Genomic DNA, 144,179 nt, shown 5'->3' on the forward strand with positions numbered 1-144,179 from the left:
AAAAACTTACAATAAATGGTGCATTTTTTTCTCTGCTGGGTATAGCATTCAAGATCAGTCCAGTATTCAAGAAGCAGTCCATTTTTTGCTCAGCAAGAGAGTTTAGAAAAGAAGCGTGGGGTCTATTCAAGGATCTTTTCCCCCTTCACAATTGCTGGGCTTTATGAAACCTATCTTCCATGCCTTGTCAGAGTATTTCTGGGGACCAATTAGTGCTTTGTTGCAAGGCTTCTTTGCTGAATCTTTGAGCAGCAAGAAAAAGCTCTCTTGAGTCTCCTCTTATTTTGACTATTTCAGTCATTACTCAGTGTAATAATTAATATGACAACTGGACGCTGAAGTTTGTATAGAAACACCTCGGTTGTGGGAGAGAGCGTGCAGTGGGTGGTAACAAGCTACAGATCAGACTGAGAAGCCACACACACAAGGAAGGGAAAAAAAAAAGAGAGAGAGAGAATAATGAATGAAAAGAAAGAGAAAAAGAATAAAGATAAATAAATAGTTGGCACAGCCCAAAGAAACATAATACAGGCTTGGAAAGAAGAAAAAAAAAAAAAAAAAAGAAAACCAAGCCCCAAAACCCCCAGCAATTAGGGGGTGGGAGGAGGGGATGTGACCCCAGAGAGGTAAACTAATTTTGAAACAGTTTCTATGTGAATATAATTTTTCAAACTTTGCTACTTTAAGAAGGCAAGAAAGTGATTTTCCCCCTGACGACTAGTTCCTTCTGGCAAGTAATTTACAGGGAGCATCTGCCTACACTTTTGTACACTTGATAAACTTTTAACGTCTCTTCCTAAGCATCCCTGTACAGAAGGAAGGACTTTGAACATTAAATTGTGTTCGTGAGTAATTGTTGCCCACCCTGCTGAGAATGGAGGGAGGCTAATGCTTGGAATAGCAAGTTGTACAACTTTTCTTAGTGTTGTATCGTCTACAAGAGAAATAAAGCCTTTGCCCCAGTGAAGGATTAAAAATTACGTTTAACCAGGGACACTGATGAATTTTTCTGGAACGGCGTCTTGGGCTCAACACTCATCACTTTGCAGACATTTCTTGGGCTGCCAATTAGGGCATAATAAATAATTAGAGGTTTTAAGCATATTAGATACAGCTCATGCTAATGAGCTACATCAGGTCTTGTGCTAACCTAAAGTGACAGTTTGCATATAGGGCTGCAAGAAAAAAAAAAAGAAAAAAAAGAGGAAAAAAAAAAAAAGAAGAAGGAAAAAAAAAGCATCAGCAACCGGGGCAGTCGCTGCCCCCGGCCCCGGCATTGGCGCGTTCTCCCCTCCGCCGCTCCCGCCGCTCCCGCCGGGCGCTGCCGCCCGCCAGCGCCGGGTGCGCGGAGCCCTCGGCTCTCCGCGCCCGCGGAGCGGGGCCCTTTGCCCCCCGGCCCCGCCGGGTGGCCCCATTGTGCAGCCACGCGTCCCGCGTCCATCATAGCCCCGGGAGATCAATGACACGACACCGGGCTGCCCCTCTTCCCCTGCCACTTTTTCGAGAGCTACAGTTTGCTCCCCGGGGCAGCAAAGGGTGTGAGGGGAAGTTTGGGTGAGGCAGGGTGATGCCTGCTTCAACCTGGGAGGCTGACCCTCCCCGGGGGTAGGCGGTGGGGACAGGCGGGTGTCCCCCAGCCGCTGCCGGACTTAGCGAGCGCTGCTGTGAGGACACAGTGCCACCTCCCGGCCACACCACGCTGAGGGGAGAAGGAAGCCGGAAATCCTCTGGGCAGGGAATGGGGTGCAGGCAAAACGCATTTAGCAGGGGGATGCCCCTGGTTTTAGCAACCACGGCTCTGCAAGGCGGCGGGATGTGGCTGGGCGGTTTCGCAATCGCAAAGAGCGGCAAAGCTGGTGAAGGGTGTGGAGAACAGAATCACAGAATTAACCAGGTTGGTAAAGACCTTCAAGATCATGAAGCCATGTAGATGTGGTGCCTAGGGATATGGCTTAGTTGTGGACTTGATAGAGTGGGGTTAATGGTTGAATTTTATGATCTTGAAGGTCTTTTCTAACCTAAGTGATTCTATGATTCTATGTAGAGCGGAGTGCGAGGAAGTGCAGCTTGGCTGGCACCCAGGGGGGAGCTGCAGCATCAGGCAACTCCGGTAAATGCATACACAGTACCATAGAATCATAGAATTGTTTCGGCTCAAAACGATCTCTAAGATTGAGTCCAAACATCGACTTAACACCACCATGACCATTAAAGCAAGTCCTGAAGTGCCATGTCTACACGTTTTATTGCCATACACACCCCCTGAGATACTCACTGAATCCTCATTTGGGAATTTCTAGGGAGCTTCTGAGTTTCCTAGAAAATCCCTTCCCCCCATTTATCACTGCTCCCTCATATTGACTTGGACATCTTGAAGCAGCAGGGTGGGCAGGGATATCCTTGCAAGTCAAGGACAGTTCCATGCATAGGAAGAGACATTTCTGTCCAAAACAGAAAACACACAGCTCCAGGGAAGCTGCTGTTCTGCAAACACTGGCTAAACACAGAGGCAGGAAAGAGCAGTCTGAAGAGCAGCCAAAGTCCATGGCCCTTTGAACTTACATCGTGCTGGCCAGGGGAACCTGCCAACTTTCAGTGCAAAGAGCCCTCTTAGTCATGGCTAAGCAGCACAGCCAGGGATGGATGCCTGTGGTGCGTATGTGTGTGCACCCCAAGAAAGCGTGTGTTTCTGAAGGCAAATAGGTATTTTAAGTGGAGGTGATGTGGGACATCAATAAGTATCTAGCAGAAAAATATACCAAGTAGTGAGGCATGGTGTGTAGAGGGAAGTAAATCAGACAAGTTGCTGGAGATGCCATCTGTTTTTTTTTTTTTTTTTTTTTTTGTTTGTTTGTTTGTTTGTTTTTTTTTCAAAGTGACCTTCTGTGTCTCTAGCATGGATAGTTGCCGCACAAACACAGGGCATAAAATATTGTCTCCCATAGTGAACTTACTGGCTGAGCAATTAAAAAATAATAGTTTTTATACTGCTGGCTATTAGCAAGGTTAACTTCCCTTTCTCCTACTTTGCTATCTCTCTGTGCCCCAACCTGCTGCCATGGTGTCAACAGGGTCTGGTATGTAATAAGTGCATTGCATCTAGCTGCCAACTTTGACCTGCTAGCCCGTATCACAGGCTTGTTTTTCACTTCAGAAAGTAACTTTTGACTCATGTCTGCAGCCACAGGATGCAGAGACAAGCAGTTCTGCTGAAAAAGGTATATATTCACATCCAAAGTACTGAGTTACTTGAGATGAACATTATATTGTCAATAATTTCTGTGGACTGGATTCTGACTCCACAGTCATGGGATTCAACATAGACTCAGACTGAGCTCCCCGAAAGTGGCTTTGCTCAGTTCTCCTGTTACAAGGCGGACTGGATTTAGCAGCTATTGGATATTGTAAGCACCACTAATTCACAGTAAGTTTTGGTTGGTATTTTCCATTCTGAGTTTGCACTGGTGCATGCAGTAGAGCTGCTTTCAAGGCTAAAATAACTGTAAATATATAGTTTCTCTGTTCCACAGAATTTACCTTCATCACAAAACTGCAGCAAGATTACCCAAGTTGTAGTTTGTCTCAATACAGACTTTATCTTTCCAAAGACCTAGATAGGTACTTGACCAGTTGTTTGGCTTTTATTTTTCACCTGCCCTCTGGTATTGGGCTGCAGCTTCCCATTATTCCTTTAACTCTTTGGTGACTCTATCTAAACTGTATCTGGGCTCTTTTATACCAATCCCTTACCAACCTTTGCTGAAATCATTTATACCCCCATGCCATTCCTCTTGCAGGTCTCCATGGCTTACAGTACTATACATGCACCTTCTGCAGTTCTTCTGCATCCTCCTGCCCTCTGCATAAGGTCTGCTCTTCCCTGCTCCTTTTTTTCCCTTTACCTTCTTCCCTTTCTCCATGTCCAAACTCCCATCTCAGTGAGGTTAATGCAGCTAACTCCTGTCTCATGATTTCTTTGCATCAGATGTCTCTCTCCAATGTCTGGTGTGTGCAGTGGTGTCTCCTGCTCTCTGACCTCTTGGATGAAGCCCAAAAGGCCCTACTAAAGGGCAAATGCCCTAGCTGCTGTGCTGTTCTACAGTCCTCACTGGCCCCATGCCTGGCACCCAAAGAGCCGATCCTGGATTACATCTGATCTCTGGTCATGTGGAGTGAGCCCTGATGGGAAACCCACCTGAGGCTGAACATGGCACACAGTGATGGGATGGACAGGGGATGGGAGGGGCTGAACTGCAAAAATGAAAACAGTGTCTGATGTTGCTCAGGAGGAGGAATGCTGTTAATTCAAAGCATACTGCTTGTCCATGTTGGGCACCAATAGAAACAATATGCTGGGGAGCTGCTAGGCACCGGGGTGGGACTCACAGGGACCAGCCTGCATGGAGTGGCTTGTCCATGTGCCAGGGGTGGGTGGGTAGGGGTGTGTAAGGAGAACGCCTCTTTGGCACAGTATCCAGGAGAGGGAGCTGGGGAAGGGAGGTGGAGAAAGGGGATGGCTTTGCCTTGCTTGCTCCACTTTAAATACCTTTACGCAGAGCTCTGGCTACTGTAGTAAGGTCAGAAGGCTTCACTCACAGTGGCAAAGGGACCTTCCCGTGTGGGCATTGCTGCCTCTGCAACATTGACTCAGAGCACAGCAAAATGAATGGCGACCCTTTCCAGGTAAGCGATGGGGTCTGTGTGGGTGGTTTATGCAAGATAGATTGTGACTGTCTCCCTGCTGCCCCCCTATGCTTGCAAGCATTGTCCCCTTCTCTCTGAGAGTAATGTGACCCAAGATGGGAGAAGACAGCATGCCTGTCTTGAAGCCTTGCAGTGCCTGGTTGCCACCTTTCTCCCTTTTGGCAGCTGGCATACTTGTCTGTTGTTAATTATGCTCACAAAAGTGCAGCGAGAATGAAAATTAGCACTGCAACAGTATACTTGCATTTGTGGGAAAGAGAAGAAGCCGATAAGACCAGCAGGTGATTAGAGGTCTTAGACCTACGTGATGAAAGAAAACTGTCCTCTTCTTTAAAGGAGAGCAGCTGAAGTTATATGCTTTTGCAGTGGAGCTACATGTTCAAATTTGGGACTCTGACGTCCCCTTCTTTAATTTTTACTGATTTATTTTGAACCCTTTATTTTGGGAAATACAGGACAGTCCTGAAGCCCATGCCCTTTGATGGTGCCCTTTTAGGTACTACAGTCGCTGCAGGGTCAAGTGACAATGTGAGGCTAGCCTGGTTAATTATTAGGAGCAACTTCTGCATGTATGTGTCCAATGGAATTCTGCTGAAGCCAGAGACAAGCTGATGAAAGTGTGCAAAAAAAGGGCTTCAGGGGCTTCAGTTTCTACAAGTCTTTTAAGGAGCAAAGCAGCCAAGGAACCCTGGTTTCCTACTGCTTTGTGTACTGAGGCTGAACTCCCACAATTATTTTCTAGGGTCTCACTATGCTGCTTTTCAAAGTTGTATAATTGCTTGGTCCCAATGACATCTAGGGGAGCTGAGCATCTAAATACCTTAATAAATTTGACTTGGAAACTAGTTCCATTTTCATAAGTAACTTAGGTATCTTATCTCCTTTGAAATATTTTTCTCTCTTTTTGTTGTTGTTTTCCCTACTAATTTGAATATCTGTTAACTCTGGAATTTACAACAAAGAGGTGAAAGTTTTCTCTCACAGAAACTGCAAGCAAAACTTTCTCTGCCTTTAACATTATTGGAATTCACTCTGAATTTGTCTAACCAGATTAGAAATGGATTAGAAGGCTGACAGGTCTATGTTTTTTACTTCCAATACTGCCATGTGTGTCAGAAAGGCAGTATCAATCCATGTGTGGTTAACTGTAAAGGTAGGTTTGCATGGCTCTCAGGTAAGCCCATTCTTGCATCTACATGTCACCTGTCTTTGAGATTGTACTAGGTCCAGAGTTGAATGTTCATATTCCTCAACTGATTCTTTACTTCCTGGAAAAAAAATAAAAAAGAAAATGAGAGCTTAATTTATTCCTCACTACATTTATAAATCACATGTACATGTCATATATGCAATATTTCAAAGACAATGAAATACTTTGTTCGACTCTTAATCATTATTTCTGTAGCTACGGAATGATAGCACTACCCCAAAGCTGCAATTCCTCTCTGTATGTTGAAAAACAAAGAAACAAAAAAAGAATTAGAATTGAGAATGGATAAACTGTGATCAACAGTTAAAACTATGCATAAGTACCACACAAAGCTCAGCAATAAATCTGAGTGCCTCTGTGTGTGTTGATGCACATTGTCCCAAGGGTGTGTTGATGTGTATTGCCTCCATATATATTGACAACAACTCAATACCACAGAAGCAATCATTTTACTCTTCCCTTGCAATGAAGGCTATCATCACCACAGCCAGACTCAGGCATGAACTAGCATCTGCACATGCAGATGTGCAAGAAGCTAAGCCACTATCACTCTATTTGCAGGACAAGTCCCTACTCCCTACTGCGATGTACCTTGTTTTTAAGCACCAACATAAATTAGTCTACAAGGGTAGGAAAATGATTAGGGACAGGTTGAAAGTGGCTGATCTTAATGCAAGTCTAGTGACCAATAAAAATCTATCTGGGTTGGAAAGAAGGTTTTTAAGACATTAACTGCTGAATGGTGAGGTTGATAAGACTGAAGGACAGGATGCCATCCAGAGGGACCTGGACAGGGTGGAGCAGTGGGCTGAGAAGAATCTCATGAGGGTCAAAAAGGCAAAGTGCAAGGTCTCACACCCAGCTCAGGGCAATCCTTGATGGCAACACAGGCTGGGGGATGATGAAATTGAGAACAGCCCCACAGGAAAGGACATGGGGGTATTGGTGGATGAGAAGCTGGACATGAGCCAGCAATGTGCCCTTGCAGCCCAGATGGCCAGTTACGTCCTGGGCTGCGTAAAGTGTGGCCAGCAGATTGAGAGAGGTGATTCTGCCACTTTACTCTGTGCTGCTGAGACCTCACCTGGAGTACTATGTCTAGATATGGGACCCTCAACACAAGAGAGACACAGACTTTTTGGAGCAGGTCCAGAGAAGGGCCATAAAGGAGAGCTGGAGCACCTCACCTGTGAAGACAGGCTGAGAGAATTTGGGCTGTTCAGCCTGGAGAAGAGAAGGTTCTGGGGAGACCTTATAACTACATTACAATATCTGAAGACCTACAGAAAGGCTGGGGAAGGACTGTTTAGAAGGGCTTGCATTGATAGTTCAAGGGGCAATGGTTTTAAACTGAAGCAGGGTAGATTTAGATTAGACATAAGGAGGAAGCTCTTTACAATGAGAGTGGTAAAATACTGGAGCAGGTTGCCCAGGGATGTGGCTGAGGCCCCATCTCTCGAGACATTCAAGATCAGACTTGATGTGACTCTAGGCAGCCTTATCTGGTTGGAGATGTCCCTACTCAATGCAGGGGGGTTGGATGAGATGGCCTTTTAGGGACCCTTCCCACCTGAGGCAATCTGTGAATCTGTGAATTTTGGGTAATATGGTAGAAAGAGATTTACCCTGCAGAATTTGAACCTTGCATCGTATCTCCTGCAGAGTCAACCTGCCATATAAGTTGGTCCTCATGGCATGACTTGGCATGACCTGTTCAAAACATGGTTTTTTTCTGTGGTGAAAGGCAAAGCAGTGCATAGACAATATTTTAGATGATAGTTTTGGTTATACTATCATAAAATTTCTGAACTACCAATGTTTGGGTTGCCTTTTGACAGACTTCTGTCACCGTTTTCCCTTGTGGTTGCTTGAGATATAAATGGGTTTCATTAGCCATCTGCCACATCACTCCTGATTGCTTTTGCTCTTGCTCCCCACTTGTAAGAGCTGGGTCACCTTCCTGACTATGCAAAGAACCAGGAGACACAGAGGTGCTGCAGGAAGTGTTAACAGAACAGGTGGAAGTCTTCCCTCTAGTGCATAAACCCAGCATTTCTACAACACTAGAGGCAGAGTACTTCCTCTTCCCCATAAAGATGAAAAATATCTGGGTAATTTTTGCAATATTTTGGAATAACTTTTGGAAATAAAGCCAGATAGAAGTATCTGTTGCCAGTCTCTGGCAGTGAATTCTCATCTTAGCATCACTTTCAGAGACAGTCTGAAGAATCAGCAAGTATTTACTTTACAAAAGAAGGCAATTCCTTAGAATCTTGCTTCAGAAAATGTAGTCCCACAAAGAACTATATGGCTTCAGGGCAGCTTGATGTTTCTAAGACTGTTATCTCTAAGGACAATATTTGAGACCTGAGACTCTTCATACCTTGATTTATATGTTAAATTAAGCAATAGATATAGTGAGGACAGACTCTAACTGAAAATACAGATCTTCATAAATAAAAATTGAATGGATACCTTGAGTCAAGTTTTAGCCTAGGATTTGTTGCATCAGTACCCATCTGTGTTGCAGATATCTGGTGTGATCTTTGAAATACCAGCCAGGTGTAATTTCCCAAGATGTTTAAAAACTCCCAGTAAGTAAGGTGTTAATGTGACTTCCAAAGGTTTGTGATGATTGTACACCAAAGTTACTCTGACATCAGAAAACGAAGTGATTCTGGAAGTCTCAGCAGTTACTTATCTGCCATGTCAGGTACCCAAATAATTTTGAAAATCTGACCACACTTCAGGACTCAGTTTCCTGTTTCCGAAGTGGTGAAATAATTCTTCCATACTTAGGAGTTTTGTGAAAAGAAACACATGCACTTAGACATGCTAAGACATTCTGGTAAGAAGAACTATGAAAATAATTAAAAACATTTTCCTTGCTTGGGAATACCAGAAATTGCATTTTGGAATTTGCAGAGCAGAAAATCAGTAAAAGAAAGGGAACAAATATAAATGAAAACACTTCTTGTACTAGCTAAGTCTTGACTCACTGGGATTTAAGGAAGACCTGAACATTTGCGCCAACATTCCACACCGCTCCCTGCCCCCCCCTTTTTTTTCTTTCTTTTTTTCCCCCCCTTCTTGTTATTTTATTTCTAAACCACTTTCCACATCCCTCTTGTGCATACCACTTCTACTGGGTGCTGGAGAAGCTACCTGGAAGCTGCAAACAAAACTGAAGGGAAACATAGATCATGGCCTGCATCTCTCTGTCTTTGCAGAAAGGTCATCTACATTGCAGTGCTTAATCCAGAATATTAATGAAAAGAAAGCCTGAGGAAGGGTCTTAGCACTGATGCTCTGAAACCAGAGTTCAGTAGTGCTTGTGGTCATCCCTGAGCTTGACACACTTGAGACATGAAGCAAGGTAGAGATACCAGTCTATTTTCATGTCCTTTTTTACTACCTTGCTCCCACTTGAGGCCCAGTATGAGAGAAAGGATTTGTGCTTTTAACATGACAAACCAGTGAAGTCCCAGAGCTGCTTGACTTCTAGCAGCAACAGTTGCCTTGATTCCTACTTCAAGTAACTTCAGACCCCCTTTACATTGCTGATGGTGTGCAAAAGGGAAATAGAGCAACGCAAACCTGACCCCTAAAATGAATGTAAACCTCTTTGTTTTCTTTTCTTTCAGGAATCTAGGTATATTGAAGAGTCCTCAAATAAAAATGGTGTGATTTCTTTGATTTTTTCTCTGAAAGAAGAAGTTGGAGCATTGGCTAAAGTGCTGCGTACATTTGAGGTAAAGAGTCCCTTCAGGAGACCCGACCAGTCTTTATGCTTTTACACTGTGGCAACATCTGCTCAGGGCATTTGCAGTCATATTTGTGACTACATTTGATTGCCATGATGGTGGAAAGCTGCATGCATTTCTTTTCTGGGGCTAAAATAACTTAAAAACTTGGAGCAGAAGTAGTCTTTTAAAGTTAAAATTTTATTTCAAGCTTTTAAATTAAAACCTTTACTGTATTTTCTCCATTTAAGAAGGAAATATCCATTGTAACTGCATGAGTAAGAGGTAGAATAGAACTGGGCCATAACTTGAGACTGACATCTGAGTATGTGTATTTATATGTATATAAAGGCAAACTTAACCTGCATGTGAGCCATATGATTCATGGTGCATATGTTGCATGAAGTATTTCTACTGGAGCCAGCCACCACCCTCCTAGCCCTTGTCCACCTCAGTAAAGTTGATATAGATAGGCCAACAGTCTCCCACCAGTGGGGCTTCTACTCAGTGGGCCGAGGGTACTTACAAAACAGCATCAAAAAGACTGCACTATGTTTACACCAAGGATACTCTGCAACTTGGAAAGCTTTTGGGGAAACAAGCAGCCTTTTACCTTTCAGAACATTATGTGCCTATTTATTCTTGCAGAAATATTTCCCAGATGTCATGGATGCTGTTTAAAAAGCACAAAATCTTTTCAATTCAGGGTGGTTATGTTACAACACATGCAGCTGTGTACTCTGTGCTCCCAAGCAAATACAGTGTTGGTTTTGTGAATTTTTTTTCCTTTTCCTTTTCCCCCCAAAGCATCATTAGTTGTTTCTGGAAGCAGCTCTTTTTCTAGAACATTGTAAAAACTGTGGCATGCATACTTTCCATCTGTAGTGTGAATTGACATGGAAACGGAAAGTTTGTGTGGCATGAATACAGACGAAAAATAGTGATGAATTATAGGACATGTTTGATTGGTTAAGATGAAGGGAAATTCCTACTGATGACAGCAGAGCTAGTCTAAGTCTGTGAAGTGACCACTGTAACACAGGACAGCAGAAAGCTCGATGCCATGCATGTCTGTAAGTGAATTAAGGAGGCAGTTGATACTCTTTACATGCATTCCTGTCTACTAACCAAATTACTGCCAGCTCTAAAGGAAGATCTGCAGTGAGACTAGTACAGGAAAGAGAGAAGTAGGCATTTCTTGAATGTGATGACTCTTGCCACAAAGCAGGTACCTAAGCTCAACTGGCTGAATTGTGGTTTTCCCCAGTAATCTTGAGAGGATTCAGGTCTCTGTTAAAGCTGGTAGTGGCTGGGTGCTTTGCCATTGTTACAAAGCCAATTCTTTCAGTACAAACTTGCAGCTTCCCCCAGCACCAAGGCTTGACAAGAGACCTGGCATAGCTCCTTGTGTATCAGTTTTGCATGCTGTTGGCAGATGGGTGGCTTGAAGAAAGGGATTTAATGGTATAAGCCTTACCTGCAGATTCAGCTCCTCAGGGATGTCATTAATAAATTCATGAGTGCTGGGATGGGCAAATCAGCACAGCCCTTGAGCTGCCCTAACTTGGTGCAAAGGATCTTGCCCTATACACAGACAGCAGTGTGTAACTCATGCATGGCTGAGATATCCTTAGCTTCTTTCCACCTGGACCATAACCATGGTGCCTCAGAGACACAGACTTTGAGCTTATTGACAACTGCAGCAGAGAAAGGAAAGGTGGTGATACACAGGTGAAGGGTGGGGACAAGGAAGACCTTAAGAGGATTTTTTTCCTTTTGTACCACTTCCCTGCTTAATAGAAATAAAGTCAGCTGTGAGATGCAGGTTAGGTATAGTTCAGACTCTCTGAATGAGTGGTCTCATCTGGATGGGGAGACCTCATCCTCAAGGTTTCTGTTGCAGGATTGGTGCTGGCCTGGGGAAACAGTGGGCTTGTCTCAGAGGAGCAGCACAAGGGGATGGCTGCTCTAGCTATTGCTTCACACAACCACATGAAGTAGGAAAAAGGAGAACACAAAAGCAACAAAATATGACTGTTCCCCAGAGGAGGTGTGGCACTGCAGCCACCAACTCCCATGGAGGGCCAGACTTTGCATGGCCACTGGTTTTGATGGTTGTGTGTGGTCTGTTTGGAGCACCTCTGACCCTTGCTGAGGCTGGGGGCTGCCCTGGCTGCTGGGATCTCTCTGGGCACTCCTGTGTGGGAATGTGCTTGCACAGCTCAACCCTCTCCTCCTCCCAGTTTGCACTTGGGAGTGATTAAGGGACACTGCCTCCAGCACTGACTTCAAGGATTACGCCTTTTCTCTAGCCAAACTATAAAACTACTCTGGGACATGAAGAGGGGAGGATGAGGGAAAAGTGAACTATAAATATGAAAGCCTTAAAAATAAACCCTCTCTCAAAACAGAGATGACAGTATGGAAGCAAAATCTAGACTCAGACACAAGGAATTGAAGGGATACCTAAAGACAGAAGAAATCTTGCAGTGCCAGCGGTAGCCAAGCTCCCTTTCTGTGGATCTGGGGAGGTTCATCCTCTCCTTGATTTAAGAGCTGGGGAAAAAAAAAATTCTGTTACTCTGGGAAAGCTGTTCTGTGTCCTTGCCTGGGATGCCTCCTCACTCACAGGTTCACATCCTGTCCATGTTTCTGTTGCTGTGGTGAAACTGGACTAGGCATTAGCTCCTACCATAGCTTGATCCCTCTGGCGAGCAAAGCCCAGAGGGAGCTGCACTGTCCTCCATCTTGGCCCTGCACCTATATAACAGGAGGTCCAGGACTGCTGGCTCATCAAATACAGTCCCTGCAGTACCTTCTTCACCTTCCCTGTGGAAAGGCAGTGTCTGAAGGATCAGACTCATGTTGTGATTATGTGCTGTAATGTAATAGCAACTCAGCAATGCCCAGCAATAAGCAGATTGTTAAAAGTGAACCCACTTTTATTCCACACTATCTGTCCTGTCTGTATATTGGGATGTGGTAAAGAATCACTTTCCGCTTATGAAACCAAATTATTTTGCACTTGAAAATCCTATTTGTTCATAATCTGCATCTGCCCTAGTGTGCATACACCTTTCTTATTGCAGGTTGGAGAGTGGCTGTAGGGTCCAGATAAACCTGCCAGTGGTCTTTACACCAGCTTCATTTCAATAGGACATGCTCTATACTAGGGCATTGCTTGGTGCAGCCATGTGCTGTTTATCTGGTTCATGCTATTACAGAAGATGGTAGTTAGGAAGCCAAAACTCTAATCATACAAAAGTAAAATATCCTGCTTAAAATCAGGAAGACAGAATAATCCTTGTTGGATTATGTCTCTGTTTTGATTTAATGGACATATCAAGAGGGTAAGGAGTATAAATCTGGATTAGAAAAGGACAGAATCTTCCCAGTTTCTTATAAAGACTGGAAAAGCAAAGCAGAACAATTTGGGTTAACTCATGTGTCACTTGATGGGAATGTTCATTTTTCTCTGTAGTGATAAAAGCCTATTGAAATTGAGATCACTTTTTAAAAATCACACAAATCCCATTCAGAAATAAAGATAGAAATTGTTTTTTTCCTCAAAGACTGGCATTCCCAAAATTAAATTAATCATTAAAACCCATCAGAAGTAAACATTTTTATATGTAAAAAGGATTGTGCTCAGTTTTAAATGAAAGTTTTCCACATGAGTTTTGAATAATTAATCTGCTTTGAAGTTCTTTTCCTGACTGATTTAGAAGTAATAGAAGACATATCAGCTGTAGTATGTAGCAAACATTGGGTTGTGTCAACTCATTCTCATACATGAACCTTCTATCTTCTCTTCAAAGATATGACCTTCCCAAATAGAGAGTAGGACTTCAGCACAAGGTCCAGCCATCATTGGTGTTACTTACAGTGGGTAAGGCTCTAGCTCAAAAGTATCCCCAAAGTGACTTGCACTGAGTAGTACTCCTGCTCCCAGTGTATGTTACTGTTCTGTAGGAGGACTGGATGAGAGTAACAGGCTACCCAAAATGAGACCCTGTGCTTTCAAAGCCAGGAAAGATGACTGTGTTCTTTTTATGCTTCTGAGTTTATGTTACTCAACAGAAAGTCCAGAGCGACTGTTATCTCTTTGGCCCTCAGGAAGGTATTTGGCTTTGCAGTGTTTTGAATTCTTTCTGAATCAGGAGAGGTGAGCAGTCACTTCGGTCAGGGGGTGTGTTGGAGGTGTCCACCGTGATAGGTGAACACACCAGGCATGCCTCTACCAAGAGCTTAGGTTTTCACCACAGTGTGCATTTACATAGCTGTAATCATTTTATTACATCAGAACTCACTGCTCCAAATCCATCTCATCAGCCTGAGCCTTCCTTTTTCCAGGGCCAGGAGAACAGGTCTCTTTGATCTAGTAAATCAACGTGAGTTTGAAGATAGGAGTGCCATCTTGCTAGGTGCTTGTGTAGTGCCACATATGCTTTTTGGTTTGTCCTCCTCCATGTGTTTTGTGGCTAGATTGTGCTGAATGCCTCATACCAAACTTTAGACTTGGAGCTGAAGTGCTGAGTGATGGACACCAGGGGCTGTTCCAGGGCTGGCTGCCTATTGGAGCTGCTTGTTGGCATGGGCCAACTCCTGGTCTCTTTGCCTCTGGGAGGTTGTCACATGAAGACTCTAGTAAATAGTCTTCTGAGAAGCAGACCCCTGAACAGTAAAGTTGAGCCAGATGGCTGCCTTTACTTTCACTTTGGGAAATCATGCCTGAAGGCATTACTCTAAGTTCTTAACTTCCCTGAACTCCTGTGAAAATCAGGCACTGACTTCCTACTTGTACTTCTGAATGTGTCTTCCTTCAGAAAGCCCTGAGCCAGCCTGTCACAACAGTTAAAAGAACTTTGTTTTTTTTTTTATGGTATCAGGAAAGTTTAAATAAGTCCTTGGTTTGGGAGATTTACTTTAAGTTCTCACTGAATGTTGATCAGCAGCAATGTAGTGCTGCCAATGGTTCTTCATCTAGTAACAATGTCTGGTCTCCTGATGAAGCCAAATTTATTTAATGACAAGTGTCATGAAAACAAGCTGCAGATGGATTTCACAGCTGTACTTAGTTTTAGCAGTCATATACAGGCTGTAAATGGAAAGACATTTGAATGTCATGGGAAGCAGTAGCCCATGAGATTTCCATAAAGTATCCATCCCTGCCGAAAACTTCCTCATGTAGCTACGAAAACACAACTTTTCTTGTTCAGTGGTCATGCCATTACTCTCTGAGGGTGGGACTAAATTATCTTGGCAGTGACCTCTGCAAGACTGACAGTGTAGTGTTAACACCAGGCTGGTTTGACCCCCAGTGTGGGGCAGTTGCCATTTGGCCTAACTGCAATAGCCCACAGAAGGGACTGGATCTGCTTCACAGCCTCTGAGAGGGAGCCAAGGCTGAGATCCAGCTTTGTGGGCTAAAAGCAGGGAAGAGTATGGGCAATCTCCAGGGATTGTATGCCCTGGGATCACATGGGATTGTATGCCTTGGGATCACATGGAAATATATGCCTTGGGATCACATGGGATTATCTGCCATTGCCTCTGTTGTAAATTACTGTCTGTATTGCTAACCCCTGTCATTCAACAATCATGATTTACACAACAGAGACTTAGTCCTAACTTGATTTTTGAGCTCTGAGGATGTCTTGAGATATATTTCTCTGATGAGGAGTTATAGAGAGAGAGTTAATTTGAATATTCAAATAACGGGAGCTGAGACCTTTCACTCCCAGGAAAAGAAGTTTTAAGAAAAAAAAAAAAAACCCAAGAAATTTTGAGTGACTTCTGCTAACTTCAAGGGATCTGGCAATACTATATTCCTGTGGTCTTCATTAGGTGTTACACTTAATTGTACCCTCAGCCCTCAAGGCAAAATTGTTAATACTTGCTAAAATGTATATTAGAAATGGCCTAGTGCAGTGGTTTGAAATAAATACAAGCTGAATGGCTACCTCTTCTCTACCAGCATAGAAGCACTTCAGCACTACACGGTTGTATGATAGGACGTGTCCATGTAGGAGAGATTCAACCTCCATGCTGGTCATAAACCTGAGGGGAAGTAGGGAAGCACCAACCTGCTGCAAATTCTTTACAGCTTCAGTGAGTGATGGGGTGAAATCAGCAAAGGTACAACTGGTGTCAGGCCATGTGATTCCTATCAGCTCTAAAACACAAGAGAACAAATTTAATAGTTCAAATATGAATCCAACTTCAAACATGTGACAGCCCCAGACCTTTCAAAAGTAGTTAAGTTAGGAGATAGGTTCCATCAATAAAAAATAACTCAGAAATCATGAAGTCCATAAAATAAATACTGAACTTCTATTATCTGTCTTTTGAGGGCATACATTGTCCACATTTCAAGATCAAACACAGAGAGATTAAAAAAATGCTTAAACTAAACAACTAAACACAAAATGTCCCTATTCACTTTTCTCAGGTAACCATGTGTCTCTAGAAGTTGAAGCTTTAAGTAAAACATCAACTACTGTGAGAAACACCTGATGCAATTGTTAGATTTGGCAACCCCAAGGGTACAAGTTTTGAATTATGTGCAACTATGAAGATTAAACACTAGATGGAGTAGTTGGACTAGAATTAAATTCAGATTTGTAAAGCCACTGTAACGTCAGAGTCACTATATATTTTGAAATCAAGGGCTTAGTAGCAAGGCACAGCTATGACAGCATGTTTCTCCAGAAGCACCAGTTCAGGGAGTTGGACTTGTACTGCTGGATTCTTTGGAAATAGTCACAAGAAGAGTTCTCCCTTCAGCTTCTCTGGTCTGAGGTCCTGAAGCTTCAGCACAAATAATGGGATGGCTCTGCACACGACTGAGCTGTAGGCACCCCCCAGATAAACAGCAAATCGGTTTCTCACTCTGCTGGAAGCTGTTCTGCTTATCTCAGGTGTAAGAAAGGAGGTGGTTCTCTCCCTGATCTCCTTCCTCCCTGTATTCTGTTTTCCTACTCTCTTAGGTTGTGATGATACTTCGGGAGGCATTGATGCTCCTGCTGCCTCAAGCATGGTTTCCGACAGTGCTACAGCTTGTCTCCTCATTCCCAACCCTTGCATCATTCCCTTTTGTGGGCACCACTGTTTGTGCAGCTGCTCGCTGAACCAGGCTGGAGAGCTGGTGAAATGGAAAAGTCACCTGGCCAAAAAAAAATATATATATATAGCTGAGGTACCTGTGTGATCTCTTCTGTCTCCAGGAGGGGGATACTGAGGCAGGGATGAACACCTGTGGGTGAAAGAGTGAAGCAAGATAACAGCCAGACAGAGTCCATGTTTTCACAATCTTTGCAAGATGTAGAAAGCCTCTGTTCCCCGATGAGTCTATAGAGAGACGGAATACAATATCCTGACACATCAGTGCAAGGTGAAAGTGAAGCAGCACCTCAGTGTGCCTGAGCCAAGCCTTTGACATTGTGAGGCTTTACACCCATTCTCCATCTTTGGCTATGCAGAGCAGCCAAATAGGCCCTGGATCAGGGTGCTAGCCCCATGTTGCTGCATTGCTTTCCATAGCACCATCACAGCAAAGGGGCCTGCAGCCCCATGCCTGGTCTCTGCTTTCCAGACCCAAGTCATCTGAACTTTAAGCACTGAGCTGCCCCACCTCCCAGCTCTTCACCAAGTAGGAGTTACAATGTGTGGTCTGTTTGTGAAAAGGGGCTTTGGAGGCCTAAAACAAATAGTCCTCAAGGCCCAGGACAGTGTTGTCTGTTCTCTCCCACAGATGGCCCTGTGAAGACAGCATCTCTCAAGAGCAGCAGTTGGCAAATGCGCTTTTGACCTTTTCAACTTATTGTATTGGTATCTAGCCAAACAATTTAAGTTCATCTGTAGTGTGTGACACTCAGGAAACACAGGGATGACATGCATGCTGTTTCCTACCAAGTAATAAACTGCCTTTTGTGGTGGAGTGAATGAGGACTTTGCCGCTGATAGCCAGATGCCACCCTGTGCTGTGCAAGCACTGAGGGGAGCAAAGAAAGCTTTAAAGTGCTTGAGAAGCTCATACTAGAGGGAGGTACAGAAAAAAAAACATCCTTCTTTCTTCCCTGCAGGTTACAAGTAGATCCTTGCAGTGTTCCTTCATGGATGAAATCCTGACCCCACTGCAGCAGGGGGTTTGACACTAACACTGGTGGGACAATCACTTTACCCCACGTAGTGTGGCATCTTCTTAAGCCTGAAAGCAGCAAAATGAAAGCCTCTCCAGGGCTGCTGAACACTTGTGTGCCAGATCCTCTGACTCTTCTGTGGTTGATCTTCAGGCTTAGATTTCCTTAAGGGATTTGCTTATTCCTCCAAAAGGACAGAAGGTCAGATCTGGCCTCAGCATGCTTGCAGTTGTGGCTCCAGCAGGATCTTAACAAGAAGGTCAGGTGGCAAAGTTAGCATCAAGCACTATTTTATACTCAAATTACAATGCTCAGGAAAACATTTCAGTTCAGTTAAACTGAGGTAGATTTTCCTGGACTTATGTTTAAGAGACTGGAAAAAATAGGACTTTTAGTACCTTGTTGCTTTACACATTGACATGATGGCATGTCTGAGGTTAGGTACCAACCAGCCATAGTCATCAAGCCTACAGTTGCCTGCAGAGATAGGAGGAACTGCTGCTGGTCAGCGAAGATATTTAGTAAGACAAAATTTGAATTTCCTTTCTAAAGAGAAGGCTTCTTTGCTGTGAGCATTATCACACTCTGGAGCAGTTGCCTGGTGAGATTGTGGAGTCTCCATCTGCGGAGATACTTGATGACACAGTCCTGAGAAATCTGCTGTAGTGGAGTCTGCCTGAGCAGACTGTTGGACTAGATGATTTTCAGAGACCCCATCCAATCTCAGCAGCTCTGCAATTCTGTTTTTTATTTGCACAAAGCTGGGCTATGTTTTTGGTGCAGATCCACATTTCCCATTGGATTTCTGCCCAACACCTGCTCCCAGCCCTGGAAATTGTGCAGGTGGCTTTGCAGGTGACAGTGTAGTGGCTTGGCAGAAGGTTATCTCACAGGGTGCCCAGCTTTGCTTTTCCAACCACATTTCAAGATGCTCATAAATGTGGCATTCAGTTTCCCATGAGAGGGTCCTCTACAGGTGAAATGCCTACTTCTTGTATTGATCCTGGGGAAATATTCTCGTCTACACAGACAAGCTTCCATTGCAAGTCACCATTTACAACACATAGCCTGTTTATCACTCATAGCCTGATTCTACCTTTTTCAAAGGTTTATGTAGTGCATAGTCTTTCTTTTGATACTCTGCACAATGGCAAATTCTGCATCCTCCTAATTATTTCTTTTTTTCTCTCTCCCAGTTGTGAAAGTCCTCAGCCCAACAGCCACCAGAGGCAAGTCTCTACTTGCAAATTATTTGGATAGTATAGTATCACTTGTTGGCCAACACATAAATTTTAGCTAGCCTTTATGTCATATTTCTTTCCCTAAACATGGAGGGACCAAAATCTCTCTTTCTTACAGGAAAAAGGTATAAACCTGACCCACATTGAGTCCCGACCTTCCCGTCTCAACAAAGATGAGTATGAATTCTTCATTAACTTGGAAGGCAAGAGTGTCCCAGCACTGGATAAGATCATCAAGTCCTTGAGAACTGATATTGGAGCAACAGTCCATGAGCTTTCACGAACAAAGAAGAAGGACACTGGTAAGGATACTAGAATAACACTGACAAAGTATATTTATGTCACATACCAAAATGACTTCTTTTTCCTGCTACAAAGGAGTTCCTCTTGGGTCTGTATGGCTGCATTTCCTTCTCTCTGCTGATTTTGCCTATGTTGTAAGCTTTTTCATTTGGATATTTTCTCTCAGTGTAAACTATATTTTGCCATGATTCTGACTAGGTCTCTTGCGAAATGATACTATGGTGTTAAGTTGTCATTGTTGGTGTTGATTGTTGCAGGTAAACCTATCTTCTGCTCACAACATCTTCCCTATTTTAAAATAGGAAGTATTTATATACAAAAGTTTTGGTAAGTCATGCAGAGTGGCAACTTTTTGTTCCTGACACACACCTGCAATTTAGAGGACTAAGAGAGATGCAAGTAGGCTGCATATGACTGTGTTTAATACAGAGAGGTTAAGCTTATTAAGCTCACTGACATGTTCCTTGGAATCTCAGACTATCATTCCATAGCCTTTAGACCACTAAGCACTGAAAGCCACTGCAGGGCTGGTACATTTTTAGCCTTTTCTTATGTCCTCTGAGAACTTAGATTGAGAGAGACAACAAGGATCTCTGTGTGGGCTGCACTATGTCTGTCTAGTTACTTATTGCCCTGATTCAAAAAACCCACACAAATTCAATCACAATTTTAGAAGGCAAACAGTTCCAGGAAAATCTGCATACATGGGCTTGACTTGCAGATGGAAGATCAAAACCCCTGAGAATCCAGGCCTTGATTTGCCTACTTCTCCCTTCCACTTCATCCTCATAATAAATCTGTGTCTGCTCAGTACCCAACAAAGTCAAATCTCTACAGTGCCATTTTTGTGGGAAACTGCCACCTATTGAAGACTGTGTTTTGCCTTCCTAAGAAAGGATGACTCCTTGGAGTCCCCAGGGAGGTTACTGAAAGGGTGTCCTGGAGATGTTTACAATGCCTGCGCATTGTGCATCCCATCTGGGGAACCACCCTATGTTGAACACTTTTCCCAGAGAGAACCTGGGTGAAAAGAAGCTGTGTTTTAACTTATAAGTGATACACTGACCCTGTGAACCCAGTCAGACTTTGCCATGATGAGTCATGACTTTGTATGATGAGTCCATTCAGAGTCAGTCCATACAGAGCCAACACTGGCAGGTGATTACAGTTGTGATAGGGCACCTAAAAATAGATGTAAAAATTTAAATCAGGAGACAGGGAATAAACTCCTACAAGACATTATGTGATCTTTTCCCTGGCAAAAGGCAGGACCAGCTAAACCACCACGTTCCCTGCACACTGGAGATTTCTGGGCTCCACACTCTGCACTGTGGAGCTCCCCTGCCCTGACCAGTCTGACTTGTTGAACTGAGACCTGATGACTTCTTCCCATGCCTGCACTGGACACTGGCAACAGAAGATACTTGTCCTCTTTAGATCAGTCTCTTTGCTCTCTCATGACAGTATTCTGCACAACCTCAGACTTCCCTTCTTGGGACACATGGTTTATGGGTTCTTGGACAAGCATATTTCTCTTCTCTGGAGTGTCTCCAGCAGATTAGATGACATCTAGACATAACTATGGGCTATAACTACTCTATTGCTCTGGTGAGCAATTGATTTACTATATGTCAAACCATTTGTTGATTATGTACTGTTTATTTGAAGGATACTTCACATGAAGTCCATCTGCCTTTCAGATTCTCTTATTCAGATAGGAACCAGGGCAGCATAAAAAACCAACAGTGCCTTTCCCCTCGTCAAATATATTTGTGAACTCACAAATCACTCTGGCACAATGTTTATCATAGAATCATAGAATTGTTTTGGTTGAAAAATACCTCTTATATTGAGTCCAACACTGTTGACCTAACACCACCATGACCATTAAACCATATCCTGAAGTGCCAAGTCTACATGCTTTTTTGAACACCTACAGGGACGGTGACTCTATCACCTCCCTGGGAAGCCTATCCCAATGCCTGAACACTCTTTCAGTAAAGAATTTTTTTCTTAATATCCAGTCTAAACCTCTCCAGCACAATTTCAGGCCATTTCCTCTCATTCTGTAATGTGATACCAGGGAAAAGGGCCCAGAGCCCACCTCATTACAACCTCCTTTCAGGTATTTGTAGAGGGCAGCAAATTCTCCCCTCAGCCTCCTCTTTCCCAGGCCAAACAATCCCAGTTCCCTCAGCCATGAGCAGACAGTTTCTCCAGGAGTATGCTGTAGGAATCAATGTCAAATGCCTTACTAAAGTCCAGATAAATAACATGCACAGCCTTCTCCTCATCTACTAAGCTGGTCACCTTGTCATAGAAGGATATCAGGTTAGTTGAGCAGATGCAGCAGACATGATTAATCCTGTGCAAGGCTTGGTATGGAGTGTTGGCATACTCATGGGGTAGAGGGAAGGACTGCCCTCCTGTGCTCCCTGAGTTTGGCATGTCCATTTGAACACTTGGATTTACTTTCTGGTTGCTGGCTGATGTAGTTCCATCCTTGTGGGACACTTGTATCTCTGAGCTGAGATGAGAGAATAGGAAGAAAAGTCCCACAAGGAGACCATCCATCCTTCTCTCCACTTTTTGGGCTTGTGAATGCCCCTCACTCCTGCTATTGAAACCAAGGAGGGTCTACCACCCACTTTAGTGTAAGAAATCCCAGGGAGGTCAGTGGTAATTCTGCTCTTGGCGGAAAATAAGGAAAGATTTTGTGACCTATCCATGCTCCTAATTCTTAGAGATTTGCCAGAGTTCAGGCTGCTGGGTACAGTGGTGGCTGCCCAGCATCCAGTCTGAGACAAACTTAAATGCCTCTTCAGATAACAGATGTGATTTTAATAGGATTTCAGACTTTAAATAGTTTAGGTCTGAATCTTCTTCTTCCTTCCTAGGAACAACATGAAAGGACATTAATACCTTCTTGAGATCAGTGCTGGTAATCCTTTTACCATTTCCTTTGTGTCTTACCCATGACATTACATTTGGAGATGAAAAAGAAGGCAAGATACTCTTTGGAGTCAGTTCTCTTCACTCATGAGATGAAGGGACAAAAGATTGATTAGGTGATTTATGATCACATCAAATGAAAGAGGTTCTTTTTGGGGGGCTTTTTTATTTCCAGAAGAAAGCTCCAGAGCCTAGCAGGGCTTGCCATTACTTTTGTTTTTCTAGTTATTATTAAATTAATAGCAAACTTTAATAAATATTGAAGTTGTGTATAAGCTTAGGCCAGAGTCAGATAGAGATACAGCTCTAAATATCTGCCATGAAAGGCTTGTGAATGAAATTCTGACCTCACAGAAATTAAAACTCCTGTGGTCAGCTGTAGGATTAGGATTTCACTGCATGATACTCTGCTGATCAAAGGGTTTTTTTGATCTAGATTATCCCGTCAGTGTTGCAGAAAAGAACTTGATCTCCTTCTGTATGAGGAATACCTTGTGTTTGTTTGTTAGTTTCAGTAAATTAGAAATAGTATAAAGTGGGAACAACTTACTGCCAAAGAAGGAGAGGAAGATTGATATTTCTTTTTGCCCTTTCCCTTTTCTTTCTTTCTTGGGTTTTTTCCTCTCATTTTTCCCTTGTTTTCTTTTTTTTTTTTTTAATTTTAAAAAATTCTTATTTCAATTTCAACTTTTCTCATGAGTAGTGAGGGTCCATTTGAACCAAAATCTCCAAAGAGCCATATTTTGAAAGCTCAAACCAGTTCTCATTAGGGGATGAACTGCAAATTCTGAGCTGAGGCAGCTACAAGAGCAGAGTGTGATGGAGCAGTCTGAGTTGTAGCAAGTATGGTAAGCTGCTGTCCTTAATCAGTGATTATATTAACAAATAACAGGCCTTGTGATGCTTTTCAAGTCAGCTTGTCTTTCAGATGTGTCCTCTTGGCAAATCTGATCACAATCCACAAATGTGGTTCCTAAAACACAGAATGTGGGCAAAAAATCTCCGGGGAGAAAAATATCAGCAACATGCTTCATGGGAATATTGTTACACTCTTCTCAGTGGGCAGGTAAAGGCTGGGAAATTTTTATCCTCAATGCTGTTCATGCTTCCATGGGATTGATTCTTTCCCTGCTCTCAGGCATTCCTTGATAAGAATTCATTTTGCTCATCCTCACGATTTGAGAAAAAAAAAACAAACCTATTTTGCTCAGTTTCCCATAGGAATCATGGAGTGCCATTCTTGTGGCACTGCTCTGCGGATAGTCAGAGGAAATTTCTGTATTCTGCCCCTTCTGTTCAGTGTTAACCATGTGTGTATGTGCTTTACTGGGCAAGGGACAGAAGATTTTTCAGGCATTTTAACTACTTTTATGATCTTTTCTCAATTAAATACAAAATGTAACTTTGGTTTCCCTTTGACAGACCCAAGTAGATACAAATATGAGATTTGTATTAACAGTGTAATTTTAGCTGAGAGCAGGCCAGTAAAAATCTCTAAATCTAAAGGTAATTTTAGAGCTTCAGATGAGGTGGGGTAGCCGTCACTGGGGCAAAAGCCCTATGTAGAAATGGAAAGATTTGTTGTGAAAACACAGTGCTTCTCTTTATGGCTCTTTTTGTTAACAGGCTGGGTATCTGCAGTCTACTTGGAACCCACAAATAAAAAGAATTAAATATTTTTCTGTTGCAGCATTAGGGAAATGCAGACAATTTATTGCATTTCTGAGACAGACTGGGAGCTGGGGCTCTATAGGGGCCTTGTTTGACAAACCCTGAGGCTGCCCAAAGCATTTGGGACTGTTTAAAAAAGGGCTAAACCTGGACCCTGAACTGCTATAAATTGCATAGACCTGTCTTTGACCCTCTCCACAATAGTCCAAACGGAGGAGTTTCGCAGAAGTCCTCTCTGCCACCGCTTTGCTGCCTCTTATATAAATGGCTTATTAGCATTCTGCTGAGCATTTGACCCCACGGTAATTTGGTCACCACTTGGGTGTCCAGCATGATCCTATAAATGCTGCTGTTTCACTTAGAGACAAATCAATATTTATTACTGATCAGCCCACGTTTTCTCCTCAGACCTTCACAGAGGCCCAGTGTTGCAACAGCTTGCCCTAGCAATTCATTAATGGCTGTGCAGGCAGACAGCGAGTCTGGCAAACGGGCTGGAGGAGAATGTTGCAAACAAAATAGGGCATAGATTTAGCCAGGGGGTAATTTGATTTGGTCTTTTAAATAGTTGCTGGGAGGGCTGGAGATAGCCTCCTGGCACACCACATCTAGGCAGAAGACCTAGTAGACCTTTTATGTCCTGTTCCCTGATGCAAGGTCTATATGGACTTGATGCCCACCCTGGGGCTGCGTACAGGAACTTTAATCCTTTTTTCCATGAGAGCTGAGAAGGCTCAGGGCTTTCCAGAACCCAACTTAATGTCAGCTATGTTGGTGCAAATAGCACTAAGCATCCTTTAGGGTTTCCTTTTCACATTCTTCCACTTTCATCCATCTCTGTGAGCTCAGAGCTTCTCTCTCTTACCAATGGTGTCTGGGGCAGGGCAGAGATCCTCTGAAAAGAGGTACCTACAGACACCTACAGGAGCTGCACAAGTAGAAGATAAGTTGTTGCTCTTGTGTAGGGATAAAGCAAGCCACCCATCTCCATGCTTGGGACTGACACTGCATCAGCCCAGGAGCCAGTCTGTCCCAGAGTTCATCATGAGCTGTACTCTGGGGATCTTGAGAATAAATGTGTTTAATGAAAGTAAGTGACTATTATGTATTCTTTTCTCCCTTCTTGAAGTTGCTATGATTCATATCCTGCCCACCTAGCCCATTCTGATTCAAAGCAGGAAAACCCTACAGACATCACTGCTGAAATCCACTGCAAACTTCAGCCACCACCAATTTGTCTGTGCAGCTTGGATCCTTCAGGTCATGGTGTGTCCCTGAGAATAGTGGTTATTTGCTCTAACACTTTTGCTGTGCACCTGCCAGCAATTCTCCCAATGTCTAATCACCAAACACTTACCCATGTGTCTCACCCCAGGCTGAGAGTGAGGTGTCTGAAGTACAACAGTGAAGTGATTCCTCGACCAGCACACAAAGCTCAGGGGCTGAGCTAGGAGATAGAATAGGTGCCTGGTTGCCCATATAGAAATTAGAGTCAGAATGGGTGTGCCCATGCTTAGCATGGTGTGAGTAGTGATCCCTCTCTAGGACTCAGATACACCTTTTTTTACTCATCCCCTCTGACTAGTTTTAACTCAAGGGGTGGGAGGTACAGAAAGGTTGCTAGCAGCAAGGTATTTCTAGAGAAACTAGGGAGGTGAGCGGTACGGCCAGCGATAAATTAATTTTGGGATCTTCCTGGGACTGCTGCCGCCATCTAGTGACTTTATCAGGCCTGCTTTCTAGGGCAGCAGCTCGAAAAGGAGGGGGAACAAAAACTGCATATTCTGGGGAAGAGAAGGGGAGGGGCATCAGGGAGCACTGCTGAGCCGCTGGTCGGGGTCTGTGCAGCTCGCTTACCCCGGGACCTGCCCTGGCTGGCAGTCAGCTGCCTGCTCTCCTTGGGCTGCCTGAAACAAATCTGAGGGCTCCCAGTGGGAGCGCTGGATGCAGCCAGGATGGTGGTGTTTCAGGTCAGGGGGAGTGAGCACTCTGCGTGGGGCTGAGCTGCAGCCGCCCAAAGTGCGCCCTGTAAATACGCTGCTGCTGCTCTTTGCCCCTCGGGGGCTTGAGGAAACTCAGTACCTCTGTGTTGTTAAGTTCAGCAGAAAGCAAAGATGAACAGTCCTGGAGACAGTGATCCTCTTATCCCATAGGTGGTCCATCAGGTCTGGGACAAGCCGCACCAGCAAGGCACTGCAGGGAGCTCACGCGGCAGCTGCAAAGCTGGAGATGATGTTCACTTGGCACAAACTGCAAAATCAGACAGGGAGGTATGGCTGCATGGCAGTCCTCCCAGCTGAGCAGGGGGACACACAGGGCAAGGAGCTGTTTTTCAAGCACGAACTGAGGACGTGACACTCATTTGTGGCAAGAAAGTCACTAAAAACTCTGAATGTTTTATTGATAGACTGTTGAGAGCCCCTGGGCTAGGACCAGCAGATTTTTGTGTGATATTAGCCTTGAAATCCATGTTGCTGACTTGTACTCTGTGTAGGGAGCATATAGGACATGGTTGCATGGCTTGAGTATCTAGTACATACTCAGATGGAAGTTTTGAGCCCTATCCTTAGAACAAGTGTGGAAGAACTGGAAGCAGTGCAGAGAGAAGTCATGAGAGTGCTCAAAGACAGCCCACGGTTTCTGTGCTTGAAATACACAGGCAGCCTCAGCCAGGAAGATAGGTAGTAGATGGAGGATCTGACAGGGAGTTATAAAATCCCAGGTGGCCTGGAGAAGGTGAATAACAACAAATTATGTTTGTATGCAGGAACTAATTAAGATCAAATGAAATAAGTTTAAAACAAAAGGGAATAATTTTTCGTATTGCATGTAAAGAACTGATAGAGCTAAGTGCTGCAGAGTTTCTTGGAGATGGATGTGTTCACAGGCTCAAAGAGCAATTAGTTTTATTTGTGAGGCGTTCATCACAGGCTATTAAATTCAGGCATGGCTGTAGCATCTGACTTAAGCAGAAGGGAAGGGAGAGAAAAGGGAAAAAAATAAAAAAAGTCAGCTAGGTCAAAGGGCCAAAAATGTAAGAATGAGGTAGCAGAAAGGATATTAATTAAATATTAACTAAATGAATACATTATTGTATAAGTACTGTAGTAATCCAATGCCTATCTGAGGTATTAGCATGTAATTTATAATTTTATTTCAACATCCTTGGTGTCCTTTAATGAGGCCACCAAGCAGCTCCTAGAAAGAGATTTTCAGAGGGTCAGATAATCCTGTATCCTTCTTGTCATGGGGTTTCTTGCTGTTCCTCTGAAATGGCTTGATTCTATGCTGTGAAAGGAAGGATACCCTGGAAAAATTCCTATGTTTTGGTAAGCCAAGAGACCAAAACAATAAGCAGAAAAGCATAAACATTACAAGCCAACTCTGCACCAAGCACTAGACATTCCTGGTGCTCCATATTCTTCCAAAAGTGCAAAACAGCCAGAAATTCAAGACAACTTGCAGGATTTGTTCTTGTACTACAGGGAAAGACAATTAGTGCCCAAAGAAATTAGCCCCTTGCTTATATTTCTTTATATTTATGGTAAAAAGATGGAAAGACCAGAAGGTGGCCCCAAACCAATCAATGAAGAAGTATACCAGTTTCTATTTCTTTTCTGTTTTGCAGTGCCATGGTTTCCAAGAAGTATCGAGGAGCTGGACAGGTTTGCCAATCAGATCCTAAGTTATGGAGCAGAACTGGATGCTGATCATCCTGTAAGAAACAGAGCTTTATATTTTTAACATGCTTCTAATTATCAGGACAGATGTTCCTGTCATTTACATTTGCTCTGCTTTGGGACAGATCTAGTAGACTAGGTCTCACATTTCTAGAGTTAGAATCAGCTCAGTCCCTGGTGATGAAGTAAATCAGGCCAAAGGCTGCTTTAATTTGAGCAAATATCAGGAGACCTTAAAATTCATAGTGATCATTAGAATACAGGGCTACCACAAAGACACCTCTAGTTTTCCCAGGTGGCTCTGATGTGGTGACTTTAGACTCATTTTGTGAATCACTGCCAACAAAAACTTCAGAAGCAACACACAATAGCCCAGAGACAGGAATACTGGGTTTTGTTTTGGCTTTTTAATCTTTGATTATGGTTATGTGGTTGTTAAATCTGACATGATAGTTGTATGGTGAAATACAACAAAAGACAAGATCCTTGTTTCAAAACGTTTGTGGTTTAAATGGTAGGGTCAGAAAGTTTTGTTTGTTGGATTAGCTGCTAAAAAAATATTATTTGGCAATTTTTCAGCTTTTTCATATACAAGAATACTTTCTGCCTCTGTTCTGTCTCCAAGCAAACAACAACTTATTTTCATTTGTTAAAACACACTGAGTTCCATGCAGTGCAACAGAAATTGCTGCTATTAGTTTAATTGAGATAGGGCGATTATAAATAAATTACATGCAGCGCAACAAAAATTGCTGCTATTAGTTTAATTGAGATGGGGTGATTAGTCATTCACTACCTATTGCTTAATTTAAGATGTGTTATGTATCATGTACAATGATTCATGATGTTCAGTGTGGTCATATGAAAGGCAGAATGAAAGGAGATGCACTGAGTCAATAGCCCCCTTGTGTGTCATGCAGGAATAGACCAAGATTGTATTTGAAAAATGAATACAGAACAAAAAGACACTGAAAGGAACGAAGAATCTCTGCTCTAGTTCCTAGAATTAGCTAGTGAGCAGTTTATGCCTTAAAAAGGAAGCCCAGCTGCTGGGGTAAATAGGTGTGGCAGTACACAGTGCATAAAAAAGGAGAAATTAAAGGAGCCTGTGTTTTTAGCAGTTAAGTGATACGGGATTTATTCACAAATACCTCTATGCCAGCTTAGTTGTGGGCAGTGCATTTTTAGGCCTTTGGCTGTCTCTTTCTGACTCACGTTCTTAGATCTCCGCTTGACTTCAGGGGCCTCCTGTACTTGGTTGCATTTCATGGCCCCTCAATCCATTTGGGTCATGCACCACTAAGATCTACATTCATGAAATGCTGCAGTACCCAGTGGGTTGTTACTATTCGCCCTATAGAAGGGTGTCCTAACTTGGAAGAACATTTCTTCACTCTTAGCCGTGAGTAACATTTAAACTAAATAGCAGGCACACTGTGATGGGAGAATCATTATCCTAGATGAAGATTTAGAGATTGTATTTCTTATCCCTAGTTTTATTGGTAATTAGCTGCAAAGGTCAGTCTCCTAACCACAAGGTCTATTAGACATTCTCTGTAGGAATTAAATCCCTTCAGATGGATGAATATGTAGTGAAAATAAGGCCTTTTGGGTTGCCAAATGCCTACTGTTCTTCTAACAGTTCGAAAATGAGCCTGTAAGAGTGGTTCATGCTGAAAATCCACCTAAAAATTCGGATTGAGTGGATGAGTGTGTTTCTCTAATGTATTTTGGCTCTGCTTATCTTGATGAGCCCAGCTGGGCCAGGAACTGCAACAAGCTTCATGACATGGTATCCAAGTACAGTTAATTCTGTGTATTGCTCTTGTGGCAGCACCTTGCTGATTCTGTAAAGGAACATATTTCCCTTTTTTAGCAAGTGGAAATGAGAAAATGAGAAAATGAAGGTATTTGGGCAGAAAAAGGTGCCGTGTGTGAACTGAGCCAGGCAGTGTGGAGGCAGCTTCCTGCATCACCCTCCTGCACTTCGTGGACTGCACCAGGCACTCCTAAGGGTGCTCAGTGAGAGGAATGCTGTTCACCATCTGCATTTATGCAAGGACTGACCGTTGCTGTTTCTCTTTAGGGGTTCAAAGATCCTGTGTATCGAGCTCGGAGGAAGGAATTCGCAGATATTGCCTACAACTACAGACAGTGAGTTCTCAGTGTGTGGGCAGAAACCAATCCCACATTTCCTGCCCTCTCCTAGGGCTATTACTCTGATGGCAATTCCTGGTTTTCCACAAGCATCCTCCTGTTGCTGGGTTCTCTGATGGCTGTTGTTGGCTTCTCTGTTTGCTGTTGTTGGTGTTTAAATCTTCCTGTTCACTCATTTACCCCAAATCACAGTAAAACAAAAGTAAACTGTTCCAGGCACACATTCAAAAGAAAATGTCACCTCTCTTCTTTCCCCACAACACCCCTCTTCCCCTGCTTTGTTGTCTAATTGAGCAGAGACTTCATTGCTACTACAAAGACCTGAGCATTGAATAAAGCTGCTTCTGGTATTCTCCCCATTAAAACAGGGCTGGGGGAGGAGTGCCTATCATTTACATTAAAGCAGGAGCTGCATGCACTGTTTAAATAATGAATAACTTATGGTTCTGATGCTAATCCAGTGCCTGATAATCTACTTTTATCATATCTGACCCAGCTGCAATCAACAGTTTGAGCTCTTTTTTCCCAAGAAAAATAAATGGAGATGATAAATGCAGTTAGAACAGGCTTGCTTGACTACTTTCAGTGATCAGATCTGGAGGAGATAAAATTCTGTTCCCAGAGCCATTCGTTTATATCAGTACTGCTGGGCCTGATTCTCATTGAGACTGGTAAAAATTGTGATTGCAAAGGATAAGGTAACATATGTTGTACAATTAGGGCTCCACTTTGTACAGGACTGCAAGGAAAAGATAACTCCCAAGCCAAAGAGCTAATAATAATTGAAACAAAAAAAGAGAGACAAAATTGACTGATTGCTAGAAAGTGAAAAAAAATCAGGTGAAAAAGTCAGGAGCCTGGTTAGAAAATTTGGATAAGACTTTTTGTCCAGATGTGGATTGATTTAATGCCCATTAATAGGTATCCTACTGAATAGTTACATTTCCAGCATAAAGGATAGTAAATTCTGGTCTCTAGCTTGCAGGCTTTCACCGAATCTTATCATTGTTGCAACCCCCTCCTCTTCTCCAGGCTAAACAACCCCAGCTCCCTCAGCCACTCCTCACAGGGCTTATGCTCCAGACTCCTCACAAGCTTTGTGCCCTTCTCTGGACATGTTCGAGCAACTCAACATCTTTCTTGAGTTGAGGGGCCCAGAGCTGGACACAGGACTCAAGGTGTGGCCTAACCAGTGCTGAGTACAGGGACAGAATGACTTCCCTCCTTCTGCTGGCCACACCATGCCTGATGCAGGCCAGGATGCCATTGGCCACTTGGTCACCTGGGCACACTGCTGGCTCATGTTCAGGCGGCTGTCAACCAGTACCCCCAGGTCCCTTTCTGCCTGGCTGCTCTCCAGCCACTCTCTCCCCAGCCTGTAGTGTTTCATAGGGCTGTTGTGGCCAATGTGTAGAACACAGCACCTAGACTTGTTAAATCTCATGCTGTTGGACTCTGGGAGGGACAAAGTTATCAGGCTTCATGTGAAGTATTTAAAAAGGTAAACGTACTTTGCTTGCGATGGTACTACCCAGCTACAAAGGTGAGGTGGGTCTGTGGTTGCTTGTCTTGAACCTTTCTCCCCACTATCAATTTCAGCTTCTGTGTTCATTCTTTTGCATCTATTTTGTCCTCTTTCTTCCTGCTGTTTGCATCTCTGTCTTTGCTCTTTTGCCTTCTCCCTCAATACATTTATCCATTTGTTTAGTTGAATGCTTAATTTCCATGACTTTACTTTTAGTTTGCCTTTTCCCTCTGCCTGCCTTTACTTCTGGCCCAGTTAATCCCTGAAATTTTTTAATTGAAATTTGCAAGGTTTTTAAGCCATAGCTTTTCCCTTGTAGCCTTGGAAGGTAGCTGAGAATTACTTAGGAGTGCTATAGTGACAGCAATCCACCAGCAATCCTCATAATTCAATATGATGTTTAAAGCTCCACAGATCAAGGAGGGTTGATACAGAGAGACAGAAAATGATGGTGCTCCAGAGAAGCTGCCCTGAGGCTCAAGGCAAAAATGAGGGAGTGGGAGATAGTAGGGTGTCATCAACAGTTTAACAATGGGTCTCTGAGGCTTAGAAAGCTCCAGCATTATTCCAGCAGTGATGTTAACCCTATTAACTTACTTAAAAACTCTTTGATTTTTCAAAGCTGCTGGATTCACCTATGGACTTATCATTATTAGTAAAGAATTGACTGTTCACAGGAGGCCAAACTACATTGCTTGTGATTGTCTAATTCCTGCTATTTTCAACATGAGCTAAGCATATGGAGGCCTGAGGGTGAGATTTGACTCAAAACTACTCATTACAATTATAAAAAGTTAAACTGGCTGATGTCTGCATCTTTTACAACACAATGCATAGATCAGAATTTCTCTGCTCCTCTAAGAAACAGAGTTTTCAGGAGCTGATAGTTTCCCTGTTGTAACCAAAATAAGTAATGTAATGTGCATTAGAGCAAGAAATACAACAGCTGCTGCATATCTGAAAATGAAAATAAATTGAAGCTGACAGCCAGAAAATACTTTTAGAAGAACATTTTGATAAGACAAATAAGCACTAATTTGCTTTTACCACAATAATGCAAGCTGAGGTCAATAGATTCCTTCCCATCTTGTGCCTAAGGACAAGTGAGTCTCCTTTCGCACCTGCATGTCAGGCCTAATGCACCTCTCCTTCTGCACCAGCTGCTCCTGACCAGATCATGTAAAGCTCCTGAATATGATGCTGCTGGCACAGAACATTTTCTCTGTCACTCCTATGGAAGGTATCCATTTTCTTTTCAGTGGCCAACCTATTCCTCGAGTCACCTACACAGAAGAAGAAAAGAAAACATGGGGTACTGTCTTTAGGGAACTGAAGAGTCTCTATCCAACTCATGCCTGTTATGAACACAACCACGTGTTCCCACTACTGGAGAAGTACTGTGGCTACCGGGAGGACAATGTTCCCCAACTTGAAGATATTTCAAAATTCTTGCAGAGTAAGTTTGAAGCATATAAAAGCTCTAAATCAAAAGAAAGGCTTCAGTTCTCAGTAGGGGTGGTGCTTCCAGAGATGCAGAAGCAGTCCCTAAATTATCACGGGCTCCTCATGGTGCTTAGGCACATCATTTAGCCTGTGTCCCAGGCCCCTATCTAAAGCTTCCAAGGGGTACAATGGTACAGATGCTCAGATACGGTGATGCTGGTGTACATGGGTAGAAAATACCTTACTCTTTCACAGTTCAACTCTATTTAACATAAGGAGAGCAAAGAAAACAACCAGCAAACTTTTCCCACTCTGACAAGCCCAGAAAAGGCTAAATCAAGCACGCTAGATATTTTTAAGACCTCATTGTATTTTCATCCTTCCAGGCTGCACTGGATTTCGCCTGCGTCCTGTTGCAGGCTTGCTCTCCTCTCGGGATTTCTTGGCTGGGCTGGCATTCCGAGTATTCCACTCTACGCAGTATATTCGCCATGCATCCAAACCCATGTACACACCAGAGCCGTAAGTACTTTGGTGCAGAATGTGTGTAAAGTTACAACAGGATAACAGCAGGGTCCGTCCAGCTGATAATAACTATGTGGAACTCTGGAGCACTGCTGGGAACAGAACTAATGAAGAACAGCCAAGTGGCTGCTCTCTTCTGAAAATAGTTTTAGATTTCTATTCTGTTCAACTAGCTGCATCCTCTCCTGCAAGTGCTTACGGGACAGATGAGACAGTTTTGCTACTGCAGGAATGCTTGTGTGGAGGCTTGGGTACAAGAGAGCAGTGTACAAAGGCATATAGCTAAGCTATTAGCACCCAAACATTGGTGTGAATTCTAGTGCAGGAATGACTCAACATGTTGCAAGCAAGCTTCTGGCAGCAAGACAGAGGAAGCCAGATCATCAATCCTTTCTCTTTTTCAGGTTTATGCTGTAATGTTTCTCTCTGTCCCTGTTCCATTGTCCTTTTCCACCATTTTCAAAACAATTTTATTCCTCTGCTTCATACTTCTGCAATTCTTCCTCCCCTCCCTTACCATTTCTTTGCTTCCTACTTCTCACAACCTCCTTCATTTTTCTATCCCTCATTCTTCTGATTTTCCTCCCTACTCACCTCATTCTCATCCTGCACAGACACAGGCTGAAATGTTGTCCACAGACCTGGCCCTCCTGGTTTTATCTCTCACCCTTTTCCATCTCAGCAAATCACTTCTCACACTTTGAAAACTCTAGCTGTCCCTGTGTGAGTTCTTCCCCAAATACACCTGTCCAGCTGCCTGCTTCAACTTGTGATGAAAATAATCATTATGAGGAAGCGTAAGAGATTCTGCCTCTCAGTGGGAGGCTGTGGGCCTGAACAGAGACTAGAGTTAAGCTCTTGTGGCATGTGTTGATACCATAGGGAATTGTCTAAGTAGCCTGGGCTTCATCTAAAGGGGTTTCCCCTGAAAAGTCCATGTTCCCTTTGGTGGGACGATTTATTTCATGGCTTTTCTGAGCTGGGTTGGCAGTTGAAGGGATGGTTTTCTTCAATAAGGAAAAGCAAATAGTGTATCATTCTTCACCTGAGGGATATATGATAATAAAAGCATCATTTTAACGCAAAATGTTTTCCTGTTGAGCCTTGAGCCTTATTTGCTGGTAGGATGAAAAGCACTGCACTCTCAACCATGTTCATCCAACATTGCTGGACTTTTCCTAAATTCAGGTGATCAAATGTCATGTTTTTCTGCAGTGATATTTGTCATGAGCTACTAGGACATGTACCTCTTTTTGCTGATCCCAGTTTTGCTCAATTTTCCCAGGTAAGTTACTCAGTGCTTATATTATTAATAAAATTGAACACATCACAGACTAAGTAATTCAGAGGATGAGCCAAAAACTATGAAGCATGGCATGGATTCACCTTTAAGAACACTGTTGTAAGAGTGGTTAAAGCTCATTTGTTTATTTTATTGCTTGAAATCTTGACACAAATCACTTAGATGAACTCATACATTCAAACTCCAAATGTTGTGAGCTGTTCTTTTACAGTCAAACCCACTGAGAAGCCATCATCTAAAAAACTTTTTGTAGATGTTGATCATTCTCAGCATCATGAATCAGATGACTTATTGCAAATGTTAGGGAAAGTGGAGATTTTGTTTTGTTTTGTTTTCTATTGAAGCCACAGTGGAAGCTGAGTAAAGTGGGGAACTGTCTCAGTTGAAAGCACAGCAGAAGGCTAGAAAGGAGTCTTTGGTAGTGTTAATGTCTCTGGAAAGGAAGCCAAACCTCAGTGAAAGAGTGAACTTTTGTCTGCATCTTACCAGAAAACATGAAAAGACACAAAGAGAGGTTGGTCAGTCAGTCACTCAGTCAGACAGTCACTCAGGAAGTGAAAAAAACCAGATTTGATGTAACTTCCTGCTCAAAAGATGAAAACCAAGTTGATGGATGTAGTAAGCACTCAGTATTGCCTTCAGGCTCTGCCCCTTCCCCAAACCAAGGTTTCCTTCAAGATAAGCTCACCTGGACCTTGGCTTATTAGAATTTGACATGGTGTTGACTGTTCCCATGGTCTTGGGGGGGTGTGTGTGTGGCATTCTAATGTTTGCACTGTGCAGTCCTCACTGGAACAAACTGAGAAAGGTACGTGGGTATATACAGTATTGTGTAGCAGTCTTCTGAATCCAGCTATTGCTGCCTCCCAGGAAAGTCTCTATCAGCTCCCAAGGTATGAATAAGCTCTTTCAAATCATACTCTCTGGTTCAGAAAAAAATTAACTCATTCAAGGTTCCAGGAAAAAGTCCTGAAATTAGGGCCCATCAACACAAAATTAAATATTTAGGGCATATAGGTGTGAGTGATTTACCTCCTTAAGACCATACAATTTTTCCAGTTGTGGACTGTGGACTTGATCAAAAGCCTGTCAAAGCAAGAGGAAAGTTTTATTTGACTTTGCTGGGCTTTGTACCAGACATAAAGGATCATGCCTTGCAAATGACATTTGGACAAGACCTTTTCATTTCTGGAGAGATTTATGGTTTAAAGTTGATGCTGCATGATAGGAACATGTCCTGTAAACATTTGTGTGTGGTAGTAAGCGATGGTAACATTTAAAATGTGAGAAATTACGTAAGACAAGACAGGAAGAATGTTTGCAATAAACAACTGGAAGAATAATGGTTTATTGTTACAGGAAATTGGACTGGCATCTCTGGGAGCTCCAGATGATTTCATCGAGAAACTTGCTACGGTAATTTAATAATAAGTGAGGGATCAATTTTCCAAAGCACCCTGTGTTTTCTTAATTCTGTTGCCACTGAAGTCACAGATAGAACTCCCATAGAGCTGAATGGGAACAGAGTGAAGTCTGTGATTGGAGAACCCCACCCTGAAGCAGTTTTATTAAAGGAAAATAACTTTGACACTCGGTATTCAAAGTGACAGTTTTGATTAAACACAGAAGCACAGACAAGATTTCCTGCAGCACAAACATATTGGGCAAGAAGAGATGACATGTTACTACATCCCCACAGGAAACTAGGAGGCAGCTTCAATAGCTGTTCTACCTGCAAGTGTTTCTTCCATCCTGCCAGGCAGATAATGTACACTGCAGTCAGTGAGGCTCATCTGGATCCTACTTTGAGATTACTGAGATCTAGAGTTGCAAACTCCAAATAAAACCAAGTATATGCCCATGAGATCAGCGTTCTCACCATCAGCACATATGGGCAAAGCATTGATCCATCTTTGCACCTTCTGATAGATGAGGTAGTTATTCTGAGACAGAGATGGTATCTCTTTAAAAAGACAGACTAAGTAGTCAGGCTAGACCACACACCATCTTCCTTCAATATTGCTCTAGCAGCCCATTCCCTCTCTTGATGCTGCAGCTGGACACCCTCTTTGTGAAACAGGAGACAAGCTTCTATCAGCTAAGGTTGAAACTTCAACTGGTTGGGCCAGTCAAAATGAAATGTGATTGCTGTAGTTTCATTGTCTGTGCTGTGCTAACAAATGTAAGCACATTAAAACACAAATGTGTTGTCAGGGAACCAAAGTGATTTGCTGGCACACTGAAGCACTGCACCCCTTTCAGGAGAAGAATTCCAGTCCATGGGGACATTTATTGTATTTATACAGTTGATACTTGATACAAGGCAAAATTTTAAATAGAAATGCAGACTCTGCATATATTCAAATCAGTGATGTGCACCTACTCTTTTTGATTGAGGAATCATGTTCCTGTCTAATTTTGCTGCTAGGTGTATTGGTTTACGGTGGAGTTTGGACTGTGTAAGGAAGGTGATTCACTGAAGGCATATGGCGCAGGGCTGCTGTCTTCATTTGGAGAGCTGCAGGTGTGTTCTATAAGCTAACATTCCAAAGATGTTGATAATTGCTTAAATTTAACTTCTGAATGTCTTCCTATCCTTATTTTTACTTCATACTCTGTGCATAGAAGTATCATGAAACGTTGTACTTCATTGAGGAGCTCTAATAAATGTGTCAGTGTATATACACACAGGAGACTCATACCTGATTCCTTCCTAGTGACACTGTCATTGTATTCCACAATTCCTGTCTGAACCTGGGTGGCATTTAGTAGCTCCATATTTCTTTTACAGCAAATTCAAGCACTTTTTAATAGTAATAAATTTCTTACCTTTTTGCTTGTAGTATTGTTTATCAAGTGAGCCTGAGATTCAGCCTCTTGTCCTGGAGAAGACTTCTGTGCAGAAGTATCCTGTTACAGAGTTCCAGCCTGTCTACTATGTTGCTGAAAGTTTTAAAGATGCAAAAGAAAAGCTAAGGTAACCCAGCCATTCCACAGAAGACCCAGTTTCTTCTCCATTGCCAGTACAATGCATCCCATGGCCCTACAAGTTTTTGGATTGACAGTAAGGTTTTGAGAGGCATTACATAAAGCTGTGCAATGCCCAAAGAGACTAAGCAGTTATTACACTCAAAATCTTGCTATAGGCAATAAAGGGAATATACATCATGCATGAAGCCAAGAATTTGCAGTCAGAATTTAATGCGTACAACCCAAATGCAACAACAAAACATATTAGTGGTCCAGTTGCAATGATACTAAAGCTTAGAGTCAAAGCTAACTAATTAATACGAAACAACCCTCTTTAACAATAGCAGAGTTTAAAATTCTTATACAAAGTATCTCTGAGTATCTACTTCTTTTCCTCTGGTTGTGCTCATTCTTTCTTTTTTGTGTTAGCAGTTTCAGTCAGGGGGGAGAGGGGAGGTGAGGGAGAGGGCAGGCATGGAATTGTCGAGTAATCAGCATCTTGTGGCCTTCAGATCAGGGCCATGATGATAACGAATGGAGTTTCTTCTTTCTTGTGAGGAGCTGGATGATGTTGATACTTCCTTTCTTCCTTCTCAGCCCAAGGTTTCCACAAGGCCATTTTAATGTTTTCTAACATGCTTTACACCTTGCTCTTTCTACACTGGTCTGCAAATCTGTGTTACTTGACTTTACTACATATGTTAAATATTTTTATTTGTCCCTTTCGTTCTGAAACAAACTGTTGGTTTGTTTTTCTCTCAGCTCCTAGGTTTATTTTGCTGTGACTTAGATGACCAGCAGGGAGTTGTTGATAGCCTGGGAACCACCAGCATCACCCTATGCTTGCACCTTTAAGGCTTCTATTATCAGTCCATGATGGTGATCCTTTATGTACTTCAGAACAGACTTAAGTTCACTATGTACAGCATAACTACTTGCTGTTCCTGCCTATATAAAAATTGTTAACAGTAGGCGATTTAGCACACAATTATTCAGAATTAAGCAAAACTAAAACAAATTAGGTAATAACTGCACAGTCATTAGACAATTGGTACTGCATCTTAACGAAACTCCAAGCAAGCCTAATAACCCCAGTCTGGAGGCCTGTGTTGTTAGCTTAATACAGAGCCTCCAGTTTGTTACCAGCAGTGTGTTTACAAGACTACAGGGCTACACAGCAAATCTTTCAGTCATCTGTGACTCAAATACAGATTCCGTTCCAGTTCAACAAATGATCCAGGTTCATTTCTGGTTCTTGAAACAGGAATGTCTCAGACTGTGTTTAGCGTTCAGCTTGGGTTCCATCTCACAACAGTATTTCTATTTCTGTTTTTTAAACACCACTGTATTCCTGGATGCTGGCCAAGCCACTGGGGGTCAGCCTTGGTTCAGACTCAACAAATCTTTCACTTGGAGATGCCACACAGGGAGTTGTGTCAGACCTAGAGTCTTTTCTCTGTCTTTCCTGTTCACAAACACATCCTGAGACCCGAGATATTCTGCTCCCTAAGGTACTCCAGCTCCAAGGGCTTCCTAGCTACATCCTCTGCTGCTTTCTCAGTTGCCATAAACCTGCAGCATCTCCTTCTTCCCATTTTCTGGTGTAATACCTGAGAAAGATGGCGGCTTCTGGTTTGTGCTAGTAACAGCCTGCACACAGTTTCTGTTTCCTCTCTATAATTCCTTAACTGTGTAGCAAGTTCCTTGAGAAAGTGGAAGATGCTGCCTTACTCTATATGAGCTGTCTTGGAGCTTCCTTTCTTTGTTTCAATGACCAAATTGAAAAAGTGGTTAAATTGAAACAGAGGTTGGTCCAGTGCCTGTGTTTGTGGCTTGCACCTGGCTATATGTTTTTGTGTGTAATAGAAAGCTTCCCTGGAAAATTTTTCTGAGACTGACCTAAAACACTTCATTTTAACACATTCATCTTCTGATTAGGAACTTACCTTCAGCTGAGATTTAAGAAGACTCTCTTTTAACAAGGATTTCTTCTCTTAGAAAAAGATGGCACTGATGGCACTGAAAGCTTTCATCATAGCCAACATAATTTTTTTTTCCATTGTCACACCTTGTGGCCTGCTCACAGTGAACTCTGAGACAATGGCCTTAGCTGGTAATAATCAGGAATAAACTGAAAAGCCAATGTGGAGGTGGCATCCAGCATATTCCACTGTTCTGGGCATATGGGATTTACCATGCTGAGTCACAGTCTGTGTACTTGGGCTCCATAATCAATTCCTTCGTGCTTTCCTTCCTCTTTCAGTGTGCAGTAATCTGAAGCAGATATATAAGCCAGTATCCTGCTGGGGTCTACAAGGAGCATGGAACAATAGCTCTGACCATCTCATCCCATTCAGAGTCCTTCTTTCCACAGTTTTGTGGTTACACAAATTAATGTTTTCCCAAGACCCCAAAATCTTAATGCTTCTGCCATGGAATTAACTATTTTGCATCAAGGAAGCCTGCAAGTAAGGGCTATCAAGAATGCTGCTTCACTCCATTGACTATCCCCTATCTTTGCAATAATGTGGAGGCCACTACCAAACTCATGCCAGAAGTTAGTACTCTGCTTGCTCCTTGGTACACCAGAATGACATAGGTGCATGACCTCATTTCTCCAGGAATTGCAGACTTGGGTCAGAATTCCTGTATTTTACATTACTGAGAGAAAAATGAGGTTTTTCCTGTTTGGCAAATCCTAATAGCTACATAGTTGGCCTATAGCATGAGCAGTGTTGTCATACCAATAGCATAATTAGTCCTGTTTGGTAAAAAACAAAGGTGGCCACTTCTCAGCCTTTTGGCTAAGATCAAGTGTAGTGTGTGTGTGTGTGTAGTAAATGCAGATTCAAGGGTGTGCGGGATGCTGTAGGTGTCAGATCACTTAGCAGGAATTCCAGTTGTTTCCTCCAGTAGATTTTCTTATTCCCCTCATCAATAAATGCACACAACAGGAAAATAGCAAGCTACTGAAAAAAGGAGCTTTTCATGTTTGTATATGTTTTTGTATTTTTGCCTCAGGAAATTTGCTCAAACGATTCCTCGTCCTTTCTCTGTTCGGTACAATCCCTACACCCAGAGGATTGAAGTCTTGGACAGCTCAAAGCAGCTGAAGAACTTAGCTGACACTATCAATAGTAAGGAAGAACGTAATTGTTACCTTGAATTCCTCAAAACTCGGACCAGAAATTGTATCCACGAAACAGATTCTGTCCGGTGGCATTTAGTGCTCTGATCTCAACCAAGATAAAGTAGCACACATCTCCCTTCTGGTGCAAAAATTGCTTCCTAATTCTAAACAAGTTTCAAAACAGTATTTCCACCTGACTGTAGTTTTTTACACCTGAAAGATCAAGTTAAGTGGAGGTGCTAGAAAAGGCCAGAAGGCCTTGTCTTGGGTTCTGATGTGTGTCAAGCTGTTCTCAGTAAGGAAGAAAAGGAAAAGTCTGGCTTTAACCACATTTCTAGCCTTTTCCCTTATCATTACCCCCCTATCATTGGCTAGCCTGCTGAGAGCCAGCAAGCCCTGAACCTGTGAGCCATAGGCAAAGGGCTGACTGCAGACCTTACTCCAGTAACACCCTACTAAATGTGTCCAATCCTACACTCATCTTATTCTTTCAGGGAATGGATTTAAAGGGTAAATATACACAGGAGTGTTAGAAATAGGCTAGCAGTTGAATTAACTGCTCTAATTTCCTTTGCAGGTGAGATGGGAATCCTTTGCAATGCCCTCCAGAAGATAAAATGAAGACTCCTTGTAACTTGCTAATCACTAGCTATTGACTAGATGCTGTCATGTGCATAAGCCAGTCTTCATCTAGCCTTAGTTTATTACATTTCTGTTAGAAGATCCAGAGGATGGAGAGGGATTTCAAAGTCCATGAATCTCATACTTACTATTGTACTACTCTTGCATTTCTAGTTTGAAAATCAATGCAGCTTTAATGTGAGCATCAGCCTTTAGGAAGATAAGAAGTACAGCTGTTTCCATTGTACTTGTGAAGGGTAATAACATTAATCTAAGGATACCAGCTGAAATCCCTTTCAGTAGGCATATACTTATGCAAAATGGTATCATTTTTGTGCTTTGAAGTAACCTTTTTTATCTCTGCATTTTTTTTTCTTATGACAATGTCTGTGTAGATTTTTCATTTGTGGTTGGCCTCTATTTTTAGCCCATATTTTTCTCTGTTAATATAAAAGGACCCATAAGGTAACTATTCACCATTAAAAACCAGCTTCTTCTCAAGAGTGAAGTCTTTCAAACTAATCCTCAGACAGCTTTTCAAGTTCCTTTGCTTCTGGCTGTGGTTATGGGTGACAGCAGCAGTAAATCTATAGTGATATTGAGAACCCAGGATCTGTGTGTCTTTTATGTGAGCTGGAATGGTTAAAGAGTATTTTAAAAGTATTGATGCCACTTGTCAGATCCTGTGTCCCTTTATGCAGGTTTAAATGGGCCAAAGCAGCACAATGTAGCTTGACTGGGAGCAAGACTGAGAGATGACAAAAAATTAAATGCTCATCGTTTTAAAAGCAGAGAAAATATACTGAAAGTAGATTTTCTTGCAGAACAAATTAGCTTGTGTATATGTGCCTTAAATAGTACAAACAAGCTGCATTTTAAATAGGACTTCTTATCTCCACACTTAAAGAAATTTAAAATGGTGTAACAAAAAGGTTTTGGACATTATCTGGCCAATGCAACTTATCTTAGTTAACCACACAGGTCAATCAGAATTAAATACCTAGGTACATATTTGTGTCCATCTGAAGTGCATTCCAACTCAAAAAAGGCTCTTTTGCACTAGTCAGTTATCATTCATCCAAACAAGACCATGAAACTGATATTTTAAATAAAGTATCTCTTGATTGGTGGAAGTTACCTATAAATGTACAGCAAAGCCTTGCTTGCTCTATCTTTGCATACTCGGTGTATCTTTGTATGCCTCTCTAACATATCCCAAGCTAATATTTTAAGTAACCTTCCTCTCTTCTATGATTTCTTGATGTCTGCATCTCCAGATCTGTTTCAGGTGATCAAAGAAGCCCTTTCACAAGACCCTTTTCCTTTTCAGTGATCTTGGCCAAGGTCAGTGATGGTGTTGGAGAGAGAGGTTGTCAGCACTGGTTACACAGGGAAATGATCTCCTCTGGGTGTCTTTAAGATGCCTAGATCTGACAGCAGCTTTGGAGAAGGGACAGATTATTCCTCAAAGGATGCAGAAATTATTGAGAAAAGGGATGAAGCACTGAAGGAGTGTACAGGACTGTGTTCTTTTAAAATGTGTCTCTTTGTCACTTCCAACCATGCCCACAGCTGTCAGAGAAGACTTTTCGATGTTCAAATGTAACCATTTGAATTAATCTAAATAAACAGAATTATTAGTGCTGTATCAATCTGAAATTAATAGCTCATACATGGTGTATATACCTGCAATGGAAAGAGGTCAAAAATGGGTAGGTTGTGGTCATTCAACATGGCCTTTTAAAGCACCCAAGTTGTGTGAGAGGGGAGTGAGACTACTCTTTGGGTGGGAAAGCCTCACCTCCTGCTGGGAAAAGCTGCCTGTCCCCATGGGAAAGGATGACACACTGTGCCCCAGTCCTTACATAGCCCTTTAAACTACAGCACTGACCCTGAGACCTCTTTTCCTGCACTCCTAGAGGTCCCCAAAAATGCTGAAAGCAGGACTCTGGGATGCCTCAGCAGAGCTGACTTACATCATGGGTTAGGCCTTCCTGGGCCTGTCCCAAGCATGGATTCAAGATGGTGTTGCAGTGTTCACTGTCTGGGAAAGGACATTTCATCATCTGGAGAGCAAGAGCTCTCTGCTGGTGCTGCAATGGGCTGCAAAGCTGTGCTGTAAGATCTATGTATGCTACTTCAGCTATCACACTAGCTGATGAGTCTGGTTTGGCTTTACAGAGAAACCTCAGTTCATGTGCAGAACTGTGATTAGCGCTGTGCAAATATATGAGATGCAACTCTGACCCTAGAGCATAAACATAGCCATAGAAGCCTGATATCTCTGTTCTGCCAATGTTTGTGACCAGTGCTGTGTGGATGCATGCGTCCTGAATCCTAGGGCTTTTACCTGCATGTCCACATGTAGCTTGAGTAGGAGACCTTGTGGCATTTGTTGTTTGTGCCATGAATGTGGCACCCACCAGTCATGGGAATGGCCCACTTGGGACTTGCCACCACTGTCAGGGGAATGTAGGAGAGGGATGATCCCTTCTCTCCCTTGAAGACCACTTTCCCCCCTGTCCTGTTGAGTTTGCAGCTGCAATTCAGTCTGAAGTGTCCCCTTGCCCCTCCAGTGCTGCCCCAGGACCTGAGCCAACGGGAGGAGATGCTGCAGCTTGGGGCCAGGCTAAGTTCAGCACTGTGGCCTGTCCTACCCTGCCCACAGGCAGCACCAGGCCCCATGGCTCCCTGGGCTGGGCACACACACACACCAGCACTCACCAGGCCATGTAAAACCCACAAAGCTCAAGGTCTTGATGAAGCAGTGTTCCCCAGGGCACTGAGTCTGCCTGCTGGGCATGCTGTTCCAAAATCACCTTGGGTTTCTCTCAGCCAGGCAGTAGGTGTGGAAATCAAGACCTTCTCAGTGCCCTTTCTTGGGCAAAGAGGAACCATGGTGCTGTTCTTATCCCTGGAGAGCAAAATTTGGTTACGTTGTCTTCATCTGCCCTGTTCAGGGAGAAGGCAAGAGCAGTATAGTACTGGGGTGTGTGACCTAGACAGGATCAGCTAAGGGGCACATCAGAAATGGCTCCATCTGCAAAGGGAGGACGGAGAGGTAGCCTTTCTATGGGCCAACAAGACAACTTCCAGGGGGTTCTAATACACTGTAACTTGGGATATGAAGATATGGGTGCCCATACCAAGAAACATGATTGTGGATGTCAGGGAATGCCATGCCCTGAAATAACCAGAACTGAATTCCCCCTGAGCTTGTCCTGGCAGCTCTGAGAAAGATATAACCCTGGGCTTTTTGATAATGTACTTCACTGGAGGTAAGATCATAACAGAAACAAATTCCAAAATTACTTAACCTGGACAGAGCACTCTGCTCTTGTAGGGCTAGAGTAGAACAGGTCAGATCCTGTGGGCAGGGAAATCTCAGAAGCAATTCTGTCTCAGGTCCCTGACACTGTCACAATTTAGTCTGTGCAGAGGGGATACTATTTGTATTGCACTAGGGTTTGGGGGAAGAGCCCCTTTGGTTCCCTGGGTGCATGGGCAGTACAGAGAGGCCCCCAAGGAGGTAAGAGAAGGTGGGAGGAAAGACAGTCTCAGACACTGTGCAGGACACTCCAGATTGGGGGATGAAAATGGGGCTCGGTCTAATTGTCTCTCCACAAAGGAGCCCATCTCCAGAGTCGAACAGCTTTCAGACACTCTCAAACAGACCAGAAGGGTTGCACTTTGAAGTTACCCAGAGGAGGAGGGTGGTCCTGGGCTCTTGCGCATATCCTACGCACATGGTTTCCCTTGATGTCTCTGATATGGTCAACATAAATGTCCCTACACCTAACACAGTAGCAACCATCTTGCTTCACTGCTGTCTGGCAGCTCTGATTTTGCTCGCCATCCATGTAGGTGCACTGCATTTACAGTCTTACCACATCCCTTGGCCACTGCTCTGGCAGAAGCATTCACATTCACAGGCAGTTTCCATTCAACACCTGGCAACTGCAGTCCAATCCCCGGTCTCCCAATGAAGACTGACTTGGTGGGGATCTCAGGCCAAAAGGAAGAAGCCAGCACGGAGAAGGAGATGCACGGCATAGAGTCATTGAACAGTCAAGGTAGCCTGCACTCCAGCAGGGAGGATGGCAGAGCCACTCTCATCCTGACCCTCACCCTGTGCAATGTGAGGAAGATTGAGCTCTCTAAGGCAGCCAAAGTTTTTGAGGTATGACCTTCACCCTTCCTTTTCTCCACTGAGCCCTCTCTTCTGTACCTATTGCCTTAGCTCTCCCACTCCTCTCTCATTCTTCTCTTGCTCCCTGCCTGACTTACGCTTTCATCTGCCTTCCCGCTTTCTCACTGTCCCTTTTTTTGCTACAGCTGCTCAGAGAGGTTGGCTGGCCTCTCCAGTTGAAGAAAGAGAATGCTCTGGAGGGATGGATTAGCAGAAGAATCATCATTTTAAGAAAGGGCTGTTTAGAGCAGACATCAATCTATTCCTTCTTTTTAGCTGTTGTGGTGGCCAGCTATGACTACACATTAGAAGCCAATGAATTTTTTCAGCATATTTGGCAGGAGATAGAATACTGGAGCTGTGAACCATACAGGCATTATTCTGGGCACTTGAAGCATCCCTACCAGGTGCTCACTCTCATCTATGAAAATGAATAACTCGAAAGAAAAGTATTGTATTCATTACTTATTTTTACTCAGTTGCAATTGTTTAATGATTATGGTGTTATTATACATCAATAGCTCTGCTTTTATTCTGCCAGGGTTTTAAGAGTTTCCTGGCCACTCATTTATTTTTTCTGCCAAGACAAAACGCTACAGTCAACAGTATCTCATCTTTCATCTTCATCTATCTCTACCTAATTCTACAGCATTTAGTATTTATCTCTGCCTGTATTTCAGCCCCTTCTAAACTGAGCATTATTAAGCTTTGCTGCTTAACATGCACTTCTTGTTAACACTTCATTTAGTCATCTTTTAAAGACATTGTAGAATTATATCTGGACTTACCTGGATTTTCAGTCTTTTGAGAAGCTGCATCATATGAACATCTGGCTCTTGCAGATATTTGAAACTGAGATCCATCATTTTGAAACCAGACGAGCCAAAGAATCCAAGAATTCTGATGGTGATCTTGATGTTTTTGTTGAATGTGAAATTCGCAGTGCTGATATTAGTATCCTTATCACCGCCTTAAAGAGAGTAGCAGAGGATGTGAAAACAAGCAGAGAAGACAAAGGTAAGAAATATATACATCTCTTAGTGAGGTTCTGTTTCTTTTTGGTGTAACTCTTTAGCTTCATGTTAGCAATCTAATTTGTCTGGAAAACGGGTGAGTATGCATTAATTTTTCTTCACTGCATGACTGTTTTCTCTTTTCATTACTATTGGTGTGGAAAGAGAGACATTTTCTCATAGCTAGTGGATCTGAGGTGAGAAAAGCATTCCAGCAAAAAGGGAGATGAGAAGGATAGAGCAGCAAAACAAGAAGCAGAAGGAGAAACTGGGAGCTCCTAGATTACAGAAAAATTATGTGCTGAGAGCTGTGCAGAATGCTGACTGCTCTCAGACAAATGTATACACTTCATGGGAACATGATGATACAGCAGAGTCTGAATGTTTCATTTGCTTGTAGTGTATCGCATTGGTTTCGTTCAAAGGAGCAGTAGTTGTCTGCAGTGTCCTGGCTACTGCCATTTGAGTCCAGTAGGACTGGCTGGAGTCCTTCACTGAAAAGAGCTAAATGCAACGAGCTCTAAAGAGGCTTCCACACAAAGAAGAGAGGGTCAGCAGAAAGTCTGCAGGCGCTGTGCAGGCTGAGAGAATCAAGGGATGAGCTTCTTGTGGGGATCAGAGTCACTGACAAATCTGGAGTAATAGAGCATCAGGCATTTTCCCAGGCACGTGAAGAGCATGTTTGGAGGTTGGGCAGCTTCAAAGGCTGCAGTTTAGGAACAGTATTTCACCTGGCAAAGTACTGCAGGTGCTACTCCACTGCCTGTACTGTATTTCAGTCACTATCTCTACCAGTCATCAGGGTATGAAATGAGTTTTCCAGAGGCAGGCTGGTATTTGTCCTATTTACACGAAAGTAGGGGATAGGTGAGTAAAACAAGCTGTTAGAGACACAATCCTGATGATGCCAGAGGTGCCTCTGGCAGATGAGAAGGCTGAAGGTCCAGCCTGAATACAGAATTTCTACAGGGTTTGCTACTCTTGACAAGTCCAGGCAGAAACCCCCAGGGTTGTTTTATCTAATACAGCCCTCTTTGGATGTTGCTTGAAATATACCTTCAGACTTGTGATGAGAGGCAGTCCCTGCCAAGCTATTGTCAGGGACTGTGTGGATATCAAAAGGGTATCATCAGGGAATCTGGAAAGCCAAAGAAGGTTTTAGAGATGAAAAAGCATTTGTTTAGGATTTCCTTGAAGCTGAGAGGTTTGTGCTCAGAAGTAGCAGTTAACTTCATGTGTGCTGGTACTATAATCTACAATAAAAACAAGGGACTGTTAAAAGTGGACATTTTTATGGTTAAAGCACAGGAATATTAAGGACAAAATTTTCTTCACATTTTCTTTTTTCCTATGGTTTTGAAGAAGATAATAAAAATAGTTAGGCCTGACGCTAGAATTAATACAACTGGCATGCAAATAGATGGAGTCTTTCTGTTTCTAAGTTAGCTCAGGCTTAACACACAACACTCTAGTTTGTAAAGAACCTTTTCTGGGCATTTCAGACCCCAGAATACAGTAGTGCCCTAAGCAGTTAATTCAGTTTTAAGGTGAAAGGGTCAGAGAGTTGGTGTTTGTGGCCCACAGAGACACCCAGGGTGCGGGCACCAGCAAGAACTCAGGATTGGTAGGTTTTGGCCTTAAAGCTTTTTGTGTTGTGCTGTGTGAAGCAGAGTATCTCATTTGGCTTAAAAGGAAATTTTGGCTTTAAAAATTGTTTCTAGTAATTCAAAATGAGACTTTATCGTTGCAAGTTAGTTTCAGATAGTTTTTCATCCAGTCAGCCAGTTTGGCCAGCAAACAAATTTAGCTACTGACATGTACACACAGGGATATGGATATTCTTAGATACTGGTGAAAACTAAGCTTGTAGTCTGCAGCACAACTTCAGAAATTATTTTATCCTATCTCATTTAACTCTTACTGCTTTTTCTCCAGTGCCATGGTTCCCCAGAAAAATCCAAGATCTGGACAAGTGTCACCATTTGATCACTAAGTATGATCCCACTTTGGACCATGGTCACCCTGTGAGTTTCAAGGCATTGTTTTTTAATTTAAGAAGAAACTCTCTGGAGGGAAATTTTTGTAAGAAAAAGTTCAGGAGTAGAGAAATACTCATGAAAGGACAATAAAAATAAAGGGCCAGATAAAGGCTGGTTGTCAGTGGAATTAGGGACTACAGAATGAAAAATTACTGAGAAAAGTTTATGGGCCCTGATTCACCAAGGTATTTAGGATTAACATAAAACACATGATGAAGTAATTTCTATTCAACATATTCTTTAGCATGAGTTTACCTTTAACAGTTTAATTAAAAAAAAATCTAATTTATTTTTTCATCTCACGCATTTGAAGTACACACACTTTGTACCAGCTGGTCCCCATAAAAGTCAAGTTCCCCAGACTTTTGCTTTCTGTTTTCTATGTTTGACCTTTCAGATATTCTGTATCTGCATTTTTAATTGGGCATATGTCAGGAATCTCATTCAATGTACAGAGGACAGGAATGAGGACAAGAGGCAGAGAGGTAGTCACTAATAAATGCCAGATCCTCAGATCCCACAGAAGGGAGTATTATGCTTAAACTTGCAAAAACTTTTTAGTTAGAAAACAGACACAGCTTCCCTGGGCAACCTCATCCAGTGTCTCACCACTCTCACAGTAAAGAATTTCTTCCTTATGTCTAACCTGTATCTACCCTCTATCAGTTTGAAACCATTATCTTTCATCCCATCCCTATAATCCCTGATAGAGTCCCTCTCCATCTTTCCTGTAGGCCCTTTTAGCTAATGAAAGGTTGCAGTAAGTTCTCCCAGAGCCTTCTCTTTTCCAGGATGAGTAACTCAACTCCAACTCTCTCAGCCTGTCTTCATAAAGGAGGTACTTCAGACCCCTGATCATCTTTTGTGGCCCTCCTCTGCTCTTGTTTAAGTAGACACAGTACTCTAGGTCTTACAAGAGCAGAGCAAAGAGGAAGAATCATCTACCTCGACATGCTGGCCACACTTCTTTTGACATAGCTGAGGATACAGATGGCTTTCTGGACTGTGAACACACATTGCTGTATCATATTCAGCTTTTCATCCACCAATACCCCCAGGTCTTCTTCAGGGCTACTCTCAATCCACCCTCTGCTCAGGATGTATTTGTGCTTGGGGTTGCCCTAACCCATGTGTGGAACTGTTCACTTGGCCTTCTTGAACTTCTTGAGGTTTGCATGGGCCCTCCTTTCAAACCTGTCAATGTCCCTGCTCTCAAACCTGTCAAGGTCCCTCTGGATGGCATCCCTTCTCTCCAGCACGTTAACTGCACCACACAACTTGGTGTTGTAGGCAGACTTGCAGACGCTGCACTCAAGCCTACTTTCCATGTTGATGACAAAATTGCTAAATAGTGCTGGGCCCAGTTGTGACCCCCAAGGAACGCCACTTGTCATTGGTCTCCATTTGGATATCAAGTGACTGACTGCAATTCCTTGAGTGTGCTGATTTAACCAATTCCTTATCCACCAAATTGCCCAGCTGTTAAATGCACATCTCTGAGTCAGTGACAAGGATGTTGTGTGGGACAGTGTCAAACAGTTTACACAAGTCCAGGTAGATGACAGCAGTTGTTATTCCCATATCCACCAATGTTGTAACTGCAACATAGAATCTTTCACTCTTCTTCACATCTTTCTGATAGAAATTATCTAAGTATTTGTCGTCTTTCTGAGCTAGCTCTGAGGCTGCTTTTCATGAGATAAATGAATGTATATTGGAAATTCTTTGAACTGGAATAAGTTTTCCTCCTACTTTGCCAAATAGGAGGGCTCAACACAGAAGAGGATGAGAGAAAGCACCAATAGTGCAGTTACCCAAGTAGTGAATGAGAATAAATCTACATGGCAGAGCGCAGCACAATGTAGACATGCCCGAACTAGCTTGAAACAAGTTAGCTCAGGCATTGCAAATCATTTGTCTGTGGCAGAAGGTAGCACAGTGTGGACTCATTTACTGCGCTGCTGAGCATTGCTCAAAAATGGACAGGTGGAGGAAATTGCCAAATACACTATTGTACAGTTGGCTCAGCAAAAGAGTTTACACATACATTTACTACCAAATAGGTAATTTGAGCTGTCCATCTCAACAGGTTCACTTGGTTCTTTACCATTTCTTTAATGGCCAGAACAACAAACCAATGACATTGTAACACCAGTTTCTAGGGCACCCTGACACTAGTTGTGGCAGTTCCCCAAGGAGGCTTCTGCAGCTCCCAGACTGGGTAGAAAGATCTGGGAACAGCAGGGACAAAACCAAAGGGTCACAGCATCGATGCTAGTCTGGCCCAGTGGTTTTCCTGCATGTTTTGTATGGACTCATTGCAGTTCCTGACAAGTAAGGGTGGCATCTGAATGAACTCATTATCCACAACGCATGACAAAAACATGCTCTCAGGATCCAGTTCTTTCCTCAGATTCATGCACACAGTACTCATTAACTGCAGTATTACTGGTAATATTGCTACACTGAAAATTATGTGAATAAACCTAAGGGAGAAATTTGGCTTGTAGTACACAAAGAGGTGCCAGTAAGTTCTGAATATTTTAGAATAATAAATATTTGTAGAGTGAGGCTGATCAACACTTCTTTATGAGTTATATTAGCAACATAGTGCCAGATTTCAGATTTTATTCTTATTATGAATGATGTAAAATTCAAAGGAGTCTGAGTCCACACCTCTGTTGATACTTAATAGCTGGAAAAGCTCAACTTCTAGTAAATACTGAGAAGGCAAGAAGAAAACTGATATTAAATAAGTAAACTCCCTCTTTAAACAGATTCCACTGAATGTGTCTTTATCATAATATGGTAATAAATGGGTAAGGGGGCATTGAGATGAAAGTCTGAACTTTCTACAGATTCAGTGGTGGTTCTAATGATTTCTATCCAGTGGAGACTCTTCTTTGGCCAAAGTGAAGGATATTGTGCAGGCACAGTGTACTTTCTCAGGTGAGGTGGTACTAGGTTTGGTACCATCATGTTATGCCCTGTGCTACAACTTTCATGCTCAGCAGAAGAAAGAAATGATTCAGAGACTGAGCTCTCCTTCAGTGGAAGTGATGCCCCTATTTCAATTCCCTTTTTTATGTAACTTGCATTTAAATCTGCCCATAAGTGTAATCACATGGTAATACAGTATCTATGAACAACTCCAAAATCTTTCCATCAGTCCATCTTACTTTAATTTCTGTTCACAAGCCTCAGATTTTCATCTAAATGTCATATGCAGAATTTGGCTTACCCTGTTCATAAGGTTCAAGATTCATTGCCTCAGCGAAAAGAGTCTATTTGAGTCCTAGGTTTTCTGAATGCTTCTGTTAGCAAATTTATTTATTCTTATAGTTCTCTCTTAAGGTAAAGCTTCTTTCAAATTGTTTTCTAACTCAGGGATATGCTGACCTGGAGTATAAGAAACGGAGGGCATTCTTTGCTGACCTTGCCTTTAATTACAGAGCGTAAGTACAAGGCTGCTGAAGAGAAATTGCAGTGGCTCACATACTCTTTCAGACATCTTTCTGTGCAAGAAATGCCAGAGACAATCTTTTGTCAATGTATCAATGGGGCTATCTTTTAGAAGACAGAATTCAGACATTGCAGCTTTGACTCCATATAAATTATACTTTTCTCACTACACAGCAAATACACCTTAAGATAAAAATCTTAGGATTGCATTCACCACTTTTTCAGTGTTGCATTTTGTCTTAGCAGAGGTGATTTCTCAATGTGACTCTTTTGTTTCAGTTTTGTAGTTCCTTTGAGGACTAGTTCCTGAGATGAGGCAAATCTTTTTTCAAGGATCTATAAGGAACAATGTTTGAGAATATATTTTTAATGACAAAAAAGCAATTTACTATTTTTGTTATTTGCTTGACAAAATGTCTCTAGCTAGGTACATTAGTTGTCTAAAAGCCTAAAACCATCTCAGGTCTCATGTGGGTGACTGAAAATGTTTCTACCTTTACATGTAAACAACAGAATCACACTGCTGTCTGACAGAGTTAGTCAGATGTATAAGTAGAACTGATTGTGGATTATCAGCCTCATGGTGTCCAAGAACTGGAGAAATTTCCCAGGTCTTGAGAGACTTCTTCTTGAGTACAGTTTTCTCACTGCCACCAAATATCACAGCTAGTGCATCACAAAACAGCACTAAAATGAACTGAACTGGCTCAGAGCTACTGAAGAAGCAACAGTGAGGAAAAGAGGAGACCACCACCAATCAGCAAAGTTAGTGGTAACCATGCAGTGTATGCCTGGGTAGCTGTCTGCTGCTGAATTTACAAATGCTTCTCTGTGATGACGCTAGGCTGATCACATCCTTCAGAGATGGACCCTCTAGGTACTGCATTTTGGTGGCTAGATTGCCTTCATCAGAGGTAAGAGTAGGCCTGAGGCTCTCATTTTACTTCTGTAAAGCAGAACATGGCTCCCTTTCTTACCACATCTCTCTGTTTCCTCCCCACAACGGAACAGCGGAGAAACCGCACACATTAGAGCCTACCAAGACACAGAATTTAATTACATACTATTTTACTGTTTCTGCTTTCACTACACTAGATATTCACAGTGCAGGCGAAGAAAATAATACTCAGAAATGGAACCTGAAACCTGCTTTAGGCAGATGCATTGTTTCCTCTCTTCATTACAGAGGAGACCCTTTGCCTCTCATCAAGTACACAGCGCAGGAGACTGCAACTTGGTGAGTATGTTTGTTATACTCTGACATCTGGGCCTGGAGTGCCAGGAGAGACTGGCAATGTGAGATAGCTTATCCACCATACTTATCCACCTCAACTTTTACTTCTTGATTGTTACTTTTCGGTCATTTGGTTTGTAGAATTCCATTCTCAGGACCGATCTTAACTATTCACTTTCCAGAGCAAATTACATTTTCCCAACCTTCTCCCTGCCTTCCAATCCCAACAAAATACCAGTATAGCAAGTATAACTTCTTCTAACTGACCTCTAAGTAACTATAGCTATGGTGGTGACAGAAATACCACCTTTCCAAATCTATTACTAGGAGAAAATGCCTACTTGCAGTTGGAAGATCACTCATAGGACATGGCTAATCCAGTGTTCATAGGTCAGCCTTGCTTGCTTTCCTTCCAAGTATTCATTCCTGTTAATATGAATAGGTATCATCCTTTCAAATTGGAGCTAAAGAAAGTTTTGGAGTTTATATCCCTCCTAGGATACACTATTTACACTGTAAAAAAGCCTTTAATGTTATATGAATTGATGACAAGTTACTTTCACATGTGTGCAGCACTTCTTCACAGGGGCTTTGTTTCTCCTGAAGATTTGTAGTTAGAAAACCCATCCCAAAACAAATAAAATTAATTCAATTCAGTCCAAACTATGTTTGCATACTTTATGTGAAGTGCATGTCAGATTTGAAAGAAAGCAGAGTTCTTATTTCATATACCTCTGTTTCCACTGTTTCCCACTACCTTTTACAAATCTCAGTAAGCAGCAATACACATTTGTATGATAATACAAACATAAATATGTCCAAATGTCCCAACTAAGAGCAGAGTCTCAGATTTGTGGAACGTACCACATGTGCACCTAATAAGAGTCTTTGTTCAGAAAAGTTTGCAATATAAATGGAAAGACAGCCTAAAGGTGGGGAAAAGGAAAAATGAAGACCACATAACTGTGCAACTGAAAAAGCTTGAGCTTAAGGGATTTGCCCAAAATTATACACAAAGTCTATGTCAATGCCAGGAATTAAATCTGTACACTGGATGTCTGATTCCAGAACCTCAGCAATAGGGCCATCCCATCTTTTTCAGTGATTATTTTATTTTAAATAAATTCTGCTGTGCCATAGAGAGCTGGAGGGGTGTTTCCCACAATCCCATGGAAAGCTTGCATCCAACTCATCTAGGCAATCACATTTTTATTAAGCTCAAAAAGGATTTTATAACATCTTTTAATTTTCAAAGACTGATGGCCAGTGTTATGCTCGTGATTGCTACCACCAGCCAACAACCTTGGCATGGGATGGCCTGTGGAAATGTCATAGTTAAGAAAACTTAATTTTGTGTTCTTTCCTGTTTTTCTCTTTTGTTGCCAACCTCTGTCATTCCAGCCCTTCTTAACCTAGTATTTGTTGTGCTGTGGTAATAGAGTAGACCTTTAAAGGAGTATCCCTCCATTTCCCCAAACAGCTAGTCCCAGCAACCCAGGTTGTCTTGTTATGCAAAGCTGTATCCAAAATTAGATCTTCCAATGGTTATCACAGCCCCCCAGGGCTGTGTCCTGAGGTCAGCTGCATTACAGCACAACTTAATTGAGTACTGTGCAATTGAACAGGAAATTTGTAGCACAGATAAAATTCCCTTGGTGTTCACTCTGAGGAGTTCTTGGATGCCTTCAGTTTGTAGCAACATGGTTATAAAAATGAAAACTAATCAAGTGAAGAAATATGACAGGGTACAGATGATCTGAATTTCTGTTTTCAAGCAGGCTTCTCGGAAGGCTCTGAAAATAAGTAGCCATAAAAGATGTTTTATGGGCAAGAGCTATATAAGAAAGTGGGAGAATCTAGGACAGAATTATATGGATGCACCTGTCATACCTTCATAATAAAGCTGGATAGTACCACTTTTTTTTTAAAAGTTCTTCACCATGAGAGTGGTGAGAGACTGGAATGGGTTGTCCAGGGAGGTGACTGGGGCCTCATCCCTGGAGGTGTTTAAGGCCAGGCTGGATGAGGCTCTGGCCAGCCTGATCTAGTGTGAAGTGTCCCTGCCCATGGCAGGGGGGTTGGAACTAGATGATCCTTGTGCTCCCTTCCAACTCTGACTGATTCTATGATTCTATGAAAAAATGACATCTATGTAAAGTAAGGTCATTGCCTTTAAAGCCTCAAGTGTCTGTCTTCAGCATTTGTTATGAGGCTTCTGTCTAGAGTATTTCATAGACCATACTTTCAGCAGTTTCTCTTTCCATTTGTGCACTGAAGAACTATCAAGTAGCAGCTTAATGGTCCTTTGAGTGACAGGATCACCGTATGATGAGGCACTACTCCTATTTGAGATACTACATTAGGGCAAGTTAAATTGTCTGGAAATATCTGCTTCTCTATTGACTTTAGAGTGGACTTAGATGATTTTCTTAAAAGGACATAGAGAGGAGGGACACTTAGCTTTGGATAAGTCACCAGCAGTCTGCCTAGGTTTCTGTGGTAGTGTTCAGACACACAGCAGAATAGTGCTTTGATAAAAGAGATCATATGTGCAGAAGTGTAAATAAGCCTGTTCTCTCTAGGGACCATTTGGAAGTACCATCTAGGTACTCTCTGAGGATGAACCATCTACTGGTTCAGATCCTACATAACCCCACTGAAGGCAGCAGTATTGTATGGGGAAATAAGCCAGGGTAATGCTTGAACTTTAGTTCTCTTTTTTTTTTTTCTTTTCCTTCTATGAAAATGGTCCAGTCTCCTGCAGCTTTTGCAATAGTGACAGCAGCCACTGTTTTCCTCTGTTCTGGTAATTTCTTTTTCTTTGTCAGGTTTTCTTCCTTTCTTTCATTCTGGCTCATTACTCCCACACCATGTAAGACATTTGTACAAATGAAGAGAGCCATTACCAGGGACTGGCTATCACCTCCATAGCAACAATAGCATCACACAAAAAATACAATGCAAACCCAACAAAAGGTCATTTTCTGTAGCCAGCATTTCCAAGAATGATCTCAATTTTCATAAAACATTGTTTATAAAATTTCTAATACCCCAGGGCCATGTCTGAACAAAAATAACCATTTCTATAAGGTTCTTTGCCATCATCCTATTACTACTTGTTTACTTTGTAGCAGCTAAACATATTCCAAACCACAGCTCTAGATCCAAACTCCACCAAGTTTGGGAGAAACTTGAAGCCTGTGCCCAAATCTGGTTATACATATTTTTCTTCAGTTACTCTATTTTTGTATAAGGGCTAAATGTTTCAAGAAGTTGGCATGTCTTTCTAATACATAGCCCATGCCAGGCATTTTGAACTGCAAAAGTATGAATCTCTTTGCCTGTCCAGATGTTACTGCTCAGTATCAGAAAATGTGCTTTGTTTAGGAGGACGTTTGTAAGGCTGAAGTATAGGCTAGGCTTCAGCATGGAGATGGAATGACCAGAATTTCAAATTATAACTCAGCATAGAAAGGGAGGGAATACCTTTTTCATCCTATCCCTAAACTGCACAACCTAGGGAGGGACACAGCCTCAGCTTTTCCCTAGGATTTCCCTGCTAACTTGAACACCTAAGCAAGAAACACTTCTGAATCAAGATTAGGGTCCTGTTATATTAAAGCAGGGTGTAGGAAGGGATAAAATAGATTTGCTGAATAGGAACCCATCTTCTGAAACAAAAGGGAAATAAAACCCCCTTATGATTTGCTAAATCCACTCAGGCATCAGTTTCCAAACAACAGGTGTCAGTTCATTGCCTGTGATGGGGGCTTATGCCTCTGTGAATCTGTAGACAGGGCAGATAAGTACTGCTTTGTTGACATGGCTCATGCTCTATGGCTTTTAATTTTTAGGAGAGAAGTCTACAGGAAGCTGAGCAGCCTTTATCCTACTCATGCTTGTACACAGTACTTGGATGCTTTTCAGCAGCTGGAAAAATACTGTGGCTACCAAGAGGATAACATACCTCAACTTCAGGATGTCTCCAGATTTTTAAAAGGTCAGCCATTATGAACTGTGGTTTATCCTAGGGTTTCCTGGATGCATTTGTACACTGCATACACACAGAAACCACCTTGCTGAACTCAACCTCATGAGCAGAGCTGATTAGCCATAGAGTTCCCTTGAGCTGTAGCACATGGCATATCTAGGGATTAAGCAGTAAGTTTGTAAGTGGCTGCAGTTGGTGTAGCACTAACCAACTAATTCCAGTACTGGCAGCAGCAGAGCCACCATAGCACACTGCTCAGCATGACTTGTACACACAGCCTCTCAATGGGTTTGGCTGTATTTTATGCTTCTCTAACTACAGTGGTAGAAAAAGCCAAACACAAATACAGGTGCATACCTCTTAAGTCCACTTTTTTTCTGATGCATGAGGCAGGATGGCTGTATGTCCTACTGGAAACTGTCTCCAGTAGGTCCTGCTAGTCAGTCAGCAGCCACCTTGAGACAACGCTACTTCTTTCTATCTCCTTGGCCCCACTTATCACACTGAACTCTTTGGTACCTAGCCTGTAGCTGACAGGAAAGAAGAAAAGCTTTGAGGTTAGTCTATAAATGCAGGAGGATGTGGCCTTAGATGAAAGAACACAAAACATTGCTAAGATGGCTAACAGGGGACAGGCAAGGAAAGAAGCCTGTTATTTTTATGAGGTCACATGCCATGGATTCCCAAGGTCAGGTGCTTTGTGTTACGCAGCTGATTTCCTACTGTTATCAAGAATGACTTAAGAAAGTGTTTTTAAAAAGCCTCTTTGCTCCTTCTCAGTGACAAGGAGATGTGCTAGAGAGAGGAAGACAGCTGATAGCTACGATGAAATAAAAACTTTGGCTTAACTTTAAATCAAGTGACCTGCTCCATGTAGGTCAGTAGGTGATTCTAGTTAGCCAAAACAAGCTTTCTGTTGCTGAAGAGTTTTCTAAAGAGATTGCCACTTCTAGGAAAGATTAATCTGTTTGGTGACAAAGTTTTTATTGCACCTGTAGTGTAAGGGAATAGAAGGCTGGCATATGAAAAACATCATTCATGATCACCATCACATCCAGCTGTAGGAATTTTTCTATGTGTGCATTATGTATTTTCTTATGTAGTTTCCCTTTTATTCAACTATCAATCTTACTTCTCTCCTATAGTAACTGGGTTGATATTTTTTCTCATGAAGTAGCTGATATTCTCTCATTTACACACAAAAAGCTGGCAGCAGGGAGCTCCAGAAATGTGATGCTGCTTTGATTCACACAGATATTCGTATTTAAGCAAATCAGATGATTTTAAGGTGGCAGAATGTAGCATAACACGAAAAATATCCTGTCATAATACAGTTTGTGTTGCTTATGTTGGTTGGGTTGGGCCTGCTTGTTTCTTTTGTAAAGCCTTGTTCTAAATTTCCTGTATGCTGTACAGATTGTCCTAAACCAAAACAAAAACCCACCCCAAAGCAAAACAACAATACCCCCTACAAAACAAAACAAACCCCACACTAAAAACAGTAATTCTGAAAATTCTGCTACTGACAGTTAGGAAGATGTTCACAGTGAGTTTCAACTCATCTGCTAAAAGCATGGGATGTCTAGTGTAAGCTAATTGTCTGAACTATTTTGACTGGGAATGAGAATCAGGTACTTCAGAGGAACTTTATCCCGTCCTGAAATGGTTGTCTAAGGAAAACCTGAAGAATGATTCTTAGCAATGCTTGTCCTATCCTTCTTAAACTGTGGATAAAACCTGAATTAATTTAGCCTACAGGCTTTGTAAAAGATTATGCACGGATGGAACAAAGTTTGTTTAAAAGAACTGTGTTTACAGAGAGCTGCAATTAAGAGTAAGTTATTTTAGTCCCATTGCACTTTACAGAATGCTTTCTAGAGTAGCATGATTATCGACACTACAAGGTCTGTTTGTGAGAAACTGAATCTGAGCCAGAAGCATCTGCAAGGTCCATGTTAAAGACAGCCTCATGCCAATCAGTCACCAAGTGAGTGATACAATTTGTAAGGAGTTCTTCCAATTTATTACTAATTTGGGTGGTTTTTACCACCATCAGCAGCAAAGCCACAACTCCTTACAACTCAATCAGCTGTGTGTTTAGGCTCTTTCCTGTGTTACAGGTATGCAGTGCTCTACCAAGTAAACCTTAACCAAACCATATGCTGTAATGTGTCCCAAAATTCCATGGCATACAGTGAATGTGTTTCAACTAAGACTATGTGGAGATACATGGAACAGTTCCTTTATGTCACTGCTTAGGTATGGGCAAGCTGCAGATTGTCCTGTCCCATTGAGGGCTAAAATCTCGTCATGCATCTTTGTTAAATACTGCCTCAAAAGACTGGGCCATTCCTTAGCATGTGTAATAAGATTTTATCTACAGTTAGCTTATAGCATTTGCTCAATCACCCATTGATGCTTTCCCAGCACAGAGAGGAAGAATCAGGAAAAGGAGACAAGACCTGCAGGCTGAAATGAAAATAAGTTTGATGAAACAGCCAAACTAATATCAGTATAAAGTATACAAAATTATACTCACCCCAGCAAACATGTGATGGCCACAATAAACAGAAAGATAGTCCTCAGGTGGAGGAAGAAAAGCAGGATAAGGAGAGGCCCAAACAGAAATCCCTCCACCCTCAGTAAACTTGCCTCTTTATAATAAGTATGATGTTTATAGTATGAGATACACCTGTGAGCCAATGCAAGTCAGCTATCCTGGCTGACTCAAAACTGCTAATGGCCTGCAGAGTGTGGCTGGACTCTGACTCTGTCTCAGTGAAACAAGGCTGGACTAGATTTTAATATTTCAATGGGAAGGGACCTACAATGATCAACAAGTCCAACTGCCTGACCAATTCAGGGCTGCCCAAAAGTTAAAGCACGTTGTCCAAACATCTCTTGAACACTGACAGGCATGGGACATTGTCCACCTCCCTAGAAAGCCGGTTCCAGTGTTTTACCACCCTCTTGGTAAAGAAATGCTTCTTAAGGGCCAGTCTATACCTCCTCTGGTGCAGCTTTGAAAATCCTCCCATGGTGCAACTTTAAGTATAATAAACTGTAAGGATGCAGAGAGGTCGAGAGAGGATACTGTGGAGAGGAAGTGATCATATTATAACCAGTCCACACAGACAGACTTCCATCCTCTCTTTTACTCATCAGTATCTCTGAACTCAAGCAAGCAATCCCTTTTGACTTCAATACAAGTGGAACTGCAAGATCAGTCTAGTGTTAATTGGCCTTTTAGTGAGGCTGAACAGAAATGAGCTCTACATTCTAAGTATTTCACAATTACTTAAAGGGAATTTAAGTAGTTAACTCTGTAACTGTTGAATATGGCAAGTGTTTTCCTAAAGGGTTAACTAGATAAACCTAGGCACATCTTTCTTTCTAGGAAAGATGTCTGAATTTAGGCAGTCATTGTCCTGCACAGCTGGAAGAAATTACAGCAAGTGAACTCAAGCAAGCTCACACTAGAATGCACAGACCTGTATGCATGAGGTTTTTAGGCCAAGAATTAAGCCCTACAGATCACTTTAGGTCAACTACTCAGGACCTTTTCTTCAACTCATTTTGATGTCAGAGACCTTTGAGCAGCAGGTCCAATTAACCACACCCACAATTCTATACTAATTGCTGGATTTATTATGCAGTAATGAAATAAAAGTTCAGATCTGACAGATAATTACCTTCAGTAAATACCTTTTTCCTATGGCTTTTCAAGGCAAGTGGCCAAGTCTGTTACTTCAGCAGACTGCCTCATTCACTGGCCTATATTTCGAAGGGCATCTCAGGGAATGTAAGCTGTAATTTTCATTTTCCCTCCTGCTCCTCCAACATAGATGCTAAAGCAATATAAATTTCCCTAGACTCTTTCATAGTCCTTCCAAAACTGAGTTACTTAGTGCTTGGATCTTGTCTGATATATTTTTCATCTGGTTTAGTCTTCATTTCACTCAGACTCAGAATTTAGCCCAAAGATGACCATATTCTGCAGTTTTCATAATCCTCTGGATTGGTTTAGTGTGGCATCAGCAGCAAGGGAGTACACTTCTTATGCCAGCTTCTGGGCAGCACCTAAGGAGACATAGCTGATGGTCTGTCTATTCCCTCAGACATTCTGCTTTCTTATTTGGGAAAGGGAAAGAATAGTAAGCTGCTTTACAACCACTTATGATTCCCTGGTTATTGCTGATGCCTTTGCTCAGTGTAGACATAATACTCATATGTTTTTGGTATTGTTCAGTTTTCAGGCAGTCCACTACATATTAGCTTTGAATTCAGTGGAGAAATAGAAGATAACCATGGCAAATGCTAGCTACCTAGTTCTTCCCATTGTCAGGTAGAATTCCTTGCTCTCCATTCTTCTTTTTGACCCATCTAGCTTCAGTTGTTTTGTTCCTTCTAATTCTTCCAGGGCAGCCTACTCTTTTCCCCTTTTCTTCTCTCTCTCCCCTTTTCTTTCTTTCTTTTTTTTTTTTTTTTTAATGAGAAAAAGTGCTAATAGCCAGACAGAGAAAGACAAGAAATTCTGGAAGAAACACTAAAAAACAAAGCAAAAACATTCCTGTAAATGTCTGGGTTTCTGGGTGGGATTTTTTTTTTTTTTTTTTTTTTTACATAAAATAAATTAGGTTCCAGGCTACATGACACAATAGAATATGGATAGAGAAGGGAGGATAAAACCTTTTCTGATTTTTTTAAAAGTGTAGTTTTATGCTTTAAAGAAGACGAAATGTCATTTATGGGATCTGAGAATGTAACACAGACTTTGAATATGAGACTTCAAAAAGATTATCATTGTCTCTCTTTTAAAGCAGTGATTTTCATTTTTCTTAGCTTTGCAGACCACCAACATGTTTCCCATGGAAAAGGCAATTTTTGTATCCTGCTAAACATGAGACTGGTTATTTTGCTTGTCTCTCAGAGACATTTCATAGCAGTATGGGGTGTCCTAGAGTAACACTGATAGCATAAGCTGAAAGCAGAGTGCAAAGGCATTGCAGACACATACAAAGCAAAGCACACATGATCATACACTGGGAGCCTGTATAGTTAGTTCTAGATGGGCATAATGTGGAAAAATAGAGCGGAAAATTAGGTGGAAGTACTGATGGAAACTCTGAAAGTAAGGAGCCAAATTCCAGCACCTTTACCTCTGATGAGGACCTGTTTGCTCTTTCTGCTGTCTGTTCTCATTCTAACAAAGTCCAGGCAAAAAAGATAAAACTGATAGAAAGTTTTGCCAGTGCTGAGTTTGTGGACCATGTGGAACATGTGCTGACAAAAGGAAACGAATAATATGCTCTGATTCTTCCTCTGGGGTATGTTGAATGAGAAACAGAAGAATTGCTTAGACTACAGCAGATCCATGGTTCACTTACACTGTCTTCAACAGTACAGGGTACCAGGTGTTTCTGTACAGAGAATAAGAAAATCTGCAGAAGGGGGCTAAACAGTAACGTCACAACAGAGAAAAGCCACATGATCTCAGCAAGAGTAGGGGTGGAATATGTCCCATATCTAACTCTTATTTTTCTTTTACGTAGCTATACAGGAAACAAGAGATAACCCAAGAATTAATAGACAAGCCAGTACTTAAAATGGAGGTTCTGTCACCTGCTTGATCATGAAGATCATATGTGACTGACATGTGGGACGTAGTAGATGAATGAGTATAAATGTGCTAAAAATGTAAGCTAGGGTAGGTGGTGCTCCCATACCTCATATGATTGCTGTGTGAATGTCTGTAGCATGGATGGCTAGGTGATTTGATGGTGCAGTAACTGGAAACATAGCAGTGCAGTGACACATCTGTAATGACAAGCCAGGATGTTCCTACTGCGTTTAGGTGGAGGGAGCTACTGCAAGAGAGATTGAAGATCCTCTGGAATTGTTCAACTGAAGTAACTGTGCCACGCCGTTAACCCTAGAAATGCCTAAATTCAGTCTCAATTCCCTTTGCAGAGAGAACAGGTTTCCAGCTGAGACCAGCTGCAGGACTGCTGTCTGCTCGTGACTTCCTTGCTAGCTTGGCATTTCGTGTTTTCCAGACCACACAATATATCAGACATTTCTCTTCTCCTATGCATTCTCCAGAACCGTAAGTTTGATGCCTCGGCACAGTCCCATTCTTCAGAATGTGTTGGGGATTGTTCTCTTGGGAACAGCTCTGGAGCTCTATCCAGGAGTTTTCAGAATTAAACAATTGGATAAACTGGTAGCTGCAGAATTAGAGGGGGAAGTCATGCATGAGAGGGTGTGTCTCTCTTGAAAAGCTCTCTGGGAAGGAAAAGACTAGAGAATATCTGGTTTAATCTTTTCATCCTGCCTTCAGTTACCATCTGCTGGGGTTTGATTCCCTGCTGTGAAACTCTCCCAGTAAGTGCTGGCCAGACAACAGCAATTACATTTCATGAGAAATGACAAATTCACACAGATGCTTTTGTTGTATGCTGGGACAAAACAAGGGCCTTTCAAAGATGTTTTGACATAGTGCCTGTGCCATCCCAAGCAAGACAATAGCCAAGGTAGTAGGGGGCAGCTGGCAGAAGGGACTGCTCTGTCAGGATGCCTGCAGAGCCAGGCCAGGTATGGAAGCAGACTGTGCAGGGCAGCCCTCACACTAGCTCCCTTTGGGGTCTGTCAGGTAAAGTCCTCCATGGGAAGTTCATATAGGGCACTGAAAGAAGCCTTTATTAACACAGAAAGTCACTTGTTTTCCAGAGACTGCTGCCATGAGTTGTTGGGTCATGTTCCCATGCTAGCTGACAAAGAGTTTGCCCAGTTCTCACAGGTAAGAAGGTATTTCTGCTGGCTGTTTAACCAAGTTCTCTGGATAGCAGACCAGACATGCCTTAAAGGCATGCAGCTCACAATGCTTGACATGCTATTTTAAGACTCGACTATGCCTAAGTTGCAGCCTCTAGAGATGGTAGGCTAGCAGTGTCTTGGGAGACATTTACTTCAAGGGAGTGGTAGCAGTGCTCCCTGAAGACATTGTGTAAAAGGCAGGGCAGGCAGTGCCTGTGGGACTTCTCTGTGGGAGGGCTGTGTCAGTCTGCAGAAGGATGCCAGTGGAGCCTCTGAGGTGCTGTGTTTGAGTCATACTGACAACGTTGTTCCCCTGGCTTCCTGTCCTAGACCACATGAACCTAACAAGCAATAGCCATCAAGCCCTCAGGCTGGTTCTGTCTCTCAATGTACATTTTTATCTCACATGATACTTTAATTATATCCATCACCATGTCATTCATTAGAGTTGTTTTTCCTTTTACAACTTACCAAATTCTCACAGCATTGCTCATACTGAGCAATGCTGAGGAGGCTCCAAAAAAGCAAACAGGATGTCTTTGTACAACAAGGAGCTATTTAGTATGAGCAGTAATGTCAGACCCAAGTGAACTCAATGACCTCATATAATTAAAGACTTCAGAACTATGCATATGCCTCAAAACCATAGCAAAGGGAAGAAAATAACTCATATTCTAAGCTTATCAACAAGTGGCCAGTGTAGAAACTGGTAGTGAGATCAGAGGGGTTACATGAGGTATATCCTTGTAAGAATATCTCAATAAGAAAGTGAGTTCACCTCATATAATATGGTCTTCTGTTGTATCAATCTGGATGCATAGCAGTTTCCATTTTGGTCACAAATATATGTTATTGTCAGATTCAGATGAATAGTATTCAAAATATCCTGGTGGTCTATAATTTATTCTGGAAGAAACCTCTTCGATTCAGTTCAATATCAGAATGGAAGACACGTCAGAAGTAAGAGATGATAGCAATTTCATAACTTTCAGCTTTCCCTTTTTTCCATCTAGAACACAACACAGGATCACAGTAAATGAATTTTCACATTTCACTTTTTCCCCCCCACAAATTATTTTCATAGTTGAAATTAACCCAACGAAAATTCTTCAATGTTCTTTTCAACATGAGACAATGAATGGTGAAAATATCCTAATTTTATTTGTTTGCTGCATGATATGGCTTCTGGGATAGCTAGGACATAGCATCTACAGATTCCTATTGTGTGAATAACAATTAACAGGAAGCACAGATGAGAGTAAACAGAATCCTCCCCGCATGAATCTGACCCACTCATAAGGGATGTCAGAAAGAGAATGGGAGACAGAAAGGCAATAGCAAACAAAAAGGCCACCTTGCTGTCCTTTCTTATGACCCCTTAAAAATCTGCCAGGGATAGTCCAGCATTAAGCCAAGAGATGGTTAACTTTATACAGAGAGCACTGAGAATTAAACACTCATCTAGTGTGGCTTCCAGTGGTAAGTAGCTGGGGGCCAGGGAGAGGTAGGCATCCTGGAAGCCATGGAAGGTCATTTTGGGTGACAAAAACAATGAATAGTTCACACTATTCATGTTAGAAATTATGTGGTACTCCCCCCTTCCCCTCTTTCTCTCCCTTGGGCTGAATAATCACACTGGTGTAACTCTGCCTGCTTGCTTACTTGCTTTAGGATATTGGACTGGCTTCTCTTGGATCATCTGAAGCGGAGATTGAGAAATTGGCCACAGTAAGTACAGATGGCAGTTTAGTATTGAAAGCAAACCCCAAACAATTCACTGCATATCCCTTGCTGCACAGGGAAGGCTTTTCTCCAATGTCTCAGATTAGATACAAAAAAAGGGAACATCAGCTGTGTTGTCTCTTCTCCTCATCCACAGGTTAGCAAGGTGCTGGAGCAGGGGCTGGAGTTCCTCTGGGAAAGCCCAGAAGTATGTGATTGCAGCTGACAAAATGCTTATACCTTTTGCTTCTATGAGAATATATTCCTGAAGCTGAGTTTCTACAACTTCAGCCCATAGGAGGGTCCCAACTAGCTTACCACTCACCTAATAGACTGGATACCCAATGTGATTCCTTCTTTGTCTCCTACAAAAGGTGAAGGGAAGCATCAGAATTTGGTTCACCCTCTACTCACTAATCTCACAAAATAGGTGAGCACTTAAAAGCAATTCGAGGGCAGGCAGTGTCATTCAGTTCTGAGTCACTGACCGGCTGTATACATGTGTCAAAATAACTGCTGCAGTCCTCTTTTGCCTTCTTAACTTGTTCTGAAAGTGGACTGGAGGCCAGATGATTTTTTAATTTTTTTCACATAACGACAGCCATTTCTCAGTCCTGATGATTTTTTATCAGGGGAGGAGAGGAACCTTATCCTCACCCAGGTGGGTGAGGCACATTTAGTAAAGGGGGTGGATAGGAGGAAGCTGTCACTCCCAAAGTGCCTCACACAGCACACAGCCCCACTCACAGTGAAGTGGAATGAAGTGCTGTGTGAAGGAGATTGTGGCTCACCTCAAATCTATCTGCATATACCAGTCCTGGGGTCAAGACTAGGCAAGACTACCAGTATTTTTAGAGTTTGGAGAGCAAAAGGTGCCAGTGCTGATTTTTTCATGACATCATCCAGGTCTTGGACTGGTGATGTGAGAGAACTATGTGGGAAAAAACAGTGACACATACACATTTCCTGTGCAATTTCCCATTCTCTGGGTATAGAGAGGCTAGATTAAGATTAAGATCCATGTCTTTGATAGAGTTAAAAGAATTATGAAACCCAGAGAGCCATTTGGTGAGGTTTGTTGAAGGCCAGTGGCTTACATAGCGTTTCTTTACAAGCACCTCTTGCTGATCCTGGACTAGATTAGAGATAAGGTTAAGATTAAGGTTAGAAGAATGATGGATCTCATGTCACAGCATCATCTAGGGTTTGGGAAGGTAGAATAGGGGCACCTTTTAGAAAAGACTGACTTTAGTTCAAGATCTATGAGAATGTAATTTTGTGAGTGCCATTCAAATATTCTAAACAGTAAATGCTGGGTTAACATCTCAGTCTTCAATTGTTTAAAAGTCAAACATCTAATCTAGGTTTATTGTTTAGGTTTCACCACTAGAAAATGAAGACAGAGAGGAACCTGTGACATCTTCTCTATCCTGACAAAGATGTCTAATAAAAATTCTTTTTTTCGCTCTTGAAGTACCTGTCATTCTCTGTTTATTATAAAGAGAATGAAGGTAACTATCTTAGATGACACAATAACATTTGGGCTGACTAAGTTTGTTTAAAGAATCTCAGGTTTGCTTGTTGCTAATGTCTGTAACAATTCTAAAACAAGTTTTGAAATGCCATTTTTTTTGTACAGTCCCCAGACCTCACTAAGCAGGTGGATCTGTGCATAAGAGATGGAGAAATGCCAGTGTTCATATCATCCATGGAGTACATTAGTATTGTGTCTTGTACCCCCTGTTAAAACAGTGAGAGCTGAAAGAACCTCACTAATAAAAAGACAAATACAAATCTAAGGGAATGCTAAAAAGAATTTCTCCTCCTCCCACATCTCATTAGTTAGTCAAAAAGACCTTTTGGAAAATGAGGAAGTACTCAAGAGACTTTTCACTATGAAATAATAAGCATAAAGATTATTAACACAATAAAAATACAGAATTATTACCTAAACTGTAGGGAGTGCAGCTCAGGATTCCATAGGGAAAAAAAAAAAGGTTCTGGCATGCTATTTCTTTAGTAGCAAATTTGTAGACTGAAACCAAGTATTCAAAATAGTAAGATGTGTGAAAAGAAGGCGGAAGGAAGAAAAAGAAAGAAAGTAAAAGGTAGAACAGAGAGAATTACATACAATTTTCCATTATTTTACAAACTGCATGCAGTTCTTGGAGAAGAGTGCTGACACTTCAATTCATATAGCTAAACAGAAGCCAAGGCCAAACTGTCTGAAGCAACAAAGAGCTACGTGTCCCTGAAGGAACCTTGAAGGGTTGTAACTTAAAGCCGTATTCTTGAAATGCTTCTAGCTTTCCATGCTTTCCTTTTGCACACCACCTATCCAGCTTCTGAGGGGTCAGGCTGTGTCCAGAACTGGTTTTCTCACTTTATAGCACCTTTGGGTGCTGTAACAATGGAAGGCTTAACAGGTTGGCAGAGCCAAGAGTTGCTTTTATCCTGGTAGTGTCCAGCCAGCAAAGGAAGTATGTTCATAAGCATGCTTGATCGCAAGAAAAGCCCAGAGAGATGTATATTTTCTGCTGGAGCATGATAAAAGTGTAATTGCCATAATCTTAAAGGGTACATTGCTGCTAAGGTAGAAGTCATTCCTCAATTCCTCTGAATGTTATCATGTATGCAAAGGAAGATGGAAACTGTCCTTTCAGGTACCCTTCCTAGGGCATTGAACCCTATGGGGGGGTCTGCCTATACTTCTGGGGACTATGGGTTGAAATCTGCCAGGTTCCCCAGCTTCCACCAACTTAAGTTTACAGCTAAGAGGTTGTGGGGCAATTTGTAGAATCTTTCAAATAAAGGGAATAGGACTTTATGACTCTGTTTAGCCATGTAATTACCATCAGCTTTTTTTTTCTTATTTGGTGGAATGAGAATTAGGAAGCATTGCATGTTCTGGGGGAAAAAAAAAGTGTTATAATTTGTATGTGTTATATATGATGAGAGAAAAATAATTTTCTTAAAATATATGGGTATAAAAATTGAAAATATGAAGATATTAAAGAACAAAGACAAAAGAAGGAATAATGAGAAACTTAGAAATGAACTTCCTGTTGATACTGTCTTCCATGAGTTTTTCTTTTTACCAGCTTTACTGGTTCACTGTGGAGTTTGGTCTCTGCAAAGAAAAGGGATCGATCAAAGCATATGGGGCAGGACTGCTTTCATCTTATGGGGAACTTATGGTATGTGTCAAATGTATGGTGTTGAAAGATTTCTATGATCTATTCTTCTTAACTCTCTGGTAAAAACAAAATAATATTTCCTCACATAAGCCAAGAAGCTTTACAATACTGATTTTTTCTTTTGCAAAGAACTTCATTCTCCCTTCCCAGAAGTGCTGGGTAGGGAAAAACTAAAGGATTGTACCTGCCTGTGTTCCACCTAAAGAGAAAAAAATGCAACTAAAGCAACCATCCTATAAAGTATTAGATTTAGTTCTTACTATTCCTGGTCAGTAGCATCAGTTGACTTTTAACATAAACCTCATTGTATATTTCTGAATTGCTCACTAGAGGGCAATATTAGGCCTATTATAGACTCAGCTACTTCACACCATTGAGAGATAATTAGAAAGGCATTGAGTAACTGGACCAAACAAAGTGCGAAGGAGCACTAAAATAGGTTTAGTGTTTTACATTCCTAAATAGATTTTAAAATTTATCCCAGCTCAAGTTTTAAATAGGGGGAAATCTGCATAGACAGGTTTGATATTGTGCTACCTAGACAGATTAAATGTGAAAAGAGGGACTGGACACCTTTACAGAAACCTTGTGGGTTTCCTATCCTTTGGACAAACTGCTGGTAGGGGAGATAACAATTTCTGCTCATTTTTTCAGAGTGCAGAAGCAGATGATCAATTTCTAAGCAAAAAGCCCTAAACTTGTGTCAGTAGATCTCAATCGCTATAGGTTGTACAGATACTGAATGATTTTTTTTTTTTTTAATTAGTAAGAGCCAAAGAAAAAGAAAAACCAGAAATATTTTTTTCTATGGGAAGTGTATTTTAAACTTAACACACAGACACAGCAGCTTAACGGTTCCATTCACATGGAACCATGGCTGGATTAGCACAGCTTGGTCTCCCGTAACTGGAGATAGTTGGATTGTCATGACAAGAAACCTATTACAAAACTCTCCTAAGGGAATACAGGTCAGTTTCCCAGTCAGTTGACAGAAGGAAGAAACGAAATTTTAATGTACTTCAGAACATTTGTGAGGGTTCCCAACAGACCTGCGGTAGTGTTAGGTTGATGGTTGGACTTGATGATCATAGAGGTCTTTTCCAGCTAAAACAGGTCTATGATTCTATGATTCTAATGCTAACTTTAGTACTAGACAGCAGCAGGGTGAGCAAAGTGCTGAGGTCCTATACCCAAGCACCTGCTAGCAATTTGAAAAAGTATACCAACTGTTTCTTCCATAGGTGAAGAGATGAAATATGTCTAGTGCAGTCTCTATTTTGTAGAAGGGAGTTTTTTTAGAAATATAGCAGTGGATAGACAGTTCTCTTTGAGGAAATGAAGAAGGTAGTGAGGTTCATAATAGCCTTCAGTTTCTTGCAAAGCTCATTTTGCGAGAAATGGGCAATAGAGTCTTAGACTGGCTCTTGAGAAAGTTCCAGATAAATTTGTCTGATGCTTGGGAGAAAGCAATTGTCCATCCTGACGATTAGTTGCAGATTTCTCTGTATGGGCACAGGCACAGGCTTGTGCATGGAGGCCCCAAACTCGACTTTGTTTCATTTAGCTAATCAGCATATTTGACACAAACAGACTCACTGCAGCTCATGTTACGGAGGAGTCATTCTGCAGTAACCTCTGGAAAGAAGGAGTCTTCTCATCACTGAGCGTTTGTGAATCAGGAACAGTAGGATGATTTGGTCACTGAGGAGGCAAAAAAGACATAACTTACTAATGCTAGATGGTTAGTTACAAGAAGATAATATCTAACAAGCTGGAGAGGATGAGCAGCAGTACATCCAGCTAATGTTATGTAAGAACATAACATCAGCAAGAAGCCTGGGAACATCCCTAAACTGCTGCTTGGACTGTTTGTGGATGTGTGTGACTGTAACCCAGGGAACCACATCCTGACTATGAAATCTTAAAAATGTTTTTCTCTTCTCCACAGCACACATGCCCTCACTCCCCCCACCCCCCCAGTTTGAACTCAGCTTCAGGTACCCATTTTCTGGGGACAAGTTGATCCTGCCCAAAGGCAGAGCATAACTTGGGAGAAAAGCAGAGGATAAGAGGTAAAACTAGAAAACCTCTGCATGAGACTTGCACTTGAATCCATGTTACCTGACAAATCATTTAGTGACAGCAGCTAAGTATGTGAAGGGACGGATAACTATACCCAAGTCTCAACTGAGCAGTTGTAATGAGTCTGACTGCTGGCCAACCTTGCCTCCTCTGAACTATAAGAATTCCTCCCAAACAGCTCTTGGTATTGCACTGTTTATTTCACTATATTCTGTCAGCTGTTCTACATTATCCAAAATGCTTCTCCTGTTAACACTCAGCTGGACTCTGTCCTACGTACTATAAAATCTTATGGCTCGTACCACACTTCTGGCAGCAGTCAGTGCTACATATGCTTTTCTTGCAGCACAACAAGTACTTGACTTGTAGAGGCCTTTAAGACCATCCGGTTTCAAGCTGATCTTCCACTGAAATCAATGGCATTTCAGTTCTGCTTCAACACTGACAGCATAGTGGGACTCCTGTCAGGTTTTGGGTTTATGAAATCTTCTCCCATTGGTCCCCAGAGCTTCTAAGATTGTGAGAGTAGTCTCATCTTTGTGTATACCATCCATCTTAGCTTGTTCAATTACACACTGCAAACGAAGAACAGGAAAAACATAATCTTTTAGGATTTTGTATTCTTGTTCCTTTTTTTTTTCTTTTTAAGAAAAAAAAAAGGGGGGGGGGGGGGCAAAAAGCCTTTTGTTAACTCCTGTACCGCTTCTGTAGCAAATTAGCACATCGATAAGGCAAGCCTCTGGTGATGGAGAGTTCAAGCTCACTTTAGTGAAATAGCTAAAAATGTGCTTAAGGGTACTGTCTGTAGTTTTACTGTTAGCAGCTTGAGCTGAAAGACCTGAAGAACCTGAGAATATGTAGATGAGCTTCTGCGGGCCCAGAACACAAACATGCACCTGCAGAGTACAGTGCATATTTATATACTTGGGTTTTCAGGAAGCTTTGAGGCTGCTTAGCTGGCATGGGATCTCTGCAGAAAATACCAGGAGCATTCTACCTGTTCTTCAGTGCAGGAGGAAATGTGAGATTTGTGACATGGTCTGGGGCCCTGGAAATAGTGGTGCAATGAACAGTGAATCTTCTATGATACTAGTTGAAAAAGCAGCATGATACTATTTTTAATTCTAGATCTTCAGATTTTGGGGGGTGGCATAGACTTTCCCTGTCTGAGAGCATTGCTAAGGTGCTCAGTTGTACATCACTGCAATACAAAAATTAGATTTTTCTCTCTCTCCCTTTTTTTTTTCTTCTTTTAAAAAGTCATTTGGTTTATTAACTCCTAATTACAGAGAGCAACTTTCACCTGAAAGAACAGGACGTGATATTACCTTGAACTATTCCACAAAGATCATTTCATAGCTCAGTAGGTATTAATTCTTGCTATGTTTATTCACCTGCTCTAACCTGTGTTGTTCCCCTTACAAAGTATGCTTTATCAAACAAGCCAGAGTACAAGCTTTTTGATCCAGAAGTGACTGCAGTTCACCCCTATCAGGATCAAGCCTTCCAGCCTGTTTATTTCATAGCAGAAAGTCTGGAAGATGCCAAGGCCAAACTTCAGTAAGTAAAGTGTTTGTGGATATTTTCACTGGGGGGGCACACTGTTTCTGATCCCAATCTCAAATACATATACCACTACTGCAATAACCATGACAGGCTATCTCACTGCACACCTCATCTGCACAGTGGTGTTTTTACAAAGCTAGACATAATATTATTTATCTCTGAAAACCTTCACAGAAAATTCTAACTACTCACTGTTATGCCCTGTCCCATGTTTCGTCTTAGCAGTGCCTCATTTTAACAACTTCCAAAGATCTGTAATTGAGTAGTGAGAGTGCAATCCCACAGTTGGGGTGCCTCTGTGGTAATCCATACAAATAGGAGGTCATGACAAACTGATTTACCCAAGGTCACACAGAAATTTTATAGCAGACTCAGGAATTAACATGGATCAGCAGGGGGCTTAAAAACAAGATTGCCTTTCTCCTCTGATTATATCTGCACAAGAATGCAGAATCAGCATTCACAGGCAATTTAATTTCTACAAAGTAGCTGACTGCAACCTAACTAATTTTTTGAAATTATCTTGAAGTATTTATAAATTAATTTCTTTGACTATATTATGGTATGCAGTAAGGATGCTTTCTTTCTTTATTTTTTTATTTTTAAAGCAAGCAGGATTTAAATTTTGACCTTCATCTCCAAGAGTTAGAATATGGCCAGTTCTGGCTGGAGGCAGGAGGCTGTGGAGCTACTAGCATGTACAAACTGAAATGAGGAATTTATTAGAGGAAGAGAACCTATGCCAGACTTCTTCCCTACCCACACATCTTTTCCAGAAGCATTGTCTGCTGGGGTTACAGCAATGGCAAATTAGGCCCCTCATGTTAAATCTGAAGGTTCACATTAAATTATTAATGTGTGTAGAAACGTGGCTGAGAACTCACTGGCAGAAAAGGGAGAGCTTTCAAGAACATTTGAGTCAGACAAACCTGAAAAGAACTCACAAGGACAAGAAATACACCATTCTCAGACTTGAAGCTTTTTCATACATTTTTCAGGACAGTTGTGCAAGCCAAAGCTACTCAAAATAACCAAAGGCGTAAGAATCTGTCAGAGTGGAAAACAGAAGTCAGCATCATTACAGGGTGCTCCTACAAGCATGCACTCAATAGAAACATTACCAAAAATGGCAAGCAATCATATTTTTTTTCTTTTAACAGAGACAATAAAATATCCCAGGATGCCTAGTATCGACAGGTTTTTAGAATTTAGAATTTGGAAAGAGCTACTCCAGGTTATTTCTTGGAAGTGAAGACTGCAGATATGCTGTGTTCCTGCATTCCTCAGCTTGTGACTGTAATAACTCTGAATTGTGTTAATGTTTAGCTATAAGAGCACAGGTGGGTTTGAGCCAGCCATACTGAAAAGCAGGGATTGAACTGCAAGTGGTTCAGCCACAGGCAGGATTCTGTATGCTGTACCACTCAACATTAAGGACTAACAATGAGGAGATGTCACACCAGCCTCTGCTCTCTGATCAGTCTATGCCTGAATACTGAGAAATTATTACTGAGATCCTACAAGCTTTACATTTGTGGAAATGGCTCTGAACTTGCGTCTGTCTTCTTCCCAACCCAGGAACTATGCAATGAACATCAAGAAGCCTTTTTCTCTGCACTTTGACCCATTCACCAGCAGTATAGAGGTTATGAACACACCTCAGAAAGTCAAGAGAGCACTCCATCAAATGAAAGAGGAACTGAAAAACCTCTGCTTGGCTCTGGAAAACCTCTAATAAAACTACAACAATACATCTCACCGGGCACTGAGATACTTGTAGATGGTTCTAGCACTTGCAGATTTAGTGATGAAAGTGTATCTGTATGTGAAAACCTTTAACCCACAAACCAGGTCACTGTAATTTAGACTGGTGAGTTAGCCACTTTAATGAGTTCCTATGGACCATGTTTTGGTGACAAACAAGATCAAATTACTCCAATTTTTGGTAGGTCATGTGAGCCACAGATGTTTGGAGTCTATTTATCTAGTTACTACTGGACTCAGAGGGGTTTTTTATTCACCTGCCACCTTTTCAAGTTAGAACAGTGACTTCAGCCACATAGATTTTACTTTGCTGCTTAAATGACATGTTCACAATCTTTAGATTGGCTACTTGCCTACAGTTAGCAGTTCCTGCAGCTAGCTCATTTCTCCTAGCAATTACCCTCAGCTATTGTGCTCACAAACTATGAATGGTTCCTTTACAATGTGCAAATGCAATAGTTTGTAAGAGGAGCTCTTTATTTGTGCTCACTATTTATTCTTCAGACACTCATCTCATTCAGTAACCTTCAAATATGACAAAATAATTTCCTGTCATATTTGAGATCACAAAATATTTGTCTCTTGGATAAAAAATAGCAGAAAATGATAGTCCTATGATACTCTGGCTCTGTCATATACAAGGATGTGAAAGGGAAGTTTGGATACTGAGAAGAAAACTTGGGTATAAGGAGGTATTTTTGAAGGAGGCTTTAAGAAATAGTCCCATTAATTTTTCTTAAGATTCAGATACTCCTGGAGACCTTTAAAAATCTTTGTTCCTATACTGATGTTATGATGATTGTAGTAATAACCAAAAGGCCAAGTCTGCGGAACACCTAGTGTAAAATCTAGGATCAACCAGTAGCAGCCATGTAGTATTGCTATGGAAACAATACCAGATATGTGCCCCAGCTCATCTTGTCTCCTTCTCCAGTCCCTCCCTGAGATGTGTCTGAAATTTATCTACGCTCTGCAGGTCATGTTTCCCAGAATCAGTCTCATAATTGCCTTTTCCAGACTTTCATACTCTTCACTCCCCTTCATTCCTCTAGTATCCACAAGTAGAGACTAGCTCAAGAAAAGATGATGAGGCTCTTGCTTAGAATGGTTTTCTCTCCCCTTAGCAGTAGTGCAAACAGATGGGGTCCATGCAGGTTACAGGTATGGCATAGGCAGGGGCAATGTGGACCTCATGGCTTAAGCTGGGTGACAATGATCTGCAAACATCAAGACAGATTTATCCTGCACATCTTAGAAGCTCTACTTACTTTTTCAAAAGTATATTTAGCAGGTGGCAGACAGTAAGCTCGTTGACTGGTGTCCACTAAATGCCAGTGGTATGTAAATGTGAAGTGGTTTGGCTCTTGAAGAAATCAGCATCTCTGTCTTAACTTGTCAGTGTGGGATAGGAAGATGTACACAGAAAGTCACACAAAGGAATTCACAGGCTGTTACTTCATGAGAGCTTATCTCACTCTAATTTGTCCATATGCCAGGCTCTAACGAAACTGTCTTATTGAAAGTTTACGGGGTTGTGTCTCTTAAATCTCCATATCTATAAGTATCTCTGAAGGTTTTCCCATAGGTAGCAATAGAGTATTCAGGATCTGGGGAGGTGCTGCAGCTGCTCCATTTTATTAAAACGTGGTGATGCCTGAACAATTTGGAAGTATCTTGGTGAAAATGGCTGTAAGACCTCTTTTGCTCAACAGCAGGAACAGCCCAAGTTCTTGCCATTTTTTGTTTCTTTGGGTTTTTTTGTTTGTTTAATAGTGATTTTCTATTCTGCTTCAGGAGAACACTTGCATATCATAAATGCTATTTTGCTAGAGATTCAAACAGGGACACAGCTGAAGTGAAATCATTTGCTTCCACTATATTTCTGCTATGATAAAGGATGATCACTCAGCATACTTTTGGATTTAATTCTGCTTATCCTGTTCACACACACACAGACACAAGTACCATTTCTCCTCAGAACAATTTGTTTTGTTACATATTGTAATAATTTATCTGTCTGCTTCCTGCCAATTGGTGCATAGGCAAACACGCTTGATAGTTCACAACAGATTGTTTTCAGAAGTATTATTTTCATCAATCAGTTGTTTTACAGTGAAAATTCAGTCATGTGCTCTGGGTTTGTGTTTTCTTTTTCTTTCTTTTTAAGTGGCAGTTAATGCTGGAGCGGAAGAGCTATCAAAATATTTTCTATAGATGGACTCTGGAGGCCATGGGGTCTTTTTCATGTATTCTCTCTGAAACGGTTGAATGTGGAGTTTAAACTTGAGTTTGGCTATTGCTCAGAATGGACCTATATTTGGAAGAAATGAGAGACCTGATGGATTTGTTTTGCCCAAGGCCTCACACTTTCCTTGGAGGGACTCCAGGCCCGCCCACACACCCTTGTCTTTTCCAGTTCCTGTAGCAAGGAGAGAAAAGAAACCATTTGGAGCCAGATTCTCCCACCCTTACACACACTGACTAGTACCCAATCTCTCAAGCCATCCCAGTGACAGCATTGAGACTATTTAAGGTGCTGTACACAGACAATAAAAGCAGGATTACCAAAACCTCTGTGGGCTTGGTTTTTTTACTGTCTTCGTCACAGTCAGCATATATGGCTGAGGTAGGCTTCAGTGAAGCGACACTTTGAAAGTAATGAATTTGACTATGTGAACTTTTAAGAAGTATGAATAGTTTTCCAAAGGAGGCAAATCTTTCCCTCCTTACTCAGGCAAAATCTGCCTCAGGATGCCCATGTCTTACACTCCCCTCTAAGGAGGATCAAATTCTTCTCTTCTGATTCAGTGTAGTAACAAAGCAAAAGCCTTCAGGGCTATATCCTCATGAGGTACACTGGTCATGCTGCTCTTCTAATAGCCATTCTTTCATTTCCTCAGAGTAGCCAAGAAGTACCTCATACTCCTGTCAGTTTAAGGCAGGGTTGATGAAGAAGGCAGTGTTGGGGCCTCTCTATGAAAATAATGGCACAGTGGAAAAAGCACCAACCAGTAAAAATATGTCTTTTTGTCAGATTGCATTTCAGCAGATTCACATTAATCTTGCACAAGAAGGCTCCAAAGCCAAGTAAAACACATCTTGTGACTTGAAACTGAACTGATGAACTCCCCATGGGTCCTTTGCTTATCCTGATAAACTTATTTTTCCTAGATGGAGTGCATTTAGAGCAAAATAGTGTATGTTATTAAATCTGTATTGTGTTGTACTGTTATATGTGGGAGAGTTAGTAAATTCATTTAGTGGGTTTGGACTGGTTTGTCTTTTGGCTAACCAAGTCTGTCCTCTACCAATTTTGGTCCACCTTCAAGGCTCCAGCTGCTTCACTGTTTCCCTGCAGATTTATTAGGGATGCCAGGGGTACCACTGTGTAAGGAGAATACAGAGTTATGCAATGTAGGGATTTTGGCAACACAGGAAGAAGAAATTTAGGCAGGCCTCCCACCCACTCCCATGAGAAATAGTATTGTATTACAAGGCAGAGCTGCCATCCTCAGAAAGACCTTCTCGATCAGTTCCTTCTGGTTCCTTTAACATTTTGACCTTTATACTACCTGATGAACATAATCCTTACTTAACCAGCTGAAGAAATAACAGAGGTGAAAAAAAAAAAAGGAAAGAAAAAAAAAAAGAGAGACAGATCAAAAAAGAGAAAAGAGAGATATTCCAAGAGAGGAAATTTCATTACACTCAATCTCCTTTGCCACTGCTGGTCCATGAAGGAAAGGAAAAAACAAACAAATAAGCAACAAACAAAACAAAACAAAAAAAAAAAGGGAAAAGCAAACTTCCATGGACATGACAGATTATTCCTGAATAAACCCGAAATGCGAAGTTCAACACTCGTGAAGCTCACCCTGCACTCATCACTGAAAAGTCAGAACCTGCCCAGTAAATCACAGCCATCAATAAACCACTCACAAAACATGTAACATGACTGCTTGAGGAAGAAAATGAAGCTGCTAGGAAAAACCCTCCAGTAGTTTCTCCTTACACATGTACTGCAAACCAGAAGGTTCTCTGGAGCCTGCTTCCATAGATATCCTACAGCATGGAGAAATTCCAGCTGGCAAAGAAACAGCAGGGTATATCCATACATGCCTGGTAATCTCCACCGCGACTAATCAGGAGTTTATACGTGGGCTTTGAGATTTGGTTAGAGGACATTACTGCGCAGCGTTCTTCAGCTGGCGCATGATCAGAGGCTGGCAGAAAGAGTTACTGACTGTGTCGTGTTAAATATACATTGACTTTGGGTAACACTGGTGGCTGAGGCCCAAAGTGAAAGCAAATCGCTGGCACTCGCTCCCACCACAAGAATTCCTCAGGGGAAAGAGAGTCAGACTAGAAAAGGAGCCTGGCTGACAACTGGCACAGCAAGGGGACAAGGAATGGAAAGGACTGGTGGATAGGCCTAAAATGTGTTTGCTTTGCATATGCTGTTTCCTTGTATTTGAGAAGCATTTCTGTCTGAAAGAGAACTTTTTAGCATAAAGGAGGAATGTTCATACCTATAAGTGCAGAGGAGTCAAAGTCAGTTAAGATTTTTTAACTGTGCCTGAGGAGTGTTAGCCTTATATAATAAGGCATTTACTTTCATCATAGGGTGCAAGGGTTAGAGATTAGAAAAGGGGTCTTTTGGCAAAATTTTTTTACATGATATGTAGGAAAGCCAACGACAGAAAGCCAGTGGCATCTTGGCTTGTATAAGGAATAGTGTGGCCAGCAGGACTGGGATGTAATTCTTTGATATTATTTTCCCAAGGATTTGAGTGGAATTTCAGCCACGAAAGGACCTTCTTAACCTTAAACCTGGCCCTTGCTGAAGTCAGTTAAGACCTGGCAAAATGGTTACATTTGTGTAAAAGAGTTGACAACTGCCACTTAATGTTTCCAAACCAAATCTCCCATAAACAACCAGAAGCATTAGTCTCAAGGTATGTCTTTCACAAAATTGCCCTTAAGATTTAAATATAAAATGTAGCACATAAGACCTGTCAAGTGCAGTAACTAGAAAAATCCTCCAGTTTGGAAGTCCAGTATCTGAATTGGCTGCTTTTTGACAATTTTAGATACCATTTACAATTATGTGGCCTATTTCAGTTGTTGCTGAAGTTATAGAGTTTGAGCACAGTGTACAATAGAGCAGGATATGCTGTTGAATTTAGTAAAAACAATTTGACTGCTCCCACTTACAGACAGCAAAATTTCTATTGACTAGGCTACTAGCTAAAATGTGAAAGTAGAAATAAAGGATCCATTTACAGTCCTATCATTTTGCATTTAATACTTTCCTCTTACGTTTACTGACAGAGGAAATCCGCAACTATCAGTACCACAGAAATATTCCTTGAAGTGGTAGACTGGCAGACTTTAATCACTGACATAAAGAGACAATTAAAATGATCTCATAGAAGGAAAATATCTATTAGTTTGTTAATTAACAAATGCTGTCTTTCAAGAACATGTCACAAGATGACACAGAGGATCACTGCCATGTTTTGTACAAATGTTAGAAACATTCTCAACAGAACCTGTAAAGAAAAAGAAAAAAAAAAGCCTGTTTTTAAGTATTTCCTGAATGAATCCCAAAACTGATGGGTTAGAAATGGAATGTGTGTTGGATGATGATATGAATTTTGTACAGTGTTTAAGGCTTGTACTTCAGACATTTCAATTTGTATCTGACTCTAGCATTAGTTCATATTGGTTTAAATCTGAGTAAACAAAATTATTTCACTCGACTCTTTTGTCTCTAATGTCCTACAAAGGCAGGCTTTGTAACCAAATCCAAATTTTAACCCTCTTTAAGAAACTTTGTGTGAGCTGCAGGGAGCTTTGAGTGGGAAGGAGTTTCATAAATGAAATTTCAAATACTGATCTTTAGCCCTAGGCAGGAAACAAGCTAAAGGTGACCAGAATGGGCTTTCTATTACAAATGTATCATCCAATTGTGCTATCATGCCTGGACACAGTTTGGTAATAATTCCTCCCCATGTCTAATGTGGTAATGGCCTGATATTGCCAGTTTGGGTTGTGGGCAAAGCATTCAAGCCTATTTTCTCAGTGCCTTGTGATACAACATTAGTTTCTACGTTGATGTCTTATTTGCTTAAATGAGTTAAAGATAGATAAAAAAACAAAATTTGAGTGGAGAAAATTGACTTTCTTGACACTTCTCTTCATGAACCAGACTGAACACCTGAAGCAAAGAAACAGTGATGTCTTCATATAGAAAATGAGAGAACACATCACTCTTTACCACTTAAATGGCAAAGACTGGCTGTACAAAGACTTTCCTGATCAATTTCTGCAAACCACTCTTTGTATTTGAGCAGTTTATAGGGGCTGACTAACAGACAGAGAAACTAAAGTTATGACAGGATTGTTGGGGCCAGTAAGATTCCCACTGATGGCTTAGTTCAGTACCCTAAGCTGATATAAAATGGTATTGCACCACCAGTTTCAAAAGCCATGCTACACAACTTACTATGTTGCCTGAGAACAGAAGGGAAGTTCGTTCAGGTTTTATGTCTCTAATTTATCAGTTCTGAGATTATGGAATCCTATTCATATCTGTGTTCAAGACAGATTAAGATAAATTATATCATTTAGGAAATGTGAGGAAAGGAGAATATTTTATGTAAAGAACTCAACTTATAGAAATGAGGAAGAATGTACTCCTGTAGCTGAGGAACCGACAAGACCTAGCAAGAACTGTTTTGCTCTGAATTCCTCCTACAATGCCATCACAGAGTCTTCTGCTATCAATTTTTCTCCAGAGAAACAGATTCAGCATTTGTCACATTACCAGACTTCCACCCTCAGTATAGAAGTTGTGATTTTTGGCATGACTTTAGAATCTTTCACTAGCAAGATCTCTCTAGATGAAGCTAACACATCTTGAAGATTAAAATCTTTATCACATAACCCATTTCTCCATGGCACCTATGTTATTTCACAGTACTGGTCAGAGAAAGAGAGGGGCAAACGGACAACAGGTGAGTGTGAGACAGAGTCCTAGATCTATGTTAGTCCTCCATAACAATTCTGCTATGCTTGAAGCAGAGCAAGGGCTGAGCTCTAACACTGAACTCAGAAACTGCTCTTCCATAGAGATGGAGTGGAAGAACATCTGCAGTGCATTTCCTGTCCCTCATGCCCTAAGCTTAACCCATGGTTCTTCCTCACCAAAAAATAATATATATACTTTGGTCTTTCCTATCTCCTTCTAAGACAAGCTGAGGCTAAAAGGGAACTATAGTATTTCAATAAGTTTCTTTGAGCAATGGAAAAAGTAGGGCAAAAGAGAAAAGTGCTGAAGAGAGCACAAGGACTCACTCATGTACCAAAATACCTGTGGACTGAATGTTACCCTGAAAGCGGAATCAAAAGATAGAAATGCTTTTCCACACTCTGACTAAAAGAGAACAGGAAGTTGTACAGGGAGACCAGTGGGTGCAGTCTACCTTGACCTTAGTAAGGCTGTTGACACTGTCTCCCATAACATCCTTGTGAGTAAGCTCAGGAGGTGTGGGATAGAAGAACAGACAGTGAGATGGATTAGGAACTGGTTACACAATAGAGTGCAAAGAGTGGCAATCAGTGATGCCACTGGCACAGCCGGAGACCTGTAAGTAGTGGAGTGCCCCAGGGATCAGTGCTGGGTCCAATCCTGTTCTGCATCTTTATCAATGACATTGATGAGGGGAGAGAGTGTCTGCTCAGCAAGTTTGCTGATGATGCCAAACTGGGAGGCTTGGCTGATACACTGAAGGCTGTGTTACCATTCAGCGAGCTTGGACAGGTTGGAGAGCTGGGCAGAGAGGGACCTAATGAGGTTGAACAAGGATAAGTGCAGAGTCGTTCACCTGGAAAGGAAGAATAAACTGCACCAGTACAGGTTAGAAGGTGATGTGCTAGAGAGCAGCCCCATGGAGAAGGACCTTGGAGTCCTGGTGGACAAGAAGTTCTCCAAGGGACAGCAGGGTGCCCTTGTGGCCAAGAAGGCCAATGGTATCCTGGGGTGCATTAAGAACAGTTTGTGCAGCAGATTGAAGGAGGTTTCCCTCCCCCTTTACTCTGACCTAGTGAGGCCCCACCTTGAATATTGCATCCAGTTCTGGGTTCCCCAGTTCAAGAGAGACAGGGATCTACTTGATGGAGTCCAGTGGAGGGCTACAAGGATGATTGAGGGACTGGAGCACTGCTTTATGAGGAAAGGATGAGAGACCTGGGGCTTTTTAATCTGGAGAAGAGAAGACTGAGAGGGGATCTACTAAATGTATGTAAATATATGAGGATTGGGTGTCAGGAAGGAAAGGACAGCCTCTTCTCACTTGTGCTGTGTGATAGGACAAAGGGAAATGGATGTAAACTACAGCACAGGAAGTTCCTCCACCTGCTTTCAGTGGTCTTCCTAATGCAGCCCAGGATGCTATTGTCAGTCTTTGCCTCAAGGGCAGATTACTGCCCTAAAGTCAATTTGTTGTCCACCAGCATCCCCAGAGCAGTAGGCCTTTTCTGACAAACTGTTTTTCAGCTGGTGGATCCCCCCAGTCTTTACTATTACGTGAGGCTGATCATCCTCATGTGAGTTTCTTGAGATTATTCTTGTCCTATTTCTCCAGCCAAGAATCAGTGAATGTTTCGGCCTCTTCCATGACCACATTCAGCAGCACTTCCCCCAGGTTTGGCTTTTTTTTTTTTTTTTTTTTTTTTGAGATATACTTATAGAAGCCCTTCCCTTGCCCTTTACATCCCTCATCAGAATCAACTCCAGTTGGGCTTTGAGTTTCCTAACCTCATCCCTGTATGGCAGAAAGTGTCTGTATTCCTTATGGGAGGTCTAAAGCCAAATCCACCTTTTGCATGCTTCTTTTTAATGTTCAAGAATTTTCTGGAACTTTCTGTTTCATTGATTCAGGCCTCCTGGCATCCTTCCTTGGCTTCCTGCATGTCAGGATAGACCAATTTTTGCTTTTGGAAGAGATGATCTTGGCAAAGATGATTAAAACTGTCTTATGAAAATGCAGAGGATGGGGGAAGTGAGATGAAAGGCAGGCAGGCAGAAAGAATTCTACTGCCTACCATTAAGGCAATCTTTAGTCATGGTAGAGACCCAAGTTCAAGTGCATGCTCTAGTGGACATCTAATTTAGTAAGCAAGGAGAACTACTGTAACAGAAAACTATTGAGGAAGGCTTGCAATGTAACAGAAAACGATTGAGGAAGGCTTGCAATGTCAAACACATTGAGGTTTTTGGGACATGTTCTAGGGATGTGGGAAGCCTCAGTTTGATTTTGTGTCACATCAGACCACAGAGAGAATTTAACATCAGTATAAATCTGAATCTCTAGACTATTGACTAACAGAAGGCCTGGCCACTCAAAAGCTTTTGCCTTCAGCCATGTAAGATGCAAATTGGACCATGACAATCATCTCTGGAACATAATTGAGATGTCTGGGTAGCACTTGTTTTTCAAATCTCTTTGTAGTTCATGTGTATGAGTAGGCAAATCAAGCAGTACATCTTCCCCTGATAGTGCAGTTTCAGACCTACAGGGGCTTCTTTCAGTTCAGGGAAAAGGAAGATAACGTTTGGACATATGCTTGTCTTTTGAAATATGTTAAGTGCCACAGACCACTTCATCCTGATGGGAAGAAGAGGCTACCAATAATAACCTTATAAATAATTTGTTCAGTAACTGAAGTTTTAGGTGGTGTTCTGACTTCTGTTCTTCCCTAAACCTTAATATTGAAATGCAGGAAAGCTGCCCTAATCTCAGCATGTGGAGAGAAGACCACAGAGGAATTGAGCTAGCATGTAGAAGACGGTCAAGGCAGCTGTAAGCAGCTCTGAGAGTTGGAGTTGAGAGCAAGCACATCAGAGGAGCTGGTTATGTAAAGACATTGATACTCTAGCATCATAGGAACATGATTCAATTCTTCCTTGAGTCTCTCTATATCCTAGAGCAGAAGCAGACTGTCACATCCCTTGGAGAAGTAGTCTTCACCTATTATTCACATCTCCAGCAGAACTTCACAATCTGGCCGCTGTTGACTGTCCAGATCCTGAACTTGCTCAGTCTGGAGGATTCAGACTATACTGTCCTTGCCAGCTAGACTGCCCGCAGTCACCTGCCCAGCTGCGTCCGTGTTTGTTGCACACTGCCGTGGTACCTGCGTGTCCACCGCTCGCTGCTATTCACCTTCTGTCCACAAGGTGGTAGCGCAGCATTAGCATTACCGTAAACATGGTGGCTGGCGTAACTCCTGCCCAGTTACCAGACAGACTCCTACTACAGGACAAATGTTGACAGTCTTCCTTTTGGTCACTTTCTAATCAAACAACGGCGTAGATATATTAAGCCAAATACATATACACTGCGATAATAAATATTTGTGAAAATGAAGATAAGATACAGACATCTAGTCCATGCCTAAAAGGCCTGTTTGGAAAGAATGAGGCATAGGGATAAGATCCAGCTTTCGGATTTTCACTTGTTTCCATAACTGGAAAGGCCAGATATTGTCAAACACTGCTCAAGGAGAATGAAACTGGCTGAGTGCAGTGGTCCCTAATGTCAGACCCGAATGACTTTCTGGCTGTAGAGTGTGGTGTGGTAGAACTTGTCCTTTCAAGGCTCACCAGAACCCATATTTAGCAGCTTGTAGGACAGTATTTGGTCATCTCTATTGAAATATTTAAGCTCTTTTCTAAAGCTACACTTTTATTGGCTTCAGAGAGTCCACCTCCTCCCACTTTCCACTTGTCATTGCATTGCAGCATGCCACAACTGGCAGCACGACTATGACAGATCAGGAAACTATTGCAACATTGTGCTCTCCTTTACACATGTTACTTTTTTTTTTTTTTCCAGACAAATTTCAGAGGTCTAGCTCACAACACAGGCTCAAGAAGGTTGTGCTCTCACTAATGAGAAGTCATTGTGCTTATAGCAGAATGTCAGGAGTGGGAAGAACATATGAAAGTGGAGTTAAGCCAAGGAATACTTTTTATCATGCACCTGAATTTGTGTTGTATTTTTCAGTATGTCATACCAAATGAGATAAAAAAATAGTATTTCACTCAAAATAGTGTTTCACAGTGTAATGATTTAGCTCAAGGGCTAACCTGCCTGCTCCCCCAACACAAAAGTGAGGGGAACAGGAAGCCTCCCAAGTTGCAAGTTGAACTTCAAGCCCCACAACACTTTGCTCTGGTTAGCACTTTCATTTTTTGAAGCTGGCATGACTGCAGCATGGTATGAATAACAGCAGCAGATTCAACTCAATCTATGGTACAGATTAATGTTATGGAGATCACTACTCAGAAAGTTACTTAATAACAAAATACTTGTTAATTTTTCATACATTACTACAATATAGGCCAAGTTAATGAGTACCTCATGAGGATTCATAAACACTCAAAACCTCTTCATACTTGTAGGTCTCACTTTGAGATTGATTTTAAGTAGTCAGTCTTTTGTTCAACAGAAAATTGGAGCATTCCTATAAACCCTTTGAGCTGATATCCTAGCCCCAGTGAATTGTGATCAAACACCCGTATCCCTTTCTGGGATAAGTAAACTAATCAAGCAGTTATTTTTGCTGGAGAGGAAGGCATAGGAAGAGAGCTTTATCTCCTAGTTAGTGTGGTCTCTATCTTTGTATGACTTTATAGTTAGTACTGATTAATTAGGGCCCTCCCTAGGCTGCCAAATTTGGTATCTCTTTTAGCAGGTTATCACAAAAAGTGACTCTAACCTCAAACTCAAGGTGTTAGGCTTCCTACACAGGGCTGAAAGGACAGAATTTGTTAAAGAGAAGAAATGAGGGTTTCCAACCTAGTTTGTACCAAACCTACTACTGAAACAAAACTCTTTTGTTTTAGTCTATTTACCAGCAATTCTAGGTGGTCTCCCATGAAAATGCTGGAAAGTCCCCCTTAGTGTCATAGTGACTGCCCACAATCCTTAAAACTAAGACAAAGTGTTGCACAAGCTACGAAGGCTCTTACTTCCCAAGGGCATTACTACATACCATGGATTTCACTATAATTCTTCATCTGTTACTGTAACCCTGGTAGGAGGCCTTTAATTATGTCAGAGTACCCTTATAGTATGCTGATAAAGTATTATGAAGTATTCCAAGGAATGGACAGAGCTGTCTCCAAGAAATGGAACTGCTGTTCCAGTCTAGTGAAACTATCCAGTTGAGTGAAAATACTTACATTGGTGGAAATAGTTTTGCCAACATGTTCATGCCACTGTTGGGGATCTCACAGTCCTGACAGACAGATCCTGGCAGCAATTTGGATCTATAATATAGAAGGGGCCTTGATCAAATGAGTGATTTGGAGTTAGAAACATATAGCGATGATCCTTTCAAAATGCTTTTATTTACAGAAACATCCAACTGAAATAAAGTCTCTCTTAACAGGAGGTCTTGATTACTTTTCCATTTCCAAACCACACATCATAATAGGGATGGAATGTGGTTACCATAAATTGTTGGTTTACAAATCATCACTGACTTGTTAGCAACAGCTAGGATGTTACAGTTAGAACAACAGTTTGGATGTGATAAAATAGCAAGAGCTCATTTTTCATGGCATCGTTGGAATGAATATAAATGAATTCTTCCCAGAGATTCATTGTGGTGGTTGTGGTAAATAGTAAACTGCATATTTCCTGCTCATGTTGAAATCAATGGGAGTTTTATTATTGGCATCAGAAGAAGCAGGATTTGACCTTAATAGAAAAGAGAAGAGGAAAAGAGAAAAAAGATGAGGAAAAAAGAAATGAATGAGCCTGAGAGTTCTAAAATGACTTGCGATTCAATTGCCTGACTGGAGACATTTTAAAAGAGGAGTCTGAAAAGCAGAAAGTACCAAGAACCTGAAGCTGGGGCCCCTTTTCCTTTGGATTTCCTTCCAAATTTTCCTTTGAATTCTCTGCTTCTGAACTTTGAAACTGAGGAATAACCAATACTAGTCACTGCTGAAGATGCAGATTTTCAATTTTTCCTTTTTCTTGGAAATGCTTCTGCCTCTCTAATGGCACTGAAGAGTTCTGTTTTTGGGTTTTGGATTGAGCCTATAAAATCAGCAAAAGCATTCTTTCAGGGAAGCCAGCAAAAACTTTCTTCCATATTTGTGTTTGAGTCATGATGTAGATCACTATCAGTTACTCTACCTTGCTCAAACAACAATCCACATCTGTTAATAAACAGAATTAGCAACTTTGCCTCTGTCATATAAGTAAATCTTTACAAGAGAACTTCTGCACTAGAAATAGAGGAAACAGGAAGCTGTGTCACAAAAGAGGTAACTTCACTTGCTTAACTGGTAGACTAAACTACTCAAATTTATGGATATTTCCCCAAGTGCTCTACAAAAAATAGACTAAACAAAACAGAATAGCAATGTATGCATTCTCTTCACATAGTACCACACAGCACAAGCTTATTTCCTTATTTTAAAGCACTCATCAAGGTCACTATTCCTAAATATAGTGGTTTAAATATTTAAAAGAGTGAAATCCAGTCTTCTAAAGTCAACAGCAAGACTTCTAGCAGCTTCACATAAACCAGAACTGATGCTTGAGAAAATTTAATATCAGTGGGGCTAGGATGACCTTAATTAGCTGAACATTTAGCCTATTTAGATTTGAACACAACAAACCTACATTACCCTTCCCAAAGTATAAATGACCTTAAAACAAACAAACAAAAAACTAACAGGGGATGCTAATAAAAAACACAAAGAACAAATGCAAAGAATAACTTTTCTGCCCCAAAGAAGTATCAGTCCGTTAGATTGGTGTTCTGTTCTTCAATATCCACAAACTGCATCTCCTGTAATACAAGTCTGTATCCAAGAACTCTGATCCTTAATATTCACCAAATTATGTGTATTGAACCTCCTTTTCCCTCCTTTTACCTACTGAGCCTCCTTCAGACTGGCACATAGGTGCTGAAAAACATTCTTTTGTGCAACTACTCCTGAGCATGTTGGTAAAGAATTTGGATAATTTATGACTGTTTCAAACCAGGTCCTGCAGTAATGCACAGCAGAATGAGTTTAACCTTTGTTAACAAAATCGGTATTGCAGTCTCCATTAAATAGATTCTAACACATGGAGAGAGAAAAGCGAAGTCCAAAATACTATTTTTTTTTAAGGTAAAGGGCTAATGCAGTTCATTTTTTCTCATCTGATATTATTTTTCAATTCTCCATGCAAAATCCTCATTAGGTGCAAGACATCCTTTTAAATAGCATATGTTGTCCCAACCAGATCAGGAAAGTTTGCAATGAAAAGTTGTGTCTAATAAATGTCATTTTTCCTTAAGAGAGTCAGACATTGTTGAGGTCTAACATGTAAGAACAGATGATCCAACTGAGATTATCACAGGAAATCCAAAAGGAATTTAATCCAATCCTTTGAACTTTCAGTAAGATTCCTTAACTGTGAAGTACATGAACAAACTATGTTGCCTATTGTCATATTTGGCTAGAGATCTCTTGTCTTACCAAAGTATTCTCTAGAAAATTACTCTTTATCCCCAAACTGTTTCTGATGTTGCTTGAAAGAGACAGCAAACATAGTTGAGACTTATTCTGTGTTCTAGAAAATCCTAACTTGTTAAAAAACTCAACCTCTCAAAGGTAAAAGGTAGTTAGTACTTCTCAGAAGATGCACTTAAATTTTCTAGCTTCCTTTACCTTTGGCCAGGACAACTTATCCCAAATCTGACCACTGGAGTACACAAGGTCTTTAGTGAAGAGGTACCCATTGCCAATTTCACTAGTCTAATAAATTAGTTTCTCATTCCTCCAGAGTGTAACAGAGGTCTTGGGTCCACTACAGCAAAATACATTCCTTTCACAACAAGAAAACTTATCTTCCTTGTCAGTTCACTGCTCTGCAGAGGATTTCAGAAACTGCATTTTGCATTCAGGTTCACTACATTCCCCATGTCAACTGGGATGTTCAAAAGGGGAGCATTCAAAGTGGTATCTTGGAGTTTTGTTGGGCTCCTTTTATTGGAAGCGAATTTGATTGGACTGGTTTGATTTAATTACTGTATTTGAACTCTGAATAAGCCTGGACTATGGTTTTACTAGGTGGTACAATATCAGACTCATTATGAATTGCTATTAGAAGAATGTCAAAATGTTTCAGCATTTCTCTCCATGGCAGACAGAATAGTTTTGTAATGTGAATCTACCTAACCTGAGACACCTTGTTCATTCAGTGATAGCTGTCTCACCATGCAAGCAAGGATCTTTATGAGAGGTAGTCTGCCCATCTTGGTGTGGTTTTGCAGTCTCTGATGAATTCCCTGCTCCCATGACCAGACTCCCTCCTGACACTTCTCTGCAGCTAAAGGCAAATTTTGCTGCCTTGATATTTCGGTGGAATCAAAGCTCACTCAAGACTCACTCTTGGGATGTGCAAGCATATGTCATAATAATACCCATTAATAAAGTAGTTGATATTGAACCCATTAATAAATCAGTTCTGATTAAGAGCAGAACATCCCAAAAAACCCCCCAAACTGGGGACTCCAGGAATTACAAACTGGAATATTTAGAAGCTGTGCAGAGCTCACATAGGAGACCAAGGGGCCTTTAAATCTATTAAGATTCAAGCATGACAAAGTCAGTTTTTCTGGCAAGATGTTTAGGGGTAGTTTACTCTAAGACTATCCTTTCTGAATGTTTACTTACCAGTAACTGAGGAGTTAAGCTAATGGCATTATTTCAGGTTTACCCTTTTATCTACTACTACTTTCACATCTCCACCTGCTCTTTTAACTACAGCTTTTCCCTTAGAATTAATTCTAGATTAGGGAACTTCCAAATTTCAGCATTCTGGAGCTTAAGAGAAGTGTGTAAGTGCTTTCCTAAAAGCCATAGTTAGTGCAGGGAGCTACACACAATCAAACAGAAGGCTAGGAGCGTTGAGACCTCACTTTTGGGATATGCCCTGAGAGGCACTGGGGGGAGTTTCTTAGCCAGCACAATGCTGAGAAAGCCCATGAAATTGACAGACTCTGTAGAAACTCATGTGGAGATCAGTAGATGCTTCAAACTGAGTGCTTCTTATATCCTGCTTGATGGATATAATGGCAACTGTTCAGGCATCTGGTAGCCTTTGGCTATGTGCTTCCTAAAGAGCGTGTAGCACTGCATACTGCTTAAAGAGCACAAAGGCTCTTGGTATGTGGTTTATAAACAATGTAGAAGTCAAAATGTGGTATTCAGAAAACCAATGTACTGCTAATGTATGTAAGACATTGTTGCTACTAATCTCTAAATTATAACTCCCCCCATACCTTCTAAACTGTGTCCAAAGTACCTATCCTTGCCAGGAACAACAAAGTAACCCAAATTTGGAGTTTCTCAGTCAAGATGGTTTTGAGTCATGGCATTTCTTTAGAATAAACATTAGGAAATTCTCCAGAAGGTGAGATCACTCCACTTTTTAAAATATCTTCCTATCTCACAAATGTTTTCCTGATTATCAGTCAAGTTTTCCTGAAAAATTGCAATCTGACATAGAAGTTTGCTGTGTGAAATTTCAGGTGGATTCATTTCAGCTTGGAAAGGCCAGGGTGGGATTCAAAATCAGGCTCAGAATGGAAGATCTTGCTAAACTCCAACTAAACCGTAAAAGAAAAGCATCTTGTATTTTCTCTCAGCCAGAGTTAACAATAACTTTGCCTCTGCTACTGAACAGCCAAGCCAAAAAAACAAAAAGACAGAAGCCAAAGGCAAACCAAAAAGACAAGAAGCAGAGACAGCAAAGAAGATGGAGAAAAAAAATTAATCTATTCCATATACAAGCATTGCTCTGACAGCTCTAAGAATGACGGCCTCTCTAAAGGTCCATTTCAACATTAGGAGTTGACAGAAGCAGCAAAGATAGCAAAGAACCTAACCTAACCTATTGTAAAGAAAAGCTAATGAAAACAATATGGGAAAAATAAGGGAAGTTTGTCACTTGGAAAAAAAATTAACACTGACAGTATGCAAACCAATTAAATACTGAGATGTTGGATCACGTCCATATCAAAGTAACTCAGCCTATAATTACATGAGAATAAAAAAATGTCAAAACACAATAATAAAGATACTGTGGAGTGCTTTGTCTTTTGTGGAGCAAGCCCATCCATACCACCAAATAAGGGAAAAAAGTTAAATAGGAGTTTAGCATGATGATTACAAGAAGTGAACCATAATGGATGGGAATGAACAGAAGTGGGGAGAAGAAAAAAAATACCAGCAGAAATTAACAGCAGTCAGTAGTGGGGGGGAGGGGGGGGGGGGGAGAAGAGGAAAATAAAAAAAAAAAAAAAAAAAAAGGAGCCTGTCTTATGCTAAAGAGGTTTCTGAGAAAAAGATCTAACAGATGTCATGAAGGAATCTCTGTAAGGGAAAGATAGTATCTCACGTCAGTCCAAAGAATATCATTAGTAAAAATCAAGCATGCCTTCAGAAATATGGGGAAACCTTCAGATATGAAATGGAAAAAGGGATTTATATGCCCTGAAGATTGTCTGGTTTTCCAGCAATCTAAGCTGGAGTAACAAATATATCACCTCTTCCCACAGAACTGTTTTTGTCTGTGTACTTAGCCCAGAACAGTGGGTCAGATATAAATTGATCTAGCTACACTGAGCAAAGTGAATGCATACAGATTTGCATTAGTAAAGTCATTTCAGGATCTGGCCAGCAGCATACTTAGTCTTAATTGCTTGACAGGGAATGCTCCCAAATGTACTCATCATTTACCTACCTTCACTCCTATTGAATTGAGTAGAAATATGAACCTTTCACTTTGGTGTGAGTAGGATGAGGCCAGACCCAAGTGCTTTCAAAAATCTTCCTTGTTTCAAATATTTTCCGTGTAAAAGGTATTTATAGGCATTAATCTTCCATCACTTAAAAATCATACAACAGAGTGCCTGATTTAACTCCTTGTTTGTGGGTACAACATTGATTATTTCTAATACTTCTTCATTGGACTTTGAACAGTGCATCACATGCAAAGAAATGGAGAACAGGAAGTCTAAGCAAAGTTATCACTAACTACCTAATGGCAAATTGAAGGATCAAAAGGAAAAATATCCAAACCAGATAAAGCTTCCTATGTCTTCAGACTGCACATTTATACATATACATTTATATATATCCTTTCTTTCTTGAAAACACCTAATTTAATCTTGAAGCAGAAATAATACTCCTGAACCTCCTGTATTTTGTCCTAGATATTCTACTGCAGTCAATGGGAGTTTTGAAAGCACAGGGTGAATGCATCAGGCTCAAGCCTTGAACTAAGGTCTAATTCCAAGTCTCTGCCTTTTTCTATGCCTGAAAAGTGCCTGCAATTTTATGGGTAACCTATAAAAGCAGTTGAAATAATCACAGTGGTCTTACACTGTTTAGATTACTTGCTTTCCACTCCTCAACCTCATAATATGACCAGAGCTATTGCAATGATCTATTACAGTTGGGTCTAGTCTCGTTATAGAAAACTGTACAAGCAGAGAATCAAAATGTAGTCACAGCTCCAAACAGCTTGGAGACAAAATGAATTCTTTGTCTATCCTGCATTCTAAATGCATCCAAATTGTTCTAGTATCTGTATATCTACGTGGACCACTTAACTCCCTCTTGAACTCTCCTTAGTGCTTAAAATTGTTTTTCAGCCACATGTGAAAAATCTCTACCTCATGTAAAATTTACATTCCAGAGCTTTCTATCACTGATTTCTCTCAGCAGTAAGTTTTATTCTGATCTCATTGCCACTGGAACAGTGGGACTGAGTTGCTCCTGCCTTTTGCACAGGTACTCAGAGTTGTGTGTGAAGCAGAAATGTAATCATCCCCAGGCCAGAATTTCAGCAGTGCCTTGTTTAGTGTATCAGCATGGGGGAGGGCTAGCTGAGATAACAAGGTAAGTGATTGCTGCTGCTGGCAAGAGGACAGACGTCAACATTGCCTCTCCTTTTCACAGAAACATACCTGGCTTTATGAAGAATAGGTTAGCAAATATTTTAATACAAATAGCAACCTCAGCTGAGCTGCCAAAGCAGGCTCCAAAGAGACTGTCTTGTTTACAATCTGGACCAGTGCCTTAAAATCTGATGTGCTTATTCAACAGAAAATTAACCCTAAAATGGGTATCCTCATTACTGCAGGGAGAAGCTCCAGCAAGATAATATTCTAACTCTCTCCAGCTGAACATGACATTGTCCACGTTTTATCACATTGAGTCCCCTTGTAGTAATTCAGAATAAACAAGCAAATAAAGAAGTGAGGTAGAAGTGAGGTATATATGATCTATCTGGACTTCTGCAGGGGCTTTGGCACAATCCCCTACACCATCCTACTCACCAAGTTGGAAAGATATGGATTTGATGGGTGGACTGTTCAGTGGATAAGGAATTGGCTGAATGGTCACATCCAGAGGGTAGTGCTCAATGGCTTGAAGTCCAGATGGAGAGCAGTGACAAGTGGTGTTTCTCAGGGGTCTGTACTGGGACCTGTGCTGTTTAATATTTTTATCAATGACATAGACAGGGATTGAGTGCACCATCAGTAAGTTTGTAGGTGATACCAAGTTGAGTGGTGCTGTTGATATACAGGATGTCATCCAGAGGGACTTGGACAAGATGGAGGGGTGGGTCCAGGTGAAGCTCATGAGGTTCAACAAGAGCAAGTTCAGGGTTCTGCACCTGGGCCAGAACAATCCTCACTATCAATACAGCCTGGGGGACGAGGTGTTAAAAAGCAGCCCTCTGGGCACCTTGGGGGTGCTGATGGATAAGAAGCTGGACATGAGCAGACAGCGTGAGCTTGCAGCCTAGAAGGCAAATCACATCCTGGGCTGCATCAAAAAGATATGTTGTCAGCAGAGGTGATTCTGCCACTTGCTCTGGTGAGACCTCGCCTGGAGTACTGTGTAAGGGTCTGGAGCCCTCAGTATAGGAAGGACATGGACCTGATGGAATGGGTCCAGAGGAGGGCCATGAAAATGGTCAGGAAATTAGAACACCTCTGCTACAAAGACAGGCTGAGGGAGCTGGGGTTGTTCAGCCTGGAGAAGATGAGGCTCCAGGCAGACCTAATAGTGGCCTTCCAGTAGCTGTAAGGGACCTGTAAGAAGGATGGAGAGAGACTGTTTACAAAGGCCTGTAGTGATAAGATGAGGGACAATGCCTTCAAACTAGAAAAGAACAGATTTAGACTGGATGTTAGGAGCAAGTTCTTTACCAATGAGGATAGTGGAACACTGGAACAGGTTGCCTGGTGAGGTCCTTGGAGATATTCAAAGTGAGGCTCAACAGGGCTCTGGGCAGCCTGATCTAGTTGAGGATGCCCCTGCTTACTGCAGAGGTGGTTGGACTAGATAACCTTCAGAGGTCCCTTCCTACCCAGACCATTCTATGATTCTATATCACATGTGATAGCTTGGGTCACTGGGACTGCATGGGTGTTTGGACACAACACAAACCCCTACCTTCATCTGAATTACTACTGGAATCTAACTTTTCACAGTATTGTAAGAGACTGAATTGTTGTTTCTATCTACTTTGGTCATCCCAACTCAGATGTTTTCTTTTCCCACTCTAGTTTTTGGCTACCAAAAATATACACAGAGTGCTGAGAAGAGTCTTTTTTCCCCAGGTGCAGAGTGCATGCTTATGTGTCTATGGTACTGCTCTCCTCCAAATGCTTTTGATAAAGATTGTCATTTCTGAGATATTTTTTTTTTTAAGAGGTTACTAATGATTCTCATGAAAATGAATGCTGGCACAGATTTGACCTTGGAAGCAACACTGGTGATATCAAATTGGTGTAGGTAAAAAGCAATAGAAGAAATTCTTTCCAAAGTTACTGTAAACATTCAGTGACAGATGAAACCTTCATAGAGAGTGGTCATTGCTCTGGAAAAGTCACTCAGCAATGACAATCTTTAACTATCAGATTTCTTGGAAGATGGAGGGAATTACTGGTCCTGGAATTATTATGCAAAGGTCTGTCATGCTGGATTTACTAACAGAGACCTCGGTCAGTTTTCATTGCATAATTCAGTTGATTTTGAGCAACCTCGTGGTGGGGAGGAGGGGACAAGAGAGAGAGAGAGAGCTGATGTGGGACAGGTAAGAGCTAGGGCTCTCCTGTGTGACCTGGTGGCAGGTCTTCATGGGAGGTCATGCGTTGCCCTGTATCCTCTATGAAGGGCAGTGGCAAGCACAAGTGTGGCAGCTTCTTGGTTGAAACAAATGAGGGTGATGCTTTATGATGATTATTTGGTATAGTAAATTTCATTTCTTCAGGAGAAACTGATCTAAGACCTCTATATAACCTGGAAACTAAATTAACTGCATTTGGATTTCATACAAGGGTTCATGGATCATGAAACTTTTACTGAAACTAGTAAAAAAAGGAGTTAAGAGTGAAAAGAGATTTACAGACTACAGACATCGGGATCCAAACTGAAGCCATTCATGAGATATCAATATTAAGAGATTGAATTTGTCATCTAGAAAGAGTGCACATAGTGTGTTTTTGCTTGAGGTAGACAAAGGTGACATTCATTTATGATGGCTGCTGTTGGTGACTGGCATGGAGACACAAGACTTCTTCATACAACTACTCTATCTGTGAACTTGTAGTTGGACAAGAAGGCTTCCTGGGTCTGCAATAATATGTGATTTCTTTTAGCAATAGAACATCAATTCCCATCAAAGTGGTGGACTGTTGTTAAGAATGCCAAACTGAGGCAGCCTGTGATTATCAGGTGTAATGGTTTAAATCAGAACTAAATGGGTTAAACTACACCCACAGGTTATCCTGTTTATTTTCCCAACACAGAAGTGAGGAGAAAAGTAACACACAAAACCTCAAGACTGAGACCAAAAAAAAAAAAATACCACAAAGTGAGATAAGAGTAGATTTACTGAGCAAAATCGGATAATCATAGTACAAAATGTGTAATTACCTTAGGTTATTCGCAGAAAAAACATGAAGCAAAGCAGCAGCAAGCAGAAGCAAGTGAGCCAAAAGCCCATGATAGAAAACTGCTCCTCCATCCCTCCTTGGAAAGGACCAACACCCAAGAACCTGGAACCCAGAAGCCGCAATCAGAACAGGAAGCCTCACAAGTTATAATCTGAACTTCAAGCCCTGGAATACTTTGCTCCACCCAGTACTTTCATTTTTGAAGTTGGCATGGCTGCAGCATGGAATGAATAACAGCAGCAGATTCAACTCAATCCATGACATCAGGTCACAGGAAGGTTTGGGATTAGCATGTAATCTAACTAGTTCTTAGTGAGACCTGAATGCAGACACCCACTTCTACTGACAGTACCTCCTATAAAACTTTTACAATAACCATATAATTTTTTTAGAATTCTATAACTGTTTAAATACTGAACAAGAAAAGAAGACCATTGTTTGTCTGCATCTTCAGAGTACTATCCTTATTAGAAACTTAGAGCCAGCCCTACTGAATTCCTTACAACTGCCCCAACAAGGGTGGTTCTCAAGGTGAAAAAGAGAAAAATGCTGTCGGTTTGTGTAATGTCTTTTTCACTTACACAATCTGAGAGGCTGTCTAGGAAGTTTAATGATATACAAGTCCCTAGTGGCAAGAATCAAGCTGGAAAGCTTTCTCTACAACCTCAGCCTTGGTTAGCCTCCTGTACAATCCTGTCTCATATCTATCTTTGCTCCTGAGAAGGCAAAGAAAAAACACTTCCCCTTGGAAGTAGATAGGCTTAACTCGAATGCAGTATTTGGATGACTGAGAAAAACCCTTGTACATTTTATGAGAGCTGTTTCTGGGGCTGTTTCACTGGTAGCAAATATTTGCCTACTAGAATGTATGATTGGTTTCAGATGCATAGTAAAATACTCCCTAGTTAAACCTTACTCTATTCCCCGCCTTTCCTGTAAGTATCCCAGCTTCTCTAATATTTTCTATGTAAAATCACAAAGGGACAGTCCTCTTCCCTCTCCCTTACACCATACATGATCTGGAATTCTGGACCTTTAAATGCCTAACTTGTACCCCTCTTGCCATTCAGCGTATTAACAGCTATGTGCCCCTGTGCTATTTTCCCTCCTCACATGTCTGGTACAAAATGTTAAGCATCCTTGTGACCTTTAAACATCCTGCACAGCACTCCATCTCCTCTTTATATGATCTAGACTCATCTTCACATCCTTTTAGAGAATCCTGTGCATGCACCTGGCTTGATGACATCAGCCTATATGCACACAGCTGAGCTTACACATTTCAATGAATCTACTGCAGTAGCAAGTGGAAATGAATACCTCTCCTTTTGTCCACAATCCAACAGTTGCTCTACTGCGGTATCAATTTGGCATGAAATTAGAATTATCTGTAAATCTATTTTCACTGTGACCGAATTGCCATGTGGTGGGAGATAGAAAAGAAAAATATTGACAAGATTTTAATAGTGGTCACTATAAATGAAACTATTGCAGCTCTTTGTGCTTGAGACATTACCTCCTATGGGTACTACTTTTGTTTTTCTCTTTTTCTACTCTCTGAAGTAGCCACATATTTCAGGAGCAGTGTGTGAGTGAATAAAGAACTACACAAAAGATCCAAGACACATACCAGTCACTATAAGCTATTACAAAATTTACCTTAAATGCAGACAGCCCAGCAGTTGCATTTTTCAAAATCCCTGCTAGGGGCATTACAATGAAGATGTAGGAAACACCAGGAAGAGGCTCAGGAATCATAGAAATGTATGTGGCCAGCAATACATTTGATCTGTAATCCTGTTTGACTGTAGAACATGTACATTCCTTTTTCCTTCAAGGGTAGAGGGCTACTGCATTGGACAGTACTGTAAATCACTTCTGACTTCTGCTGAGCAGGGCAAACCAGTGAACAGAAGTGTGGGTGTATCACAGTCACCAGTTAACTGAAGGAGACAAGTAGTGTAAGAAAACAAGTGTTAGTAGGAACAAAAATGTCTGCTCTGGATTCTTTCTCTGAACTTGACACCGAAGTGCCAGGAAAGTCTCTGTGGGAGAGTTTGGAAGACTTAATTCATGTCTGGTGGTTCAAGCAGCAGTTGTAAAATCTCAAGAGATGAGGGCCACCCAGAATGTGTCAGTTTATCAACTGGACAGCTGTGGTGTGTCTACAAATGCCAAACCATAAGTATATTGGCAGGGGAAGCAGGAATTGTGGCCAGCACACAGAGAAGTGGCTCCTGAGTTTCTGAATTGCCTGCCTCTCAGAACATACTTACTGTCCAGGCCAGCCTGCCAGCTCCACGCAGGACTACTGTGCAGCAGGCCAGTGACATAAACAGACATCACAACTGGCCTCACCACCTGTGGCAAGATTTCTCTACTAAAGAGGATGACAATTTGGAGATAATGTAGCACTCTGCTCACCTCCCTGCCTTGGGTAAGGTAGTGAGATAATGACATTGTAAGTGGAAAGACCTTATACTCTTCCACACTCTTCAGCTAAAGAAACAGCCCATTGGGAGCTGTGAGCAGCATAATGTATGGGTCTTCTAGTGGCAGCAAAACCATTTGATCAAATGCTCTAAGGGAGTGTGAGCATAGCAGTAAAGCTGCTTTTGCCCAAGCACAGTGGTCTTACCACAAAAGAGAGTCCTGCATCTTAAATGCAAAAGAGTCAGTTGTTGCTCATGGCTGAATTTTCCACCCACAGGGAAAAAAAGCTGGAAAGCAAAACAAATTAATCATAAGAGAAAGACAGAGAATCATGCCTTGAACAGCTTGGGTTGTAGTGACAAGATAACCAATGTCAACAACAAATGCCCAAGATTAAATATCGAATGAAGTGTTATCTAAAATATATGTTTATATCAGTCTTAGGTGTCCTTCAGCTACTGTATAAACTGTGTTTATAGCAGCAATAGTAGCAGCATGAATAGATCAATAAGCTCTGAAGAGATAAATTTTATTCCTAATGGAGTTCTAGTGAATCCTAATGGAGTCTGCCTAATCCATTTTGAAGACATTAACTAGGGCTTATTTTGTCCAGATTTTAAGCTCCTAACACTGGAAGAGGGAGCAGAGGATTTATCCATGCTTCTTAAAATCCTCTAACCAGTGAAGAAGTAGGCAAAGGGAGTAAATGCTGTTGTTGCCAGTCCATTGCTCTGCTCACAGCTGGCTTACTGGGCTGTTATTTATTCTGTCCTAATATTTCCTCTTGATTTTCTATGCCTTCATTAGAGATGGATGCTCACAAACAGACTAGGATGCACTCTGGACATGCCTACAGTTGTTGTGAGGTTAAGAGAGAGAGGAGGATGACTCTCTGCTGACTCTGTTTTCCATGTGAAGGATCAGTGTCTCCCTGCAAATATAGGGAAAGGGTCTCAGGGCATTATATCAACCAGGAACCAGATGGCACCATTTCAGTAGGACTGTTGGTAAAAGCAATTATTCAAATGTTCCAAACTCTGCCTTACAGTGACAATCACGACTGTAACATACGGAATTATGGAATTGCGGAATCACATAATCAACCAGGTTGGAATGATTTACATATGTTTCTCAGAGTTGATATGAATCAATGTATGGCCCACATCACAGGGGTTGGACTAGACACACTTTAAAGGTCCCTTCCAGTTCAAACCATTCTAAGATTCTATGATCTCTGCAGTTTCATAGCTATCCTGGGGCTGTACGTTTGAGAGATCGGCATTGAGGCCCATTAGGGAGCAGATGGTGATACAGGATAGCAAGGTGATGGTTTGGGGACATGAAGATGTGTGCTAGCAGGAGAAAAAGGAGCTCACAACTGTGATTCTGCTTTTCTATTCCACCACACTTGTGTATGCCTCTGATGCCTGGCCCAGGCCATTCCTACAGGTAGGTGTAAGGGAAGGCAGGCAGGGCTGAGCAGGCACCAGCTGTGATCATGTGCACAGCTGTCAAATGGCATGGCAGTAGGTGAGGATCTGCCACCAGAGCATTCTATAGTTTGCTGGTCACTGAGCAATGGTTGTGGGGAAGATATAGTTCACCTAAATAATGTGGTCCTGCTACTCAGATGGTGAATACTTTCTGCTTTCCAAATCACATAGAAGTGGGACTAGCACAGCCTGACTCTGCTCATCTTACTCCCTGGATCTTTTGTCATAATCTCAGGAAATGATGAAAAGGGGGAAAAAAAACCCCCACAAAATCAACCTCATTTGTTTGACTTTTAACCCATGAATACCTCACCAATTAAAATAAATTTTTGGCAACCAAAGTCAGGGTGAGCAGGTAATTTTGCCTTGAACAATGCAAACAGAAGGAACTTCTTATTGACAACTTTTACAGCAATATCCAAGCATAGCCTTGCAATTAAATACATCTTATTTGTTACAGTGCACAGCTACAGATTTTATTAGGGCAGCTCTAACAGGACAAGAGAAGAGGGAATGGGTTGATGATCAGCTATGCAGCCACAAAGAAGATGACAGCTATGACTCTAACATGTCTTGCTGAAGAACGGGAGGTTTTAATGTCATTCCAAAAAGCTTTGGCATGCCTCCATAAAGAATACAATACAGTTCTGACAACCCATGTGCAATAAGGAGGTATTGAAAGTGAAGCAGGTACAGAGAATGGCCACAAAGCTGATAAGAACCTGCCTTGTAGAAGAGAACCTATATCAACAGGTTGTCCATCTTAGTAAATCAAAGGCTGCCAGATGTCCCAATGATTGAAGGTTCAGCAGGCATAAGGGAAAAAATATAAAGACAAAGAGAAGAAATTTGAAAATATAAAGACAGTAACAATGTCAGTGGTAATAAATCGGATAAGACTAAATTTAGGCTATAAATTAGAAGGTTTCAAACATTTGGAAGAGTGAGTGAAGCTTTGGTGATCCTTTCCCTACATTCCCTACTCTCTGTCCTTCATGATCACCTCTAGTTGCTATTTCTATTTGTCCCAGACAAATTTAATCTACTGGCACAAACTGGTTATTGGACTGAATGATGGCCTTAGCTTCTGTGGTTGCCAGTAAATGGTACTTCTTAAGTAGTAGCTGTCCTGCCCTAGACTATTCTGTAATCCATATCAGAATCAAAGGAATGACATGACATCCCATTCTATAACAATGTATTTAATTCACAAAGCAAAACAACAGTGGTGTGGTTCTTTTCTTGTTTGTTTTTTTTTTTTTTCCCCACAGATATGGTAAAAAAGCAAATCTTAACATCAAAGCCACTATGTTTTCCCCTATAACAACATAACAGACACAAAGAGAACCAGATTTTTAATTAAGACAGAATTCAACAGAAGCAATGGAGATAGAGTGGATTATCCAATATTCAACACAACATTTGTTTCCTACTAACTGCTGCATGACAACTATTGAAATGTCATTCATCCATTCTGTGCATTGCTTTCATCCCTATCACATATCACAAAATGTAATATTAAAGATAAGAAACCATCAACAGCAGCTTCACTGCTTTCAATACATCTTCTCTAAAAACCAACACCAATATCTGGATTAATCTTTAGTTTTTTGTAGTAGCAAATACTTATCATTAGTCTGAATTCTCATATAAACAGACTAGCATAAGACTACAGAAATGCATTTTATTTATCTGCATGGGAACTTGCTATTTTCCTCATAAACATGAGAAGTTATGCTTAAATATTTCTCCAGTACAGTCATAAATCTCTCTTATAAATGACTGTCTGAGTCTAGCTTTCTCTTTGAACTTTATCTTGCCTTTATGGAAATGTATTGTCTATGATTATTTTACTTTAGTTGCTTGCTTGTAGTTTTGTCTACTGTCTGTGTCACAGATATCTGTGACTTGTTGGGCATTCCTATGTTACAAACAAAGACACTGTGTCTGCAAACATAGGTATATACAAGGAATTACTCTGGGAGAATTATATACTTGCCACCCTAATCCCAAATTCAGGGAAGTCAGAAGCAGCTTTTACCCACTCCATTTCTTTTCAAGTCTAAAAGAAATTAGCCTGAGACATGGAGCATGGATCAGAAGTTCATCTTCTGTAGGGGCTCTGATTTGAAAGCTTCATTTAGGCCACACTCTCCTTATGGAGCAAAGAATGGTGTTGCAACTGAGGGAAAAAGCTGCCCTATACACAAGATCATATGTTACACTACATAATTCCTTCTTTTTATTCAGGAACTTCCGAAGGAAAAATGAGATGTCCACTGCTCTGAATAAATTAGTAGTGAAAAAAGAATAATCAAACCATCATGTTGACCTTTAAAGAAAGGCAATGGTTCTGTCCCAGATTCAGATTTTAACTGATTTCAACAGAAAGGCACAAGGAAGGCTATGTGTAATTGCAAATACAATGCCAGGAGGCTTGTGTGTAATTATTGGTCTTAACAGAAGCCCATATTAATACAACACACAAATGATGTTCAAGTGGCAAGATCTGACTTAAATGCCAATGAAACTTTTTTTTGACAGGTTCCTGAAAATATCTTTCTTTTTTTTGCCCTACATGATATCTTTGCTCTTCTTCAGACTTTTACATAAAAGTAGCCTTCTGTGTTTCAGACTGATTTTCATGCACAATGCCCTGCTTCTGCATGCATGGTTAAAAAGGCCAGAATAGCCTCTGATTTCACTGGGATTATCTGCATCTTCTGAATACATTAGGAAAAATGGGAAAGTTTCTCCAAGTTTACTCATTATCAAAAAATTCTACAGGGAATATTTATTATCATGTCGCTCCTTATGCACTGATTTGATCAGTGCACAGTAGCTTTTAAATCTCCCAGAGCACAGGATTATCTTAATCCCAGGGTTCTCTTTTAAGGTTTCCTCCCAACTCTTCATTACCTTTCCCACGAGTCAAAACCCAGAGTTTTTTCTCTTACTGTAAAAGGGAATCTAACTAGAAGCGTGTAAAATGTCATGGTTTAGTTCCTAGTGACACTATGCTGACATAATCACCTACCTCCATAGGCATGTACTCAGCCTGTACATCACTGATAGTTTTGGGTTTCTGGGAATAGTATTTTAATGAAATGACTATGAAACTTTCATGTTTGTCTAGTCTAGTCACAGACAGAAGGGCAGGAAGCCACTCTTAGACTCTGGGGAACCCTGCATTTGAAAATGTCAACAGTCATTACCAGTTTTCTTTCCTTATCTGTAGAGTTGAAGTGTCATGACAAACTCAAGTAAGTCATTAGAATATGTTCTATGGGTCTAGTGAAATGCTTGTGGCTATACCTTGATGCTTTAGAGAGAAGGGAAAAGGACTAGAGTCTACTGGGTCCTGAAAAAGCTAATGCAGAAATCCTTGAATTTCACTCATTATGCTGTAGTATCGTTAAAAATAAAAAACAAAAAGCAGAAAGACAGTAAATGGTGATATAATGCCATTTATTATATACTGCACCAATAGCAAAAGCCTGGGAAGCCAGCCAGTTACACAGGAAGGTTTTCCTGTAATTTGTATCTCCAATATATCTTCTCCCCTGAAGTTACTACAATTTCTATAGGGAGGTTACATTTTCACTTTCTCTTCTGCTGTCCATGTTCTAGTGCCAAACACGATTCTTTTGCTGACCACAAAAGGATCATAGGAACAGCCATAAGTTCATAAAAATCAATGGATACTATTGCTAAGACACAAAAAAAAATCCAAACAAACAAACAAAAAAACCAGGACAAACCCCCCTCTATTATCAGTACCAGAACAAAACAAATTCTCAATAGCCAGTACCACTGTAAAGCCTATTTTATCATAGCTTTTTAAAAGGACTGTATCCCAAGCCACTAGTCCTTGCTGGAGACAACCTGTCTCATTATCCAAACTGAAGCCTGCTGGGAAAGGTTGTATTACTCTGCTGGCTTACTGAGGTAATTGCCTTGTTATCCATTCTGACATAAAGGAGGTGGGAGCAATCTCCCAGGGAAAGGCTCCAGAAGACAGCCTGAAAAATCTGGTGGAAGGAACCTTTACAACCAGACAAGCCTGGGGAATTGACAGAATATATTGTGAATATATATGTGAAATTATTGCTAGCACACAGATTCATAACAAAAGCCCAGAGCAAATGGACTCTTGCAGCTTTGGATCCAATAGGAATAGCATTCTGCACCTCCTGATCCCATGCCACCCACCCCAGGCACTTTGGGGGCCCGTAGAGTTCTCTTCCGATATACTTGAAGCACATCCAGCCATTGTCACTTTCAATATCTCTTTATAATGTGTACAGCCTTAAAGTCACCCTGTAGGAAGCAGCTGCTGTATGAAAAGGGAATGATCTTCCACTGGAGGGAAAAAAAAAAAAAAAGGTTCTGTGATTGAAAATAGTCATTACTTCACCACTCAGTATGCTAAAACATTGAATACAGGAAATTGCCTCTCTCAAATCTAGTATTGCTAGACATATCAAAAAGATGTAGTCTTTGCAGGACTCCATCTTTGCTAGTCTCAGCTTAAAAATCATCTTGAAACCCTTGTGGAGGAAGCAATCTGCCTATGTTAGATGAGAACCCAAGACAGTAGGTCATCAGGAAAAAACAGTGTGAAGAAAGGAAAAACCTAGCAGACATCCTGGATTATTGCACAGGAATATTGTTCTCAGAGTATGACCAACACCTGATCCTGACTCAGAGATGTTGTCTCCAATACTCCTCTACAAGGAATGCTTAGCTCAAAGTGGTTAAACCATCATGAACAGCAAGCCAAAAATTGTGAAAAATGTAAAAACCATATTTTTTTTCCAAAAGGCACTAAAACCTGAGTAAGCAATCCTTACAGTTTTCTTTTCATCCTTTTCTTTTGGGCATGGTATTTATGTCCTTTTTCCTGGCCACATACTTTCTTATCTCAAAGCCAAAGAATAAATAAATGCATAAGGACCTATGTAGTAGGCTCACTGAATGTTGAGGAGAGAAAGAAAAATTTATCAGATCATACCTTCACATTAAAACTGGATCTCCTTCTAAAAGGTGCCATAGCAATCAAAAGGAAGAAATGTTAAATCAAGGAATTCCTAGGGAATAATTTATGGCTGGTGTTATACAAGAAGAGCCTGAAATGAAGGAGGAAAGATGTTAATTGATTATAGTTCATCATGAGAGGGAGCCAAAATAATTTGCCTCTTACACAGAGAAAATTCCATTCCTAGGGGAATTAGGGTATACGGAGAACTTTGAATTCAGCTGTAACTGAGATCCAGTACCATACAGTCATGACAGGGCCTCTGATGCCAGACAGCAGCTCCCAGCCCTAGATTCACCTGAGGTCTCAGTCCAGAGAGACAGGCAGCCATGCTTCCCACCATGGGCTCAGGAGTTTTGAAGTAATTTTGCTATAGAGGAATGTAGAATATTGCCTCCTAGGTAACAAGGTCTCACATAAACATTCTAAGAAGCACAATTACAGCCTCAGACAAGCCCTGTCTACTTCAATAGCCTAATTAACCATTTGTTAACCAGGGAAAGTACATGGTATCAAGCTCCCAGGTAGATGTCATGGTCCTTTCAAGCTTAGCATGTGGAAAAAGTTTTTCCAGTCAGTATTGACCTCAAAAAATATAAAACATTTTGTATGAGAGAAGAAGCATCTCTGAGACAACATCTGTCATTTCCTATGTATTGAAAGTCTTAATAGGAGCAACTGCTGAATGCATGGGGTACTGCAGAAAAGGTCTTACCACAAAAAATAATAATAATACACTTGCATTTAAATAAATAAATAAACAGGCAAACCAAAACACACTCCAAACTTTTGTATGCCCTTGACAGACCTGCTTAAGGAAATCAGAATAAATGAAGAACAGTTGTTCTTTCTGTTCTGGCACTAAACTCTGAGAATAGAAGTCGCTTTAATCTATACTGGAAGAACAGTTATTTGTTCTAGTTTACAGGCTGGCAGGAACTCAGAAGAGCAATATATGAGACAAATCTCAGAAAATGGTTATTTATTCTCATTCAACTGCAGTACAAATTTCCTGATGAAGCTGGAGTTTTGGAATGCTTGACCAGATCTCTGTGAACCTTATTACCACGGTTGAAATTATCATGAATTACTGTTGTACTCATTAGTGGAAGTTCTTAGAGACATTAAGTCACCTACTGGCTGACCTTCTGGAGTAGAAGATTCACATTACCCAAAACTCAAAAAGTACTGATATCAGCACTTAAACACAGAATATTGTTATATAAAGTCTGACATGTTAAAGGATTTAAGGTATCAGTCTGAGAGATCAGTAATGGCATATTCACACCTGCTCCAATAAAAACCCCATTATTGATTAAATTTTGCTGAGCTGGGATGCCTTCTTGTAGATTTATGCCAAGTTAAGGGACACAGGGATCCCAGTTTGTATAATACAACTTCAATTATGTTTTAAAAAATAGTTCATTATTGGGTGCAGGCAGGTGACCAAAGGGCATTCAGATAGGGAGTAGAAGCACTTGAAACATCAGCAGTTAGTTCGTTCTTACATCCGCAAAAATGACAGTGTTAGGAAAAATGAAGAATGGCAGGGGTAAAATCTCAGCCATGCTAAGGTTATTGATACTAGAACTTCAACTCTGAACAGATATTTTCAGTAAAACTTCTCCCAAGATTTTGTAAAAATTAGAGTCCTATGGTTATGACAGTTACATACATTTTAACAGGGGAGAATTTTGCATAAATGGTTGAGGTTTCAGGCCAGATTAATTTGAAAGTAAGTAATACAAAATTGGACCAAGTAGACCCTTTTCTTCCAGATCCCCAAAGTTGTGGCAGTAGTTGGAGAAGATCAGATCTGACTCTTGTTTCCACCTTCATGTTGCAAGTTCCAAGTGTACCAAAGAAAATACCACTCTTTGTTACGACATCTTAACAGAGCCTTTCAATAACTAATTACAAAGATTTCCTGGTGATTAGTCTTTCCACTTCTTTTCCTCAGAATGCTTGATGTAACTTTGCCTTTAACTTACCCATACTAAAATAAACACTCCCTACTGCTGGATTTCAAAATTCTATGGCTTTAATCTCATCTTCAAGCTGTCAGGTGAATGTCTTCAGATGTGTACAGCTATAGCTCCAGTATATTTTGTTCTTCATTTGTGTTGGACATGAAGTTTTACAGTTTGGTATTGTGCATTATGGAGAGGCTGGAAGGGAAGGTTGTTCTCTTTGTGCTTGGCCCTGAGGCTTGGCAGCAACACTGCAAAATGACTTTATCCCCAAACCAGATGTTCAAGTTGTTTTAATAATATCTTATGTATCCTTCAGAAAATAAAACAAAAACTCACTGTATTAGAATGTTCCAGTGTTACAACAATGTGATTTTTTTGCTGTGTACATTTTGCCCACCAGATGGTAGCACTGAAATGAAATCAGAAGTTTTCTTATCAAAGCACTTATCATTCTCATAGGTTGGATAAAATTCCTCCTTGGTAATATTTGCAGGATCTAATTGTAGGTTATTCCTTAGGTCATCTGTACCCTACCAGCTTCTGTATTATCCAACAGCAAATATAATACAGACATAAGTAGAATGATCCAAGATGGGTCATCTTTCATGGCTTAGGTGTCACCTAGTTCACTTGCAATTTATATCTACTTATTTCATTCTCCTCCATCTTAATTTGTTTCCCCTCATTATAAGACAGACTAGCAGAAGGAATGGTATTCATATAATGTGACCACTACTGCTAACTTTAGTAGGTTTAGGTTCAGTACGACTGAAAGTACAATGTTGATTTTCTTAATAAAAACTTGTTCTTGGTACAGAAGAGACTAAAGACAACCAGAAAACTACTAAAAATATACACAGAGAGTAACTAAAGTGTTGTCTTCTGCAGAAGGTACTTTTAATCTCCATGTTACCTGCTTTTGAGTTTTATCACTGGATTAAAGGTACTATCCTAATGCTCATTTGCAATAAGCACATTGCTCAAATTCCATGCTGAGTAGCTTTCCTTAGCTCATTATGGATAACAGGCAGCACAGAAACCAGAGATACTAGAAATTCTACCCAGAATTCTTCAAGTATGCCTGTGCATACAGCTTTTCATTCAGAAAGAACTTTTAATAACATTCAATGAATTTTTACTTTTTTGAATGCTTCATTAAAGTGTAATCATTAGCAGAGTTTCCTAAGAAGAACGACCATAGAAATCATAGCAATTTTTTTCACATTACTGAATGAAAAGCAAGGGAATGCCTAGTTTGGAATTAAGTGGAGTACTCACATGCTATGAAAAAAAAAAATTGCATGTATTATTTTCAGTGAGATTTAACCAGGATCCTTTTCTCTTATAGGGTAAATTTGTTCTTTTCCAGAGCTCTTGCTGTGTTTCAATGTCCAATACGTCATTTGCAGACCTTTATCTAACACTGAAGTTTCAGCAAACACAGTTGTAGTCCACAGGAAGGATCATTGTTTCATATTCCACCAAGAAATTGAGGACCTCATAGAATACCAAAGCTGAAAGCTGTCAAGTGTTGCAAGAACAAGACTGCAGGAGCTCTATCTCTATCATAATAACTGGTTTGCAGCATTTCTATAGCTTTCTTTTTCACAGGCACATGTTGATGGCCTGTTTTTGAGAACTCTTGAACCACATTTAATTTAGACCTTAGCATTTTACTGCCTTTGCTGCAGTGGACCTGTCTGGAATTAAAATCCTTTAGAATAAAATTCCATGGAACACTTGAAGTTTTCTGACACAATCACTGTACCTCCCTGAGGAAAGAATTTTGAATGTGCATGTCAAATATCCCCCAAGACCATAGAAGTTTTCTCAAATGGTTAGGTAGAGGAGACCGTGAATGTCTGGTAAGTATCTGGGTGCTATCCTCTTTTAGATAGCTGCTGGATTTATGCCAAGCTTTAGAAATGAAATTAACCCAGAGTGGAGCAGGTTTAAAATATTTTGAAATTCTGCCATCAACCTGGAACTTGAGCAGTATTACTCAATTTTCCATACCTTCTTTCTGAACCTGGCTGCACAGTAAGAAAATTTGAGGTGGTTTTCTATAAACCTGGGTGGCTTCATGTTTTTCTATATAGAAACCATCTGAAATATTGTTTTTACTAGGTTTTGACCCCAAACCAGGCAAAAACTTGGTCATTTCAACTGAATTTCCTTTTGAGGTTTTGAATTCCTTCCAACCCTAAGCTCGCACTCAAACTGCAAAAGGTTCATGTGTGCCTTCTTTGTGAACCTGCTTTTACTCATCTCTCACAGTCAAAACTCAGAGGTTCTACAAAGAGGGGAAGGGAAAGAATGTAAAAGGGATGAATAGCCTGAGCCTGTAGAGCCTTGATATGCACAACTTCCATTAATTTCATTGAGAGAGTCGTAGACATCTAAATAACTCTATCCCCTGGTGAGGAAAGGTGACATCACCAGGCAGAGACTCAGAGTTCAATTCCTGTTTGTGATGCAGACTTCCCCTATAGTTTTGGACAAGTCAGTCAGGGAAGAAATTCAGGTCACATGGAAATGAATGACTAAACTCATAGATATGAAGGTAGGATTTAATCTTAATCTGTTTACATTGCAGCTCCTGATTGTCCACCTGAAGCTGGTTTATGTTTTGTTTTGGGATTTTGTTTTATGTTTGTTTGGTTGGGTTTGTTTGGTGGGGGGGTTTTTATTTGGTTTTTTGTTTTTTTTTTTTTATCATAGCACTTTGGACTCTAAAGTCTCTGAGTTAAGGGCTGTGCTTTGGTATGAGTCTCTGTACATATGTCTAGAATGGCAAGAGCTGATCTTAGATGGGGACTCTAGGTGCTGCTGTCATGCAGATAACAGACAGTAATAAATAAGAAGCATATGCAGTTATCTGAATGAAAACAGATGGTGAATACAAGTCCAGGGGATTTCATTTGACAAGACCACATCATTGTGCTACATTGTTAAATTCTTCAATGTCCTGCAGAACAGAATCTTCCTGTAGACTGTGCTTGCTAACCCAGAAGAGCAACGTTTTGGCACAACAGAAACTGCATTCATTGACGCAGTATTCACATTAAAATTTGTATTTACTAAATATTTTATTTCAACTGACTGGCTGGATCCAGGTACAAAGGCATAAATTACCCAAGCCAGTAAATACATTAATTATAAGTTTATAGAGCATCTTTGATCTTCAATATGTTGTGGTCATTAACTAATGACAACAGGAGGTGAAGGAAGACCTGAAAGCTGTGTACCTACTTCGAGGTCATTATACCAATCCTCCATTCCTGCTAGATTCATACTGCTTCTAGGCTGAGTATCCTGCCTACAGCAGCACAATTCACTACATGTACTTTCATGGGCATTACCATTAGAGATGATGCTAAACAGGCAACTCTGCACACTCCCATGTATGCTGCCCTAGTGCCTATAAGCATGGGCCCATACAAAACCTCCTATGTTAGCACCTGCACAAATGCAGCATTAATGCTTTTCAGCATGGCAGGCAGATTTATACAGCCACTTCTTATTTCATAGTCCCACATTATTCCATTGCCTGAAGGTGCTTCTGCTCGTCTGAGAGCATCTTGCTGTTATCCCTTCAGAAACTTGGGGTTGTTCTTGCAGCAGCTTTCTCTTTACATTTACCTATCTAAAGGAAGACGACCTTGTTCTAAGCTAAGGAGTAGCTGCATCCTTTTTTAAAGGGAGGAAACAATGCACTCTTTAGCTGCCTCCATGCTAGTAAACTAAATGTGCTAAGGAATGTTCTCTGGACCACAACACATCTGGCACAGAACAGACTACATTAATCCCATTCACTTCCCTTACCCGCCAAGCTGGGGCGAGTGCATCCAAACTGCCTACTGGGAACTGCCCTTGGCCCACCCTAACTCCCGAGCCATACTTGGGAATTGTCTGCGAGAGTGCTATCTGACCTGGGTCAGAATGTTGCAGCATCCACACTGACAATTAATAGAAAAAAGTGGTCTTCAGCTCTCAGGAACATTCCCTGGCATTGCTTAATTTGCCAGAGTCAATCTAGGCTTGACTCTTGTGCTAAGCATGCGTGGTTGACAGTATGTACAGTCATAGTCTGCTAGTTTTTGAACACTAAATCACCCAGTGATAGGTACTGTTATCAAACCCACAAAGGTAGAGTTTGAGCAGCATTGACCAAGGTAAGATACGACTATCCTTGGTGAGATACAAACAAACAAAAGAGAAACAAAATAAAGGGGGAGAAAGAGGGGGAAAAAGGCTTCTTTGTATGACTACATCAGCCTTGCCTTTTAGCCTCAAATATTCTTCCTCACAATTCTTTGTTATATTTCTCTAAGCTTCTGACTCTTTCCTCACCCCCTTGTCTTTTCTATATCCCCTGCCACTGCCACTGTGATCCTTTTTCTTCCCTTCACACCTACTCAAAGCTATTATTTCTGAATCAACTTTGACACACATTTCTCAAATCGTTACTTTTTTCCTATGTTTCTCTACTTCAAATTCTCCTCTCCTACATATTTCCCCCCCATCCTCACAACCACAAAAAGCTCCTCTGTTTGATTCTCCTTTTGAACTGTTTTGTTTCTTTAGCATTTTGTTTAAAATCTAAAATAATTCATGGAGTTCCTAGTCTGACAGCTATTTGTTGCTTTGTTTTGACATACTTTTCCTGCAGCCGTTCTTTAAAATTCAGGATACCATATAAAATCTTTCCTGTTTGTTTCATAACCATAGCCCCATTCCATCACCTCTTGTCTCTGTCACCTTAACTCTTCTCTTAGACTTTCCACTATCCATTCTCATTAAAAAAAAAAAAAGCCAATGGTAACAGTGAACACTAAAGTTATTCACAGCCGAGGGAAGCAGAACAGAGTACTTCCATCAGTATCAGTGGGTTTCATCATGGTGGGATCATGGCAATGGTGTCAGGCAGTTGTTGCTTGGCAAATACAGGTTGGAAAACTTGGCAAAATTTGAAATTTAAAGTGAGGCATCAGTAAGAACCAGGTACGTTCACAGCTTGACACTCAAGAAGCTCTGACAGTAATTTGCTGTCCTTCTTTGGGGGTATGCTTCAGATGTTTCAGTGTGACCTTACCAGTGGCATCCGTGTTTCATTCGTGTTCAGTCCACAGATTATGCCAGTTTGTTCTCCCAGAACCCTGATTACTCCTCTGACTGATATTTTATATTAACTACAATCTAGAGTCAGTAAAATATTTAAGCTTGTGCCTAAAAATATCCCTTTTCAGCAATTAGAATGGTAGTACAGAAAGACCTGAGGTGCCTCAGGCAGAAGTTCATCTGCAGCAGGTTGCAGTTCAGTGCAGACTAAATGCCAAAGCATTTATCCAGGTCATTGAGTTTGTTTTGCAGCCACAAATTCTGGCATCAAAGTTAGGTGTTTCTGAAGGAACTCAGGTACATCTGTATGGAAATTCAGCCATTACTATGAACTTATTGTAAGATTTGAAGAAAGTATATAGCATGCCTCTAGCTGTCCAGTCTTTACTGGCCAATGGCAAGATTATTTTAGGCAAGTTTTGAGTGTGGTCAACAGCACCTGCCAACCCTAGAAAGCCTACAAACAAAATGGAGGTACACTAGTGATCCCAAGTCCCACATTAATCTGTCACAGTTACCAGGCTCATCAAGAATAACTTATGACATGCTATGGTCTGCAATTTATAGGGAAACTGGAAAATCTGATGGTACTACATCACACTGAAATTTAGGACTCTGCAGAAAACATTTTTACAGAAGGTACAGACAAGGGAATTTCATACATGGCTTGAAGTATGAGGGGTTTTGTCAAATTTTAAATTAAACTTCTATTTTTTACCTCATTCTTTTTCTGTGAACATCACTAATTTTATTCAGCAGAAAATCAGCAACTTTTCAAAGCTTTCTTAACTTTGAAAAAGTTACAGGGTTAAAGTAAAACAATTTTTTTTTTTTTTTGCTCTTCAACATTTCCAAGTTTGATAATGTTTTGGAAGGTCACAAATTTTATAAAAACAAACACAACAACAACAACCAAACAAAACCCCCAATAAACCAAACAAATTAAGAAAAATGTGGGAGTGACATTAGCCATTAGACATTAGTCTTTACGTTGACATTACTAGGTACTCATCTTTACATTGTGTTCAATGTAAGTAGGATCAGGAAGAAAGGTTAAAAAAGGAGAGTAATATAAGATCAAAATATTATTTGATTCCAATTAAAAATTTAAAAGAAACTGAAAGCTTTTCATGAAAGTTCTCATTTTGGAAAAAAAAAAAAACAAAAAAACAACAAACCAAAACCAAACCTTTTGTATTGAAGTGTTTTACTTCAAGTATTTTTTCAGTAGGCTCTAGATGAAAGCGTTTGAGTTAAGCTTTTGCTTCAGTAGTTGTTTTGCAGTTCAGGGCAAATCAACAAGACACAGACAAGTCTTAGTACGCTCCTCAGTTCTTCCTCTGTGGTCCAAAGAGCTTAAGAGGTTTTTTTCTATGTAGAATTTTACCCCTCCTCTGAATTTTAAAAGCACTTCACAGATTTCATTTGATCTTTCTTGTTCTTTGGGCTGTATTAAAAATTTGAAACTAGGCAATCGAAAATTGGGGATTTGGCAAGAAAAAATAAAACCCAAACCCACAACTTCTTGCAAGGATACTTGTTTTCTGTAGGAGAATTTCTTAGTATTTCATTAAAAAAAAAACCAAAAAAACCAACCAAAACCAACCAAAACACAAACCAAAACCAAACCAAAACCAAACAAAAAACAACAGCATAAAAAGATAGATTCAGTTTTCACTTCCAACTGAATTTTCTCAAGGAAAAGTATTTTCAGCCAAAGTATTTTAATAATTGCAATAGTAAGTTCTTCATAACCTCTATAAGCTAATCTATATAGAGAGATAATCACTATTTTTGTTTTAAGTAATGCTGTCTAATTTTATAACACAGTCCCTCAGTGAGTTACCAAACACTCTCCATTTCAACTTAACTAGGGCATAGTTCTCATTCATGGTACTATTCCAGGCATGTAGAGTAACAGCTACTGACTTAGTACAAACTGTAGGTACTTTGCAACTCCAGTGATATAAGCATGCAATGGAGGTATAAGCAGTGTGGAAGAGATTATACTTGACTCACAGCAAGTCCATTACATCTAAAATGAAATAAAACTTTTAGAATCATGCAGGTTTTAAAACCTATTATCTGCATAAGCAAGACTATTTTGGGGCAGTATTCTCTTACATTCACTTAGTCTTGCACTGGTTCTTCACAGTCATTAAAGGTTTTATCAAAGAAAATTTCCAAGGAAGCTGGGAATCTGGGGACTGAATACAGTCTGAGGAATTTCTCAGAATGGAGTTAAATATCTTACTTATCAGGACCCAAGATCTCATAGGTTGCTGTCTGTTCTTAAAGATGTGGTCCTCTGCCAGGACTGGGTGTGTGTTGGGGGGAGGGAAAGTATTCTGAATTCCTCAATTTCTTCCCCACCACTTTCCCCCTGACCTCTAACTCACAGTTATTGTATGATTATTTACTTTTCTCATACTAGAATCTTTTTGTCTGGAGTAGGATACATCTGTAATACCAGTGGAGGTTGGAGAAACACAGTAGCTTAGCCCTTCTTCCCAGTTCCTTCAAACCAACCACAGCCAAGCTGGTACTAGTGACTGGAGCAAAGCATCCAAGTTTTCCCCCTCAGAAAAAAATTATGAATTCCTGTTTGTTTTGTGGACACACAGAAGTTTAAAGAAATAACAACAGTCCTGTGCCTTTCCTGTTTATCTTGTTACAAATGCCAGACACTTAAGATCTCTTCCCATGTAGAGGTCTTTGGGGACTGTAATTCGTCAGTGGCATACTCCAGTACCCAATATGCAGAGGTCTTTTCTATATGCCTGTGAAAGAGACCTTCCCTCAAACTTTGTGTTAACCTTTTGGCAAGGGTATGAAGTTGCTGAGTCCCATTTTGCTGTTTTCTTTGCTTGTGGCTAGAAACCTTTCTTGGCTCCTTATCCAACCAGCCAGCACTTATTCTCTCAACAGTAATAATCACATCCAAATTAGATTTGCTGTTAAACAACGTCTCATTTCTTTCAGAAACAGGAAAACTGAAAACATGTATAGGAAAGCCTTTATTCCTATTCACAGCAACAGGATGGAGGGTTACAACGGGTCATGAAAGTATATGGTGCAAAAGGTGAATATGTGTTGAGAACTTCTGCTGTTGTGATCAGACCCCAGAAACTTCATTTTCTCCATATGGGTTTGAACCTTTGTACTGGCAATGACTATTTGTTTGAATTCACAAAAAAATTTGATTTGGGGCTGACCACAAGTACTTATTTATTTTGGGTTCAACCACCAAACTTCCCCCTCCGTCCCCAAGTAACGAAAGGGAAAAAAAAATAAAGTAACAACTTCTATAATTCTAACCCAGACTACATTTCTTAGGCCAGAGTTTCACACTGCTTCCCTCTCTGAATTAAGTTTTCCCTGAAAAACACAAGCCCACACAGTAAACTGTGAGAATTGGGGTTAGTCTTTGCTAGACATTTCTAACTGATGAAAGAGCTATTTTGCCACTAGCTAAACTCTAGACACTGGAGCAGTCAAGTGATTCTACATGATAACCTTCTCTTACATACTTCCCTAAGCATCTGCTGTCAAAATCAGAACAAAACCCATCATGAATCCACCATGTGAATGGCTCTGGGGACTTCTTAAAAAAATGTGCCAGAACCAGAAACAGTACCAAAAAATGTTATAAGAAGGATCAAAAGCATGGGATAGTCTGTGTTTGAGAAGAAATAAGTCTAGAGCTCCTCAGCCTTGAAAAACAGACAAATAAAAGCTAAAGACATGTAAGACCTATAGTCATGATTATCACTGTTTGTAATAGATAAAAACAGGGTCATCAAAATAAAGTGTTAAGTAACTAGCTGAAGTAAATGAAAATAAGTATTTTAATTGATTAAATGTTATTTAACTATGGAACTCCTTGCTGCAGAATTTGTGAAAAGATAATTGCATCCATGAGGTCATGAAGTGTTTTGATATATTTTTTATATACAACAAATAAATTAAATGCAATTAAATACTGAAATGCAGTGCCTGGGCATGTGAGCTCCTATTTCAGGGAGTTATACCAGTGGAAGTATCTGTCCACGTGTTGCCTTTTTATATTCTATCCTCCAGTATGTACCATCAGCCAGAGACAGAAGACTAGAGCAGATAGATTTTGTCTGATTTGACAGCTGTACTTACAAAATACTGTCCAATTTATCTCAACAGCTCCCAAAATATCTTACATCTTCCATCTATTAGACTGCATGCAGAATTTTTACAATTTTCCTGAAAAAATCTGAACTGGCAGACAAATAAATGTTTTGGTTTACCTTTATTTCTTAACTGTGATGAGAAAATTTACATTGGTGACTAAAGGCTGAAATCTGTGTTACTATAGCATGCAACAATTTTGATTAGATTGTACTGTTCTCCCATTTGTCTGAAAACACAATTAGCTTTCCCTCAGAAACTTTATTGTCCCTGTCAAAGACAGTTTCCAGCATGATAGTTTTTACAGATACTGCTTCATCACTGATAAAAGAAAATTACTATACCTAAACCTCTCTGAATCCATCAGGACCCAAAATTATTTTTCTTTCCCATGTCTGCATGGGATAAATTGCTTCTGTCATTTTTATTTACAAGCAGAAAGTACCCCCTGAACTTTTTTATTTTCTAGGAATTACTACTGTTCTTTACTGGAATGTTGGGATTACACTTTATTTAATACCAAAGGCTTTCAGCAGGGATGAATGCACAAGTTCATTAAAAAAGACTGCAGTCAACATCAGAAATGTTCATCAATAGCACAGAAATATGTGACATGTGCATAGTTATGTCCTAAGATACTTTGAAAAAGATTTTAAAATATTTCCAGGCAAAGTTATTCGAATCTGAGAAGCAGTAGAGGCAACATCACTAAAGAATTACCATTGCTAGGTTTTTTTTTTTTTTTCTAAATAGGTACATTTCCTCATTGAAGAGGGGTGTGACATGCCCGTGGGCACCAGTAGTATTGGGGCAACAGTGGATTACCCATTAAAAGAGTCTTACTATTACAGCTCAGAGTTTGGCTGACATTTCTGAACTGCAAAGTGAGTGTATCAGCTTTTTCTGATGAATGACAAATGACTTATTTGAGGAGGTGCTGAAGGACTGATTGGTGTAATGCAAGACAATTTTCTTTCAGCATGTTAGACATTATAATGTAGCACAAAGGAGTGTTGGTATTTCCTGGCATTAGCCATAGGATATGGATTAGATCATGAAATACCCAACTACAAAATTTAGTAGCTAAATTATATTCCTTGGCCCTCCAGACCAAGGCAGACATTTTTTTTAATCTTGGAAGATTAGATAAAAAAAGCAAATGTTTCGACCCAAACCTATGACTATCACAGATGAATGCAATCAATATCTACAGAAAAGAAGGCATGGTAAGCTCTCAGAATTTCCCCACAGCTAAAAGAGAAGTCTTTTGAATCTCTGTTAGGAATAATCACCTCATCCTCGATGTTTTACCACCCCAATGTCACCCTCCACTCTGAAGCTCATGAGGCTGCCTTGCCAACTCTGAAAATGGAATCACTGCTGGAGGTTCATACTTGCTGATCCTGTGACTTTCCATTTCTAATGAGTGCCTTGGCTTCTTCACATTTGTTTCCAGGAAACAGAAAGCCAGTGACTTCTGATGCTCTCTTCTGAGAGCATTTGCCCTCATTTGTGCTTGTAAGAAAGGACATTGTTAAGTTACCAGCTTATTCCCTTAACAGAAGTCCCATTGCTTTTCATGAAATATTCTCAGACATACTAAAATTCTTGGAATCAGCTCTCTGCCTTCTTTGTCAGACAGAGTTCTTTTGAGTAACCATTGTTAACCACCTTCAGTTCAAGAAACACATTAGATTCTGGCACTGGGAGGTTTATTCTTCTGTCCCTAAGCCTCTAACCTCATCTCTGTACAGTGAGATGTAGGATATGTTTTGCAATAGTGCTCCATCTGAATGGATTTGTTAAACTCTCCAGAATATATTCTCATAACCAAACTATTTCTGCTAACCCATGGAAATATTCATAAGAAGCTGGCTGAAAAGAGGATAAATTTATGGACTGCTGAACACAATCAGTTATTAATTCATCTGGAATCCTGTATGTGTGTGGGGGAGGTGGTTATAGAACAAATTTATAAACGATTGAAATGTATCATGCAGCAATTTTAAACAAGACCTTTTTTAAACAAACAAACAACTAATGTAATTCATACAAATTATGAATCAAATTCAGACAAAAGTCAGCAAGAGCTTCCTGTTGTTTCAAGTCCTTGTTTGTTTTCCAGCATTCTGTTTCTCAGAAACATGTTAATGCTTAAACCCTGATAATGCATTCAGGTCCTTCAAGTAAAGCAAGCTATGCTTTAAGAGACTGAAGGAGCAAAAGAGATTATTTAAAATTCCATTAGCACTTCTCCAACAGTCAGCACAGGGACATTTTGACACTACCTAGTGACACTCTCCCCATCTCAGCATGTTTCATTACACTTCCAACACCTTTGCAAAAATCTGTGCTTAGGCAAGGATCTCCCTGAAAAGAGCCCTCATACACCACTTTATGTTTCCTCTCCTAATCATGGATATTCTAATCATGCCCTTTTCAAGCCAGGATTTCAAATTGAAGGCTTTTATTCCAATTTTGTGGACACTTCCTGAGGCTAAAAGGGCTATCTGTAGAATAGTTTCTAGCATATGGATTCCTGTGCTATATGGTCTGTTTTTACCTCAAGTGATTTACCAAACATATTCAGGAAACCACTCATAAGTCAATCCAAGAACCAGCAGCTGTATTTCTCAATCTGGGTATAGTTTTACTGCAGTTAAATCTGTGTGTTGAGAGGATGTGCCCTGAGTTTGTATTCTTTCAGAAGAGCAGTCTGTAATCCACATAATATTGTACCAACTTGGATTCTTCATTAAATCAGTTTCAGCTCCTTTGTGGCAGTTCCCCAAGTCTAATCCCCTTGTAATCACAGCAGCATTCACTATTGTCCCCAGCAATATGCTCAGTGGAATATTTATGATAAATCAGGGAAAAGGTTTACTTAGAAATAGTCATGTGTCTTTGAATCTCTGGGTGGCCTTTCCCTTTTGAAGCCTTTCCACTTGCCCAATTACCTCACTTCTGTTCAAATTCCTTTGTTACAATGCACAAATCATAGTAGGTTTCCTAAATACTCATCCCAACTGGATATTAGTTCTCACTCAATTTAAGGGTTTTTTTGCTTGGCATACAGTACATAGATTTTTATAACACACAGTAATTCCTGTCCCAACTAAGTACAACATCAATCATTATTTCCAAAAAGATTTTGATACATCTTATGTGTCAGTGGAATCCTACAGTGAAAGCCCTTCAAATTATCTGCCCAAGGAAAAGATTCTAAATACAGATGTCACAACTTCAGACTGGAGGGAAAAGAAAACAATTAAAAAAAAAAAAATGAAATCATCTAACTTTGACTTCTCACATATTTCTCTAAATTTCAGAGAATTGCAGAATATTAGGGTTTGGAAGGGACCTCTAGAAAGTCCAACCTCCCTGCCAAAGCAGGATCAGCTAGGGCAGGCCACACAGAAGCATGTCCAGGTGGGTATTGAAAGTCTTCAGAGGAGTTTTCTTCTCTCAGGACTAAACAGCCCCCATTTCTGTGACTTTTGACTCTTCACAGTTCTCTGAACCTCCTTATCTGTCACTGCTGCAGAGTCATGGTGCCAGTATCTCCCTAATTTCCTCTGACATACACAAACATACCCACCTTCATCACCTCCTGCAATTCTTCACCATTACCACAAGAGCGTAGGAAGCAAATCTCTCTGGGTTCTTCTTACACCTGCTGAAAGGCAATTTCATGTGTCTTCAGAAAGCCTCGTTGAGCAGTGAAGAATAAAAAAAAAAAAAAAAAAAAGAAAAAGACAATTCTTGCTCAGACAAAGCAGAAAGTGGGAATGTATAGAGATATTCCAGCTTGTTGTGATGTTCCTGTTCCATATGGTCCTGTTAAAAGGGAGGTGCAGAGACCTTTGCTGACTTCTTCCAGTGGTCCTTATTGAATGTGGTCCCAGACAGGTAATCAATTAGAAGGATTTCATCCCATACAGGACTGGGTTCCATATAGAGTTAGAAATTTTTGTGCTGTTGGGCAGAACACAGAACCTTAGCCTTTGTCAAAATACTATCACTTATGAAAACATTGCAGGTGTTCTCAAAACTGCCTTGCTGTATGTTTTCCCCAAACTACAAGTTTTTTATTTAAAAGTGTTTTATCCAGAAGTTTCTCTGGAGATGAATTGTAAGAGGTGAATAAAACATACTCTAGGAACAGAATAACTGAGCTCTGCATTTCGAAAGGAAAAAATCCAACACCTATTTTTTTCCTTGCAGCTGAAAATCAACAATATGGAAGAATTTTTTAGTCCTGTAAAATTAATGTCACAATCTTTTTAATTGCTATGTTATTATGACCTTGACAACATGTAAAAGAAACTTTTTTATGGTCCACGTTTCAAAACGTGGTTTTATAATGAGTGACTTGATCAAGCTTTGAGACACACTTTGAAACCATGGAATTAAAGTGAAGGAGCTGGATTAAACACTGACCACTACCTCAGCAGCAGTCAGTCAAACTGACAAATGATGGTTTGTAAAGTCTTTTTTAAAAGAAAAACAAACTGTGCAATTCTCTGGGGCTTGACACTATTCCACTTTTTTGTTGTTGTTTTGTTACGTTTTGTTTTTCACTGATCCTGATGACTAGAACATGGAACAGATGTAACCCTTGAAAATCAGCTACACTCGACATCATGCTAGGGGACCATGCATGCTGAAAATCAGCTACACCCTACATCATGCCAGGGGACCATGCGTGCTATCAGAAAAGTCCATGAACATGAACCTAAATGATTTGTGAAAGAGTAAACTCACCTGGACTGTAACCTTAGTGCTTATTTGCTTGTGAATTCTTGTATTCTCTGGAAAAAACAAGCAAACCAACCAAAACAAAAACAAACAAACAACAACAACAACAAAATCAATTCACTCACACAACTTTAGATACAAAGGCTTTAAAGAAAAGACAAAAATTGCATGGTAGCCCAGGTGAAGTGGTTTTTTTTAGAACTAAGGTTTTCTGCCACTCACATTGACAGCAGCTGTGAGAAATAGAAGCTTACACTTTCCCTTTCTTGGAATGGATATATTTCATAAAACGTTTCTGGTCTTATATTACCTCCTTAACATTCAAAACTATGAGGCAGAAAACATGAAGCATCTTTGTCTCATAACAAGAAGAATGGGAGGGTATGAATGAGGAAAGACTTTCTAAGGATCAGCAAGTACTCTAACAGCAGTCCCAGGAGCAGAGCAGGGAAGATGGTATCAGCATTCCCCTTCTCTCTATGAAAGCAAAGCATGTCTTTGTTCCTTTCTGGGGAAAAAGAAAAAAAAAAAAAAAAGAAAAAAAAAAGAGAAAAAAGCTTACTTTCATCTGTGTACACAGATGCTGATGCCCCTGAAATAAACACAAGTATTTGCACAGACTTGGAGGGCCCTGGATCAGACCTATAGCCATTTCATCCAGGTAGCATGGGGAGGTGGGGGCAGAGCTGTGTTCCTTGCATTTCTCACGGTTCTTTGCTCTCCTGTTCATGCCATTAGGTGAGGAGTCCCTGCACCACTAGTACCCAGACTGGGACCACTATCCCAGTAGTAAAAGCAGCCAGGGAACAGCAAGTGTGTCAGAGAAAGAAAAAAAGAGGGGAAGGGATCATGTGAAGTCTATTTCCCAGTGGGCAAAGTAAGGATTGTGTTTACTGTTTCCTATCTGCTTTCCACAAAATTATTTATAACTGTTCTTGCAAGAAAATGTGCAAAATATTAATGAATGCTATACAGCAAACAGATGAGCTACAACGTCCCACTCTCAGTCTCCAGCACTTGAGCTCAACCATCTAGAAGTGCCAGAAACTATCACACATCTTTATAAAATAGAGTACTCACGTTTTAGACAGCCAATGTTTGCCTGCTGTTGGCTGCTACAGTTGTAGTCTTCATCCCAATTAAAAATGGTCACAAACATTCCCATAAACTCAGCAGTCATCCAACAGTGTGATGTGAGCAAGCAGTGGTGTGACACACAAGAGGCAAAACAGAGCTGGCAGGTGAGTCAAAGAAGTTTTGGCTGCCCATTACAAAAGAAGACTTCTGAAATGTCATTTAATCCATCAGTTGCACTGCAGTGGCAAAAGAAAGGAGGAACATATTACTTATTCTTGATTTACCATTGCAGTACTAGGGATGGGGTATTTTACTGTTTTGTTTTTATTTGATACTTGGTTGTAATCATAAGCCAAAATTAACAGCCCTACTTCTAAGCAAAGCCAAGTCAGATCAAAGAAGCCCATTCCACAGTGCAGAACAAGATTGCCTAGGGAGGCTCAGGAGGCTGTGGACAGATAGAATGGAGGTTTCTTTTGCCCTAGGTCTATTACTGCTGCTTCTCACAGGGAATTTTGAGGTGGTTACATATGGAGGCAGAGAAATGCAATATATCCTGAGAAGGTCTCCAAGTCAGATATATGGAAGCATGTTATAAAACTTGGACAATCTTGTGTATTAAAAACAAACTCAACAGACAGAATAAAGTCTTAAGACAGCCGACAACTCATCCAAACTCAGATCTCTGCCTGTTCACTACAGGTTAGATTATTACTTTCTCTAAATTATCATTAAAAGCTGTAGCAATTCTCCAAGCAGCTCTGCAAAGGCTATGCAGCTTTTTGATTTCTGCTGTTTGTGGCTGCTTACCTCTGCACAAATGGAATCTTAGTTCTTCACATCTTTCTGTTCAGTACAGATCAGTTCATGTCAAGAATATTTTAAGATTAATTCCTCTTTGACCCTGAAGTCAGGATAATATCTGATATGGAGGCACGTCTTCATCAGAGCCATCTGTGATTCCATCTTCTGGAAAGGTACAGTTTAAACAGCAGGGTCTGCTGAAGGACCCTCTTTAGCTCTCCAAATTCTTTGGAAGAAAGACAAACAGAAACACAGCTAACATACCATGCTCACAAAGAACACTGTCAGCTAGAAATTAGTGTCAGTGACACTGACTTTTTTCATACTTTAGAAATAATATTTCCACAGGTTTTATTTTTAGGTCTCCTGGAAGGCAAAGCAACAACTGAAGAAACCACAACTTTTTCTTTTATATTATTATATCAATATTTAGATATTAAAAAAAATAAGGAAATAAAGTAATCTGAAAATTTTATCTCTATTATTTAATCTGCCCCAGGGTTTAAGATAACAGGTTATACTTAAATCAGAGGTTTAAAGATGCCAAACACAGATAGTCTAGATATTCCTACTATTACCCTATGAGGTTTTGAAGAAAGCCAATGCAGCTGCCTGTGCAACAGCAACCACAAATGTCATTAAGCACTTGAAACACTATATGGACTGCAAGAATGGCTGAACACTGGAAGAGGCTGACAAGCCTATGGCATCTCTGTCAACAGAGAATTTAGAGAAAGTGGCAAAAAAAGGTTTGTCCAAGATGACACATGGGCCTCACCTTGGGTTAGAAAAAACGGCCTGGGTAGCAAACACGTGGTTGTTTTTCAGCCTATTTGCAATGAACTTTTAACTTTTAAAATTGATTTTAATTTGAGGTGCATTTTTTGGGGGGGGTTGTTTGTCTTTTCAAACCTTGGGCTCATGCTCCATGTGGCAATGTTTACAATACTACTTGCTTCACCAGTCACACAGAAAGGTCAGGAAATAGGACTGGATTTCCTGTACCATGAGAATCCAGTTTCCTACTATCACATGCTTTATGTCATATGATCTTTTTTCATAAGCCTGTTGACAGTCATCATTAAACCATTTAGTTTTCTTCTTTACCTTTTCCCTTCCACTATGGTTTTAGATACCAACACTACACAGTTAGCTAAGACACCTTTCCAATACTTCAGTGCAGAATGCAAGACTGCCACAAAGTAAGCTGCCATCACCAGTACTGAGAGGCCAGTTTTCTGAGTTTCCAGAGAAGGAGGATGTGTCACAGACTGGTCACAAATGTGACTGGAAATAGAATGATTATTAGACTGTAGTGATTTTATAGCCACAAGTCAGATTTACAGGTATTAGTTTGACAGCAGTGCATCACAATCCCAGCAGGCTCTTGTAGGCTCAGCTCACAGGTAGGAGTATTTTAGTGGGTGGGAAATACTGCCAAAGCATATATCCCTGTATTTGTTTATTTATTAATTGCCAATACACGTTGCAGTACAATGCCACAAAACAACCTTACAAAGGAAGTTAGAAAAGGAGAGGGTTCACAAGGTTGTAAGTGTGGTTTAGATCTTCCCCCAGGAAGGTATGATACTTACTGTATTTACCCCACCTGAGTTCTGGAGAAGTTTCTCGCCAAGTCTGTAAATCAACAGAGATTGTAAACATTTCTGGAGGAACTAGGACAGACTGTGAATGCAATAGAGAATAATTTTCTGGTTAGAGATTCCTATACATTCTTATGCAAGGTTATAATTTCACAATAAAATCTGCAGGACTTTTCCACAAGAGACCATTAAAAGAAGTAATAGGTACATAGAATGCTGGCCATACCAAACCAAGAATACTAATAGGCAGATGTTTTTGAACACAAACTCAAACAAAATTCTCTGTTGAGGTAAATCATTCTAAATCACCTAAAGCTGATTAATAGCAGGTTAGGAATCCACTCCCAAACTCCATCTTATGGGCTCAGAAAAAGGTTTGCAATAACTATTTTTCTCCCTGCAGACTGGATTCATGTAAGTTGAATTTTTAAAGAAGGCAAACACATGGAGTTGAAGCTATCATATTGTCTGTCTGAAATGTTGGATGTGATCAAATAAAGACTTCATTATCTTTTTTAATCCCAGAAGATGAATTTCAGTGCTTTAAGCCTAGCTACAGGATCTTAAAATACAGCATACATTTCACAATCTCCTTGTGTTATGTCTATGTGGTATCTATAAATTAAATGGCACTTGAAAAAGATGCTCCCCTGACATTGAAAGATCTCTGACTCTTGAAAATGTTCCTGACCCAATGGGGGAAACAAAATGGAAAAGTAGAAGCAGCAATATTCAGGTGAACTCACTGGGGCAATGAAAGAGAAACTAAGCAATGAATCTGAGCTCAAAATGAAAAGACAAAAAAGGGGACAGGCCTTGTTCCTAAACACAGGGGACCAATCCATTGTAACAGTCCAGGAATTGCCAAAGGAAGATGATGAAGATGAGGTTCTGGCAATGGGTAGAGAAGGAGTTTGAAGCATGAATCACAGAGTGTTAGATGAAAGAAAATTTAAAAGCACTGGGAGTAAAGTATTGGGTCACAGAGGAAAAAAATGGGCTGAAGAAGAAAGGCACAGAAAAAAACATCTGCAAGCAGCACCAGTGATGGGGGAGAAAAGAAGCAGGAGACACACACCCAGGTGCACCATTGCCAAGCAGCCTGAAACGAAAACCAGTATCATTTGTGTGGGGTTTTTTTCTCGCACTGGCTCTTTAGATCAAAAGGACAGCAGCAATGCAATCTGCTCTTTGCACAGAGCACTTTCAGCCAAGGGAAGGAGAGTGCACACACTGGAACATCTGTTCCAAGAAGCCACTTGAAAAATAATCTTATAATAGCATGGGGAAAACATCTGTGCAGCATGCACCAGACCACCAGTAGTGCAGCAGTGGAGGAGTAGAAGGGGGAAGGAAGACAGGAGGGAGTGAGGGAGACAAAGTAGAACAGGATTAGGTCAGGGGCAAGTACCCCAGTGAGGGGCATGACCTACATGTGAGGAAACTGCTCATTTGGTGTCTTTTCTCTTCTAATCCTCAGTAAGAGGCAGACAGATTTCTCACCCACTGAGCTGTGTTTATTGGCAGATATTACTCAACATGTGCAGCTTTGAAAAATCTCAAACTACAATCAATGTGTTTGAGAGGCTGCAGGAAAAGCTCCCTGTCCTTGGCCTCTAGTGTAGCCCCCACTCCTTCTTCCTCAACTTGCTTTATCTCTCCTGATGCTGGAATAAAGGTACTGGAAAAACACGCACTGCTAGCTCAGGTGAGAAGAGCTAGGAAGCCAAAGCACATTTACACTGTGGGTGAGTTTGACCTATTTTATCTTTAATTAAAAGACAGGACCACTTGTTTTCACCTTCAGTCTCAAAGCAAACAAATTCAGAAAAAGCCACTCTAACCATCACACAAACATGCACACACACATGCAGTATGTTCTTGGCTTCTTCCTTCATCTGTTTTACTTCAAGAGAATGATACATTTATAGCCACCCTTACAGAAGTGTTGGTAGCATGACAACAGTCAGGACACTCATTACCCCTGCTCTGTGACACATTTTGCAGGTGTATTCTCAGAGTGTCAAATGTACTCATCCATCCACTAAACCAGGAAAGCTTCCCCAAACATACATCTTCTTGCCAATGAGGAAAAGAAAGAATCAACATGTCTTAAGAGCAAAACCTGCATAAAAATGTTTAGGTGATGTGCTTAGGTACATAAAATTAGACAGGGAGCTACTAGGAGTGGAAGTACTGCCTGTGTACATGGGGGTATGTGCAGCCTTTTGATTCAGTGTAGACATGAGAAAAGTCAGATTTCATTGTTGGAAAAGTGATAGGGAAATGAGAAAGTAGAAGGGATTTTAGAAATTAGGTGCTAGTCTGAATTAACTAGAGGCAAAGAAACATCAAGAGTGGGCAGAAGATATACAGTGTATTAGGACATAGCAAAGATCAGGTGTAGCTACCCACAGAGCCATACACAGATGTGATGTAGGATAATTAGATTACTACATTTTTAGCAGTGAGAGCTTTGTTTCAATGGAAATAGAGGATTTTTCTTTTGAAATGTCAAAAATGTTCAATGGAAGAAAATTATTTTCTTTTCCATACTAACAGTCCTATTGGCTCTCAGAATGGTTTTATCAGTTTAGCTTCCACATGCCAATGCAGACTAATGTATGTATCATCATATCCCAAAAGAAAGCTGCTCTGGTCTGATTATATTGGCCTAAGTTTACACTTCCAGTTAGGCAGGTATGACTTGCTATGGAAACAGGGCTTTGATTAAAAGCAGTTTTGTTGCTGCTTTTTCTTTTATAGGCCACAAATCCTGTGAACTGAGGTCATTTCCAGATAAGGGATGTGGGAGGGGGAGCCAGAGGAAATGAAACTGGATATATAGGTGGGGGCACACAATAAGGGTGTTGTAGGTAAAGATGAACAGCTTGAATTTGACATGGCAAGTGACAGGAAATCAATGGAGTGCTAATGTGTGGGAGGAAAAGAGTATGACTTTAGCAGAAACATTTAGGACAGATGTGAGGGAGAGAACAGAGGAATCATGGGGCCAGACAAGAGAAGCTTACAGTAACCAAAGCAAAACACATCTGAGACACTGACAGCAACCTATTTTGGGAGTTTCCTCTTTTCTCTCTCACAGACAAGTAAAAATTTAAGTGAGCTGTTTAGTTGTACATGATCTCTAAACTTTTGACAGCTCCAGGAATAAATTTATGTTGCAGTGTGTTGTAATTGTGCTATGGATTTTCAAAGAGAGAGCATCATGCAAGGCCATATCTCCCTCGTTCCCTAATTTCATTCATCAGCATGGGTATCACCTGGAACCTCATCCAAAAGAGCAATATTCAGAATACTCTCCCCTTCATTTGATTACTAGAAATATCAGAAATTCCACTCTTCAGTATTTCTCTAACACTGAAAAAGCTTTCCATTAACCTAGAGTAATGACTGATATTCCATGGAACCAGCATTTGGTAAGCTCCTTGCACAGTAACACTGTTAATGCAGGCTGGGTTCTGGCAACACTAGGCATGATTACCTGAAGGAGGAAACAAACACTTCTCCACCTCCTTTACATACTAAAAAAACCTCATAAAATTCTGGATCCAGAACAGGATGCTTCAAGTCTTGGTAGAGTTGTCTTCTTTTCAGAATAGTCATGAGAGAGATTCCTCATTCACTGAAAATCTACAGAATGTTCTTGAAATTAGCCTCTCTTATACTGAAGGTGAATGTACTTTCCTTCTGAGGCAGTATCTGTTTCCATGGCTCACTTAGATTAATGTGCCACAATACCACACGTTGTAAGGGTGTTACAGTTACTTGTGTAACACCTTCAATGCAAAACAAAGAGAAACATGGAAAGGTAAAGCTACCAGGTGCATAGAGCTTTGTTCCACAGGCAGAGGCACATCTCCCTGATATCACAGCCAGTTTTGTTTGTTTAGGGCTACCTTCCTTAAAATTCATCAATACTTTGTGCCCACAAGCAGGGAAAATTATTTGTCCTCTGTCACATATCTAGAGTTGTCTCCCACCAAAACATGATGAGCACCATGATGTTCAATAACACAGATTCAGGCTGCATTGGGTTGGAAGGGACCATTGAATGTCATCTTGTCCAATACCCCCTGCAGCCAGCAGGGACACCTCTAACTAGATCAGGATGCCCAGGGCCACATCCAGTCTGATCTTGAATGTCTCCAGGGATAGGGCCTTAACCACACCGCTGGGTGACCTGTTCCAGTATTTTACCCCCCTCATTGTAAAGAACTTCCTCCTTATGTGCAACCTAAATCTACCCTGCTCCAGTTTAAAATCATTAACCCGCTTCCTATCACAACAAGCCCTTCTAAACATTCCTTCCCCAGCCTTCCTGTAGGTGCCCTTCAGGTATCTAAATGTAGCTATAAGGTCTTCTGGTACCCTTTTCTTCAGACTTAACAGCCTCAATTCTCTCTGCCTGTCTTCATAGGAGAGGTCCTCCAGCCCTCTGATCATCTTTGAGGCCCTCTTCTGGACCCTCTTGGGCAGGTCCATGTCTTTCTGGTATTGGGGGCCACAGAGCTGGATACAGTATTCCAGGAGAGGTCTCACCAGCACAGAGTGGCAGAATCACCTCTCTTGACCTGCTGGCCACACTTCTTTTGATACAGTCCAGGATGTGATTTGCCTTCTGGGCCACAAGTGTGAATTTTTGGCTCATTTCCAGCTTCTCATCCACCAGTACCCCCACGTCCTTTTCTGCAGGGTTGCTCTCAATTTCATTATCCCCCACCCTGTATTGATATCAAGGATTGTCCCAATCTAGGTGAAGGATCTTGCAACTTGCCTTATTGAACCTCAGGAGATTCTCCTCAGGCAACCTCTCCAGCCTGTCCAGGTCACTCTGGATGGCATCCCATCCTTCAATCTTATCATCTGAAAACTTGCTGAGGGTTCATCAGTCCCGCTGTCTATATCATTTGTGACGACACTGAATGGCACTAGTCCCAATACAGACCTGCGAGGGACACCACTTGTCACCCAGTCTGGACATTGAGACGTTGACCACTACCTTTTGCATGCCATCATTCAAACAATTCCTTACCCACTGCCCAGTCCACCCATTCTGACAGTAAGGATTCTGTCTGAGATCTGCTCTCAATGCTTGTGATGGGACATGCAAGTGAGATGACCTTGTCACAAAAAAGCCACGTGGGAGAGAGGACTAAACTGTTCCGAGGCAGAGGACTAAAAGGCTATTTGAAGCTACGTGGCTTAACTCAAACTGAAAATCTCGTCTTTTCCCTGTTTGCCAAGAGGGAAGTTCTTGGCAATAAAAAAAGTCCAGAAAAACAAAGAAAATTGCTAAGTAACTAATGAACAAACTAACAAGCAAAATGACAGAAAAATGATCACAAGGCCAAAAACATTGCAGCCTGTGATGAGAGCAGAGTTACATCTGAAGCCAAAGGCAGCTGAAAGTGGCTTGCACCACTCTTTGTGACCTCCGTGCAGAGCACAAATGGAAATGGGGCAAATATATGCTGTTTGGGCACTCCAAAGGGAAAAAGTGTCTTGGCTTGAGAGCACAAGACACTTCATCATCCTGCAGTAGATACACACATGTACCAAGACTGAAGGGAGCAATATGGGTTTTGTCCTATAATAGGAGGAGATGGAGTTGTCTCACTCTAAGTGTAAAACGGAATGCAACCTTAAGTATGGCCTCACAGTGGCTCCACCATAATTGCTAGTTCCCTGCTGTGTTGCCTATACAGCAGGTCTAGTACTAACATCTGGTACCAATTTAGGGTTCATCTGCTCTACAAAAACAAACATATTGTGGGGCCTCGTTACATCATGCTTGTCCCTCAACTTGGTTAAACCACGTTCCATCTTATAAAGTAGATGTGACATAACTGTTTGCATTTTGGCCCTGAACCACACTACACATGTTGCAATGTTCAACAGCCTGAAATGGCTTAAACTGCAATGCTGGGGATCTACTAGGAAACAACAGCAATTTCAGCCCTTTAAAGAGAGTGGCATTAACCCCTTCCTCCTACTCCACGAGACTATTCCTTTGTTAGGTATGCTGATCAGCATGACTCTAACATGAGGTAGCTTAATTTTGGCCATGTTTTAAGCTGTGGTTATTTGATACCAAGTCAGAAAGTTTTATGGGAAGTTATTTTGACTGCACATAAACACATTTGCCATTTATGTGTGAAAGGCTATTCAGAGAATTCTCAGACAAGAGGGACATGGATATGAATATCTTCACCCATTTGTTCACAAAGCCAGGTATACATATTCGTTTGGTTTTAAACACAAAAGAAATGAGATTTGGGGGTGCAATTTTTTCTAGAAAACACCTGATGTAACCCACCTGCCATAGAAAAAGGTTTATCCTAAATGTCTTTTGGAGTACTGAAAAATTAATTCAGATTGAATTCTGAGATATTTCAGTGTGTACATCCCCACTTACTGCTCTGGGGACTGCATGCTGACAAAGCTGCTCCAGTTCCAGCTATTGCAGAAACTTCTCACGCTCTGCATGCTGTTCATTCTCATGTGGCATTCTCTTTCACTTTTTTGCTCCAGCTACTGTTTCTCTTGCCAATAAAGATTATCATAACCTTCAAGAAAATCTGGCAGAAGGTCACAGTCATTTCAGGGAGAAGTAAACACGGTGAGAAAAGCATAAAATGGAATTACTAGAAGAGTGTAAGAACTCTTTGCCCACTATGTACAGGTCATGCTGTCAAGCAAAAATATATTGGTATTTAACTCAGTCAAAACTTACATAAACTCTGCTAGACATCTGAGAAGTTGCATGGGTCTGGAATTCAGGGCTGCATTGGACCTTAAAAATATTAATAATCTAGAGTCTCTTACTCAACATGGATTGTTTTTCCATTTCTTGGGGGGTAAGCAGCAGAAGAACTAATTTGTAAATATTTGGAATGCTTCTATTTGTAATTTTAAAAACCAATACATACATCTTGTTATTCTCCACAGGGTCTCTCTCTCCTCTTATGTAACTGGTAAAGAAGATTTTAATTTTTCCTTTAAGAAAAAAAAAAGTTGATCGTATCAGTCCAGGACTTTTTCCAAACAACCTGGAGGGAGTGATGTTTCCATATGCCAGGGCCAAAATACAGATGCTTGGCCTAAAAGGGATTTTATTATTTTTATTTTGAATTTTGGAAAAACAAGCATACAAGTCTCCACAAAAGAACACAAGTACATGTGTTCTCTCGATTACACTGGAAGAAAATGTAACAACTGAGAAGGACAAAATGAGCAGGTTTGCTTTCTCTAAGCAGAGCTTTCAGAAATGGAAAAACCAAGCAGGCAGAAAACAAGTGTAATGAAGGGATTCTGACCCCACAAGAATGTCCAAATTTTCCAAATGAACCAAACGATCTAATAAAGGATATTACCTTCCCTATAAATTTTCCCTCACAGAAAACAAAGGAGTAATGATTTCAAAATGCTTCCACATTCAACTAGGAGCAGAACCAGGCTACAAAGAGGCCAGGGTGGCAAACAGGCTGAGACCAAAGGTGGAGTTTAAGTGGTATATCATCATGAGAGGAAAAAGCTGAATAAATGGCCCAGTAAAATCCTCCTGTTTGGATCTTTTCTGAACAATTACAGGAATGTGTCATTGCTTTTCATGCTTACCACCTGAGGCGTGTGATCTTCATCCGGTGTTTGAACTTTGCTGACAGTACTTGACACAGGACTGGACTGTGAAGCATAAATAGAGGAGTTAGCAACAGAGTTTCCATCAGAATTTGCAGAGTAGTGTTTATAAGCTTTGCTGTATACATGTGGTTTTGCTATAGCAACACAGATGAATAGTCATAGTTTTCTATGACCAACACCAAATCTAGTACTATCTGCATCCTGCATTGTGAAAAGAAATTATTTAACCTCTACATGAGGTTTGGTCTGGTAGCCAAAATGGGGAAGAAGTTCATGATACTGATGTTCATACACTGTGCCTTTATGGGTTTCCTCAGTGGACCATCTAGGTCAGTATCATAGCTGATCTTCCAGTCTTCCAATGACAAGTAACTAGGTCAAGCGAGAAAATACAGAGATTAGTCTGTTCTCACTGCCAATTTTAAGAGTCTCTAGAGTATATTGTCTCAGCTGGAAGTATCAAATAACTATAGAAAAGACATCAGAAAAGAGCAGCTTGTGAGAACTAATCAATTAGTTCACAGTGGTGATGTTCATCTCAAACCAGTGTACTCAGGGGTGCTCCAGAAGTGTCTTGGACATGTGCCTGAGATGTATTTTGCAATACATCACAGACAGCAGGATGATTTCTCCCATCCAACAGGAAATAAAGCTTTGAAGCTAGGAAGATTTATTTTTTTCAGGTAATTTTTCAGCCACTAACAACATTCATCAACGAGGGAACTGAGAAAAACCGAAAAAAGCTAGCCCATCTGATACTTTCAAAATGTTGAGATGATTTCCAAGTGAGATTAAAAAGCAGGCAAAAGATAGTGTAGTTCAATAGTAGGGGTGGTAGGTGAAATAAGGAAAGATCTTGGTTAAATAAGACAGCAAGGTAACCTCTAAGGAAATAAAACATTATGTGATTTTATGACCTTCATCTCAGCAAAATACCTACCAGTCTTCTGGTTGACAGATAAAGTAATCAGGAAGAGTTAATCTAGTCAAAGTACATGAAATGAGAGAATTCTGATGATAGAATAAGACATACATACCCAAGCTCATGAGAAAACTAAAAGCAACATTTTTTATGACAAACTGAAAAGCAGATAAGTATGCTGAGAGGAATTATGAACACTATTGTGTGGAACTTGGACAGTCACTAAGAGTAGTTGAAAGTGGTTGCACAGAAGAGTAGACATGTAGAAGAGGAATTATGTGATTAGTAAAAGAAAAACTTGTTGGGGTATGTCCTGTGGGTTTAGAGGATTGCATTTCATGTCTAATGCGTTGCATTAGTGGAAAACAAGGTTAGATGGTGGCAATATTTTGCATCCAGTGTCCTATTACAAGATTAGAAAGTCATAAATAACTAGGTGAACGTGCCAAAGTTTGTGCCTAAAGAATTAATTATTTAAACAAAATCAAACTAGGAGGTATCTGTAACTGACTCCCACATTTCACAAAAAAATATAGGACAAGCTTCCCCTCAAAAATATCTGGCTATTAAGAGCAGAAAGGAAAACTTTGTTACCATAAGTGTCTTTCATCCTGCAGATCATTTTCTCAGTCCACACAGCCAGTAATACAACTTCAGAAATTTCTAAAAATAATGGATTTTTTTCTTAGCACAGAAATCCTGCATGGGATATCAAGTAACTCAGTAATGTCTAATGTCCATCATCAATTACTCACCATAATGGACCTCATTATGATAAATAAGGAACAGTTAATGGCTTTTATAAAAATTGAAAAATTGCCTAATGAAATGAGGTTTGATTTATTTAATGCAAACAGGATATGCCACTAACCTGAAATACCTTCTATTGGATCTTTCAAAACCTGCAGTTTTTGGAACTTAGAGGAACAACTGAGATTAGTTGGAACATGCATTTAACTGAAGAAGTGCTAAAACAAGCAGGAATTTTTCAGGAACATCTTGCTGGATGCCCAGTAACCCAAGGTTTGTCAGATTAAAAATAAATAAACAAACAAATAAATAAATAAAAATACTTGAACCAAGAAGACATTTCTCTTGGTGAAAGCAATGCTAGAAATTGTGTATTTACACCCATATGCATACACAAATATGTAGTACATGTCTATAGGTACCCATATGTGCATGTATATATGTGGAGAGAGAATTAAAAAACCATGAAATGAGAATGATTATAAACTACAAATACAAATAAATAATGAAGTCAGTAAGTCAAAGGAATGAACGAGTTGTTACAAATCAACAAATTCTAAATAGTAAGACATTTTAAAAGCATCCCAGAAGCAATAAACTCAGTGAATTAATTATGTCAGTAGCTGGATGTGGACATCAAGATGGTGAAGTGTAATCAAGGAAAAGCAGAAATGTTCACTCTGCATTCCAGTGGCATTTGGAATGAATCAAGTTATGAACCCACTTTGTAATGTATTACTGAGAGATCAAAAAATTAACCATGAGTAACAAAGAAGGAAGTTAAGTAGTTTTTGTGACAACTAAACATTTACAGAACCACTGAGTCAAGATACCTTAGGTTCAAGAGTCTTCAGCTAATTTATTAATTAGCTGAAGAAACCTCTACATTATTAGTATAATGTTCTGAAAACATTGAAGAGCGCTAGAAAAATTCCAGAAGACTGGAAAATCGTCACGAGAGTCAGAGAGAGAGTCTTGGAGTAAATCTTTATCATGAATAAAAAAGTGAAGCGCACTAAAGCAAAATACTGACTACATTAAAGGCCAACTAAGATGTGAAATATGATAAGAAGACACCTGAACAGTAGCACTAAAGAAATTAATAACTTGACCTTAGAAGACAAAATCAAATTAAAAATAAAACAACAAGAATCTCATTAAGTGTTACAAAGATATGCAAAATAATCACAAAAGCTTTACAACAGTGCTGATGAAAATAGCTTCACTAAAACAAAATTCCAAAGTATCTTAGTATTATATAGTAGTCAGTTAGCTTGAATTTGGAAAAAGAACTGAACCTCTTTCAGAAAGAAATGGTGAGTCCAATAATTATGCAATATAATCATAGATATTTAATCCAACAGGCTGTCCCATTTCTTTCTACAATTGCATTTTATAACATTTAAAGATAAGTCTCAATAATCTAGGCAATGTCCTCCTGAAAGGGAAGTTAAAAACTAATAGTAAATCGGATCAAGCAACAACCCTGGGGACAGACAGAAACCTGTATAAATACACATTGATGTTCTAGTGTGGTATTTGAAGCAAGTAATCCACTCAGCCCCTAATTCCCAAGTATGGGTTCAGATTGTGCAGCCAAACAAGAAACTCTGGTCCAGGTCACCACCCACCAATGCACAACTGCTGATGAGGAGACTGAATTGTTGTAAATTCTTCCATATTTTCACAGCCACACATACAATAACACAGTGCTCTTGTACTGTTGAGATCTAACACTCTGGAGCAGTTCTTACATGATAAAAAATGGCAACGTTTGCCTTTATGTGGATGTTGTACCTGAGCTCTCAAGAGTCTGCAACTGCACTTCTTCATCTATCCAGCTTTTCTTCTCCCTCAGTACCCTTTTTTTTTTTTTTTTACCTGACATTGTTATTTTTTATTTCTGTGCTCACAGTCTTTTCCTCCCACCACGCTTTCCAAAGCTGTTTTCCCTAATGGCAAAGGGAAGCCATTTAAGGTGACACCTGCACTGGAAGACAACCAAAAGGTTTTCCAGCAGCAGGATTACCCAGTAGAAGTGACCATGGCTAACTGTACTGACATGAGATCTCCAAAGTTATCCATTTTCAGGACTCAGAAACCTCCCTTAGGCATCCGAATCAGTCCAGGTGAGCAAAGGCATGTTAGCAGGCTTCACACAGCAGAACGTTTGCTGCAGCCTTTATAGTCCTCCCAATAATCATGGGTAGGCAAGAACTGCTATACTGGCATTTTGGGGGTATTTTCAGTCCCTAGTGAGCCATGCTATCTTACTAAGGAATTTCTGAATGGTAGGCATACTGACTTCCCCGCTTCATTTTCTGGTTGTTTTTTGTTTGTTTGTTTTTCTATTTTCTATTCACTCACCGCCCCCCAAAATCTCCCTCCCTCTTCATCTCCTGACAAGTTATGGGTCATGTTGGCTCTCTCAGGGAATAAAAATTTGTTATAGTTTGAGCACTTTTGCTGACCCATTTCTGTGGAGCTGCAGGTGTTCCTCCCACTCAGATTTTTGGCTGCTGCTTAAAGCTACATGCCTGGTCCATGGGTTGTTGAACAGTGCTCCCTCTCTGACTTTGCAGGGGAACAGGCATGCAGAGAGCTTGGCTGTTGAATACGTTGTAAGTGGGAAGATGGAGGTAGTTGCTGGGACTGAAGAGGTCCAGCTGTGAGGACCTTTTAGGCAGGGTATGCAAACCATGGGGTGTTAATGGCCCATCATTAGGCTGGAAGGGCGTAGCAGCTCTAGGAATAGGTGCTTCAGCCAAAAGCATAAGCACAGGACTGATTAATCATTTCACTGAAGTACTGAAAAAAAGGGGAAGAGAAGGAGAGAAGATCTTGTTTCATTAGGGGCAAAAGGTTTCCTTTTTGAAGGTACCTTCCCCCACAGCGAATAATCAGACGTCTCTGTCTTTTATAGAGCCATATACAAGCTCAAAACCAATACCAGCTTTATCCCACTTACCTGCCTTCACACCCACTTTCCCCCTTCCATGTACCAGTGAGACATAGGGCAAGTAAAAACCTCTCCCATGGTTTCTTCCCAAGAAAGCACCACCTGACGTGTTGCAGCTTTTCAACTCCTTTTTTTTTTCTTCTTTTTTTTTTTTTTTTTTCCTCTCCACAGAGTAAACATTCAGGCCATTTGTGGTTCTGTGTATCTTTTGCTGTCCTGGGCTGAGTACCAGATTGGAATGTGCATCCTGTCAATGCCATCCACAAGGTGCAGGAACAGACAGACAGTGAAAGTCTAGTCTTTCATATTGCTGCTATGCAGATTACACGATTTGGGTCCAGGGAATCTTACTAAGTCTTGTCCAAATGGAAATATAGGTACACAAATCCTAACAGTTCAATCTGTCCTTTCTGGCAGTCAAATCATCCAGCTTTGGTCCTAACATTTATTAACAGCTTTGCCTCATTAGTGGAGCAAAGAAAAGTGTTTAACATTCAAAAGCACAGTTAAAAGCATCATTGTAATATATATGCACAGCTCTACTGGAAAAAGAACACATGTTGTGAACTTTTGTAGAGCTTTGGAATACTTGACTTTGCAACTTCAACATTCTTGCAGTATTTTTCAGTGTAATTTTCTGAAATTTGTCTTAAACACAAGAGATCTGCCTGTAAGTAGTCTCTTGGTCCCCATCTGAATCACAACTTTCAGACTCACAACACAGTCCTTTATAACTTGAGCTAACAAAAAATAGCAGGAGTAGAAATCTAAAATCATAGAAACATTTAGAATGGTTTGGTTTGGAAAGGACCTTTAGAGACCATCTAGTCCAACTTTTGAGGGACATCTTTCACTATGAGTTTGCTCAAAGCCCTCAAACCCTGACTTTGAATGATTTCAATAATGGGGCACCCACAACTTCTCTGAGCAACCTGTTTCAGTTCCTCATTACTTCATTGTAAAAATTGTCTTCACTATGTCCAGTCTAAATCTGACAGTTTGAAGCCATTGTTAGCTTGGACACCATGTGATAACGATATTCACAGAATCACAGAGTTGTCAGGGTTGAAAGGGACATCAAACATCACCCAGTTCCAACCCTCCTGCCATGTCAGGTAATTAGTACTTCAGTTCAGAATTTTCAGTAAATATTTGAAGGCTTTCAATCCAGAAAACATGAAAATATTCATCCTTGACTCTTATCAAGACAGAGAAAGAAATGGGCATTTTGAAAATAAGCTTGAGCAAAACTAGGTCTTAGCAATACAATATGCATAATCTAATGTTAACTGTTTGAAAATTAGAATCAGAGGTGTACACCTGACTTTTAAGCAGCACTTTTCAAGCTATATGGTGGATATACAGTGACAGAAAATACTGACAGATATCTTTTTCAACAAGTATTTGAAAATCTCACCTGTACCACATGAAATGTGTGCATTTAACAGTACTAGCAATGAAACTAATCTTAGACACTTTTTTTCATATCAGTGTAATGATCAGGTATAATACCATTGTTATTTCCTGAAACATATTCTAAAGGGCCTGAAGAGATCAATAGTATTTTACTGTCTGTAGCTTTTGAGAGCAGGTGAAACCCTTCTGTTGAGCCGTTTCTAAAGGTTACTGAGTAAGTAATATTGCAAAAATCAGTGTAGTGCATTGGAAATGCTTCCAGGTCAATTTCTATGGAACCTAGGGGCAAGATCCTGGTCTTACTGACACTAGCAGCAAAGGACTTTCAGCTTTAGCTGAAAACTACTTCTTCCATAGCACAGCTACAATACAAGCAGCAAAAATGTATGTGTCACTCCCATCTGCATCAAACAGGGGACTTCAAAGAAGTGGACATAAAACTACACCTTAGAGAAAAGATAACTTTCTCTCCTTGATTTCTCTTTAAGTTCTCAATTAAGGTTCATTCTATTGGCTTTTTGTACTGTGTTGAAGTTGTGGGCAAAGTTCTCACACAGAAAGTCAGATTTAAAAGACTCACACAGTAATAAAACCTACAAGATAATTCTTTTAAGGTCTAACATCCAGACTTTTAGAAATCTGAGAAAGAGCAAACCAACTGCAGGTTTGACACTTGGTCTATGACACCTAAATCATAGATTAGGTCCAAGAGCTCTAAAAAGATACAATTAGATTTCAAATCTAAAAAGTATAACATTTACCTCAAAGTAGCATTTGAAATATTCTGCTAAAAATTACTGATATCATGACAGTACTATGGCCTTTTACTGAACATTACTAGAACTAATGTATTCTACACATCCATGGTATTCTCTTTTTCAAATTAAAAAAAATAAATAAAAGACATCATACTTTCAGGCTTTTGAGGCAGAATTTATTTCTGAAGAATTTGCCAAGATGTTCTGCACATTTTTGCTGGTGCTGCATTTTAGCAGCAGAAGGAAAAAAAAAGATTTTTCAACGGTTTAGTGGAAAATCAATTATAAATTATGTGAGGTACCTCCAAAATTTTCCACAGAATTGGGAAAACATCCATTCATTTTCTGAAAAACAAACTGGCAGCTTTCCTTGCAAATTTCTTCCAATTTTTCACCTCGATTTTTAACTAGACTCATTGATATTCTTGTTTCATTTGGGCTTTAAGACATCTTTTTACAAGACAGTTTTGTTCGGGTTTTTTCATGTGATGTTTTCCTATTTCACTTAGGTGGTAATTTTACTGAAGTAGTGCCTATGAAATCTATTAACTACAGTCCTTCTGAAATTCAGTTAGCCCTTGCAGTGAATTCCCTATGGAGATTTTTGATGTCTGGGCAACAGAGGTTGTCTGAATAGTCATTGAAAGAAAGGGGGGGGAAAAAAGGCAAATTAGACTTCATGCATTTTCTTCCTTGGTTTTGTTTATTTTTTCTCACAATGTGGTAGAGGCCAGTAAGTTTGGAAGAGGCAGATAAGAACTTCATCAAGTTGCTAAAGAAGTAGAAAAAAATATTAGGAAATACAGAATGCATTTACTTTGTCAGATTGCTAGAGATGTAGAAAAAATATTTGGAAACATAGAATGCATTTATGTACTTTGTCTGCCTGAAGAAATTCTATTAATTCATGCAATGTACATATCCTATTAATATCCATACAATGTTTCCAAATAAATAAAAATCCATTTTAATTGGATTTTTTTGGAATCCATATTGGAATTGGAGAATCGGAATCCATGTAAACAAAACAGAGAACCATTTGCGAATGCAAACCAATGCCTCATATGCAGAGCTCACGTGTTGAAGAAATTGAACTCTAGGGTTCTTTTAGCCTAGAACTACCTCTGCTTACATTGATACAGTAATTTTAGAGCAAAAAAAAAAAAAAATTCCAGTCAGGAAGGAATCACAACACCCAGTCTCAAGATACACAGATGTACACTAAATATATTTATTGTATGAATGTTTCCTTGTATGGAGACATTCTAGAAGTATGTATAGCAACTTTGTCTTCAGTCTGGTAAACACACCACCACTATTGCTAGTGTGCTTAGCATCAGTTGATTTGGGAAAATGAAATAGTTTCCAAAATGAAAATTAAAAGAAAAGGAAGAAGCTACCTTTCCAAAATGAAAATTAAAAGAAAAGGAAGAAGCTACCAAAAGATCTCCAGGAAAAGATAGCTTTGAATCAAGTTTCAGAGAAAGGAGATGGTAACTCAACTGATTACTGCCTGCTTAAAATTAAGTTTATATTTTGATCATCTGCAAAAAGAAAAAAAAAAGAAGTTGTTATTATTAAAAAGCCCTGCTCTTTTCATATATAAGAGAGAACTTGAAACCCAAAACATCAGAAAATTAGAGGCCTTTCTCCCCCTCTCTTTCTGACAGTTTCACGTTTTGCATGTCTATACCCATTCCTTGTCTAGTGTAAACACTGAGATTTCATAGAATCATAGAATCATAGAATCAAGAAGGCTGGAAGAGACCTCAAAGATCATCGAGTCCAACCTGTCACCCTAAACCTCATGACTATCTAAACCATGGCACCAAGTGCTACGTCCAATCCCCTCTTGAACACCTCCAGGGATGGTGACTCCGAATGCTCACACTTTGTGTGACTTCATGGTCAGCAATATTCCTCAAACATATGTATCTTCATTCTGTTCTGAAGAGAACAAAAGTCATGGATCTACCTTTCTTCAGTGAAAAAAAAAAAAAAAGAGAAAGAAACTCTTACTAACTCAAGGCAGAATGAAAACAACTCTTTTTTGCCTAGATGTCTCAAAATGGTCCTATGCCTTAAAGTTCCTTCTCCAGATCATCTTTCATATTCCACCTTTGCTATTCTTCCATGCTGCTAAATCCCTCCCATAAAGGATTCAGTTTATCCAAGTACAGCCTGCTAAAAACTTATCTAATCCAAACTACTTGCTTTTGCTGTGTACATAAAGTTAGGGTACACAGACAGGCATGTTCAGAGAGATTCATCCCAGTCCAGAACGGAGCTCTCAGATGGCAGAGTCTGGATGTGAAGATTTGGAACAAAAGCCAAGACAAAGGTTATACCTGGGTTACGGGACTGAGTAAACAGATTAGCCTTATTCATACTGATTAGAAATAAGGTAAAAGAGATTAAGAGGGAAAAGATTTAGAGCCTTCATTTATCCATATCAGATTTGAGGTAACATCTGGAAATTGGTAGGAAGATTTTAAAGGGACAGTAATTAAAGTCAGTAAAGTGAAGCACATTTGAAAATATCTAGCCAGAATGAGATCTCAATGCTCTGGCACTATTTTTCAAATCCACTGTTTATATTCATATAAAAAGTCTCATAATAATTGTAATCACCATGCAAAGCACAACTATCACAAATCAGCTCTCTCTTCCAGTTCATTTCAGTTGATGTCCAATGCACAGCCATTTTCAATACCTGGAAAATAAGTTCATGTGGCTTTCAGAAAAAAAATTGTTTTGGTCTTCTGCTAGGCAACAATACATATATAGTTTCTCTTAATGTTTTCATTTCATCATTGTAACTTGTCTCTTGTATCCTACCATTGAAACTGTTTCAATAATCTGGAAAAGGTCAACCACAAAGCAAAATTTTAAAGTAAACTAAGCACAGTTCAGTTATATTATTCTATTAAAAAATGTGGGGCACACTGAGAAGACTTGGCCTTCCATTTATGTTACACTGATGGCTATTGCTTGGTTTCCCAGTGTATAGAACAATATTCACAGTCAGGCTTAAAAAAAGACAATCCCCAAATTATACACTCCAGGCAATGTCCATCATCACAAAATAGATCCTATCAATGTTTGCACGTAATAGAAACAAAATCTAACAATATTCTTCTGGGAAAAAAAAAAAAAAAAAGCAGAGATGTTTCCAAGTACTGCTTTTCCACTACTTGCATTTTCTTTTAAAACTTTCATGGGTTAGCTATCAGGCTCAAGCTGAAGACAGTTTTGTTCTGAATTAGGTATCAAAATCAGAACTGGTTTCCAGGCTAGATCTGTCTCCTGTTCCTACTGCCTCTTCTCCCAGAAATTACAGCATTGCAACTAAGCAGCTCCTTTCTCTTCCTCTGTTTCTGTTACCTCTAGTTCCAACCCCCCTGCCATGGGCAGGGACACCTCACACTAGATCAGGCTGGCCAGAGCCTCATCCAGCCTGGCCTTAAACACCTCCAGGGAATGGGGCCCCAACCACCTCCCTGGGCAACCCATTCCAGGCTCTCACCACTCTCATGGTGAAGAACTTCTTCCTTATGTCCAGTCTGAATCTCCCCACTTCCAGCTTTGTTCCATTCCCCCTAGTCCTGTCACTACCTGATATCCTCTGTTACTGAAGGCCACTGTTTCCTCCATGTGAAAAAAGGCCAAATTTTCACCCCCATATGCCCACTCTTCTGGCACCAATGAATATGGTTTTAACAGCAATCATGCTAAAATCTGGTTCATAAATTTTATCTTGTAAATGATGCATCTAGTTTTATCCTCATAATTGAAAAACGAATGATGAAGAGAGGAAGAATAGTAGGTGAATCCTTTCATAAGGCAAACACTAATTGTCTTTAATCAACTTCAGTGAAGCATTATAGACCACTTCTAGCTGTGTTCTTATTCCTAGATAACAAGAACTGCTATTTTAACATAGTCAGATACAATGTGAATTAGCCTTCTCCATAAAATATCCATTGAAAGCAGGATTTAGTTATTAGATTTCATTGCTTCTTGGCTTTCCAAATAGGTTACTCAAACAACATAGCCTACTTTACATCAGAAAAAATAACATTCTAAAACTGAGATGGAAAAATATGTAGGGATGTTATTTTAACAAAAATATAATTGAATTTTGTATTAATGTGCAAAAATAGATGAATAAGTTTCAGTTCTTATTGAAACTCTTTAAAGAATGGCTGTGGTTAAAAGCACCAATATAGTATTAAAATCTTGCCTATATTACTTATTTCAAGAGGAACAAACCTATCTTACATGTAAAAATCTCTCTCATATATGCTAGATACTGAAAAAGAAATCTAGATTTAGATAGATGTACTCTCTAAGGCAAGCTTTGTTTACTTTACTCATTACAAAGCAAAAAATATGATAAAAGTTCCAGTTCCACATAATGGCAATTGAATAAATCAAGCTGGGTGTGTCTCTGAAGTTAAAAAGAAATAAACTCCATAAGGACAAAGAAAAATAATGTTCTATAGGACATATCCATCAATCAATAGCAAAAAATCTCCTTAGTTTCCAAATTCTTACCTTAGAAGGTATGGATATTAATTGGTTTATCTTCATAAAGGTAAAACTCAATTCTTTTAAATTCAGTAAGATGTGTGAATTTCCTAAAAATATTTATATAATGTACAGGAAAGGTTTGAGGAAAAAGTAGAATCCCTATGAGCTGAAACTGGGTTGCAGCTGGTTGCTCCAAACTGTTTGTGGTTAAAAGTGTTTTGAAAGCACAGTGTTATTACACTCTGAGTAAGTCAGGGGTTTTTT

General features: G+C 40.5%; 2 protein-coding genes across 2 annotated transcripts; both read left to right on the plus strand.

Moving 5' to 3' along the window:
* Positions 1-1,771: 1,771 nt before the first annotated feature.
* PAH (phenylalanine hydroxylase) lies at positions 1,772-41,319 on the plus strand. The gene is made up of 14 exons (XM_054387075.1): positions 1,772-1,863; positions 4,557-4,683; positions 9,559-9,666; positions 19,158-19,341; positions 27,594-27,682; positions 29,732-29,799; positions 32,587-32,783; positions 33,157-33,292; positions 34,511-34,580; positions 35,958-36,014; positions 37,027-37,122; positions 37,442-37,575; positions 40,590-40,705; positions 41,276-41,319. The coding sequence occupies exons 1-14, from the start codon at positions 1,772-1,774 to the stop codon at positions 41,317-41,319; spliced, it is 1,518 nt and encodes a 505-aa protein (XP_054243050.1).
* A 3,982-nt stretch (positions 41,320-45,301) lies between these two features.
* LOC128971496 (tyrosine 3-monooxygenase-like) lies at positions 45,302-74,365 on the plus strand. The gene is made up of 12 exons (XM_054387076.1): positions 45,302-45,499; positions 46,351-46,525; positions 48,457-48,545; positions 51,948-52,015; positions 53,209-53,259; positions 57,111-57,256; positions 63,218-63,353; positions 63,977-64,046; positions 65,735-65,791; positions 68,887-68,982; positions 72,491-72,624; positions 74,209-74,365. The coding sequence occupies exons 1-12, from the start codon at positions 45,302-45,304 to the stop codon at positions 74,363-74,365; spliced, it is 1,377 nt and encodes a 458-aa protein (XP_054243051.1).
* Positions 74,366-144,179: the final 69,814 nt, after the last annotated feature.

The sequence above is a fragment of the Indicator indicator genome, chromosome 14, assembly GCF_027791375.1.
Source record: "Indicator indicator isolate 239-I01 chromosome 14, UM_Iind_1.1, whole genome shotgun sequence".
NCBI lineage: Eukaryota > Metazoa > Chordata > Aves > Piciformes > Indicatoridae > Indicator > Indicator indicator.

Excerpts from the sequence above, each read along its gene's own strand:
- PAH (XM_054387075.1), top strand. The coding sequence starts at position 1,772 with ATGCCCCTGGTTTTAGCAACCACGGCTCTGCAAGGCGGCGGGATGTGG. Across the intron at positions 32,784-33,156 it reads TATTTCAAAATTCTTGCAGA|GCTGCACTGGATTTCGCCTG; the intron begins GTAAGTTTGAAG and ends TCATCCTTCCAG. Across the intron at positions 40,706-41,275 it reads CTTAGCTGACACTATCAATA|GTGAGATGGGAATCCTTTGC; the intron begins GTAAGGAAGAAC and ends TTTCCTTTGCAG.
- LOC128971496 (XM_054387076.1), top strand. The coding sequence starts at position 45,302 with ATGAAGACTGACTTGGTGGGGATCTCAGGCCAAAAGGAAGAAGCCAGC. Across the intron at positions 48,546-51,947 it reads CTTTGGACCATGGTCACCCT|GGATATGCTGACCTGGAGTA; the intron begins GTGAGTTTCAAG and ends TTTCTAACTCAG. Across the intron at positions 57,257-63,217 it reads TGTCTCCAGATTTTTAAAAG|AGAGAACAGGTTTCCAGCTG; the intron begins GTCAGCCATTAT and ends TTCCCTTTGCAG.